Source organism: Schistocerca piceifrons, chromosome 4 (genome assembly GCF_021461385.2).
Source record: "Schistocerca piceifrons isolate TAMUIC-IGC-003096 chromosome 4, iqSchPice1.1, whole genome shotgun sequence".
Taxonomy (NCBI): Eukaryota; Metazoa; Arthropoda; class Insecta; order Orthoptera; family Acrididae; genus Schistocerca; species Schistocerca piceifrons.
The window spans coordinates 448,691,071-448,835,249 of NC_060141.1; positions in this window are offsets into that span (position 1 = coordinate 448,691,071).

A 144,179-nucleotide genomic window follows, 5' to 3' on the forward strand; every position below is an offset into this window, starting at 1 on the left:
ATGACGCTCCTTCCTCCGTCCTGGACCCTTCCGACGATGGTTGCAGGATGTGTGCTTTCAGACGTTTCACGCCATACACGCCAACGGCCATCTGCCCCAAGGTGCGCAAAACATGATTCATCTGGAAAGGTCACCTGTCGGCACTCTGTGGACGTCCAGTTGCAATGTTGGTGTCCAAATTCCTGCCGTCGATGGCGATGAACAACAGTCGGCACGGGTGCATAAACCAGACGCCTGCTGCGGACGCCCATAGACAGTAACGTTCGCCGAACGGTCGTTGAGGAGACGCTCTTAATAGCCTCTTGTTTCACCTGGGCGGTCAGTCGCACAACAGTTGCACGTCAGCCGTAGTTCACCGTCACCTATGGCCCGTAGTGCAACACCACTAACCCGCCGCTGTGGACGAGCGGTTCTAGGAGCTTCAGTCTGGAACCGCGCAACTGCTACGGTCGCAGGTTCGAATCCTGCCTCGGGCGTGGATGTGTGTGATGTCCTTAGGTTAGTTAGGTTTTAGTAGTCCTAAGTTCTAGGTGACTGATGACCTCAGATGTTAAGTCCCATAGTGCTCAGAGCCATTTGAAACATTTTGCAACACCACTGCTGCGTCGGCGCCCATTTTAGATGGCGCATTGTTGCCATTTACGGTATCCCTTAACCGCTGCGGCACGAACAGCTAACAAACTTAGCCATTTCGGAAATGCTTCTATACTTGATCTGAGAACCAACTGGACGTCAGATGATTCTCTCCGTTTCCGCATTACGACAACGACTGCAGTTTTGTCTGCGTACACCCACCACGCTTTATATACCCCCGTCCCCCTCTCCCTCCCCCCCTCCCTTCCCCCACTGCTAGTGCTGCCACGTACCTTCTGTGAGTGGTTACTGCACTTTGACGTGGAATGTAGCCGGTGTCACATTAACGTGACTGGATCGTGTACAAAAATACAAGCAGTCTGCATGGACAATAAAATTTGTCGTTATTGCCGCACTGACTGTAGGCATTCAGCTACCAAACAGTTTATTTGCAGTGATCCTGGCGCCCATAATTTCAATGAAATGCCAGTCTATAGTTGTATAAAAACAAACGGTCCGTTCTTGACCGGTTATTCACGAAATTCGTGACCTTGGGGCGCTGTGAAAGTTCCCCTTACACATCCACCAGGTGGCGTTTCTCTGGGCAGCGTCAAGCGGAGGGCCGTTTAAACTTCGGTAATAGCAGACGCTTATTCGCACGGAATTCGCACGGTTGGATCGTTCGAGCACAGCCCGCGTATGAAGCCGTCGACACTATGACCGTGCATTCGAACACCAGTTTTGAGCACACCGAGTTTCTGACGTCATAGCGTGTAACACGTTGGGGAATCTTTCCGAACAAGTACAGCAGTATCTAGCACGGCAAATATTCCGTAGGTGCGTTGGGACGTAGACCAGTGAGTTGGAAGACCTCCACCTACGTCACATGCGTGTTACGTATTTACAGCACAGTGTCTGTAGAGGCCGTATTGGTTTTCAGTTGAAACCCCTAACTGGTGGGTTTTATATTATAACTTACATCCTATGATTATATGCTGCTTCAAAAGCACCAGCAATTTTATATCTCGTAAACCCGTCGTTCACTGGTACGATTTCTTGTGATAAAATAACGGGAAACATCACACTGGTGGTTAACTTTTAATTTGCTTGTTATGAAAATCTGCCGTTTCAAGACAAAAGCACATATATGATCCATCAAAAACACATTATGCTCGATACGATTTGTTATAATTAAATGGAAGTTCATAACATTCTGTGATTAAAGTCTTTCTGAGCACTGTGACATATAAGACAATGTTCCATGTTGCGTAATGAGTACAGACGCGGTGTTATAAGCTCGTATGTCGAAGATTCGCGTCTCACTAAAGGCAATTTTTTTTACTCTGCTTCTTCTAATAGGTCTGAGACTTTCGTATTAAGTTAATACAAGTATATTCTATAATATTCGATGTCACGTAAAAGTAAGTGCTCTCTTTGTCAGGAGTGTGGTGTTCGATTTGATTTATCTGCAACAAAGCTTGCACTACTTAGAGTAAAATATTTCTCACTTCCTTGTTTAGACTTGTATTTCACATCTTCTAAAGATTCTGCTACTGAACAGAACCAGCAATCAAATAAGAGCGACGTGTGGGGTTTACTAAAAAGTGAGAATGATGAAATAAATGTTATCTTTTGTGGGAGTCTATTGTAAATTTGTATCTGAACATTTGTTAACTGACTTTCATAAGCAGATATCCCTACTGACTGAACGTGGATCTTTCCTTTTTGTCTTATAACATATTCATGAATACTGAAGTATTTTATTTACCAATATGTTTGCTTCAGACAGAACAACGTGAGTAGCATATGAACAAGGAAGGAAATGTGCGTGCATCTTCTGACATAGGAGTATTACGCCCGTCCAGTTGGTAAACAAACTGTGTGATTTACGAACCAGATACGACCGACCACTGCTGCTTGTGCCAGGCTGAGAGAAAACTTTGCGCCTCTTCATACCAATAAAACACAGTCTTACTCAGAAACGCAATTTTGTAATTAGTTTTGATCTCTTATGACTATGAGGCGGTATGCGAAAGAATCACCTGCAGATACGTTAAGAGGGCTGTTCAGATTATCTCCCAAATGAAGAACAACAGAGGGTTTATAACGCTACACTGCAGAACGCCAGATACCACTTCTGTTTTACTGGATGACTTTCCATTAGTCACTGCGAACTGTGACCTTTCTGAGAGGAAATCACAAATTCAGTCGCACAGCTGAGGTAGTACTCCATAGGCATGCTGTTCGATTACAAGCCATTTGTGAGCAACGGTTTATAAAGCTTTCTGAAAACCTAGCAACATGGAATCAATATGAGTTGCCCCGTCGACAACACTCATAAATTAGTCTGAATAAAGAGCTAGTTTTCTTTCACAATATTGATATTGTCTTAAACCATACTCATAATGTGTCAATAGCTACTTTTCGTCGAGGCGATTCCTAATATTCGAAAACAGTATACGTCCTTCTGCGCCGGCCGCAGTGGCCGAGCGGTTCTAGGCGCTGCAGTCTGGAGCAGCGTGACCGCTGCGGTCGCAGGTTCGAATCCTGCCTCGGGCATGGATGTGTGTGATGTCCTTAGGTTAGTTAGGTTTAAGTAGTTCTAAGTTCTAGAGGACTGATGACCTCAGACGTTAAGTCCCATAGTGCTCAGAGCTATTTACCTTATTTATCGGCCGGCCGGAGTGGCCGTGCGGTTCTGGGCGCTACAGTCTGGAGCCGAGCGCCGCTCCGGTCGCAGGTTCGAATCCTGCCTGGGGCATGGGTGTGTGTGATGTCCTTAGGTTAGTTAGGTTTAATTAGTTGTAAGTTCTAGGCAGCTGATGACCACAGAAGTTGAGTCGCATAGCGCTCAGAGCCAGTTGAACCTTATTTATCGTCCTTCTGCAAACAGACATCAGTAACACTTAGTAGATTACTCCTGTTTCCTTTCTTGAGCTTTATGTGAGCTGCACAAATTCCCAGTCTTTAGGTACGGATATTTCGTCGAGCGAGCCCTTGTATAATATTGCTAAGAATGGAACTATTACACCGCCATAGTCGGAAAGGAAACCTAATTGGCACGCAGTCTGACCTGGCGGTTTGACACCATTAAGTGACTTAAGTTGTTTTGCCACACCGAGAATATCGACTTGTAAGTCTCTTTCTCATTTTTTCAGCTGTCCTTGATTCGAATTCTGGAATATTTATTACTTCTTTGGTGAAGGAACCTCCGAACACCACGTTTAGTAATTCCGCTTAAGTGGCACTGTCATCGGAAACATTACCATTGATATCGTACAGTGAAGTTACTGATTGTGTAATGGGTGGTGTGCTTTATGTGCAACCAGAATCCCCCTGGATTTTCTTCCAAGTTTCGAGACAGAGTTTGGTTCCAGAAACTATTAAAATCATCTCGCACTGAGGCCCGTGATAAATTTCGAGCTCCTGTGAAACAACCTCAATCTTGGCGATTTTGCGTTCGTCAAAATCTGGCATTGTTTTTTTCTTTGTTGTTTCTGTAACAGTATTCGGCTTTATACGTGATGTTAAGGGTGCATGTACAGATATAGTGAGATGGTATCATAATATGTGCCCAATTCAGTATTTTAATTTTATCTTTTCTTCGTGTAGAAGTCTTCCCACAGACGCACCACGTAATTTACTATCTGATGCTTTGTGCACGTCATAACTGTGCCACGAACTGGACCACACCTCTCAGTATAGACTGTCCGTTTTGCATCCACTTCTCTGCTTTTCAGTAACTGACCATCCACCCACGGGGAAAATAAATATTAATGGTTTGCTTGTGGATGTACTAACCAACCTAAAACACAATAATCATAATTGCTGTAGTTATTAGTTTGCAGATGAAATAAATAGTGATGTAATGTTGTTTAGTACATTGTCCCCAGTCATCTACGGTAATATCTGCACTTGTACACCTAACACAGTGCTGGCTGTGACGTCAGTGCTGCTAACCACTTGACAATGACGAAGGAGAGCTCGATCGAAAGCTCGTGGGATTTTAACCATGTGGTGCGCTGAAAGCCTGGCACGATTTTATTAATTCATATAGGCGCGACAACATGCATTCATAAATCTCTGTTAACATTCTAACTGTGTTCCTATGCATAATTTTACAGTACAAATGGTAGGTGTCAGAGTTCCATGAAAACGGTACAGTCTCAGGTTCTTTATGTGTTAACTTGTGATTATTTGATATCTTTCATTTGTGTCTTGTGTTAACAGTGTGGCTGCACAGATCCATACATAGAACGCTACAGTGCTACAAGCACGTAGTCGGCCGGCGTGGCCGAGTGGTTCTAGGCGCTACAGTCTGGAATCGCGCGACCGCTACGGTCGCAGGTTCGAATCCTGCCTCGGGCATGGGTGTGTGTGATGTCCTTAGGTTAGTTAGGTTTAAGTAGTTCTAGGGCACTGATGAATGGTTCAAATGGCTCTGAGCACTATGGGACTTCACTTCTGAGGTCATCAGTCCCCTAGAACTTAGAACTACTTAAACCTAACTAACCTAAGGACATCACACACAGCCATGCCCGAGGCAGGATTCGAACCTGCGAACGTAGGGGTCACGCGGTTCCAGACTGAAGCGCCTAGAACCGCTCGATCACACCGGCCGGCTACGTCTCAAGTAAATCGTTGTGTTGAGTAAGCCTTTCCTGGCTATGTCATAATCTTCAGATTTTGCAATCATACCGCGTTACTAATTTAATTCATTGGTCTAAATATTGTATATGAGTTGAAATTTTTTAATTTAAGGAATAATCCAACTTTTATATTAGGTTTACAAATTTGCTTCCACCGTTTGGCAATAGATGGCAGTTGTAGCAAGCGGTGGAACGTCCTAAGTTTCACACGATTAGCTTATGGATTGCAAACATTACGCCATCAAACTATTAGTCGGTTTGTGATCGCTTTATAAAGGTATTCTCGATTGCATATTTCTAATTACGAGCCTAATTCTCGTCATTTGCGGGAAATTTTAATTTTCTGCTTTAACGTAAAAAAATTGCAACTAAGGCCCATAAAAAGCGGGGTAAGACTTATGACGAGGCCTCTATTAGTGAAAGAACATTCAGAGAATGGTTTCAACGTTTCAAGAACAATGATTTTGACGTCGAAGACCGTCAGGGCTGTGGAAGAGAGAAGGTTTTCTCAACTATTAAAACCGACGGAAACAGTCACAGCAGATCATTGTCAAAAGCAGTTGGGTTTGAGCAGAGCATGAAAGATGAATGGCCACAATACAGCGACAGACAAGAAAAAACGATGATTGCTCGATACCACTTCGCAAAACCTGTTAAAACATACTTCGAAACATATGGGAAGTCCTACACCACGTGCTGTATTCTCCAGACATGGCTTTTTCTGAATACCACGTTTTTTGGATCAATGTGTAACTTTCTTTAATAAAACATAAAAAGCTAAACTTAACGATTACGTTGAATGAATGTATGTACTGTGGAATGGATACAAAGATCTAATTGTCGTGCTGCGTGTTGTAAGTGCAAGTGGTGTGCTTACTCTGTCTTATTGTTAGCAAAACTTTGCGAATCGATTGGGTAATGCAACTCCCAATACCAATAAAGAAATACAGCCACTGCAAAACACATTCAGCCCCTTAAGCACTGAATCCTAAGGCCCTGTTCACATAACGAATAAATTAAATTGTCTTACGTCTAAAGCAGCAAAGGAGTAACGCTATATACTCTGGTCTCTCATAAAAAAATTGTAAATGCTAGCTACAGAGTCAGCAGTGTGCAATGCTAGCCATAATACTTGAAATTCACGGAAATTATTTAGGCTGATGAACGAGAACATTTAAAAAATTCAACTTCTTTAAAAATTATATGACCTGGACTGCGAGGCGCTACTGATTGTAGTGAATCACTAACACTCAGTTTTTTTTTAGCAAAAGTATATTGCGAGTTAAGTTTGGCTTTTAAAAAACATCCGACGGTTGAAGCTACATTATTCACAATTGATTCACAAACAATGATATTTAAACAGCTTATTATATAATTTCATTAACGAAACATAAATGCAAATCATCAAATTACACATAGCTCTGTCAACAAATATTAAAAGTGTTACAAAAATGAAATATGTAACTAGTCCTTTTCTCAAAACATTTTACGTACATTCTGGGGTTATTCAGTAGTTATAAATTATCACCCAACTCATCTATACTAACGCGCTGGCAAAACCAGAAATCTTAATTATTTCATATTTTACCTTATCGCCGTGAAGGCTTCTGCTTCCATGTTCAACAATATCTAAATTAGTCTGACTCTTGGTACACACCACACCACAGAAACTGCCTACTCCATCGTCTTTCCCTCACAGACAGCTACCTACGACTGTGCACCCAACACTCTCTTACTCAAACACTAGCAGTACAGTATCTTTGGCTCTGTGGTCGCGCACAGTTAGCGATCCACATTATCGAGCCTATCAGAGACATTCATTGTTTATAGTTTCCCAGTTTCATTTGAATTTATTAATATTCTTGTCTTATTCTGGTCTCGCATACAAGTGTGCCCCAGTATACTCCTTTCAAATGGTATGGGACCTGGCTGATCAGCTACTCCGATAATATGAACAAGTGCAAAATTAGATCGATTCATGGGTCTACTCAAAAGACGTCCTGTTCTTCCGCCGCGGGATTCGTACGCTGCCCAAAAGATGGTTAAACTGGTGGCCAGCGATGGTCAATGCTTTGAATCGTAAATTTTTTCTACGTTTTTTACAATAAAGTCTCCAACTTCGAGAAAAACGGCGGAAGCAGAGTTATAGAACTAATACGGAAGTGGAAAACAATATAAAGGCATGGCTACTGTACGAAAATTAATACTGTCGGTTGCAACAACTGTGCACATTGTACATGAAATAGTATGAGATCCAGTATACTGACAACTGCATTCAAAAGGTATAGAATTTGATGGCAAAGTACAATATATAAGAAGACACAACGATACAGGTGGCAGTGGGTGGAACTGAGAATAAAGGCAGTCACCTGTATGAGGTGTTAGTGTGTCGTACGTGCCTTTCCTGAAGATAAGAAATAGACACCATTAAAGAGAAAGCGTATTGTGTACATAAGCCATGATTGTGACGATTCCACAAAGAAAACAATTGTCGTGTGATGAAAAATCAAAAATCGGTGCGGAGTACAAAATGGAACACTCTAATCGTCAAAAAATGGAATCGTTCAAGTACAGCGATTTATAACTTAGTTACATTGGTGCGTACGATATGGGCAGACCGCAAAATGTGGGCAAAGTAGAAAATTATCCGAAGCATCGAAATAGTTACTTCTGCTCAAAGCAAGGGCCAAAAACCGTTATTATTCTCAGCATGTTGTTGATTTACAGTTGCCAGTAACTACCTGACAAATTTTGTCAGATGAAAACGTCTTGCATTCATGAAACGACTGCAGAAACCTGCTCTAACAGCTAAACATAAACAGGCTAGATTGGAGTTTGCCGGAAATATGTCATGGACTTGAGAATGGGGTAAAGTGATCTTCAGTGATGAGAAGAAGTTTAATTCGGATGCTCCAGAAGGGCTTCAGTAAGACTGGCATGATCTGAGAACGGCACAGCAGGTGGGACTGAGCAGAAATTTTGGTGGTGGAAACGTTACGGTGAACCATTGCAGGCTGTTAAAGAAGGTACGAGCATATGGACTAACTTCACAGCTATGTGAGTGTCTCGAAGACTTCTTAAGTAATAGAATCCAGTAAGCTGTCCTCGACGGCGAGAGTTCATGAGAGGCAAGTTTACAGCCAAGAGTGCCCCGGGGAAGTGTGATAGGATCACTGTTGTTCTCTGTATACATGAATGATTTGGCTGACAGGGTGAACAGCAATCTGCGGTTGTTTGCTGATGATGCTGTGATGTACGGCGTAGTATCGAAGTTGAGTGACCTTAGGAAGATACGAGGGTGAGTCAAATGGAAACCTTAAACTTGTAATAACAAATCGAAATTTCGTGCCGTTATCATGTAAGTTGGTAAGCGTGCTACAAACAGTGTGCAGAATGGCCTGTAGGTGGCAGCATAGTGCAGATGCACACATACCGTCGCAGTATCAGTATAAAGATGGCCGCCCCACTTGCGACTTGCACCTTGCGTTCTGTTATTCGGTTTTTGCGTAGTGAAGGTGCGAAACCTATTGAAATTCAACGACAAATCACGGTTCAGTACGGTGATGCATGTTTGTCACACCAGCAAGTCTACGAATGGAGTAGGAAGTTCGCAAATGGTGTGACTTCAGTGGAAGATGCTCCTCGTCCAGGTGAGGCACAACAGATTAGTCATGGGTCAGCACACCACATTGTGCATGATGTGCTCCAGTTTCACAAAGTGTCTGTAAGATGGGTGCACGGTTGCTGACTACTGAAATGAGACAACGACGTCTTGATGCTTGTGAAGAACTTCTTCGGCGCTTTGAACGAGAAGGTGATGGCTTCCTTGGAAGAATCGTTACTGGCGACGAAACCTGGGTCCATTTCTACCAACCGGAAACGAAGAGACCAAGCAAGAAATGGCGCCATTCCTCATCACCAAAGCCAAAGAAGTTCCCAACGGTACCATCAGCATGGAAGGTTATGCTGACTCTCTTTTGGGACAAAAAAGGCGTCATTTTGGAGCATTACATGCCTAGAGGGACCACTGTCACCAGTGCATCATACACAATCTCCTAAAAAATCATCTGCGGCCTGCATTCAAATCAAAGCGACGTGGATTGCTGTCAGCAGGTTTCCTTTTGCAACATGACTATGCAAGGGCCCAGACTGCCCATACAGCAGATACAACAATCAAATACCTGCATTTTGAGTGTCTTTCTCATCCACCATACCCACCAGACCTTGCTCCCAAGTGATTTCCATATGTTTGGCCCACTCAAAGACGCAGTGGGAGGAAAGAAAGTCCGTTGTGATGAAGAGGCACGCCCAGCGCTGCATGAGTGGTTGCGCGGACTACCAAAAGAATTTTTTATAAAGGAATTTATGAACTTTGTAAGCGCTGGAGGACTTGCATTGAGCGTGGGGGAGATTATGTTGAAAAGTGATACAGCTTTGTACCACTTCTGCACAATAAATAATATTTAAAAAAATATTTAAGGTTTTCATTTGACTCACCCTCGTACAAGACAGACAAAATTCCAATTGGTGTGGTGAATAGCAGCTAGCTCTAAATGTCGAAAACCGTAAGGTAATGCGAATGAGTAGGAAGATGAAACCTTTAATGTTCTGATACAGTATTACTAATGTCCTGCTTGGCACAGTCAAGTCATTTAAATACCTCGGCGTAACGTTGGAAAGCGATATGAGCTGGAACGAGCATGTGAGAACCTTGGTATGGAAGGCGAATGGTGGACATCGTTGTATTGGGAGAATTATAGGAAAGAGTGGCTCACACGTAAAGGACCGCAACTGGACGCTGGTGCGACCTATTCATGCGATGCGTACTAGGTCGGACCGTAGATTCGAACAGAGAAGCTTAGGGAACTCAAATGGGAATCCCTGGAAGGAAGGCGACGTTATTTTCGAGAAAACCTGTTGAGAAAATTTAGAGAACCGGCATTTGATTCTGACTGCCAAACGATTCTGGTGCCGCTATCATACATTGAGCGTAATGACCACTAAGATAAGATACGAGAAATTAAGGCTTATACGAAACCATTGTACTGTAATGTACGTTAACCGGGGGCCTATAAACGACGGAGAGGCTTCGTCCTCGACGCAGCCGCAGTGGTCCACAACCCCACGACGACTGCCGCAGTCCACTTCATCCGTCCGCCGTCCCACACCGAACGCAGTGTTATTGTGCGGTTCGGCCCCCGGCGGGCCCCCCGCCCCAGGGAACGTCTCACACCATGTTTGCGTGGTAGAGTAATAGTGGTGCACGCGTACGTGGAGAACTTGTTTGCGCAGGAATCGCCGACATAGTGTAGCTGAGGCGGAATAAGGGGAACCAGCCCGCATTCATCGTGGCAGATGGAAAACCGCCTAAAAACCATTCACAGACTGGCCGGCTCACCGGACCTCGACGAATGTCCGCCGGGCGGATTCGAGCTGAGGACAAAGTGCTCCTTCCCGCCCCGAAGGCCGTGCTTTAGATCGAACGGCTAACCGGGCGGGCATACGAAACCATACAGACAATCGTTTTTCTCTCGCTCTATTTGCGAGTAGTACAGAAAGGAAATGACTAGTAGTGGTACAGTGTTCCTTCCGTTACGCACCGTATGGTGGCTTGGGAGATATCTATGTAAATGTAGATGTAGGAACCCAGCCTTTATGCTGATTTCCACTATGTAGGTAATCCATTTTTGAAAACCTAGGAGAAAGCTGAGACGCCTTTGGCGACTTACCGTGTTGCTGACGTCCACTATCTGCTCCACTCGGCTGCTGCGCTTGCTGTTTAAGAGGCCCCGTTTGGCCAGAAACAGGCCTGCGGGAGCGCTGCGGAGTCTGCTGGGCCAGGCGGCGTCAGCACCGGAGGTCTACGGGCGTTGCAGGCTGAGCAGCCCTCCGGCCCGGCTTGCCGAGCCACGCCGCGCCGCGCAGCGCTGCGCAGCCAAAATTTAATTAAACCGGCCCGTCTTGCGCCAGCCCTTATTATCTGCGCGCGTTACACCAACGTGTTGCATCCTCATCTCGCGTACGCAGCACTTATGGCCGCCAGAAGCTGTCGCCGCAGCCTCCACGATCAGAAGATATAGCTAAGTGAAAATTCTTTCAGCGCTTTCCCTCCTCATTTTTACCACGCTACCGTACGTAGCCACTACACCAACTTCCAATATAGAACAACATACAGCGGCTGTTACTTTCTTACTAAACTGATTTCTGTAAGTTGAGACGCACTCAAGTACTGCTATAACTCGCGTAAATATCGAGCAGTTGATCCTCCCTTAGTTGCTGGTGAATATTCCGTGTTGTTTGATCGTTGTTCATGAAGCTTTGTTTCTTTTGTTTAGTCCAGAGCTGCGCCAGACATCTTCAGAGGGTTCCCGGGTCCGTTGAGCGTTACCGACTCACTGGTCGGATGTCAAAGGCTAATATAAATAACGTGAAAGGGAACCTCGGTAGACGTACACAGATGATGGACGGAAATACTCGTACATCTGCAGGGTGTTCCAGAAAATAGTTCTACAGGGTGTTCCAAAACAACACCGACAATGCTTAGTACGTTGCGTGAACAGACAAAGTGGTCGGTTTTTAAGAAGAACCAATTTTCGCAAACGCACAGCTGGAGAGCGTTGACGTCTGAGAACTAACGGTAGCGACGATTTGTTCCGATTCGTTTTGGTGTCTGATTTTCGTAGGTATGCAACCCTGTAGCCATTTGTGTTACTGCGGATGGACGAACTGAACAAGCGATGCGTTTGTTCACAGTTATGAAGTTGAGAATCCTAGTGAGACTTTGCCTTACATCTAGCCATTTTTAATGCGTCGATGAATTCTATGAACAAATCGACGATCTTTCAGTATGTAGCCCTTTAGGTTCCACCATTGCTAATTCTGGCCTTAAGTCCAAAGATTAACTTCATACAGAACTCCTCTCTATCTTGTGCAAAACTTTCTATAGTTGAATAGGTGCTGATATCTACATTACCGTATATCTGTAGCCAAGTTTCGGTCTTCCTTTACAATTTTTACCGCCCATATTACCATCTTTACGATTGAGTGACGCCTCGATATGTGACCTATCGAACGATCCTTTCTTATAGTTAATTGTGCATTGAATATCTCTTCTCTTCGATTAAATTCGCACCTATTCATTAATTATCCGATTTACCAGTGTAACCTTAAGTAAACATCTGCAACACCACATTTCAAATGCTACTATCCTCGTCATTACTTTCCCTTGCACATAACGCTGCGCTTAAGACAGGTGTCGTCAGAAAATTTAAATTTATATTCGGTACTAAGAAATGTATCTTTTACATGGTTGTTTTCTTATTTTTTCCAAAGTACATTCTATATCATCTTCGCTTCTGCTACTTGCACCTAGTTTGCAGCGAAGTAACATAATTTTAAAAATTAAGAGGACTTTTCAATGGAGACGCGCTAAAAGGGGAAGGAGTACAACCTTAAATAATATCGTGTCACATGGTCAGTTTTCTCCCTCTTTCATGAAAAGTTGTAATATTATCCTGAAATTAACACTGCCACGCAGTTTGAGCACTACACATATTGATGTAGACGTCATTAGAGATTTCGTAAATATTTTTGCCTACTGAAACTTTTATCCCTAATTACAGGACTGTACTGACAACTAAAGTGGTGTGCAAAAGTTAAGGAAGAAAATAATCGAATTATGTGTCACTGCCAAGTGACATTGCTTGATGAAACTTAGTTCATACAAAGAAAGAACTGTTGTATTATAGTACAGAAGGCAAGTGAATGACTACATAGTCATATTCGATTATGCTGGATGTTCCCTCATATGGCGAGGGGTGGGAGCACGTAATCCGTTCAGGAACGTTGTCGAATATGATCGTTTTGGTGCTCCAGGTGTTATGTTGTGGGCAGGCATAATGTTTCACGGGCGCATTGCTCTCCAAAATTTTTGAACATGGTGCACTCACCTATAAACGTAATTGTGATGCTTCACCTCGCCCTTTCATTAGGCTCTGATTTCATTTTTTAGGATGAGAGTGCGCGAACGCTTCGAACTACGCAGGTGGAGGAGCTCATGGAAGGAGCGGATATTCGGTGAATTGATTGGCCTGACTGTTTCCGTCAACTCATATCCCAACGAGCACGTGTGGCGTGCGCAGGGGAATAACACTGCATCCAGTCTACATGCACCAATGGCCTCGCAGTTGTCAACCGTGATGGTGGAGGAATGGAACTCACTGCGAGAGGAACCCCTTACCAACTTTGTAGCCAACACTGGAACACGTTACAGAGCATACATTGCCCTTTGTGGTGATGGCACGCCCTATTACGAACCATGTCCCGCTTTGTTTAATGTCCGGAGGACCATCATGAATCGGTGACTTCAGTGTAATCATTATATTCGAATTTCTGTTCGTCGCATTGGATGTTTGTTTCAGTTACCTTCTGTACTTCAGTGTTGCAGTTCTTACCATGTACGAGTAAGGTCCAAGTTTCATTGAGATATGTTACTTGGCAGTGACGCATCATGCGAAAGCTACTTTAGCCCTTAAATTTTGCTCAGTACTGCGCTACACTAAACGTCATCGACGGCTACACCTCGTTTGGCCATTTGAGAGCATTACTTGGGAGTGTTTACACTTAATAGGCGTTTTCAGCAACCTTCCCTTTGAACTTACGCACATTTCTCGAAGCTTCTTCTAAATTCTTCAGCGCCATTATTAGTGTGTGCTATATCACTATATTAGTCTTTCGAATGCTGTTAAAAAACGCATGACACCCCAAGCCCCAAAAATACTTCAATATCTCGGTTCATAATAAGATAAGAATATTAATAACGCGATAAAACTACATGGCCCTCGGCCTACCACTGGTGATTCACTCTGCATTCCACTGAAGTGAACACAGGGTGTTCGGAAATTTCCCTTACAAACTTCTAGGACTTGGAGAGAGGAGTGGGTGCGTAATACGAGGGTTATTCGGAAAGTAAAGAACGACCAGTATCGAAATGGAAAATAAGATGAAAAACTAATGAAGCTTTGCATAAATGCGTTGGGCGCTGTGTGTAGTACGCCCGTCGATCGCATCATGTCGCTCTTTTCAGTTCTGAGCTCACAGTGAGAACGTAAAGACGGCTAGAAATTAGCGTCTCCCGCCAAGTATGAGGGCCTGGCGCAAAATTTCGCCTACAGCTATGCAATCCACATAACATAACTGTCATGCTGTTCGTTCTGCACGACAATTCCTAGCCGCACTCTGCAGGGGCAATGAAGATGCTCCTGCAGCGTTTCCGATGGGAAGTGTTTGATCACCCACGATACAGCCCGTAATTGGCTGCCCCTGAGGTTCATCTCTGCTCAAATGAGCCGCTGGCTATGAAGACAATATTTTGACACAGACAACGAGCTGCAGTCCAGAGTAGACAATTGTCGAATAGCACTGGAGTCTGTCTTCTATAACGAGGGAATTGAAAGTTGGTACAACGCTACGACAGATGTCTAAGTCTAAGCAGCGACTGTATAGTGAAGTAGGTGGAAGTTACAGCTAACTGTTGCAAATAAAACAGTCTTGATTTTCACTGTGGTTTCCATTTCGCGACCTATCGTTGCTTACTTTCCGAATAGCCCTCGTATTTCTGAATAGGAACCCATGACCGGGAACGTACCGTTTCCGTTCTAAAAAGACGGCTTCAGCTCAGGTGTTTAACTCACCTACTTCTACTTAAGAACGCTGTACAATTAGTAGGTAACAGTTCGAAAGGAAACCTAACGAAACGCCCATATATCACTTAAGCACATTTGTATTGACACTTAAAGACTACGTGTTTACATTATTCCAAAAAAAAAAAGCATACTGTAGGTACAGAACAGTACCAATTGATTACAACAGCAGCTCTATGTGGCGACCACCAACGTTTTTACAGGTATTACACCTACGAAGCATGTACTCGTACATAATTTACATCTCACCTAACGTCTCTTCAGTTTCTAGTACAGCGGCCAGAACTCGTGCCAGCAGGTATTCCTCCGTCTCCACAGGAGTCTCATAAATTAAACTTTACATACGAGCCCACAAGAAGTAGTCCACAGGGCTTAAATCGGGCGATCGGGGCGGCTACGTGGTTGGACCACATCGGCCCATCCATCTTTCACCTTATCGTCTGTTGAGGTGTCTCTGAACTGCACGTGAGAAGTGAAGTGGCTCACCATCATACTGAAACCACATCTGCTGGCGGACATTCAATGGCACGCCCTTCAAGAACAGGTCCAATAAGTTTTATAAAAAGTTCAAGTATGCAGGACCAGTTAGCTTCAGTGGAAAGAGTTACGGCCCAGAGCCCGGTCACTTGACAGTCCAGGATACCAACCCACTCGTTAATACTAAACCGGTACTGAAATCCCTGAACATGTTTGGAACGATGCTTTTCGTCTGCTCAGATATGCTGTTCCGCGAATTCAGAACACAGTCGATAGAGTGAATTCACATTCATCTGTGAACAGAATTCGACGCGGAAACAGGAGTGTGTTGATGCAGCAGTGCGAGAACCCAGTGCAGTAGGCCACAAGTTGTGAAAAATCAGCTGCACGCATAGCGTGTAACCTTTGTAAATGGTGAGGGTGTAATTGTTGCTCACGCAGAACTTCCCAGGTGATACTGTGACTAACATCCATTGCGTGCGCAATTGTTGTAGGACTCGTTGACGGGTGCCGTACATATTCTCCAAATTCGGGCGTGTAGCATTGCCGTGGAGCTCTATGAAGCTACCTGCTTCTCGGAGCCGTTGCACAATTTGCGCAAAATGTTTGTGCGATGGGGTGCTACGTCTAGGAAAACATTCATGATGCAGCGGACTAGCAACTCTTCCGTTACCGTTATCTCGAGCTTCTCCATAAACAAGGAGCATGTCAGTGTATGTCCAGAGTAGACAATTGTCGAATAGCACTGGAGGCTGTCTTCTATAACAAGGGAATTAAAAAGTTGGTACAACGCTATGAAAGATGTCTAAGTGTGAGCGGCGACTGTGTAGAGAAGAAGCTGGAAGTTGTAGCTAAGCGTTGCAAATCAAACCGTTTTGATTTTCACTGTGGTTTCCATTTCGCGACCTATCGTTGCTTGCTTTCCGAATAGCTGTCGTTCACTTTATCGGGGACGAACAGGTCTCGCAGCAAGGCAGATGTTAGGTGACATCAGGTGACCGTTTTACGTAGTACAAGTGATAGTGTCTACCCTATTTTATACCAAAACAAGCAACTCTGAGACTTCCAGAATGAGATTTTCACTCTGCAGCGGAGTGTGCGCTGAAATGAAACTTCCTGGCAGATTAAAACTGTGTGCCGGACCGAGACTAGAACTCGAGACCTTTCCCTTTCGCAGGCAAGTGCTCTACCAACTGAGCTACCCAAGCACGACTCACGCCCTGTCCTCAGAGCTTCACTTCTGCCGGTACCGCGTCTCCTACCTTCCAGACTTTACAGAAGCTCTTGCCAACCTTGCAGAACTAGCACTCCTGAAAGAAAGGGTATTGCGGAGACATGGCTTAGCCTGAGCCTGCGGGATGTTTGCAGAATGAGATTTTTCACTCTGCAGCGGATTGTGCGCTGTTATGAAACTTCCTGGCAGATTAAAACTGTGTGCCGCACCGAGACTCGAACTCGGGACCTTTGGCTTTCGCGGGCAAGTGCTCTACTGTCTCCGCAATATCCTTTCTTTCAGGAGTGCTAGTTCTGCAAGGTTCGCAGGAGAGATTCTGCAAAGTTTGGAAGGTAGGAGACGAGGTACTGGCGGAAGTAAAGCTGTGAGGACGGGGCGTGAGTCGTGCTGGGTAGCTCAGTTGGTAGAGCACTTGCCGCGAAAGGCAAAGGTCCCGAGTTCGAGTCTCGGTCTGGCACACAGTTTTAATCTGCCAGGAAGTTTCAAGTCTGAGACTTTTCTCTTTCCCTCAGCAGACATGGACGCGTTACACATCTGAACTGATAGTATAGGTTCCTGTTCAAAATGTTATGTACTCAATCCCCTCCAAACGTTCTAGAAAAGGGCCGGCCGGTGTGGCCGAGCGGTTCTAGGCGCTTCATTCTGGAACCGCGCGACCGCTACGGTCGCAGGTTCGAATCTTGCCTCGGGCATGGATGTGTGTGATGTCCTTAGCTTAGTTAGGTTTAAGTAGTTCTAAGTTCTACGGGACTGATGACCTCAGATGTTAAGTCCCATAGTGCTCAGAGCCATTTGAATCATTTTTTTTTTGTAAGGGAATTTTCGAACACCCAGCAGAAACTCTTTCCTTTTTGTGATGATGTGAGGTGATCAGAGCCCCTCCCAAGTGAAGGCAGCGCATCCCTTGCAGGCTTGATGGACTATACCCGTAAGATCTGTTTACGAACGAGCGACATTAAGTGGTTCGCATAGGCATGACGCTATGAAAACAAAGCGCACACTTAACTCCTGAGAGATCCCTGGCGTCTGTTCCGCCGGCCATGAGAAGGAGCACACCATGTGGTCGCGGGCGCGCTCGAGCCCAGATGTAAACGAGGGAAACGTCCGCCACAACTCACGGATCTCATCAGCGGCCTCCTGCCCCCCCTGCCCTCGCAGCTGCGGAGCGGCGCAGTCGCCAGCAGCGCCGTTGGCGACCGTGCCAGGCGATGCGACGCCGCTCTAAAGTCTCACGGCTCGGCGGGACGCCGTCGCGCTCCGCGACCTGCGCGCGCAGCCTTCGAGATGGAGGCGCATAATCATTTGTTCTACGCAAACGCTTTCCTTTATAGCGCCGAGGAAGGCCTTGATTTTCATTAAGGTTTACTGCACCGCGGGGTTGCGCGCTTCCCCAGGGTTCTTAACTACCTCTGGGAAAAAGCCCGTTGGTGGCGTGGCGACGCCTCGGCTGTGCTGTGGTGTGGGCGGTTCGCTCGGCCTCCGCTGCACCGGGCGTTTGGGGCCGCGAGGCCGCAGAGGGCGGTGGTACTTGGCGTCCGTTTAACGTTTAACGGTCTCGCCAAGGGCGCCGGGGTGAAATGCGGGCAAGGAAAAAGGGAATAAAATCTTCAGGTCAAGCGCAAATATGATTTGCTTTACGACCTGGTCCCGGTAATGAACACGTTTTTACTACGTCGGTGCTTTAGGCGATAAGATATTCACATGGGAATCTTAAAAACCTAGGGATGTTTACTACTTTCCAGGTCGTTGGGGAAAGTTTTCCACGCACCAGTTCATTTTTCAGTTTTCGTTTGTGTTGTGCACTGACCAGCCAGAACATTATGACGACCGACCAGCTATCGATATACACTACTGGCCATTAAAATTGCTACACCACGAAGATGACGAGCTACAGACGCGAAATTTGCAAATGATTAGCTTTTCAGAGCAGTCACGCAAGGATGGCGCCGGTAGCAACAACTGCAACGTGCTGACATGAGGAAAGTTCCAACCGATTTCTTATACACAAACAGCAGTGCCCCGGCATTTCCTGGTGAAACTTTGCTGTGATGCCTCGTGTAAGGAGGAGAAATGCGTACCATTATGTTTCCGACTTTGATAAAGGTCGGAATGTAGCCTATCGCGATTGCGGTTTATCGTATCGCGACATTGCTGCTCGCGTTGGTCGAGATCCAATGACTGTTAGCAGAATATGGAATCGGTGGGTTCAGGAGGGTAATATGGAACGCCGTGCTGGATCCCAACGGCCTCGTATCACTAGCAGTCGAGATCATCTTAGCCGCATGGCTTTAAGGGATCGTGCAGGGACGTCTCATCAACAGATGGAGACATTTGCAAGACGACAACCATCTGCACGAATAGTTAGATGACGTTTGCAGCAGCGTGGACTATCACCTCGGAGACCTTGGCAGCGGTTACCCTTGACGCTGCATCACAGACAGGAGCGCCTGCGATGGTGTACTCAACAACGAAGCTGGGTGCACGAATGGCAAAACGTCATTTTTTCGGATGAATCCAGGTTCTGTTTACAGCATCATGATGATCGCATCCGTGTTTGGCGACATCGCGATGAACGCACATTGGAAGCGTGTATTCTTCATCGCCATACTGGCGTATCACCCGGAGTGATGGTATGTGGTGCCATTGGTTACACGTCTCGGTCACCTTTTGTTCGCATTGACTGCACTTTGAACAGTGGACGTTACATTTCAGATGTGTTAGGACCCGTGGCTCTACCCTTCATTCGATCCCTGCGAAATCCTACATTTCAGCAGGATAATGCACGACCGCATATTCAGGTCCTGTACGGGCCTTTCTGGATACAGAAAATGTTCGACTGCTGTCCTGGCCAGCACATTCTCCAGATCTCTCACCAATTGAAAACGTCTGGTCAATGGTGACCGAGGAACTGGCTCGTCACAATACGCCAGTCACTACTCCTGATGAACTGTAGTATCGTGTTGAAACTGCATGGGCAGCTGTACCTGTACACGCCATCCAAGCTCTGTTTGACTTAATGCCCAGGCGTCTCAAGGCCGTTATTACGGCCAGAGCTGGTTGCTCTGGGTACTGATTTCTCAGGATCTATGCACCCAAATTGCGTGTAAACGTAATGACATGTGAGTTCTAGTATAATATATTTGTCCAATGAATACTCGTTCATCATCTGCATTTCTTCTTGGTGTAGCAATTTTAATGGCCAGTAGTGTAAATCAGTCCAGGAGATAGGGGCGTCACCTGGCGAGAAATGACTGCTTGTCAGACATACACACGGTGCATATAGGATCTAAGGGCGTTCTGTCCATGTGTAGAACGGGAAAGGCGCGCGACTTATCCGACCGAGGGCAGATTGTGATGGCACTGAGTGTCGGCACGAGCATTTCGGAAACTGCACGACTCATCGATTGTTCTAGGAATGCTGCAGTCAGTGTCTTCACAGGTGGTGAAACAAAGGTGAAACGACGTCCAGTCGTCATAACAAATGTCGCACGTCATAGGCTAGACAGACTGGTACAACAGGACAGGCGGTGAACTGTGGCGGACCTAACATCAGACGTTAATGCTGGGCAGATCACAAGTGTGTCTGAACACACAGTGAACCGAGCACTCCTAATGATGGGCCTTCGCAGCCGACGACGCATGCATGAGCCAATATTGACACCATGACACTGGCAACTACGATTGAAATGTGTACGTAACCTTTGACCCTGGACGTTGGCGCAGTGGCACAGCGTTGCATGGTATGATGAATCCCGATACTTTCTTAATCATGCCCATTTGACGACGGGAATCTATTGTCTTCCAAACTGCTCCTTGACATGTGTACTGCAGGGAGGAGACAAGTCGGCGGCGGCTCCATTCAGGTCTGGGGAACATTAACGTGGCCGTCCAAGACACCATGACGGCCAAGGAATATCGTACACTAGTTGCAGACCACGTACACCCCTTCACCGGTGGTAGTGACATTTTTCAGCGAGATAATTCATCACGTCGCAAGGCAAGGAGTCTGATGGAGTGGTTCAAGAAACACCGTGGCTAATTCCAATTGATGTGCTGGCCCTCCAACTCTCCAAGTCTAAACCCGATAGAACACATCTGGGATGTGATTGGACAAGGCGTCGGAGGTCATCGCCCCCTCCAGAAATTTACAGGAATTATGTGACTTGTGTGTGCAGATATGGTACCAGCTCTCCCCCCTCCCTCTCCCCAGCCCCCCACCCCAGCGATCTACCAGACCCTCGTTGCTTTCATGCCACGAAGCGTCGTCGCCGTTATCCATGGGCAAGGCGCGTACCGAAGTACATACCGGCTATTACGTAGGTCGTCATAATGTTGTGGCTGAGCAGTCTATATTGGCCATTCTCCTACCTGTTCCCCCCTGCAGCTCTATCATTTATTGTGATTTTTTGCCTTCGAAACCCTATCGATAGAGTACAACAAGAAATAACAAAAACGACCGGTATCACTAACAATACAAAGGGAAGGCACCGGGAGCAGAGCGAGTGGTCCACGGTATATGAGAATCTCCGCAGTCGCTGGCGATAGCGGCGACTATAAATCCTCATTTATGAAAATGACATTTAGATTTTCCGGCTCCAGAGTGTAGGCCAGGATGAAGTTTTTCAGACGTTTGAAACCAACGACGATCGTTTACTCTTTACAGCTTGTATGCTCTATAGTTTCATGGAGTCGTTTGTAAAATATCGCTGCTTTTTATAAAACTTTTCCTCAACTTCAGTCTCTGTACCTTTCGTACATAATCACGAATTAGATGGCTGTGCTTGGATAAAAGGTCTGTTCTTTAGACACAGCCAGTAGCCTAATGACGGATGTCTTTAAGTAAAGAACGAGCTCGGATCAGTAACACAGTAGCTGTCTACAAGAGCTGCAAAATGCGTTGCGGTCGATGGTGGACTTTTTAAAAATATTCTGTGGGAAAAACTACAGAACTAAACAAAACGTGAGATCTCAATATTTCAGTTACTGTCACCTGCGTTTGTCTTTTCTCCGATTGCTTTCGTTAGTTTCCTCGAAAACTGTAAATAACAGATTTTCATATGGTGTTTTTGTTCAGAATCACTAACACTGTCACCCCTCGAGGAATGTACCTTTTTTTACCGCACGTAGTGGACGCGTGGTTTGAGGCGCCATGCCACGGATTGCGCGGTCCGTCTCGCCGGAGGTTCGAGGTCTCCTGGCCTGGGCGTGTGTGTTGTTCTTAGCATAAGTTAGTGTAAGTTAGATTAAGTAGTGTGTAAGTCTACCGACCGATGACCTCAGCAGTTTGGTCCCTTAGGAATTCACAGACATTTTTTGTACATTTCCTCCTGAATCACCCAGTATTCAGGATGCCCGAACAGCTTCCATACAAAACAAAACAAAAATCACTACGATCAGTGCACACTGGACACCGTATCAAACCTTTGGCATTGTAAGTCATTTGGACGCAGCGTAGGGTGGCGTGGGGTCACTTCTCCGCCCTGTTAACAACTGTCTGCTTTGCACACTTCGAAGCATCTACTGCTCATTCAAGCAACTCCTCAGCTGCCACGATGAGTCTGAGTGGACTCCGTCTCCGTCCACCGGCGTTACCGGGAATTGAAGCCAGAACGCCGGTCAATGTGGCCGTGCGGTTCTAGGCGCTGCAGTCTGGAACCGCGAGACCGCTACGGTCGCAGGTTCGAATCCTGCCTCGGGCATGGATATGTGTGATGTCCTTAGGTTAGTTAGGTTTAACTAGTTCTAAGTTCTAGGGGACTAATGACCTGAGAAGTTGAGTCCCATAGTGATCAGAGCCATTTGAACCATTTTTGAAGCCGGATCCTCCGCATAGCAATCACACGTGCTGACGACTCAGTAAGAATAGATTACATACACCTGGGGAAATACGAAAAAAAGTTTCTTCCTCATCCATTAGTACAAAGACTACAGAAAATAATTTCAGATAGTCATTACACAACCGTGCACAGGGAAGCCATGAGAATGTAAGCCAACGACAAAAAAGTTTATCACTTTCGATCTTACAATGTGTAGTGTGTCCACGTATGTCTCAGTAACAAGTGCAGCTAGCAGCTACACGGACTAAAAAACCTTTCGGGTGTAGCATACAGTAAAGCTAGGTAGCATGGATGCAATGGTGCAAGATGGGTATCTGAGATATGCGATGAACACACGCCCAAGTACAGCCAGAGACATGATCCGTCTGATGAGGTATATCGTTTTCAGTCCTACACATCCAGTTTCTGGCGTTCCTCCTAGCGCTTCAACGGCTGAACATCGCCAACAGGAGTGGGAAAGAGCCCTAGAGCTATTATACTGTTTCAGAAATGGAAGTTTAAGATTTAATATTCCTTCGACAAGCACCGATTGGTGGAAGTTGGGGTAGGTAATCGGCTTCCGAGTCAGAGTGGAGTGATTTCATTTGGAGTGTTACATTACAATGACGACATGAAGGCTGAGAATTTACTCGCAGCAGTTCCTACCGGAGAATGAAGTATATTTTTCTGAAGAGAGAGGGAGAAACGCGTGTGATGTCAGTCAACGCAGTCTTTCACGTTTCTAATGGTAACCGTCCTGTACCAGACAAAAAACAAACTGCCCAAATACATATATGAAATCATGAAATCCGCTAGGTCCTTCGCAGGATGGTCTTCTGTATAGCTCAAGTCAGTCATCGTATTACCGCAAACCATCGCATCCTCTTTATACGCAGTGTTCAGGGATATTTAGAAAACTGTTAAGGACTACACATGGAGGCGACCTTCAGCCTGTCTTTTGCTGTATCATCTACTGCTGATCGAAGCTGCTATTAGCTAGACGCACCGGGTACTTCAATTTTGTCTAGTAAGTTTGTACATAAAAGGTTTAAAATGTAAATACGTTATTTACTATACATTTTTAGTGATAGTTGTTATAATAAAAACGATTCAATGTCCAGTAACGATTTGTTTACACAGCCGTTTCAAAGTCATGATTTTTCAGGAGGGAACAGAGGTCAGTTTCTCTGTCAATAACGAGAGCTATAATTTAAGAAAATCAATAAAAACAAATCTCACGAGTAGGTAGCTTTACAGAAAACATCACCTCAGGAATAATGATGACGATAATTTGTGGGGCGCCCAACATCGTGGTCATCAGCGCCCCTACAACTTCCCAACCCGTCAATTCCCGAAATGATAATGAGGGCAACACTATCATCCAGTCCCCGGGTGGATAAAATCCACGACCCGGCCGGGAATTGAACCCGGGACCCCGTGATCCATAGGCAGCAACGCCAGCCACTAGACCACGAGCTGCGCACAGCTCAACAATAAGCACTCAATTAAAAACAAAACATGGATGTTTATAAAGTAGCATAACAAACCCACTGTCCAATATTTCCGACGAAATAATGCCAAAACAACCTTACACAATACTTAGGAAACTAACGAATATGCAACACAAAGTCATGAAAGTTCTATGTGTGTAAATATAATCTTTTAACAGGATGGGAAGTTATCGCAAGGCATCGTAGAAAAACGTAAGTTATAAACGATATTTCGATGACAGAACTATCACATACTTACAAGTATGCAATCAGAAGAGGTGTACTAATATTAGCGGCGTTAAAACTGGGGAGGTGTACAGTTATTAGCGGCGTTAAAACCGGTGGATGCTTACAAAAAATTTGAAAAGCAGCACCACGTTACAAGGCACAATAGTCCCCAATGGTTGAAAATATTCGAGTGGTTTTTCAGTGAACTTATGAGTGTGTAATAAAATGATTCAAAGTCATAAAAACAAATGGTTACATAAACCGATAAGTGGCGCATTACTACACGATATGTACGTTAAATTAGTGTCCTTACTGTTCAGATGCTGCCTTCGGTACAACGAAAATTCAGTACGAGCTCCAGAACAAGAAATGACGATCTCGCACGGTTAGAAAACTGAGCAAGTGGCACCCTTTAGGTTCGTGTCTTATTTCTATTCCTTTTTGTTTAATTTTTCAGTATTGCATAGTCAATAAGTAAAATTTATACTCTACTGAGCAACAGTTTGCTATCGTTTTAATGCCGCATGTCATCAGCTAATCTACCTACTCTTTATGATCGTACCATAATCGTTCATGGTTTTTTCAACTTTGTTATGGAGCTGTTCCTAACACTGCTGTTACTGGTAGGGAAACTTAGCTTGTTTTTTCCACTAACAATCGAAAATCTCAAACAGACCGAAATGTGCCACACAAATAAAATAAAGTTAAACTTGCAATTTGTAACATTTAAAAAAGACAGAAGATACAATATGGTGGATTAATATTATGATGTTCGCCTTTCTTTCCTTTATACGGTTTTTCGCAAGGTGCCCTACCCACCTTGCAGAACTGCCAGGTTCTATCAATACTCAAATTATGAGGGCATGTCGTTTCAGTTTCCCAGGATCACCAACTCTGGTTTGCCTTCCTCGGGTCTTCTAAAGTCGTCTCGTAGATCTCGTCCCGATTATCTTCTTCTCCATATGGGCACAGGATTCGTTGTGCAAACAACAAGTTGAGTTAAACTGAAACGACAATACAGGAGAAAATCCAGTACTGCGAAATGAAGTAATCGAAACATAGGATGTCATTTGATTTTTATTCATTAACGTTTAGCGGTAATCATGATACACAAATAGGAGCCTGTTTATGTTAATTCATAAAATCAAGTTCCACGGAAGCAAACTACGTTCAGAGCACCGCGAAAGGACACAGTCCAATGATTCACAGTATTACGGACAAGGTGTTCAAAACTACACACGACCATTCACCAAGATACTGTTTAACGTGACAAATGATTTTCGGTAACTTTCTACACTATATCGTCCACAGTGCTTGTTCCTTTTGTTCATACCTGATATAATCCTACTGAATAGTTACACACAAACTTTTCCCATGGCACTGTTAATTGCGATGAATAATTACCGGCACCTTCTTCCACTTGACCATCCCGACCGGTGTTGCCTCGCTCGTTCCCAGTGGAAGACACCAACAATTAGGCCCCTGCTTACTCACTGCGATTTTTTGATTGGTCCATCGTCTTCCACCAGTAACCGCTAAGTTAGAATGTTCCTCCCGTTTATGGTTAATGATTTTATGAAATTATTATTAACCTTCTATCAGTGCAACTTATGTTGTTGCTATGGCTGCAGAAGCATAGCAGTGTTCAAATAATAAATGTTAACTAACGACATTGTCCTCTTCGCGTCACGCTCAGTATCTGCATCACGGCCGTCTATAAGGTACTCCAACGTGACACAGCCGCTGCTAGAAGGCGCGTTCCCACGCTCTGAAAACATCTACCGCACAACAGCATTGCACGGAGCTCTCCCCTTACGTCTATCATCGATTATTTTGCTGCCTAGGTAGCAGAATTCCTTCGTCTGCTTCTGATGTTAAGTTTCTCCCTGTTCTCATTTCCCATCGAAACCGCATTCAAATGACTTAAAGCGGTGGAGATCTGATATGGTGCCTAGTTAGTGCTGTGCGATCATCTGGGTTTGATGGCTGAGTTTTGTGTTTTGTTTTGTACGTAGCTGTACGGACATTCTGAGTTTATATGGATATGTGTACGCCTACTAACAAGTGTTCAGCATTTCATTTAGTGAAGCAGTCTTAAAGTTTTCAACACAGGTGGGCTTCAATACGTCGCAACTGGCAAGTCTTATGGGTCATTATATCATGGGCCTCCTGTTCCGTGTGCTTCAGTTTTCCTGAAATTAGCTGTGGGTGTAGACCTATCCCAGAAATGAATCTGTGGAAGAATTTTAAATAACAGGTTTTCCATTTGGACACTTTCAGGTCTTGGATAACTCCTGGCTGTGAATAAAAAAAATGCAGTGTGACAGAATATAAAGCGTGTAATGAGCGAGAATAATACATTAAAGTGACTCAGAAGCATCTGCAGAGAAAAATGCACTGGCCTTTTGACCCTCTTTGGGGTCAGATATCTCAGAAACAAAAAAGTGCAAAGGAACAACTTAGCACATCTGTTGATAATGCCTGAAACATGGTTCTATATGCATAATCTTCCAGCTTAGCCAATTATTTCCGATAATACGCCATCTCAAATATGGTGTCGTATTTAAAATTACAATAAATGAGCCAGGTTCAGATCTAAATATTGCAAAAGGGTCATTTCAGAAATTCTTCTTGATGAACATATAACTTTAAGGCAAACAAGAATGACAACCGCTGGATAAATGCTGGTGTCCCAACTAATCATGAAAACCATGGAAATGTGATGATTCACTTAGTTCAAAACCATTAGTTGAGTCAGTTTCCATCCCCATCGCGGTTATGAGCATGTATAGTAAGCTAGGCATAATGTTATCAAACATTGCTTATCCTTTTACGCACAAAGGGCTGTGTTTGTTGGGTTCTTCATCGAGGTTCCAAAGTCTCAGCTGAGTTTCTCACTGTGGTTCCCAAGCCGTGCTTGTTGGCTTCTTCATCAAGGTTCCAAAGCCTTATTTGGATTTCTTGCCATATTTCCCAAGCCGAATTGTTGGTCCCCTAGCCGGTGCTACTTAAAAATTACTGTTTCATGATATTATTTTTTTTCAATACTGTTTATTATGACTTCTGGAAAATTATAGCGACGTCCTGGTCTAGTAGATGAAGGTGCTTCAATATTCATGATAATGTGCTGTTCAGGAATCCAGCATTTATCTTCTCTTTCAGGCCAATACGATCAGCGAACTGGACCAACAAAGGTGCATGAATTAGATCTGAGCATCGTGCTCTTCAATACCAGCTCCACACGTCAGCAATCAACCAACGATTGTTGTCGATGCAGGCAATCTTAATGACCAGGAATAAGACTTAAAATGACACAAAAGGCATTCTGATGTCAACTGATTGATAAACCAAGGCTACGAAAGAAGTTGCATCACCTGAAACCCGGCTAACGTGAATGCAGTTCAAAACCATTGCCAAAAATTGATGATACTTGCGAGTTTCAGCTGAGGTATGGCCAATTACAAATCGTTTTTCTCGTAGCTTTGTCTTCTATTTCTTGGCATCAGCTTACCAATCACCACTGTTACTTGACCTGGCACTTTGCATTTATCAAACTGTAGCATATAGTGATGGTAACATGTTGCGGACGATTTTTGTTAAAGTTCGACCTTACTTTTTATCCCTTTGTTGAGTCGACTCAATGATGCAACAACGTGTTTCTAGTAGAGAGAAGTGTGTTCTTTGCAGTCGTGATAGAGAGAAGAACTTCTGAAGTGACACTTTTTCCAGTATTTGTGCCTAAACTTATTCACTTTCTGTAGTTTTATATTTGGCACCACGTTTCTTATTGAGTATGATCCACAAGAAGCGCTTAGGCAGGAAGATATGATTGCCTCAGGTACTGTTAATATGTGTATTGTGTTCTTTTGCGTTTTTTCTTCCACAGATATCTTACTCCAAAGAAGGCCAAAAAATTTGAAAGTTTTTCTCTGCAAGGTTTTTGGGGTAATTTGATACATTATGCAGGCTCACAGAGCGTTTTACACACAGCTATATTGTGTTTTTCTGATCCAGGACCAAACGTTGTGTAGGACATGAAAGCAAGAGGTTCCTAGTTACTGTTCCCATGTATTAAGGAAGAGTCAAACATTAAGGTTTGCTCGCTATCACCATACCCTTTTCGTAGAACTTCTCAAACATAGGGTCACAGTTTCCAAAATATTGGGTATTATGAGTTCAAATTTTGCATTAATTCAGTTTTGTGGTATATATGTGTGGTATATCTGTGACTATAGTAAATCCGAACAAAAACGAAAATGGAAGAGTGGGGAACTTTTGAAAAATTTGATCACTTGGGATGAAACGATCGTTATCAAACTGACTTAATCGATGGCGCCACATCCTATGGTGAGGAAGAGACAACAAAATCATAGATGATTAGCCCCAGTCGCAGCGGTGGGAAGGCGTTGCGACCAATATGAAGAGGAGGAGAAGAAGCAAGAATGGTATAACGAAGATTTTGAGGAACCAGCTATGCGCACGTGTCTTGGGGCCAATCTTAACGCTATTTGAACAAAAGTATTCTGTGGAATTACAACTCTATTTACAGTGAGACCTCTCGTGTGGCTTTGTGAGGATCGGGATAGCTATGTAAACGCTTTCATTTTCTTTTCTTGTCCGACTGGTAGCAAGCAGAAGTAAAATAAAAATGTGATGTGAGCGAACAGTGTGGCAGAAACGCCACCAAAACTGTGGCAGAAACGCCACACAATGAAGCAATTTTATTTGAGCAAAAAGCTTGTCTCATATCGATTACCTCGGCCACTAACCTTACTAACCCCTGCAGCTCTACGCAAAAACCAGAATGGAATTCAAAAAGGAAATATAATCAGTAGTTTATCCATGCTGCGTCTAGACAGGAATCGTTTGCGTCCACTGGAGGAAGGGAGCTCACATCGGTGCAGTTGCTCTGAGGGAGTGAGGACACAATGAGTAGCTCCTAGTTATCGATTCATCAGGCCGTAGCTGTGTAACCAGCGAGTTAGCCCACGCCGACGCTGCAAGAACGGCCACCCCGCTGTGCTACGGCCCGGCGATTAGGGAGTCGAAACATCTCGGCAGCTGCTATGGTTCCTTCTTGCTGCAGTCGCTCGCCTGTGTACAGCCATCCACCCCGAACAATCGCTCATAAAGACCCTACACCGGTAATGATGGCGCCCTAGCATTCACGTTTTGTGCTGGGGCTCTTGAGATAACGTTCCACTTGTTCTGGCGGTCACGACGCACAACGGACAACAGTGGTGTTTGGTCTGCGTCGGTACAATCACTCGCTCAACGAGCAGATTTATTTTACATTACTTATGTGTCTTTCTAACGTTGGCTAAACTTATGGAATGGTCTCGGTGCTGCCAAATGCAACTGAAGATTTGTGTAGCAATTCTGAAGACAGAAAGTTTGAACTAGTTGCATGTCCTAATACATCGGATGAATTACTTTTTTCTCTAGTGTTCTGAGAGTTGAGAATGCACGAAAAGTGAGAATTAAAAAAAAAGTTTTAACAGCTACAGGATTCTGGTTATCAGAGACCTAAAGCGCTATTTTCGAGCGTGCTCAGTTGGTTTTATACTAATGTTTGTATATATTGTAATATTAGTAAATAATGAAACTTCCTGACATATTACAACTGTTTATCGGATTACGACTCGCGTCTGGCACATTTTCTTTCGTTTGCAAGTGATCTGCCGATTAAGCTATATAAGCAAGAATCAAAGGCTGTGTGCAAGCAATAATTGACATCGTACAGATACAGTGTACTCTTAGACCCCGCAAAGCTGTCTCTTATATGAGCTGAAGTATCGATGTTACGCCATTACCAGACGGGGAGCAGCTGCCAGACAAAATGGAGATGTAAAAGCAATTCTAGAAAGCCTCGTTGAAATAAATAAGTGTATAAAGCAATTGGGCGGGTTATAACGCGGTGGAATGATCGGTGCTCGTGAAATGGGTTGCCATCCTACGACATTTCTTTGCCACCTAATTGATATGACTGTGGGTTTAAGTGGCTGAAACGCAGCGTCGGTCGAGTAGCGGAGCATACAGATGGACTGTCACTAAAACTCGAGGTTTCAGCCGCCTCGTTCATTCAGGCGTACCCGTAGACATTGCTTCACTCACACAGGTATTTGTGTTGGTTCGACGGCAGGCGCGATCTGATGAAATGTAGAGTGCTGGTGCGGTAGCAAAACTATTTTGCGATTACATATTGTCTTTGCATCCTTATAGTATGTATTTTGAGTCTGACAATGACAAGTATACAGTGTGTTACGACTATAAGTACAGATCTTGTCATCATTGGTACCTGAATATGTACACACTTCAGAGAGTTTGTTGTCTTTTTCTTCCCGCAAACACGTCACAAACTTTAGTAGCTAACGTTTTCTGCTCGGCCATGACTGCACCGCTAAGTGGAGAACGCTTGTCAGTATAGACTAACCGTTTTGCGTCCACACATCAACACTTCAACACCTGACCTGCTGCCTAGGAGAAAACAAGTGCTAACGGCTTTTTCTTGGCACAAACACTTGGTCGTACTAACCAACCTAGAAACATACTACTTCTAATAGCTATGATTATTAGTCTTCAAATAATGTAAATACTGATGAAATGTTTATCGATACACTGTGCTCAGTTATCCATAAAGATATCTGCCCACATACTCCTAAAACACGGTATAAACAAAAAAATTAAATTTTAGAAACCTCCAGAATACAGTATGTAACGACTATTAAGTGTCAGACATCAATACACTGACAATTTTTCATCAGTTTATAACGTAATCCTGCAGTAGAACTCACATTTGAATTGCTACTTGTTCCTTTCGTCTTCATTTCATAGCATGATGAAAATTTCGGTGCGCGACAGTTTCATAAAGTGCTTCGCTCTTACCAAAGTAATATATATTTCTAGATAGATTTTTTATAGTATTCATCATCTGCAAAAATCTGCTTCAAATATCGAACATGCTTCAATCATCTCATGCAAATTTCTTCCCAAACAGTGGTCATCCTTCCCTGTTTTTGTGATGTCAAAATGGTTCAAATGGCTCTGAGCACTATGCGACTTAACTTCTGAGGTTATCAGTCGCCTAGAACTTAGAACTAATTGAACCTACCTAACCTAAGCACATCACACAAATCCATGCCCGAGGCAGGATTCGAACCTGCGACCGTAGCGGTCACGCGGTTCCAGACTGAAGCGCCTTTAACCTTTGTCAGTTTCAGTTGCCAGCCCTTCTTTATTTTGCGATGCACTTCACTTAATTGTCTTTCCGATTCTATTGAAGTGTTATTGTTGACATGTATAAATTATTGAGCACTAGTTTTACTTAAGAAATTCATTATTTTTGCCGGTTTAGACCGATCTTCACATTAAACAGCTTCCTGAAGATCGTTGCACATGTAGAAGTTACGCCTGCTGCTTCTTGTTTAATAGTCTGAAGATAACACTAAAGGTTAATCGAAACCATAAAATTCAGAAGTGACTGGATCAAAGGAAGAAAAAATATTATTTCAACAGCATCTCATTTTTGCAGTGGGATGTACGTTGCAACGTCATCTTTATCATGAGAAGTCTTTGTTAATTTCCCTTTCTTTTTACCTGGACGCTTCTTTGACAATGGATAACATTTCGTTGTCAGAGACAGGACAACTAAGTGTTCAGAAAATGATCATTTCCACAGTCTGAGGTACATGCTGACTACTCGGATCTGAAGATGATCATTGATCGGAACTGGCCACAAGCCGCGAACGTTCTGTATACTGCAGCGGTTCCCAACCTTCCTTAGACCATTGCCCCTGTGTGCAAAAAAATGGCTCTGAGCACTATGGGACTCAACTGCTGAGGTCATTAGTCCCCTAGAACGTAGAACTAGTTAAACCTAACTAACCTAAGGACATCACAAACATCCATGCCCGAGGCAGGATTCGAACCTGCGACCGTAGCGGTCTTGCGGTTCCAGACTGCAGCGCCTTTAACCTCACGGCCACTTCGGCCGGCCCCCTGTGTGCAGTCAGACATTAGTTAGTACCCCCACCTTCTCAACCCTCTCGCCCCACTCCCCAGCCATCTGTTGCCGCCCACCCTCTTCTACATTATCAACCAGCTAAACTACAGAATGAAAGACATTTCTTGGCACACTTTTACTTTTAAAATGATGAAAGGTGAATGAGATTTAGTTTGTGTGTGTGTGTGTGTGTGTGTGTGTGTGTGTGTGTTAGAACGAGTGGTGAAGTAATTGGCGGTGGATCGCAAGTGCTACCTACAACAACTTCTTAGAAAAGGAAGCTATCTATCCACAACGAGGGTACAAAATTCTAATAGAACGTGCTTCCTTTGCATTACTCTTCCCCACTGCGGCACTTGCTTGACCTGCACAGTGCAACCCCATTTAAAATAAAACAACTTCAGATGTGTGTACTATACTTACTGTTCGTAAATCACTTCATTGCTGCACTCTTGCCTTCTGAGCTGGCAGAAATTGAACGACTTCAGGCTGATAATGGTTTTCGTCTGAACACTCTAACAACTACAATAATAATATTAATACAGCTGTGTACAGCACTATAATAGACCTTATGTAGCTACTGCTGTGTCACGTTGTCAGTTAATTCATTTATCTGCTATCAAGCGAGTAATGAAGCAATTTCTGGACTACCTAAAACTTGGAGAAGACATTTTGTTGAGATATTTAGTATTTGTTACGTATCATCAGCGATTTACAGGACAAAGCACAACATATTTGTGTAGTGGGCGGACTATGTGAGGAATCCGTAACCTCCATCACATTAATGCTACTAATTGAAAAGAAATAATTATTGGTAACTTATATAATCAGTAACAGAGTCTTACAAAACTATGATAGTAGTGATGATCATCCGAAAATAATTTAGTTACGTGACTGAAACAGAATCGAATCGTTTAGTTTTTATCCCTCAGAAAATTTCATTTTACCCCTCAGGGGGTGGTTACCCCTGGATGGGAACCACTGGTACAATGCTTGCATAAAGAATTTCACCTCTTGCATATCTGGGAAAGTGTGTGGGCTTAGAGTCAACATGAGCAGGTAATAAAACTATAGGAAACTAAAACAAATATTTAGAGAGAAATAATACAAAAGCCAAAAAAAAGACGGTATGCACGAAATAGCACATCTTTGCACTTCCGTGAAATCAGAATTCCCTGTTGCTGTTGATGGTTCTTGATTCATCCCACACATGCTTGGAAGCTGCTTCGCATGCCGCCCACGAGGTGATCAAGTTTCTATGATCAAATTGCTACTACTGAAATCTGTTCCATTCTTAGACGACAGACCACCTGAAATCATGGAGTGCGTGAGGAGAGTTCTTGCGACTACGCATTGTAAGTTTCCTCTGGCCCAAAGGGTGCTCAACCAGGTTCATGTCAGCAGATACCGCAGACCATTCCCTCGACTGACTCTTGTCTCCTTCAGGGGTTGGGGGAGGTGGAGGGGGAGGGGGGAGGGGGGAGGGGGGTATGTGGGCATGGTGTGCACGTGCCTTATCGTCTCGCATCACCGACCCGTCCCTGTGTAGTGCAGGACACGGAACTGAATGACCGTGTTCAGACACTACGTACACCGTCCTTAGTATACCGTAGATAGCGCTGAGGCGTCTGACTTCTGTACGTGTTACAGGCTATAACCAGGAGTGACTCCCTGCCGAATTCGTGGCTCTGCATACCTGAGACGTTGATTGTTCATATTCATACTGCTCTACGACGAACATCAAACAAACTAAGCTCTCGTAGATGAAGAGAACACGGTGACATTGGTAAGTATCCAGCCCAACGTTTCCGTTTTAAACGTATCTCGCACGCCATGGTGCTGGAATGTTTATACTACTGTTCTGTTTGCCCAGCCGGATACAAAATTGATCATATGGAAGTGGTTTTGAACTGTTTGGCTTGTAAAATGGCAGCGCACAGCACTGTTGAATTCTCTTCGTCGTACCTACGAAACAAAATTTGTTGGTAGTGCTCATGAGTTGATTGACCGTGGGCGACTTCTACGAGGCAAATCTTTAATCTTCTATGTCTGACGATTGTTACTGAACGTTCGAGTGACGTTGCTGTGTTGTACGGCAATAACGTTGACAACTTCCGTTGCTGAGAACCCTTATTGCCATAAAGTGATAACTACCGCACAATCCAAGCTTGTAGCAAAGGGAAGAAGATTGGATATGGTGTCCAGTCGACTTTGAGGTCATTAGGGATGGAGCACTGTTTCTGATAGTGTCAGGGATGGAGAAATAAATCTGCCGTGCTCTTTCAAAGGAACCATCCCGGCATTTTCTTGGAGCGCTGTAGGGAAATTTCGGAAACCTAAATGTGGATAACCGAACGCGGGTTTGAACCGTTATTCCCCCTGAATGTGAGTCCAGTGTCCTAAACACTGCACCACCTCACTCGGTTCCGAAGCTTGTAAAGACCCCTCGAAGCAATCTAACAAACTGGACATGGTGCACAAGCTGTTTTGCTCTATTCACGGTTGAGGTTGCCAGGAGGCCAGCTTTAGCCAGCATGTCCGACTTTTTACGTAATGTCCGGCAAATTTCAAGTTCGGCTTTTGTTAGGCTTTTCTGCGATGAGACAGAGGACCCACAACAAAGGTATAGTCTATGCTAATGGCGTTGTGATTTGTAATTAAAGTGTATACTGTCAAGAGTTCCACGAAATGTTTTCCAAGAAAAATTACGTTCTCGATAAAATGCGTTGAAATAAAAAAAATATTCATACTTCAGCTTACTGTTATTTCTTTATAAGTGTAACTGAAATGACCAAAGTTATTGAATATCCTTTCCCAGAGGAAAGATATGTTTTTATGCTGTTTAATGAAAACTTGTATTTAGTTTCGACATGAGATTGTATTAGGAAGAAACTGAGCAATTAAGAGGACTGAGCACTTTGTTGCTGTCATAATTGCCAAACTGTAAGGGTGTTAACCGATTATAACCTTTTTTTAGTTTCATTGTCTTTAAGGTTGATCTCGCAAAAAAACTTACTGTACTTGATTATTAGTAATCAACGACTGAAAATACCAGACTGATTTTATCGCTATTTGAAGTAGTAAGCCCAGCTTTTAGGGCAAAATGTCCGGCTAAATGTAAGGCCGAGTCTGGCGTTTCTAATTTGGAACGTGGCAACCCCATTCACGATTAAAGACAGAGGCCGATCTACTCTGCTACACTCGATAACACGCTTTCGCTGTTACCTCCATTACTCATGTGGCTGTACAAAGCAATTTTCTATGCTTGTAAGAGTGTCGAGAAAGAGCGTTACGGTAAAACAAACCATAAGCTGTCCAAGTCGTCAGAGTGGTGCACAAAACGTTAGAAGTTCGTAATATACAGTACGTCGGAGTTACTTTAAAAAAAAAATTTGCTGAATCATAAATCAGGGCTACTCAGCCTAGAATATGATCTTTTAATGGTCGAAGCTATTCTTTCATAGGAAAAGCAACAGAGACTAAAAAAAAAAAACACCTCCAGCAGTTTATAACTTCTGGGAGAGTTTCTTTATATTAAAGTCTTTGCAGATCTTGATTTAGGGCTACTCGCATCTGAAGATGATCACTGAATGATCGAAACTTATCATTTATAATACATGAAACATACACATTTTTGTAGATAATCTAGACTTGTGGCATGCAACTGTGCGTTATTTTCTTCGTTTCCAAGAATAGCTAATTCCAGTTTTCACTGTCGAAAACTTTGTATATGTGCATATTTTACAGGAATATTGCATTCTCTTGTTAGTTCTCCTTTCATTATTATACCGCTGCAACTGCGTCCCTTTCAACAAATATGTTCCATGAGGAGGAGAAAACGGTCTTGGTCGTGATGTTGAAATTACTGATTACTTATCCAGCAATGACGCGTGATTCGCCTAATCCATCGCATCTTCAGAGTGGTCAATAAATGTTGACCCGTGACTTATGGATATCTAGGACCAACATCCACGAAAATATTGCCTTATATTCACTGTACCGCATTACGCTTCCCGGCAAGGATATCGGACGTTATGCTTTTAATACGTAGTTTGGGTATCTACTTGCCTCGTCCATTTTTCTTGCACATGACGAGTGCAGTTTATTTCTGCAGACGTCTTAGCATCCATGTCCATAATTTATTTACCACCATTTATCGGCCAGTCTGAAGATGCCTTGAATTAGGCGAAAGACTGGTCATTATAAATAAATAAACAGTAATTTCAGCATCACAACTAAGACTGTTTTTTTCTCCTCATTCTACATACAGCTTGCTATATCAGCACGCCATGGGGTGGAAAATCTTTTAAAACATGTTCCATGCTGATTCTGTCTGTACCATCGTACGCAATACGGTACAATTATAAAACGTGAAAGAGGTATTATCGATGTTCTCAAGTATACTCTGTTATTCCTTTCTTGGCAACAGTAACACGATGTTTTTTGTCAGAGTTTTTAAATTTTTTTTAGAAGAGATGAAATATCTCAGTTCTGATGCATTTTTCCTGTCAATGGTATGAAACATCTAGTTCTTTCCCATCAGTCTTCAAAATTCTTCCGCTGTGCTGTCGACGATATACATTAGTTTTGATGAACTCTCCCTCTCTGTGCCACTCTTTCTGCTCTTAACGAAGGCTGCCAATCTGTTCTTCCTACGTTAACACATACAGCGGTTCTGAATTACCTCACTTATGAAGGATGAAAAGCGTAAGCGTATTTGCATTTACTCGTTCACTCACTTCGTAGCTTGTTTCGGATCGTCTAAACTACCAACTGATGCGCTAAACGCCGCTCGTACAAAGTGGGATGAAAGCCTTCGGTATTTCAAAAACAGCACTTGATGCTTTGCAGGAGGTTCCGGTAAATTTAGACATCACAAAGTGGCCCCGAGCGTGAGTGGTGCTTTCGCACACACGAGGCCGACACCAAATGGCTCGGTGTACTAGGGCCAAGAGCAACGCCAGCTGCGCGTGCTTTGTGTGCGGGGAAGTCAAACCGGGTTGTAGCGTGTCAATAGGAAAGCCAAATGTGTCTTCACTAGGGGGAGGGGAGAGCTGTGCTAATGGGTGACACAGGGCGTGGGGAGGCGGCATGTGGGAACGTGTGTGTTCAGCTGGCGCCAGGAGGGTGCGTGCTCTGTTTCTGTAGTCCCTTTATAAAAACAGCTCCGGGGCAGATTGTTTGCCTTAGATCGCAACATCAACAAACGCCACCTCACTAGTACACATAATACCAGCTTCCAACGATATGTAACGGTGAGCGCCCGTTTAAATTTTTGGCTCGGTGGTTGTCTCAGTAGATTTCTAAATTGTCTGAGATGATGGCTTGTGGAAAGAGCTGTGTGTACGTCTGACATTTGGCGTTCGTTTGTTCAGATCATAGGCCACCTTATCTGTAAATACTTTACATTAACGACAAGACGACGCTACCACTCGATTGATAACGCGAGAAGAATTTATCAGTGGAATACGGCGAGAAAGACTGCAATCGCACTTACGTTTACGTTAGTAACTGAAAAGTTAATTTTTTTTCAGACGTGTGGTTCTATGTCATTTTTCTTGTTTCACGATGAGAAATTTGCTTTGAAATTTCGTAAAATGGGGCAAAGTTAGTAAAAACAGGCAATGAAATATCTGATGGCACGAGTGAAAAGGTGATTCGCTGTTCTGCATCGCATCTACTCTGAGTTGACTTCTGAGATACCTCCTAATATCGTGTCGGAGCTCCTTTACCCCTCCCCCGCTCCCCCCGTAGTGCAGCAACTCGGCAGGCTGTGGACTCAACAAGTTGTTGGAAGCCACTGCCAGAAATACTGAACCATGCTGCCTGTACAGATGTCTATGCTTGTGAGAGTGCTGCCAGTGCAGGATTTTGTGCGCGCATTCACCTCTCGATCAAGTCCTATAAATGTTCGATGAGATTCATTTCAGGCGATCTGGGTGGCGAACTCATTCGCTTGAAATGTTCAGAATGTTCTCCAAACCAATCGCGAACAATTTTGACCGGGCGACATGGCGCATTGTCATTCATAAAAATTCCATCGCGTTTTGGGAGCATGAGCTCCATGAATGGCCACAAATTGTCTTCAAGTAGCCGAACTTAACAATTTCCAGTCAATGATCGGTTCAATTGGACCGGAGGACCCAGTCCATTACATGTATACCCAGTCCACGTCATTATGTAAACACCGCCAGCTTGCACAGTATCTTGTTCACAACTTGGGTCCATGACTTGGTGAGGTCTGTGCCACACTCGAACTCTACCACCACCACTTACCAACTGTAATTCCGATATGACCTGGCCACGATTTTCCAGTCATCTAGGGTCGAGCCGATATCGTCACGAGCCCAGGAGGCGAGTTGCTGGCGATGTCTAAAAAAAAAAAAAAAAAAAAAAAAAAAAAAAAAAAAAAAAAAAAAAAAAAAAAGCTCAGAGCACTATGGGACTTAACTTCTGAGGTCATCAGTCCCCTAGAACTTAGAATTACTTAAACCTAACTAACCTAAGGACATCACACACATCCATGCCCGTGGCAGGATTCGAACCTGCGACCGTAGCGGTCGCGCGGTTCCAGGCTGTAGCGCCTAGAACCGTTCTGCCACCCTGGCCGGCCAGGCGATGTCGTCCTGTTAGCAATGACACATGCGCCGGTCGTCTGCAACCATAGTACATTAACGCTAAATTTTGCCGCACTGTCCTAACGGATATGTTGATTTCTCCGATCGTTCCACTCATTGTTGCTTGTCTGTTAGCACTGACAACTCTACGCGAACGCCGCTGGTGTCGGTCGTTACGTCAAGGCCCCTCGGCCACTGCGTTGCCCGTGGTGAGAGATCGTGCCTGAAATTTGGTATTCTCAGCACACTCTTGACTGTGTGGAGATCTGGGAATAGCGATTCCTTAACGATTTCCGAACCGGAATGTCCCACACATCTAGCTTCAACTACCACACCACCTCTAAGTATGTTAATTCCCGTCTTGCAGCCATAATCACGTCTGAAACTTTTCACGTGAATCCGCTGAGTACAAATGACAGTTTCGCCAATGTACTGCCTTTTTATACCTTGTGTACGCGATACTACCTTAATCTGTAGATGCGCAAATCGCTGTCCACTGACTTTTGTTACCTCGGTGTATATCTACATATATACTCCGCAAGCCTCCATACGGTGCATAAGGAAGGTACCTATCCATTTCCTTTCCTGTTCCTCTCGCAAACAGAACGAGGGAAAGACGACCGTCTACAGGACTGCGTAAGAGCTCTTCGCGTTTGTTAAGTGTTGGCGGCATTAAAGCCGTCCTTTAGACAGCAGCAAACGCCGTTTCTCTAAATTTTCTCAAAAGTGTTTCGCGAAAAGAACTTTTATTACCTCAGTCAACTTTTACTTTCGTAACAGCGACTTAAAGAATTAAAATAATTTTGGTAGGATGTCAGGATGTGCTGGAACAATACGAAGCAGAAGGTGAACACCATCATCACTAGATACGTTGTGACAATACAGTTCACAGCCTCCACTTCCGTGTAATAAGTGGTTATAATTACATGTGATCAGAGATGTATACTTTACGTTGCACTAAGGTAGTGAATGCGCCCTTTGTAGGTGGTGGATATGGCGCGAAGTGTGTCCGAAGGATGCAAGATAGCAAGGAGCATGCGATTCTGATTCTGGTGGCAAAGAGGGCAACATCCCTTGTATAGTATAGTGATCTATGAGTTCAATAACTGTGTTCATTGCGTGTGAAACTTTTATTTCTACCTGTCACGACATATAATCAAGTATTTAAAAATGTTTAACAGCTATTCATTTCCAAAAGACAGCCCATCGAGTGGAGACGGCAGAATAGTAGTAACTTTAAAATTCACAACAAAGAAGTATTTCAAGACATGGTCATCCTCTGGGAAAGTGATTTAGACAGTCTTCTGGAATAGGTCATGTATTGTTCTCTAGGATGTCTTGGAGCCTAAAGCAATTATCATGTCAAAACCGTAGAAGACGGCAGTGACTGCACTAAAGAACTAAATTCCCAGAGGCACACCAGAGAAGAAGACAAACTTCCGACTGTAACAAGTAAATGTCATGTACTTCAACGGTTTTGCGGCCATGGAACACCGCTTATAAATTTGACTGAACTTTCTTACCACTTCTACCGTACAGACCTGATTTAGTGCCTACAGATCTACCCCGCTTTAGGTCTAGGAAATGAATTACATGATCAGAATTATCTATACTGCTATCGTGTAATCAAAGCTGTAACACTCGTCGAGGGTCTTATGAGTCTGGCATGCATGTCCTTGTTAGTCGTTGATTAGGCGAAAGTGCACAACGAATGATTACGAGAACAAAATTATGTGAATTGAAACTGTGGTGTCACCGCCAGACACCACACTTGCTAGGTGGTAGTTTAAATCGGCCGCGGTCCATTTAGTACATGTCGGACCCGCGTGTCGCCACTGTGTGATCGCAGACCTAGCGCCACCACAAGGCAGGTCTCGTGATACGAACAAGCACTCGCCCCAGTTGTACGGACGACCTAGCTAGCGACTAGATGTACGAAGCCTTTCTCTCTCATTAGCCGAGAGACAGAATAGCCTTCAGCTAAGTTAATGGCTACGAACTAGCAAGGCGCCATTAGCCTTACAGTGATTGTAATTAAAGTCTCCTGTGTATAGTCAAGAGCGATGTACCACAATGATTGATTAAAGATAAGTATTAATCCAGCTACGTACTTTTCTTCATAGCATCAATTACGTAGCCTCTTCCAGTACTTCACGCCCGTCTGCGTTAGTCTAGCGTGCATTTTCAGCCATCTCGATCTACAAGGTGTTGGCCCAGCTGCCGACACATCAGAAACTATGTTGTATTTAACTGCGTTATTGTTCTTTATCAGTCGTAGCTACCACGAAAATAGATCGGGAGCCTTAGAATCACATATGACCCACTTAATAGTAAGTTTTGAAGTTCACATAAAATAACTGTTAAACCTTTTATAATGTTCGATTAACGGAGTAGAACGTCTCAGTCCCCGCCACATTGTGGCTACACTTTCCTCGCCACGATACAATTAAAGCCTCTCTCCACAGATATTCCATTCGCTCCCAGTCGCTGACTGTTCTCTCTTTTTAGAGGGATATGTAGATTTCCATTACAACATATTACGATATTATGATCATGATACTACGTTGCAGCTAACCCTCATCCGTTTACGGAACATCTACATGACGAATATGACGAAACGTGATTAGACTACATTACCAAACCACATAATGAGGCAGTAATGAACAGTATTACATTTGCGTTGACAATTACGAGACGAGAATTCGGAGAACTTGTGAAGAGTGACACATGTGTGGAATCTAGAGAGGTGTCGACCTCTTTTTAAACTTTTATTCTACGAATACGTAAGAAAGCTCTTTCTTCTAAATGACGGAGGTGCTGTAGTAATTAAAGATCTTTTTGAGACGAGCTTGTTTCAAAAATTTCTGTAGGTAGTCTGTGGATCCCCTAAATTTGCACGTGAATGTCGTGACGGTATCTTCCAAACAAAAAAGTCAACTTTTCACCATCTACCGTGTCTAGAGACGTCTACACTGATGGAAAGAACAGAATAAAAAGCTTAAGAAGGATACTTTTCGCGAAAATCTTTTTGTCAGTACCCTATAGAAGCTCCGGAATTAGAATTTAATCAAATTAACATGACATGAAATGTCATACAAAACATGACGTGAAATGTACTCAGAATTCATTGAAATAATACTAGAAATGAAATAATTAAACAAACATGAGAAATTGTTCTTCAGATGCATCACCTGAGTGACAACAGATGCACAAAAAGTATTAATTTTCCCTTAACATATTCAACACAACACCAAATTAATTTGCTATACAAAATTTTCTGTCCCAAGTATGGATGTCTCGTAGTTAAAGAAACAATGGGTAAGGTAGACTGTAGCTAGCTAATTGTTTTTAATACCCATTATTAATTTGAAAATGCCTCCTCAGTCAGTATTGTCACACAACTTTCTCAACCATTTACATATGGGATGGGGGTGGGGTCGAACTCTGTACCTCCAGTCTCAAATACTGAATCATCAAGTAACTTATATTATTAATTACGCTGTAACACAATAAATTCCTGGAGAAGACCTCATAAATTCTAGATATGGCTTTCCGTACCACCATCTAAACCATCAATTTTTAATAAGGCAAATCGAAAACCCAATTACATTCAGATGAACAGTTTCATCTCGAGTAAAATGAGAATTAAAAAATTGAAAAAAATTCCACATGGGTTAATATAGGTCCCAAACAACAAAAGGTATTTAATGAAAACAATAGTCAACACTGCAATCTCAAAATAGAGGAAAAAGCATACACTGCAGTAATAAGCACCACAGTACTGCAAGAAGTTCTATAAGAAAATTTTATTATAGCAGTCTGTAATGGTCTCAGACAAAACTTCCACTCATTAAGCAAATTACATCTGTGTACTTTCAAACGAATAATATATTTTCACTATGTATTTAAACGTATATGAAACCTCTGATTATAACCCACTTCCAAAATCTTTCACCGAATTTCAGGCTGTATTGTTTCAGCATACAAAATTATATTAATAAGTGATCATTAAATGTCGACACTCCTCTTTTAAACCACATATGAAAAATTAATTCTACTTATTGCATTCCACAAAAGGTTGTTACATTTATCATTTTAAGTAACGTTTAGTTAAAGTGGATGAATGTAACAATCTTCAACTGACCTTTCCACTCCCGAGATGAAATTATCGAAAAGTAGAGAGAATCTGTGGGGCCACCTCGATCTAGCTGTATGTGCCATGGATCCTCAAACGAGAAACATAGCGCATCTGAGGGAGTAAGCATTGCTTTACACCCCTCTCGATACCTATGAAAGTTATCTAAATAAATAAAAATATTAAAGTACTGTTTCTGATTGTAAGGCTGAGCTGCAATAATAAATGAACCGTCGTCATAAAACTTGTACTGTCTTAATATTAAAGCTAACTTGAACTGTAAAACTAATTAATTGTCGTAATGTCAAGGGAAATATTTCATACTGTTAAACTTATCAGTCTGACAACAAGAATTTTGAATTGCATAAACTGCCTGAATAATTAACTTGGACATGAAACCTAGACTAATTTGCATTACAAAATTTTATCACAAAAACTGTCTCTGAATAATAAAAGTTGACCCTGATTGGATAAATGAAAACAAAATAATAATATTTTGCCCTTGCCTCTATTCTGCGCAAATCTGGATAACGCGTTGCAGTACTGCTCTGTCTTGTGCGCCAGCATGCAAAGCTGCAAATTAATGTAACTACACAGAGATACTCGAGAGATGCAACGAGTTCTCTGTTAATTGCAAATCGAACTGTTCATCGAACATACTAGGTTGGATGATCCATGAAAAAGAATTGTAAGGGAAGTTTGGCAAGAAAATGAAATAGGCTCATAAACGACAACACTATGCTTTTTTTCTTTTTGTATACTGAGAAAAAGTGCTCAAGGCAGATTTTAAATTTAATGAACTTCTCAATATCCAAACAATACATGTTCCTATCTCTCAAGTCTAAAACATTCAGTACAATAACCAAGTTAGTTCGATGGCGCAGCAACAGTGAAAAAAAAAGTAACATTATTATTGTATTTACCTGACTTTCCATAAGAGTGATTCCTTCACAAATCAGTTTCATAATCAATTTGATTGAACAAATTGATAAAGTGGGATATTAAATTTGAATCCTAATATTGGCTCAGTTTCCTCACTCTGACCCTACTTAACATTATCAGCCTAACTCTAACACAGCTAAACTTCGACAGCCTCACTCTACCAAAGCTTAACATTGTTCCACTGCGCCCTCGCACACATCAGCAATGTCAGCGTAACTTCTGCAGTACAGCTTACAACATAGCTGCTCGCTCACAATCGAATCATTATTCATGACACCTATCTCCTTCTAATGTCTCATTATGTACCGGCATGTCTCTCAACGATCTGTGCTGTAAAAGGTGGTTTTCAGACTATTGACAGGTGGTCACATTCATGTCTGAGAAGTGTACATTGCGTATGCTTTATCTTACAGCCAAAGCCATAACAGGTTTCTTCATTTTTGTGACCGGGTTGTCCGTAGTTGCTTTACTATTCTTGAGGATATTCTTGTTCTGTCATTGCAACCACAAAATGGGTGATTTTTTTTTTCACCAGACGCGTTTCGCTTTATTGAGGTAAAGCATTATCAGTAGTTTGTAATTAAGTTATTTATATTTTGATTTGGTTTAAGATCGGAAAACAGCTCTTTAACATATTGTTAAGGAACTCCTTTTCGATCTTAAAGCATCATCAGTGTTAACGAACTGTTTTTCGACCTTAAAGCGAATCAAAAAGTAAATAGCTTAATTACAGACCACTGATGATTATTTACCTCAATAATGCGAAACGCGACTGGTGAAAAACGTGGATTTTGGTAGTTGCATCGACAGAACAAAAATACCCTCAAGAACCAAAGTAGGAGGATGATGTCTCTTATCTGTAATTTAGACTTTAACATTTATTCAAATACTTCACTGAACCACATAGATGAGGATATGCTTCACGAATAAGAACTCCATATGCTATAGCAAATAAAGCGCCTCTCCGTATGATATGTTCTATAGAACATCCCACTAATGTACCTGAAGAGTATCCACTGTATTGAGAAACCATCTGTCCTTCAGAACAGCACGCAGGGACTTACCTTTCTCAGCCTATAACCTTGATCCATGCAAAGAATGTGGTATTTTTGCTAGTGGTTTGCAATGGTAACGTGATTAGTTCAGTTAACTGTTCATGTGTCTGAGTATAGATGTGACGAAGCCCGGCGCAGTGGATGAGAATAAGATGGCAGTATGGCAACATGTGACTGCGTTACTTAAGATAATAATTGTAATAACTTAGGTCGAATGAAATAACTCAGAGAAAGTGCAGATGATTCACGAAGACCACATTGGTTCTCAGTGTAGCTAACAAAAAGTAAATTTCTGGGTAAGGGTAAGTAAATTACGTATCCTCAAGAAAAGAATTGTAGTAGGGCAGCCATAGCTGCAATAGCTATCCATACCTCATCGAAAAATTCTTGCAGTATAACAGGCATTTACATAAAGGTCTCAAAACTACGAAAATGTAGAACTGAATGAAAAGTCGAATAGACCGCTGTAGCTGTATTTATTTGAGACGTTTATAGACTTAAATAAATGCAGTTAAGGCGGAAAAATGCACTTTTCATTCAGTTTTAGATGTTAATAGTCTTAACAACTGTAAGTAAATACCTGATATACTGTATGAATTGGTCAGTCAATAATGTTGAACGGTTTGTAGCAAGCCAACGTATCATTTAATGCAGGAGAGGATGATAAGTATTAATATACAACACGATGGATTGAAAAGACACTACTTGATTCTACAGTCAGTTTGCAATTCACACAACGTGAGCAAACCATGAACCTTCATTTCACCACGCTGTAAGATGCATTGCAAATTCTGTAGGCGGAGTGATACCAAGATAACTCTGCAAATATTTAGAATGTATATCGGGAACAACATATACAGCGGCTATTAGTCACCCCGGAAAGTAATAGTACGGATCTCATCCATGACACTCACGACTGTAGAAACTGCAAAACAGTTTACATCTAAATCAGCCAAAGCAAGAACTAGTATAGATTAAGCTGCCTCCGAAACAGAAAATCAGTAACACAGCGGAGAAAATTCGTTTGTAAGTATATCCTCTCTTGATTCCATACGCACGAACGTTTCCTACTGGCTGACGGCCTAAATAGGCCTACAGAGATACGAAATGCATCAGTGGAGATACAAAGAGATAGCTCACAGAGCTTCGACTAATCTAAGCTGATCGTAGTGTAAATACACAAATCACTGCGACGAATATAATCGCTGTTTAAGAAAAGCAGGAATATTGTGGACAAAAAATGAAAGTCCAAATGAACATAAAATGTTTCTTGAAAATCTGTTCACACTTACAACAGTTCCGACCACGGAACTCATTGCCTAGTTTGGCCGAACAGTCCTGCCAATCCAATGCACAGTGCTTATTTAACATTTTCAGACTGCCGTGTCTTTGGGCCTATGGAAGACGCGACACGTGGCCAACATTTCCCAGGCTCATATGATGTTATCTGAGATGTAAGACAGGGGCTAGCCTCAGCTGGTTCTGGTTTCGGCAAGTAGGCTCACCTTCATCGTTGTCAAAAACACACAACTAATATTGGTGACTGTGTTGAAAAGTGACATCGTGTAGCTCTAATCGAGATCTGCTCGTGTAATTGTGCTTTCTGTGTCCATAGTAATTTCCGTGAAAACATACTCGAGGCAGTAGTGTCTGAATGACCTAATACGCGTGGGGAATGTGTTAAGATAGCTAAAGTACTTTTCACACAATAGCTTTTATGGGAGAGAAGAAGGCATAAATATATATCTGAGCTTAACGCATTACGCTACGATTTAGCTGAGGAAGTGTACCATAAGACTGAAGTGCTGGAAATGCAGCTGCATAATACGGTCGCAGTTAGCTCTGCAAGCACGTATAAAACCGCCGTTTCAAAACTGCGCTGAACTCATTTCAGTGGAATTCCATTGTGTGTTCTGCGTCAGACAGCTTCGCGCACTGTTTCCATTCTGCTTACGACGGAAACAATGTTTTTCACGTGTTGAGCGAAAACTACATATGTTTCTCAGAGTTCGGGGAACTGAAAGAGGAAGCAGTAAACTATTACATGAGGAGTGTTTCTGGCCTCGGTACTTTATGCAGAAATAAAATACTGCTGAGAAAAATACCACAGAAGCAAATCAATATGCTATGAAGACGTACAAACGGATACGTGACGGTACTTACATTCTTTGAACCAGATAATATTGTACGACCATTCTGTTTTCAACACAATACGTAACGTCTCAACCACACATACCCAAAGAAAAAAGTACCCCGCTAAAAAGAAATTTAAAATCCAAGTTTCTTACCTAGAGTATACTTTGTACCTTGACTCACAATAAGTCTGGAAGATAATAAATTTCATGAACACCCAAAATGCAAATACATCTCCTGTAGTAAATATCATCCCAAAAGTAAAGTAAAGGATTTGTTAATTAATACCGTCTCCTTTTTTCATTTCCTTGTCTGTACTTAGCAACTACATGCATTATTTTCAGTAATATATATTACATGTTCCGATCATGCTTTGTATGTTTCGTTCTCCCATTGCTAAATCAATTGAAGGTTCATAACTGTTTTCTTCGGATTTATCTCTTATACTAGTAAGATGTTTACGTTCTGATGTCCAGACTACAGTATGCTTTAATTTTCTTGTATCTCCTTCATAAGCAATATTCTAGTTGTCCGCGTTGTACACTGTGAATTGTTCTAGCTCCACACTTTAAATCCCTTAATACATACGCTTTTCACTTAGCAGAAAACATTTAGAACCAAGAAAATATCGTCTCGTTCATCTCATTTCACGCCACTGCAGAGTTTATAAGACTTATTACCATGAGGCCAGATAAGGTAACAGCAAATTTTGTTTCACCTAGCATTTAACATTGAAACTTCATACTCCTAGATCCTTACCTCAAATTATAGCTGATAAAGAAAGAATCCAATTTATTGTTTCAACGTCTTAAATGATCTCTATAACAAATCAGTTTCATAAATGTGAAACAGGACATGTTATAAGGGAACGAAAATCGCGTGACGACGGAAACGCGATGATAAAAAGACGCGTTGATAAAATCTGTTTAACTGAGCCGAGGCAATAGGTGAAATACGCTAACAAGAACAGTTCATTGATTTCACATGGATCACTACCCGCTTTATAAATTAATTAACTACCCATTTAATTATTTATCCCAGTCTCTTGTTAGATACGAAAAGGAATGAAGTCTGTTAATACTGCAAGGCCTGTCATGTCCCACAATACGTTTCTCAGTTTTTCTCTGGTACTCAAAGGAAGTCATGTGTATCAAGTTAGGATGAAAACTTTCCACAGTTATGCCTTTTATTTCACTCTTTCCTACCACAGCTCCCAGCCCTAGGGAGTAAGAGTGGACAGCTCTAACAATATCAGCCTAGAAAACGAATATATGTTTATTCGATACTAATATCAAATGGTTCAAATGGCTCTGAGCACTATGCGACTTAACTTCTGAGGTCATCAGTCGCCTAGAATTTAGAACTAATTAAACCTAACTAATCTAAAGACATCACACACATCCATGCCCGAGGCAGGATTCGAACCTGCGACCGTAGCGGTCACTCGGCTCCAGACTGTAGCGCCTAGAACCGCACGGCCTCTCCGGCCGGCGATACTAATATCGTTCGTTTACGAGTTCCTACACCTATCACTTTCTCACACATCTTTCCCATCTCTGAAGGATGATGTTAAAATGTAACAATTGGAAATTTGTTGAACGATTCTGCAATACCACAAAAAAATTGTTTCAGAAATCAGCGACTGGGTAACGTAATACTACGTTAAAATTCATGGCCAGTTTCGGTTTTGCAGCCATCATCAGATCCAATGAGTACAGCAGAAAAACGTAGCTCCGTTTGTGGTATTGTGGAATTTCTTAAATTCTAAAATCAGTAGATTCGTATCGCGAGTGATACAGTTCTGACAGAGCTCTGCGAAGAAGGAAATCTGCTTCCGAATATCTGTTATGTGTTTATCCGTTATTTCTTCGTAATGTTCAACTCGTCTTACTGTGTAGAGCAGTAGAAAATGGTTCAAATGGCTCTGAGCACTATGGTACTTAACATCTGAGGTCATCAGTCCCCTAGAACTTAGAACTACTTAAACCTAACTAACCTAAGGACATCACACACATCCATGGCCGAGGTAGGATTCGAACCAGCGACGGTAGCGGTCACGGGGTTCCAGCTTGAAGCGTCTAGAACCGCTCGGCCACACCGGCCGGCTGATAGAGCAGTAGCATTCTTTACGTTCATGCGAGTGTTGACGGGTATCGACACCTGCTAACAGAGGAAATTCGACAACTATTTCGTTGGGAAACAACATTCACAAAAGTAAATTTGTCAGGAATGTCATTAGTAAGTGGAACCATGTCGAACTCAGTAGTGCCTGAGGACCTCTCCTTATTACAACTTCTTTATTTCTATAATTGTTTGCTTTACCCGTGTCAGTTTCCGCTATCAACTATGGTACACCATGTACGCAGGGTGTTTTGTTTTAACTACCAAATATCTCGAAAACGGCGCTTCCTAAAAAAAAATTGTAGGTCAAAAGTTAATATTAGTAAAGGAGACATCTGACAATGCTACAACTGGCTACCTAACCAACAATGCTGCGTGGGCGGGGTCAACTTCGTATTTTGAAATAGAATATCTGCCCCCTCCCCCATGTTATTGCATGTTCGAATTCTACACCAAAAATAAATAAATAAATACAGTTTACTCATACCACTATCTTTCATTCTTGGTAGATGGCGCTGTTAATACCAAGTGTGCCTCTTTTTGCGTGTAAGAACCTACGCATCTGATTCTACATTACTTTTACGACGTAAATGTAAACCTCTTTGTTCTAACGGTTGATACTGATGTTCAACTGTTACTCTGCGTTGCTAGTGTGACTACATTATAAATACAGAGTGTATCATAATTAATGGCGTAAACGCATACAGTTGAAAGTACACGACAATAGATGCAAAAAAGTCTTAGTAAACATAGGGTCGAAAATGCATACCTTAAGAGCTACGAGCAATTTTTCATCTTCGATACTGTCCAACAAATCTCTTCCACTCCAAGTTCTTTGCTTTCCATATTTTGGGAAGTCGTAGTATAAACCAAAATGAGAAAAGAATGTCCAGCAAAAATATGCTCTAAAACGCATACCGAGCACGTGATCATTAGAAGATTGTGTTTCAAAGTAGCAAAGATGAACAAGTGCTTATAGCTCTTACGAAATGAATTCCAGATCACATGTTTACCGGACTTTTTTTTTTTCCTTGTTTTGGTCCATACTACCAGTTCCCAAAATATGGAAAGCAAAGACCTTGCAGTAGAAGACATATGTTTCATAGTATCGAAGATGGAAAAATTGGTCGTAGCTCTTAAGATATGATTTCCGCCCCTATATTAACTGAGACTTTTTTGCATATATTATCGTGTACTTTCAACTGTATGCTTTTACGCCATTAATCATGATTCACCCTGTATAATAGCCAGACATTCAAAGTTCTGGTAAATAAACTATTTGTATGGTAACATAACTTTCTGTTCACTAAGGGGTTGATTTGGCGAGTTCCCAAACCATTGGAATGCTTGATGTGGATAAAAAAATAAAAAAGTGCAATAAACATGGTTGCTAAGAGCTATAAGCATGTTTCCATCTTCGCAACTGTAAAACACATCCCTTCTATTGAAGAAGTGCACATAGACTTTGAAGTATGCACTTAAGAGCCCATTTTTACTACACTTCTTTGGCTCGAATAATCGTGCCATATTGCTGAAATTGGCCACACCCTGTACGTACACGTCTTAATTCTTATCTTTAATTACTTATAGGTTTTTTCGCAGAATCTTCGTTGTTTAAGTAAAGGTGACAAATTCTATTCGACATCTTGCACACAGGTCTCACTGATCGCCTGATACATCCTGCACTTGTTACTTATAATTTGAGAATAGACTGATCGCAAACACCACTTTAAATGCAAAAATGGTTCAAAGGACTCTGAGCACTATGGGACTTAACATCTGAGGTCATCAGTCCCCTAGAACTTAGAACTACTTAAACCTAACTAACCTAAGGACATTACACACATCCATGCCCGAGGCAGGATTCGAACCTGCGACCGTATCGGTCGCGCGGTTCCAGACTGAAGCACCTAGAACCGCTCGGCCACTACGGCCGGCCTTTAAATGTAAAATGATAGTTCATAACAATTCGACCTCTTCAAAAGATACTCTTTTACGGTTACTATATCTTTCAACTGAGCCGACTGATCTGTTTACCGATGACGTGCGTATAGTGTTAGCTATTATGGTAAATTTTAGTGTTTAAGTTCTTTTCTGTGAGACATTTAAAGTTCTTACGTTAATCATGACCAATAATGAGTGCGCAGAAGGAATACACGTCTGTGAAAGTTGTAGTGATCCTAATCATTTAAATTACATGGGAGTTCATTCTATGTGTCGTAAAAGATCTCCAATAAAATATTTTTGTACAACATGTGCAACATTACACGAAATAATTGCATATTTTATCCTTGTATCTTGTATGTTGCTCTATCGATGACTTATATAGTTTTCTTTCGTTTATTTTTCAGGTAAGTTCATGTGCCAGTAATAATTATATCAACATGGCGTTTTATCAATAGGTAAGTACCTGGGTTCGATAGCTGGGTGGTTCTAGTTGAGTTACAATTCATACTGTCTTTTCTAGAAGTCAGACTAATAGATACTAAGGAGATAGTTAACCAAATTGATTACACTGTTTAATAGTGTAACCAGGCTAATTTTGTAGAACAAGCTTAGCCACGTATGAACGCAGGTAGTAGTTGGGGTTGGACAATTTGATGAAAGCCTGCTTCCGCGTTAAGTAACTATATCAGTATGCCAGGATGGACGTTTTGACATAAAATGTACGTTTATTTCCTATCCGAAACTCGTTCATGGGGAGTGGCTATAGCTAACATCTGCAGAATACAGTGACACAACTACCACTGTGCGATACACACGCGTCCATGTTGGTGGCTTCATAACTCGATTGGCATGCTTCTTTCGATACGGGCTTGAGAAAGTTACACTTTTTTATACGAAATAATTTAAAGGATGACTGTTCTGGATCTATTACTTCATTGGACCCCTTTTCGTATTGTTGACACATTTTTCGTTCTCTGCATAGTCGCCTGTATGGTGCACTGCATTTTTTCGCTAGAGGCTTTTTTTTTTTAAAAAAAAAAGTGTCATGCTGGTGATGTAGAGGCTTGCTATTAAGTCATAGTCAGACATGGGACGCATGTACTGAAGTAACGCGATGGCAGAGGCAGATCGTTGTATGACAGATGGTTGTACACCTAGGCACATACATAGGTAGAAACGTATACAGATATAAAAAAAATGTATCATATAAAGTCGTCTTGTCTTGACCTTCTCTCGGTCGATAGAAGTAATAATTTTACTTCTTGTGATTCACGTAACTTTTTTGTCATATCAGTAATCATGAGAAGTTATATATATAAGATTTTAACCACTATATGCGTGACGAATGCCGACATCCAGGCGTGCGGGTATCAGTGTAGGTCAGGTTTATGTAACAGATATTCCTTCCGGAAATGTCCGACATGTTAAGCATGTAATCACATGTTCTTACACGAATACTTTCAAGAAAACTAGTTTAATGACGATCTGGAACAAGCGCGGGCTATAGAAAATCAGCTACTTCTGAAACAAATACTACGTAGCCCCATTTGTCGTTCATTGAAGGTAAGCTTACCATCTTTGACTGTTGTTTCTTCTTCTCTCTTGCCGTCTTTATGGGACTGTGTTTTTAGTAAGGAGCGTTAATACTTTGAGTCTGTAAACATGGACGCCGATTTAATCTTCGGGGTGGTCGTAAATAGCATCCTTGCGTCTCAGACCAGCCAGCGTTCTTGGCTCCCGTCTCGTTATTCTCGTCAGTTTTTCTCGGCGACCCTAAAGACACTTGTCGAAGATCGGACGGAATCTCTCCTAACGACCAAAAATAACGACGTTTGACGTCAGCCAGCGACAGAGCTATTAAAATCGCTCCACTGAACTAAAATAAGTTTTCTTACGGCGTAAGACGAGGCGCTCGCTATGTCGTACCCGTGGCGAGACCTTTAAAGCCAAGAAAATCACGGAAAAGATAGACACACATCAACCCAGAGATCAAAAACTTCACACTAATCGTGAAAATTGTATCCAATACGCCAGACAGTTTCCAAGACAAACTGACAATACTGACAAGACAATTACTGATGTTATGACATTGGATTTTTTTCTTTCAGTGCGCTATATAGGCCTATCACTCTTTCAGTTGCAACGTTCGTATGGATGAAACTCAGGAAGTAATTGGAACCTACAGTAATAATTACGAATAATTATGTTGAGTTTCTTTGCGTCCTTCGAAATTATTCAAATAGTCTCTGCATACTTCTAAAGGCCTCTTAGACTTTCAATTGTAGCGCTATAACAACGGGAAAATACCGAAATATATAACTTATAGAGCCTTTACAGCGTGTAATGTGGTTCATTGCCAACGAAAAGAAAACAACAAATTCTAAGCTCTATTCGTATATCAAAACTCCTTTCTCAAAATGTAAGGAAACGCTGGAGAAGTTTTGTGTCCGATATTCGCCCACATTCAATGCATGCTTTTAGTATTTAACCTCTTACGGTAATCGTCGTAGGCCGTTTCCGTAATTTAAAGAGAAAATATATGTTGAACGTAGATGAACTGATTGTAGTGGAAGCAAAAAAAAGGAGAGTAGGAAAAAAAAGGAAAAACTGAAAAGCTGTAGAATGAGTGTTTCGTGTTTCACTTTCCCTACTTAGCGACGCTCTCATTATTGCAACGCCAAAGGTAATAAAACATTGCTATAGATCATCGTTGATCACTAGTTGTCTGCCTGTTACAGATCCGTATATATGAAGCTGTGCAGTGGACTAATCATTTAGAAAGATCAGGTGACGTTTTGTCCAACTCTTGCAGAAGACGAAAATCTGCTGAATTCTGTTTCAATAAAAGAAATATCTACCCGAAGGTCTTAATCTTGATAGCCTGCAAGTGGAAGTCGCGAGTGAACTCTCCAAACCCATTCACGCAATTAACGGACAAGTGGCTAGGGTAGTATGGATGCCATTGGTAATATACTCGTATATCTTTCGATGTTACATCTACGAGCGTTTAGGATATGTTTGAAACTGTTCACAATATTGTTATTCATTCCGTAGTACTGTGTAGTATTATAGCCAGGTAAGGAACTGGCCTTCTTCCGGCACACACGTATTTACAAAAGTTACCTACTGTTTAATTATTTCAATCGTAAGTACACGGAAACGAAACTTGGTGACAATAAATACTGCCACATTTTGTGCAATTACTCAAGTTCTAAAGTGAACCCATGCTAGTAAGTTCATGATCAATAAAATTACTCATAGTTCAAAATTTGCAGGTATAGCTATTGCGTCACATTGCCAAATAGAGCATTTACGTGCAGAATGTGCCAACAATGTTATGCTGCTCATTTGCAAACGGGGAATACACGAGATGTCCGAACGACGGAGTCACACCATCTCCAAAATTGTCTCTCGAGTTTCACCGATCACAGCTCGACGATAACCAAGATAATACCCTTAAACCCATCAACTCGTATTAAGAGGTAAGTGTGCCACTGTCGGTGAAACAAATGAGAATAACAGTGAGCATCGTGGGACATATCTAATTGGAAAAAAAATTTAAAAGCGAGTTGCTGAAAAACAAATTGGCAGTTACTCAGTTGTCACTTCAATATTGCAGAGTAACAACGGCTGAATTAATAGTTGTTTGTGTGTTGCTATCACTGGTCTTAGAAATTCAACGTAAACGTACAATATGGTGAAGCGTTCGTGTTACGTAGCCCGTCAGCCCCAAAAATTTCTAGATTGGACTGATAAAAAATAAACGTTATAATGGTTCCTTTAATGCACAGAAAGTTCATAAAACCGCACTGAAATTTCAGAAAAGTCCTTCTTTTGGATTTTGTTCAACTTGGGCCTCACATTGACTAGAATACTGTTTATGACGTCAAAGCGTTCACCCTTCATCTGAGTTTCTACACTATGTTGCTTTGTGGTAGGTTCGGTATTAAAATATGAAATATGACGTTTCAGTCTTCGATCGCTATACTTTTATTTTCAATTACCGGTTTCGGGCTAGCTGCCCATCTTCAGATCATATATTGTAGAGAGTAACTTGTCGGTACAGAACACTCGGTTCGCCGTCATAAGTCACTTATGACAGCGAACCGAGTGTTCTGTACGGACAAGTTACTCTGTAACTACAATATATGATCTGAAGATGGGCAGCTAGCCCGAAACCGGTAATTGAAAATAAAATATAGCGATCGAAGACTGAAACGTCATATTTTATTAATGAACGATAGCGGAATTCCCATTCAGACAATTATGTCTAGTTTTGATAAAGGTTCGGTATTGATAACACTAAATCTTGTTATCCCTGATGATTATTTCCAGAAAACAATTGTGCGCATTTTGAATTTTAATTAAATCGCAGTGTTTTTTGTTCTGGAGTCAAGGTGTGCGGGAAAACTTTGCACACACTTTTATCTTCCTTATTCCGGAGAATGTCTTAACACATTGCCGTTTCTGACTCAACGTCGTCGATACGCAATAGACGCAAGCCCACTACTTAAAACTGACTGGTCGAATGCACAGCTGTTGTTTACGGTTGTCAGTTCAAGATGTCAACGTCGTTACTGTGCTGACGGCGCTCATATGCCAGGAATAAAATTCACCTAGGAACTTAATGGACGGTGTTAACTGCACAGCGTGAACCAGAGCTCCAACGAGGAACTTTGAGAGGTTGTCCAGGCATAGCTTCCGAATATTTTTGTACAAGGAACCCTTGGTCTCTGCAGGCTCTATACAGAATTATTGCGTTTTGCTTGCTTTCTTGCCTCAGTTAACTCGTGCCTGTACTGCTCTGAAAATGGTTATGAGTCGTGCAGATGTTGACGGTATGCGCCGTGTGTCTTGTTTCCATTCGATCACACTATCTGATGTTGAAAACAGTAATGGCTAGTTTAACTCGTTGTCCGTAAGTCTGCATTCAGTACTGCTCAGCCGGCCGGAGTGGCCGTGCGGTTCTAGGCGCTACAGTCTGGAGCCGAGCGACCGCTACGGTCGCAGGTGCGAATACTGCCTCGGGCATGGATGTGTGTGATGTCCTTAGGTTAGTAAGGTTTAATTAGTTCTAAGTTCTAGGCGACTGATGGCCTCAGAAGTTAAGTCGCATAGTGCTCACAGCCATTCAGTACTGCCCAGGCTTGTGTGGGGTTTTGTTTCCCGGCTGTGCTAGTTGTGCGTCAACAGCGATACACAGCAGTGCTACGGGTAGGCTTACTGACGAAGAGTTGGCCGATACGCACCTCGTATTGGGATCACTGAGTGCAATGGAAAACCAGTACGGCTGTTATATCGTGAGCTGTTCCCTCACTGACGGCAGCCGCATCACATTACTTTTGCATCTGCTGGTTGGTGTATTACTCTGTCTTGTACATTTCGGGTATTGCAGATGGCAGCTTCTTCACTGTTGTGAAAGTATTGTCACAGAAACATGGGTGACAACGTTAACAAACCGGATAAATCATAATTATGTTATAAATCTAAACGAGCCGCCGGATACCGTGGGCGGCGTGAGCTAAAACACTCAGAAGCTATCCCTGAAACTTTGTCGGTGGAGTTCTGGTTCATCCTATATATCAAGTATTCCCAAAGAAGGGGGGAGACATTTCAGCTGTAGTTTCTACAGCTACACGTCAAAACAAAGCATCTGTCGGACTAAGCTCATTTTGCCCTTTTCTCGCACGATTTGCTGCGAGCCATGGATGATGGGTAACAAGCAGGGTTTCCATATTCCCAGATTTTCGGAGAGCGTTTGACTCGGTGCCCCACTGCAGACTGTTAATGAAGGTGCGAAAGTACGGAATAGGTTCACAGATACGTGAGTGGTTCGAAGACACCTAAACTATTAGGATCCAGTACGTTGCACTCGACGGCGAATTTTCATCACAGACAAGGGTATCGTCAGGAATGCCTCAGCAAAGCGTGATAGACCGCTGCTTTTCTCTATATACATAAGTGATCTGGTGGACAGGATGGACAAGGTGAACAGCAGTTTACGGCTGTTTGTTGATGACGCTGTGGTGCACGGGAAGGTGTCGCCGTTGAGTGGTTGTAGGAGGATACAAGATGTGTCAGTAGGAGAAATAATTCCGCAATGTTCGAATACAGCATCAGTGGCGTATTGCTTGACACAGTAAAATTCAATTACATTTCTGAGCGTAAAGTTGTAAAGCGATATTATGTGGAAAGAGCATGTGAGGAATGCGATAGGGAAGGCGACAGTTCGACTTTGATTTATTGGGAGAATTTTAGAGAATTGTGGTCTATCTGTAAAGGAGACTGTGGCTAAAGCACTAATGCAAGCCATTTCTGTGTACTTGAATGTTTGGAGTATCCACCAGTTCGGAGTAAAGAAAGACATCGAAGCAAATCAGAGGTGGGTTGCCAAATCTGTTATACGTTCGAACAACACCCAAGTATTTCGGAAATTCTTTGGGAACTCCTGGAGGGACTGCACAGCTAGTGCACATATTGGTGGGGAAATGCCAAACAGAACCGAGCGACCACTACGGTCGCAGGTTCGAATCCTGCCTCGGGCATGGATGTGTATGATGTCCTTAGGTTGTTGTTGTTGTTGTTGTTGTTGTTGTTGTGGTCTTCAGTCCTGAGACTGGTTTGATGCAGCTCTCCATGCTACTCTATCCTGTGCAAGCTTCTTCATCTCCCAGTACCTACTGCAACCTACAACCTTCTGAATCTGCTTAGTGTATTCATCTCTTGGTCTCCCTCTACGATTTTTACCCTCCATGCTGCCCTCAAATGCTAAATTTGTGATCCCTTGATGCCTCAAAACATGTCCTACCAACCGGTCCCTTCTTCTAGTCAAGTTGTGCCACAAACTTCTCTTCTCCCCAATCCTATTCAATACCTCCTCATTAGTTACGTGATCTACACACCCTATCTTCAGCATCCTTCTGTAGCACCACATTTCGAAAGCTTCTATTCTCTTCTTGTCCAAACTAGTTATCGTCCATGTTTCACTTCCATACAAGGCTACACTCCATACAAATACTTTCAGAAACGACTTCCTGACACTTAAATCTATACTCGATGTTAACAAATTTCTCTTCTTCAGAAACGATTTCCCTGCCATTGGCAGTCTACATTTTATATCCTCTCTACTTCGACCATCATCAGTTATTTTACTCCCTAAATAGCAAAACTCCTTTACTACTTTAAGTGTCTCATTTCCTAATCTAATTCCCTCAGCATCACCCGATTTAATTTGACTACATTCCATTATCCTCGTTTTGCTTTTGTTGATGTTCATCTTATAACCTCCTTTCAAGAGACTGTCCATTCCGTTCAACTGCTCTTCCAAGTCCTTTGCTGTCTTTGACAGAATTACAATGTCATCGGCGAACCTCAAAGTTTTTACTTCTTCTCCATGAATTTTAATACCTACTCCGAATTTTTCTTTTGTTTCCTTTACTGCTTGCTCAATATACAGATTGAATAACATCGGGGAGAGGCTACAACCCTGTCTCACTCCTTTTCCAACCACTGCTTCCCTTTCATGTCCCTCGACTCTTATAACTGCCATCTGATTTCTGTACAAATTGTAAATAGCCTTTCGCTCCCTGTATTTTATACCTGCCACCTTCAGAATTTGAAAGAGAGTATTCCAGTTAACATTGTCAAAAGCTTTCTCTAAGTCTACAAATGCTAGAAACGTAGGTTTGCCTTTTCTTAATCTTTCTTCTAAGATAAGTCGTAAGGTTAGTATTGCCTCACGTGTTCCAACATTTCTACGGAATCCAAACTGATCTTCCCCGAGGTCCGCTTCTACCAGTTTTTCCATTCGTCTGTAAAGAATTCGCGTTAGTATTTTGCAGCTGTGACTTATTAAACTGATAGTTCGGTAATTTTCACATCTGTCAACACCTGCTTTCTTTGGTATTGGAATTATTATATTCTTCTTGAAGTCTGAGGGTATTTCGCCTGTCTCATACATCTTGCTCACCAGATGGTAGAGTTTTGTCATGACTGGCTCTCCCAAGGCCATCAGTAGTTCTAATGGAATGTTGTCTACTCCCGGGGCCTTGTTTCGACTTAGGTCTTTCAGTGCTCTGTCAAACTCTTCACGCAGTATCGTATCTCCCATTTCGTCTTCATCTACATCCTCTTCCATTTCCATAATATTGTCCTCAAGTACATCGCCCTTGTATAAACCCTCTATATACTCCTTCCACCTTTCTGCCTTCCCTTCTTTGCTTAGAACTGGGTTGCCATCTGAGCTCTTGATGTTCATACAAGTGTTTCTCTTCTCTCCAAAGGTCTCTTTAATTTTCCTGTAGGCAGTATCTATCTTACCCCTAGTGAGACAAGCCTCTACATCCTTACATTTGTCCTCTAGCCATCCCTGCTTAGCCATTTTGCACTTTCTGTCGATCTCATTGTTGAGACGTTTGTATTCCTTTTTGCCTGCTTCATTTACTGCATTTTTATATTTTCTCCTTTCATCAATTAAATTCAATATTTCTTCTGTTACCCAAGGATTTCTATTAGCCCTCGCCTTTTGACCTACTTGATCGTCTGCTGCCTTCACTACTTCATCTCTCAGAGCTACCCATTCTTCTTCTACTGTATTTCTTTCCCCCATTCCTGTCAATTGTTCCCTTAAGCTCTCCCTGAAACTCTCTACAACCTCTGGTTCTTTCAGTTTATCCAGTTCCCATCTCCTTAGATTCCCACCTTTTTGCAGTTTCTTCAGTTTCAATCTGCAGTTCATAACCAATAGATTGTGGTCAGAATCCACATCTGCCCCTGGAAATGTCTTACAATTTAAAACCTGGTTCCTAAATCTCTGTCTTACCATTATATAATCTATCTGATACCTTTTAGTATCTCCAGGATTCTTCCAGGTATACAACCTTCTTTTATGATTCTTGAACTAAGTGTTAGCTATGATTAAGTTATGCTCTGTGCAAAATTCTACAAGGCGGCTTCCTCTTTCATTTCTTCCCCCCAATCCATATTCACCTACTATGTTTCCTTCTCTCCCTTTTCCTACTGACGAATTCCAGTCACCCATGACTATTAAATTTTCGTCTCCCTTCACTACCTGAATAATGTCTTTTATCTCGTCATACATTTCACCTATTTCTTCATCACCTGCAGAGCTAGTTGGCATATAAACTTGTACTACTGTAGTAGGCATGGGCTTTGTGTCTATCTTGGCCACAATAATGCTGTTTGTAGTAGCTAACCCGCACTCCTATTTTTTTATTCATTATTAAACCTACTCCTGCATTACCCCTATTTGATTTTGTGTTTATAACCCTGTAATCACCTGACCAAAAGTCTTGTTCCTCCTGCCACCGAACTTCACTAATTCCCACTATATCTAACTTTAACCTATCCATTTCCCTTTTTAAATTTTCTAACCTACCTGCCCGATTAAGGGATCTGACATTCCACGCTCCGATCCGTAGAACGCCAGTTTTCTTTCTCCTGATAACGACGTCCTCTTGAGTAGTCCCCGCCCGGAGATCCGAAAGGGGGACTATTTTACCTCCGGAATATTTTACCCAAGAGGACGCCATCATCATTTAATCATACAGTAAAGCTGCATGTCCTCGGGAAAAATTACAGCTGTAGTTTCCCCTTGCTTTCAGCCGTTCGCAGTACCAGCACAGCAAGGCCGTTTTGGTTAATGTTACAAGGCCAGATCAGTCAATAATCCAGACTGTTGCCCCTGCAACTACTCAAAAGGTTGCTGCCCCTCTTCAGGAACCACATGTTTGTCTGGCCTCTCAACAGATACCCCTCCGTTGTGGTTGCACCTGCGGTACGGCCATCTGTATCGCTGAGGCACGCAAGCCTCCCCACCAACGGCAAGGTCCATGGTTCATGGGGGTGGGTCCTTAGGTTAGTTAGGTTTAATTAGTTCTAAGTTCTAGGCGACTGATGACCTCAGAAGTTAAGTCGCATAGTGCTCAGAGCCATTTCAACCATTTAGCCAAATACCAAACAACAACCATCATACTCTGCATATTTCAATCTTTTACGGAGGTGAAATTTTATTTTTGGCTGACGGCGTTATTTTAACGAACATCTGCTACAACATACGAGGGTTCGTACCTAAAAAGAAAAATGGCAACTATTTATTCATAACCGATACAAAAGAGTTACATGTTTGTACCTTTTACTGTCCTTCAAAGTAATCACGAGCGTTGTGTAGAACCCGTTGCCAGCGTTGTGGAAGGCGTAGTATACCGTTAGCAGAGCCTGTTCTGTTGATGGTGCGAGTGGAGCGGTCTACTGCCTGTCGAATCTAGGGAACAGTTCTGAACCGAAATCCACGAAGTGATTCCTTCATCTCTGGAATCAAATCAGAGTTACAAGAACTTAAGTCCGGGGAGTATGGTGGATGGTACAGTATTTCCCAGTCCCATCGACTGATTAGAGCACCCGCAGCTTGCTCTGTAGGCGCCTGCGCATTGTCGTGCAAAATGATGGGTGGGTTGCACAGAAAGTGTTGCCTCTTTGAAAGTGTTGTTAATAAAAATTCTCTATTTAAACTAGACTGAACTGCACGTGACTGCTTTAGTCGTTAATAAAACTTGGATCTGACTGCGTATTTAACTGAACTGAACTTTATCTGACTGTATGAAAATATTGTTGGAAAATTAATACTCAAAATACACATCTGACTGCATGAAAGTTTAGTGCTAAAAATAAATGAAAGTCACCAACCTGCATATGACTGCGTCTGTGAACTTAGCTCGTGCGCTCCTTCCCGTTTAGCCGATAATAAAACATATATTCAACTCAGCCATAGTGCAATGGCATAAAATTGTCATTCTAGATAACTTTACTCATTTTGGCCCTGTTTGTTACTTAATAAAAATTCTGTCCTGATCTGAATAATTTGCCAACTGTGCAATGGCATATAGATTATTTTACTCTGATAAATAAAATTATTAGCTTTACTCATGGGAACTTAACGTTAATGTACCTTTTGGTTCAATGCAAGCACAGGATCCGGAGAACGACATAAGGTGTGAGATGAAACTCTAATTTTATCTAACAAATATTTATTGTTCAAACTTTCAAGGCACATGTGAAAAACTAAAAAAAAAACTTCTATAACATGGATTTACGAGAAAATTTCACAAAACGCTTATTGCATCAACAATGGGATTTCTATCTAGCTTTTAGACATTATTTAACCAAAGAAAACCTATTTTATTAATTATTCTTTCTAGTATCGCCAGGTACATGCCGAGTTTCGCTCAATATATAGCTTATTATGTGCGTAGCGCCAATTCTTACTTTGATGCTGTCACGACACGGCTGCCTCCTGCAGGCATCTAGCTCCGACTCGAAACACGGCTGCTGTCTCTGCGCATCTCCTCACCACTACTCAAACTTTTACCGCGTACACCTAGCTCTGTTAGCTGTCAAAGATCTTACTACTCGAAGATGTACTACTCGTCCAACCTTGCGGTTGGGAACTATCCACATTTTTCACTGGCTCTATCCTGATCGAATCTCAGCACATACCTTTCATCTTCTTTCGAAAAGCTGGTCGCAGGTGATGCTCCAAAAATGAACAGTAATACTGTGCACTGACAGTCTGCCATGGAGGAACGTAATGCGTTAGGATAACACCATCACAATCGTACACGAGAATCACCATAACTTTTGACCGTTCCATCCGCACCATCAACAGAACATGCTCTGCTAAAGGTGTATTTTACGCCTTCCACATCGCTCGCAACGGGTTCTACACAACGCTGGTGACGACTTTGAAGGACAGTAAGAGGTGCAAACATGTTACTCTTTTGTATCGTTTGTGAATAAATAGTTGCCACTATTTAAGTTCCAACCCTCATATAATCCATTTGTCAATACTTCCTTCTGAAGAAGACGTTTTTATAAACGCTGATACGATGCTAGAGGGATGTTAAGAATCCTTCCAAATTGCAGCTGACTGGCTGTTTACTATTTCTACAAAAACATTTCATTCCAGCGTTGCTGCTCCAGCCACGTAGCAAAATTTTGAAATTCTGTAAATACCAAAGCACTTGTACTTCGATACGGAGTACCGAGTACCGAACGTTACGGATAAAGATAAACGAGTATTCATTGACAAATATATTTTACTAGAACTGACATGTGATTACATTTTCATGCAATTTGGGTGCATCGATCCTGAGAAATCAGTATCCAGAACAACCAACTCTGGCCGTAATAACAGCCTTTATAGGCATGGGCATTGAGTCAAACAGAGCGTGGACGGCGTGAACAGATACAGCTGCCCATGCAGCTTCAACACGATACCACAGTTCATCAAGAGTAGTGATTGGCGTATTGTGATGAGCCAGTTTTTCGGCCACCATTGACCAGACGGTTTCAATTGTTGAGAGATCTGGAGAATGTGCTGGCCATGGCAGCAGTCGAAGATTTTCTGTATCTAGAAAGACCCGTAAAGGACCTACAACATGCGGTCGTGCATTATCCTGCTGAAATGTAGGGTTTCGCAGGGATCGAATGAGGGGGTAGAGCAACGGGTCGTAACACATCTGAAATGTGACGTCCATTGTTCAAAGTGCCGCCAATGAGAACAAGAGGTGACCGAAACGTATAACCAATGGCACCCCATACCATCACGCCGGGTGATACGCCAGAATGGCGATCACGAATACACGCTTCCAATGTGCGTTCACCGCGATGTCGCCATACACAGATGCGACCACTATGATGCTGTAAACAGAACCTGGATTCATCCAACAAAATGACGTTTTGCCATTCGTGCACTCAGGTTCGTCGTTGAGTACACCATCGCAGGCGCTCCTGTCTGTGATGCAGCGTCAAGGGTAGCCGCAGCCATGGTTTCCGAGCTGATAGTCCATGCTGCTGCAAACGTTGTCGAACTGTTCGTGCAGATGGTTGTCGTCTCGCAAACGTCCCCTTCTGTTGACGCAGGGATCGGGACGAGGCTGCACGATCGGTTACAGCCATGCGGATAAGATGGCTGTCATCTCGACTGATAGTGATACGAAGCCGTTGGGATCCAGCACGGCGTTCCGTATTACCCTCCTGAACCCACTGATTCCATTTTCTGCTAACAGTCATAGGCTCTCGACCAACGCGAGCAGCAGTGTCGTGATACGATAAACCGCAATCGCAAAAGGCTACAATCCGACCTTTATCAAAGTCGGAAACGTGATGGTACGCATTTCTCCTCCTTACACGAGGCATCACAACAACGTTTCACCAGGCAACGCCGGTCAACTGCTGTATGTGTATGAGAAATCGGTTGGAAACTTTCCTCATGTCAGCACGTTGAAGGTGTCGCCACAGGCGTTAACCTTGTGTGAATGCTCTGAAAAGCTAATCATTTGCATATCACAGCATCTTCTTCCTGTCGGTTAAATTTCGCGTCTGTAGCACGTCATCTTCGTGGTGTAGCAACTTTAATGGCCAGTAGTGTAGATGTCTGTGAACAGCAAGCTGTTGACGATCAGATTCATGTCGAAGTGTGCCCAGTGTGTTAGCGTTTCTGTCTGGGCAGATGCTACCGCTCGCCCAGCACAGTGGACCGCGTCAGCGGAAGACGAGACGTTGCGTCCGCCGCAGCTGGGGCGCCCGCTGCACGCAGCTGTCGGCGCGGTTGCGGCCGCGGCCGGAAGTGCGCAAATAGACGCGGCGGGCCGGGCCGGGCCGGGGCGTCGCCCACACCCCCGCACCGGCTCTGCTGATCCGTGCCGATCAGGTGTCCGCCCGCGGTCTTGTGAGTGCGCTTCCCTCCATGTCTGTCGGCAGCTCATCAGAGCCGTGGCGCCTTTAAACAACATTACCGTGTGACTCTTCGAGCTGTCCAGGCGGATATGTTATAAATAGTCTTCACGGGTTTGCCGCCGGTTCACGTTGCGCACATTTCACAATATTTCCTCGGAGCATCCACGGGGCGTCGACTTGCGTATACCGTCAGTCGTACCAAGCCACAAGTAAGGTTGAACCAACTGAAGATGTCGGACAGTTGCTCCGAGGAAATACTGTGGAATTCGCACAACGTGATCCGGCGGCAAAGCCCGTGAAGATTATTTACTGCATTATCTTATTTTTCCGCCGACACCTGACAAGTTACTTGAAACATGGTTCTTTGGGAAAGCAGGAAAAGGTGTGGACGGGGCCTAATCTGTTATCGTTGGCTGCACAGTAAGCACATACACTTTATTTAATGAAATAATTTTTTTAAAACAATCATTTTTAAAAAGAATTGACTGCAACAGATGCTACACTGACAGCAGAAGGCCTTATTAAGGGAAAATTCGGCTGCAAAATGATTCAAATGGCTCTGAGCACTATGGGACTTAACAGCTGTGGTCATCAGTCCCCTAGAACTTAGAACTACTTAAACCTAACTAACCTAAGGACATCACACACATCCATGCCCGAGGCAGGATTCGAACCTGCGACCGTAGCAGTCGCGCGGTTCCGGACTGCGCGCCTAGAACCGCGAGACCACCGCGGCCGGCAATTCGGCTGCAGGGCACAAGCAATACTTCAGAACAATTAACGGCTGAAGCACTGAATCACCAATGGGGTAGACAATTACACGTTAAAAATACCAAAATAATTTTTAAACAATCATGCAAAAAACAAATTGCCTGTAACAGAAGCTATACTGACCGCTGAAGGCCTTATTAAGAAAAATTAAAATTATTTGTCGGCTGAAAGCCACAAGCAATAGGAATACTTAAAAGAAAATTTTATTTTTAAACAATTGACACAATCAGACCAAATAAAAAAAGGAGTGATCCACAGACAGTACTCCTCCGATCGACCTGAGAAAAGTCCCTACAGCGGTTTAAGTGGTGAGACAGGCAGCCAACAGTTATGCTCATCTAATAGGATGGCAACTCAAACTAGCGACGGTTTAAACGCCGATCAATCCTTTTACCAAATCCACCTAACGTGTGATAATCAGTACAACGTTGGAATAATTCAAGCAAGGTCGAAGTGACAGACAGCACTGCATCTTCAGAATACGGTGTTTAAAACATCAAAAGGCAGAAGGAACCACTACAACCAAGGCAGACGAAAGAAACTACAACCCACACCGCAATCAAGGAGGCTGTCGGACTACACATCATGCCGGACAGCATCGGCAAGACGAGGAAAAGTACACTGCCGCAAAAATACGCAAACCTCCAGGGCAGGTAGCTGGAGCGTTAGCGGCTACTAGGCAGTCAATCCCGCTGGTTGCACTTCACCAAATAATACCACAAAAATTCAGAAACTAATAACAGGCAGTAGAAGACGGCTAATAGATTCCGCCAACTCGACAACCTCCTCTTGCTGCTGTTCATCTTACGGAAACCCTCGAGCAGCAACACACAAACCAACAGTGTGATCACAAAATAGTGGACGTTTCACTACTGGATTAATGTTCACTCAACTCAACGTGCTGCGTCCGGTGGACAACGAGGTTGTGGCCCTCGCAGGTATAGCCCCACTGCCCGGCGGTGCCTGCATGCCGCCAGCGGTCCCGGCATGTCCTCGCACTGCCGGGCCTCTCTGCTCCTCCATTCCAACCAAACTCCCGACGTACCCGACCCGTAAAACACTTCACGTCCTACCAAAGATAGCACGGGTACTAGATATCGATGAACGCTTCTGCTACCACTCGCGGACAGACAGCGCTAGCAAACGTAGTGGCACCAGTAAACAGAAGAAGAAAATGAGACTTCACTATCCCTATTATTCAATGCGAACCTACCAACGGCACCAAAGCGAGACGCACACAGCTCATGAGACTATACTAAACTACAGGGTGATTCAAAAAGAATACCACAACTTTAAAAATGTGTATTTAATGAAAGAAACATAATATAACCTTCTGTTATACATCATTACAAAGAGTATTTAAAAAGGTTTTTTTTTTACTCAAAAACAAGTTCAGAGATGTTCAATATGGCCCCCTCCAGACACACGAGCAATATCAACCCGATACTCCAACTCGTTCCACACTCTCTGTAGCATATCAGGCGTAACAGTATGGATAGCTGCTGTTATTTCTCGTTTCAAATCATCAATGGTGGCTGGGAGAGGTGGCCGAAACACCATATCCTTAACATACCCCCATAAGAAAAAATCGCAGGGGGTAAGATCAGGGCTTCTTGGAGGCCAGTGATGACGTGCTCTGTCACGGGCTGCCTGGCGATCCTCGGGTAGTTGACGTTCAGGTAGTTACGGACAGATAAGTGCCAATGTGGTGGCGCTCCATCCTGCTGAAATATGAATTGTTGTGCTTCTTCTTCGAGCTGAGGGAACAGCCAATTCTCTAACATCTCCAGATACTGTAGTCCAGTTACAGTAGCACCTTCGAAGAAAAAGGGACCAAAAACTTTATTGGCTGAAATGGCGAACAAATGTCCAACTAAATGAAACTTTATAGCTCCCTTAATTCGCCGACAGATAGTGCTTAGCTCTGCCTTTTGTCGTTGCAGAGTTTTAAATTCCTAAAGTTGTGGTATTCTTTTTGAACCACCCTGTATAATGTACTATAATAGTGAAGGTTGACGACATATGGAAGTTTGAGTCTGACTGTGAGACGTGCTCGGATAGCCTAATGGTAAGGCGACCGATGGCGATAAACAGGAAATCTGGGTTCGAGTCCCGGTCCGGTACAATGTTTCATTGTCATTATTACATTATACAGCTGATGGTTGGTCGTATTCGAAACTGCGAATATATTTCATGTACTAAGTGAGGGTGGCCAGTACGCTCACCAAACTCTGAAACGTATTGGTTTAGGGCGAATGAAGGTGTGTTTAAGAGCACAGTTTACTTCCGTGGTGAGCAAAACCCGAGACTAAATCTGTGGTTGTCGAAATGGGAACAGTGGGATTAAGTCTTGCTTGCGACATTTTTTATGTCTGAAATATCACTTTCAATTGATTTCATTCGATTATCTGCCAGTTAAGAATTTTTTGGAACATTGTGGTCACGAAAACAGCGATCGGTATTAAAATTATTTCAATAAAAGTCCAGATCGCACTTAACTGTATATTTGGTTTGGTGACCAGTTTTAGTCTTTTATAAGACCGTCATAGGACGATTTGTTTTACTCCTTGGTGACAGCAGGAGCCGGTGGTGAGGGGGATGCCGGTCTGGAGGCGTGCGGAACGCTGTTTGGCGACTGCAGTGTTCCACCAGTGGTCACCTAACGAAATACACAATTAATATGGGATTTTAATGAAATAATTGCAATATCAGCTAGTTCCATGGATCTATAGTGAGGAGATCCTAAAAATGTAGAGCTATCATTTAACATAAACACGAACACGCTGATACTTCTTAGACAGATCGTAAGTAAAATGGTCCCATGGAAGTGTGATGACACATCCTCAATTTGCTTCATTCCGGAACGGCGCGACTGCTACGGTCGCAGGTTCGAATCCTGCCTCGGGCATGGATGTGCGTGATGTCCTTAGGTTAGTTAGGATTAAGTAGTTCTGTGTTCTACGGGACTGATAATCTCAGATGTTAAGTCCCATAGTGCTCAGGGCCATTTGAACCATTTCTTCCATTTAAGAGTTAATAACGATTTAATCACAGGTAAGTAAATGTAAATACACTGAGGCGCAGAATATAAATTTTAGCACAAACATCACGCAGTTTGCAACTCTCGTTTACACTGATCACATTAAAACGCTGGTGGTTTCCGGCTCGGAGTGTACTCCTCATACTATTTTGTTGGTTATATGAGTTGAAGCAGCGCCTGCTCCTGAACTGAATGACCTGCACAGCACAGTATATTATCGTTTATTCAGAAACGCAGTTCCCCCACACTCGTTCCTCCTTTCCCCCATTGCCCTCCCACTAAATAGATTCTCTACCAAAATGCTATATACACTTCCGGTCTTACAGAGGTAACGTAACTTCTGCGTACAACCCATTCATTCTCTCAATCTTACAACACAATACGAAATTCAAATAGTGTGTCACATATTCAGAGTGCAGTTAAATCAAGATAAATTACGCAGACCAACGAAAAATTTTTTTGAAAAACTTTGTTTACTTTGATAGCTCATCTTTATAGATTTTTATGAGCTGAACCCAAATCTAGCCTTAATTTTTTTGTATCACACCTACTTTTCGAGCAATAGGTTTTTTACTATGTAGTATAAAAATCCTAAGCTATACGGTAAACGGGGAAATTAATGAAACGCTTTATTACAACATAAGCGTGGTTTCTATTTACAGTAAACTACTTAAAACAATGATATGTGTTAATAGAGGTTTCATTTGTCAGTTGCAATTAGTTTGTGTTTTCTATCGCTTTTTTCTTTGAAGCTTCTTGTGTAGCTTTTTTCTACGATGAGCCGCTTGCTGAACTTCTCGGTGAAGTGACCAACAGCAGAACCCTATCACGTTGGTGACTCAGCGGCCTTGGTATCGTTTTTCCATCACTTTAATGTCCTGGCGAAAACGCTCTCCTTGTTCCTCACAAACATCTCCCATATTGTCCGGGAAGTAATCAAGGTCACTGTTCAAAAAGTGAACTTTCAGGCTCATTAAACATCCTAAAATTTTAAACTTCTTTAACATTGTAGCTACAATAGAAACATATTCTGGTTTTTTATGTCTTAAGAACTTTGTAACGACCTGCTTGAATGATACCCATGCTTCTTTCTCATTTAAGGTCATTGTGGATTCAAAGTTAACATCAAACATCAATTTTCTAATTTCATGTTCGACAATGACGCCTTCTTTTACTTTACCTTCTGAAAAGTGTGAAAACTTTTGGCAGAGATACGTAAAACATGCTTCATCTTTACAAACTGTTTCTTTACGCCAAACTTTATACGCAGGGGTGGAAGGAGTACGTTTCGATCTACAATGTTTTTTGCGTAGAATGTTCTTCTCGCCAGGTTTTAAAGACTCCCTCACAGGCTAGTTCTTTCTGCAACAGTGTTGATCCCTAGCCCTACTATCCCATTCACACAAGAAACATGGAAATTTGGTAAAGCCACCTTGCTGACCAAGGAGCATGCATGTTACTTTCAGATCGCCATATATCATCCTACCACGAGCAGAATAGCCTATTTTATTTAGGACGATTTCTAGGTTTTCATAGCTTTCTTTCATATGTACAGAATGTCCAACAGGTATAGATGCATCCATGTTAACATTGTGTAATAAAACAGCCTTTGATCTAGTTTTGGATGAACCAATAAACAGCCTCCAGTCTTCCATTTTGTATTCAATACCAAACTCATTCATCAGACTGGGAATGTCTGAGCAGTACACTAAACCACCTTCGTGTTGAAAAAACTTTCTGTTCATGTATATGCTGGTTCCAACTGCCAATAAGATCTTTTCTTTTGATCTTGAGTCAAGCAATTCAGCTTTATCTTTCGTTAAGCCCAGATTCCTAACCAAATCGTTAATCTCGGGCTGAGTAAACAATTTCGACTCTAGACTTTCTGTATTACAGTGGAATTCATCATCATCTGGTTCATGTAAATCAGATTGTACATCAGAAAATACTTCTGTTGGAATAGCATTTAAATCATCTGGTAGTTCAGAAACCGGCATATTTACACCATGCCCTAATTGTCAGATGGTGGACAGAAGGTTAGGGTAGCTTATTACCATCTTGTTTTTCGAATTATGACCAGTAATATCAACACTGCTAAAGAAGTAATCATCGGAATGATTTCTTGGCTCCCTCCGTATCATAGGAACAGCAGATATGAAGGCTGTTTTCTCCTTTTTGGACCATTTTCTCAGATCTTCAACATACACATAACATACCTTATGCGGTACCCAAGATTTATGTTGTTCACCAAGTTTAGATCCAAAGTATGATAGATTATCCTTTTTCACAAAGTCTGTAATGTTACTTTAGTGTTTTTAATCACAAATTCACCACAAATATAACAAAAACTGTCAGCAGAATTTTTACAAGCACGATTAGACATTGTACTGAACACATGTACAGGAGATGGGAAAGTGAGGTTAGGTTGACAGTAAACAAAACACCATATGTTAACACAAAAATGGACTCGACCTTTTTCTGCCAGCAAATGTTTTTTCAGTGCTACCAACGTCATCTACATTCATTACAACTACTTTTTACATTATTTTAACTACATAAAAGCTGCTAAATTTTTTTAAAAATCCTTTAATTTAATAAATTTAAATGTAAAATGTGAAGAAATGGTGGATGATACAATTTTTTAGGTATCATATTTGGATTTCTCACCATAAAAAACATAAGAATAAGTTATTTTCAGTAAAAACGTTTTTCCATCGTTGGCCTGTGTAACCTAAGTTATGTTGTGCTCAGATGACTTTCAAATTTTTTCTTCCTTTTTGAATTTCTCTAAGGAATAGACTGAGCTTTTTGAGATACAGCCCGTCATACAGAGTGCGATTCCTTGCATCCAGGCGACTTGACTGTCATAGAGGGCTTCTCAGTTGGGAATAAGTGCGATGAGATTACCGGTTCCAGTGTTTACTTTGCCACCAATGGAAGCTTCCCAAAAGCCGTAGTCTGTAACAAGAGGTGGGGCTATATTAATTTGTTTTTACAGCAATATTTCTCATTGTTCTACCTTAAAATTAAAAATGCGTTAGTCTGTGCGTTTAACTTACGAAGGAGATGCTGAACTGCAGTAAGGCGGAGTCCTTTTTCAACCAGTTATTTTTGTTGCTGTTTTAGCACTGTGTATTTTATAATACGGGTATTTACTAACAGATTTGCAAGCACAAATGATTGTGTAGACCAGTGGTAGTCAACTGGTCCCTACCGCTACTAGTGGGCATTCCAGCTTTCACTATGGGTAGTTGAGGTCAAAGATATTTTCATCATGCTTTAAGCTGCCGGTACTCTCCTTTATAAGTTTCATACCGTGAAACTACTTGCCTACTTTGCAAATCACCATTGCTTCGGAGCTGGTGGGTAGTCATAAAATTTTGTTTATAATAGAGAAACAAAAGTGGGAGGTAGGTACAAAAGGTTGACCACCACTGATCTAGACTCTTGCTTGTGTAATGGCTCCTGGTAACAAGCGACTGCGACAACTATTTCAATTACAGATTCATTATCTGGAACTCAAAACTAGTTAATAAAGATTAATTTGTGTTCTGTTTTTTCTGTCTATATGAAATAATAAATTATTATATAACGTTATTCAAATACTTTGCTCGTTGTATTTGTATGACAGAATTTTCTAAAGTTAACAGGTTATAATTTTTTCTCTTCCTTATGTTTTATTACAAATCAGTTGTTTCTCGACTGTAATAACATTTTTACACTTTCACTAGCTTGAGTTCTAATTAAGTAGTTGTTAAGCTCGTGCTTATAAGTAAACGCTAACGTAAAAGATTATCATTAATTGCACCGCCTTTTCTAACCACCGCTGGATTTCTTCACTGAGTAGAAATATCTCTGGAGTTAGCAATCAGATGAGCGGAACAGATTTTGTGTTCTCAGTATACACTGTCATCGCTGTCACGTGATCTCGCGACTCTGTAGGTTTGTCCGCAAAACGTCTTGTAGGTTTACAATGTCATTACAGTGTCAGTACACACAGACTTTCTTCGTAGGTGCCATGGATTTGGTCCAGGCGTTTCGTAGATATCATAACGAACTGTATTTGATACTTGGTATAAATTACGATCTTAATGTGAATGTGAAGGGGCATTCAGTTCCTTTGAGGCAAGTGTTACAGCTCAGGTGTACCTTTTTTTTTATTTCTGTGACTGCCAACGCTATTTATCAGTATTTTATCACATTTCCAAGTAAATTTTAACTAAGATCCCACTGCAAAACGAGTTGAAGGCAGCCCACTGCCTTTGAAACTGTTCCAGAGGACACCGAATTTGCCGAACATTATCAACTATATCATCTGCTTCTCCATTATTTTTTCGATTCTTGTGTATTTTTCTCTCTTTTGCAGGCTACAACATAAGCTTGCTCGTTTGTAACACTTTGAAGTACCGGTACTTATTAAACTTGTTTTGTGTACAAGCGCCCACAATATTCCAGTAGAAGTAACATGTGAAAAACCAAATATCTGGATATACTAAAAAGCCAGATATACAAAGCCACATACACCCAAAATATTGAAAATATATATGACATATTTCTCTTCCTGCGCACGCACGCGCGTACACACACACACACACACACACACACACACACACACACACACACACACATTAACACTCAGACTACACTACTGAGCAGTCTGTCAGCGCAAACAAAATGCAAGGGTCCGCTATCACATTCTAATCCAATGGTCTCTAGCGTTTCGATCTTCAGAAGCAAAAGAAATAAATACAAGGTATCTTGTCAGCTAGTAGTCACCAGTTCTATTAACACTTGCTGATACGCTTCTTCTTTTCTTGTGTCTGTGTCCTGCATCTGCGCAGGGTTAGTATGGTTATGTAACGAATTTGGAACGGTTAGTTTAAGGGATGCCGGATGACCCATTCGGTACCTGCTACCCCCCCCCCCCCCCACCTCCAATACAAAATGTGCGTACTCCAACTGTCTGCGCGAAGTATTACACATGTGAAAGGAATCTAAATGTTTGCGAAACGTGTAAAGAGGTGGCACTTGGGTACCAGCTAGGTACTTACCCAGTCAGATGTGGGGAACGCCTGTACACCAGATCCTGGCTGTCTGGCACACAGACCATCGTCTCTAATCAGCCAAGCCGGCCGGTGTGGCCGTGCGGTTCTAGGCGCTTCAGTCTGGAACCGCGTGACCGCTACGGTCGCAGGTTCGAATCCTGCCTCGGGCATGGATATGTGCGATGTCTTTAGGTTAGTTAGGTTTAAGTAGTTCTAAGGTCTAGGGGACTGATGACCACAGATGTTAAGTCCCATAGTGCTCAGAGCCATTTGAACCATCTAATCCGCCGGGCTTACTCGATCCGTGGCTGCCGCATCTCCCTACCCGGAAGCGGTTGCTTAAGCCGCACCGCTATCCGGGAGAGTTTGTCAACACCTCCTGATTATTTCTACGTAACAGCTCTGCGAGACATCTATTTCATGTTTTGGTATTGATGGTGGTTCTTTACCGAAACTCGTAAAACGATACAGTTTTATTAACGAATTGTGATTCGCAGTGGATTCCCATATGAATAACGTTTTTATGATGTAAATTCATAAGCTTCTGCGGCAAGAGCCTGTTAACATGAAAGTTTTCTGTATGATGTAGACCCATAAGAAGACCACTGCAACCCCATGGGCGAAATACACAATATGACACGGTACCACACCCAGAAAACTTTGAAGTCAATGTTGTTATGGGTAAAAATTCTGTACGGATCACAAGTATTGCCCTACACTATGGTGAGACCTGGGTTACAGAACGCATAATGAAGATATATTAATCACATGGAGTTGGTATTTCTGAGGCATGAGTATCACTATTTATTTATGGTAATGGTATAGGTGAAAGTAATGAATTAAAATTTCTGACAGCACCAGGATTTGAACCCAGATCCTCTGTTTAGTAGGCAGGTACTTACTTTTTTTTGTTTGGTTGATCCCATTTTGTTCTACGTTGTTCGTTGAATTTGTTCGGGTTGGACGTCCGGTGACGCCCGTTTGGGTTCTTCGTTGATCCGTTCACCACTCAGTTTGTTATTACAGAGAGTAGCTAAGCCTCTCACTGTACACGCTGAGTTACCATGCCGGCATACTAGACAATGGTACAAATTTTAATTCATCACTTTGGCCTACATCATTATCATAGGTGAAAGCGGGACTCAATATGTCTCAGGAATAACAACTACATTTGATTAATGTATCACCAACACCTGAGATATAGTCACAATTCACCCCATTTCGATCATTGCTAAAATGCTCCATTATCGGAGAGCCTCAACAATACTGCTGCGAGCTTACAAAAAAGAATAGCAATAGGCTGAGCGAGGGTTGGAATTTGTGTCGGTGATTGAGACGTACTAGGGTAGTTACGTACTAGGGTAGTTCGTGCAGGTGTGTTAGAAGCACTGCCAATATGGTGTAACAGATAGCGCATCTGTATAGTAAGCAAAAGAACGAGGTTCGAATGCTGGCGCTTGTACAAATTTTAATTCATTGCTTTGGCCTACATCATTATCATACAAACTGAAGATGTTCAAGCGACAAAGCCGGCGAAGTCGCTTCATTCTCCGAAAACTTGTGTGTTACGACGTGCGTACTGCCAAGCGTCTGCGTAGCTAATGTTCCGCCCCTTCCACGTATCGCTGTCAGCGGAAGCGAGTTAATTAATGTGCTCATTAGATTAAGGAGGATAATTAAACAAAAATGGGCAACAGTGATGACAGGGGATGGTGTCGGCGGCGGCGGCACGGTCCTAAGTGAGTTACCTCTAACCTGCTCATTAAGGCGCCATTTACCTTATTGTGAAAGCTAATACGCGGCCAGAACGTGCCCCACACATGCGGCGGGGGCATCCACGTTACGGCGAAGCCCTTCTCTGTTTTCATATTCGGTGGGAATGCCGCAGCTATATTCGGACTCACGCACTGACTTTTTTTTTCTCTCTCTCTCTCTCCCACCTCTCTCTCTCTCTCTCTCTCTCTCTCTCTCTCTCTCTCTCTCTCTCTCCCTTTCTCTCTCTCTCTCTCTCTCTCACACACACACACACACACACTCGGAATGGGCAGACAGCGAGTCCCAGTATCACTTGCAGCCATCAATCTGCTTTAACAGACACGCGTTATTAATGATCTCCATTTATCGGCGGCTGTTCTGCTCTTATGCTAGAGCAATGCACGATGCTGCAGATAAAAAAAAAGAAAGTACAAAGAGCGAGAGATAAATAATAGCATCGAGAGACTGGGAAACCATGTGGAACGGTACATTATTCTGCCTTTGTACATTTTCCAGTGCAGTGCAATGCGGTAAGGTCAAGCTTTTATATCGCTATCTAGTTCTGCTCAGCGAGCTCGCAATGAGCGACCGACAGGTAGTATTTAAACCACTTGACACAACAACGTGGAGTGTAAAAAACCACTTGACACGGTACTCCTCAGTAGTGTCATGTGGATTAGAGTTCCTGCAGTATAAGCAACTTTGACTCCGCAAGGAATGGTTGTGCACCGCGACTGTAGAACACCGTGATCAGTCGCACTCCCACTGCTTTTCTATTATTCTTGCATGTGCAAATTTCAGCTATAAATTGCCATTTTCGGTGTTCACCCACACATTTTGCAGAAAGCTTCATGTTAATTTCTTCAACGTTTCATGCTCGGAAATTGATCCACGTATTCTTCTCGGAAGTGAAGTTTCCGCTTCGACAACATTTTTACTTTGAAGTTCCATGTACTGATGAAGACTGTGGATTCGGTTCTAATTCAGAATTACACTCCACGTAGCTGACATTTAATCTCATACAAAACCACAGAACAAGAGATTAAAACATGAGGGCCGGCCGGTGTGGCCGTGCGGTTCTAGGCGCTTCAGTGTGGAACCGCGTGGTCGCTACGGTCGCAGGTTCGAATCCTGCCTCGGGCATGGATGTGTGTGATGTCCTTAGGTTAGTTAGGTTTAAGTAGTTCTAAGTTCTAGGGGACTGATGACCACAGATGTTAAGTCCCATAGTGCTCAGAGCCATTTGAACCATTTTTGAAAACATGAGGCAGGCATCAGAAATATAAGAACACGAAACTAGTTTTCAGCTACGTAGAGTGCAATTCTGAATCTGTACCCGATCACTACACGGAATTTTAAGATAAAAATGATGACGATGCGGAAATTTCACTTCCGAGAAGAATTCTTGGATCACATTTCGTAATGAAACGTGAAACAAATGACGCTTTTTGCTAAGTGTGTAGTTTAATATTGAACATTTATAGCTGAAATGTGGGTATGCAAGAATAATAAAAATCCAATGAGATTGAGACTGACTATTTTCCTGTTCTTCTCCACTGTGCTGTAACAAATGGTTTAAATTCTCCAGAGTAGTGTTTCAACTGCTTTATATTCTGCCAGCGACTCGCCTTGAAGATGAGTGCTATTAGGTTTCAGCCACAATATCGACTGAATAAATAGCAGATACTCGCCAGAAAGATCATGGAAAAAGTTTTATGTATGTTCGAAAATTTGTACGTGCCTTTCGTTTAAAATGTTAAAATAAAAAGGAAATCAGTCGTAAAGGTAAAAAAGAATTAACTACCTTCAGTTCTGTCACTTTCTGCTTCTCTTTGCAAACAACACGAATCTCATTGAAAGTACTAGGCGACTACAATATTATTGCACCACAGAGAGAGGGTGCTTCAGTCGGATTACCGTGAGTTTTTTATCGTAATGTTTCACGAGGACACGCTGTGCCACGTCATAGTATATGCACAACTGTTTTGAAATCATTCACAATGCGATACGTTTTCCTTAATCGCCACACTATTCTTGACTGTAAAGTAACCCCCTTGTTTCCGATAATGGCCACGGGAAGCCAAACACAATAATGTTGTGGTCAGGCAATACAGCACTGTTATTTTTCCAAATTTTAGAAAGCATTCTATAATTGGAACACAGCCCTCGGAATAAAATGCTAATAACAAAAAAAAAAAGATGGTCTAGATCTCTTTCGTCACAACCTTACTTCTACGGATCTCGCTCCGTCTATCGCCACCAGCACCATAATGGCGGGGAAGAGCCTGAAGATAGTCTGGAAAATGGCAGAAACCGGTTGCTAACAAACAAAAAAATCTAAAAATGCAATTGAGACTGTTTTTATTTGATTTTTAACCGTTCTTTCATATTATTTTGATAGAGATATCCTTATTTCGAATTTTTATCGATTTCACCTTGATCATTTAAACTTTTGTTAAATCGAACTCTCCCATTACTCTTTTTCGAGGTCCTTTGATATCCGAGTCAACGAGACTTGACGGAAAATACTGTGTTGGTACAGATGATGCATTAGTGATGTGCAAGAGTTTTTCATGTTTCCGCCGCCGTTATTGAAGAATAAATAGCCTATTTTGTTTTCATGAAAGGATAGCCATTCGTGCTTGTCTGGACTTCGAAGATACGCACTTGAAATGGCAGAGCTTCTGCGGCTCTCTGAAATCGAATCTCCTTTGCGTATGAGATAACTTTGACTCTTACCTAGACTGTAGCGGAAGACAGAGACTGGTACACATCCACAAAACAGTTGAGGGCGTAGGTTGCATGTGTTACTCTGAGATGAAGAGATTAACACAGGAAAGGAATTCGTGGCGGTCCGGATCACACCAGTTACAAGACTGATGACTATTAAAAAAAAGGTATATTTTGTTGTACCAACCAAAAACACTCCTCTTCCAATGTGGCCTACCTAAGCAAAGAGGCCGTTCGGTATGATGTCGTCATACCTATTTTTCGTTCATGAATTAAAACTGATTTTATTTGAAACAAATTCGTATTTTAGAACCAGAGGAGTTGCTGGTGTAACAAACATTTATTAACTACCAGTTTCGGCCAACCGATCATCATCAGGAATCATTGAAGTATTTACATCAACTGATATGAAAAAGTTCTTTGGACGTCAAAAATAAAATTGTTTCAGAATACTTTCTTATGCACGAGGTTTTGGAAACCACCTGCAGAAAAAATTCTGATTTCACTCGATTTATCTTTTCTTCCTCTCTTTTTTTCAATTCACGCACATATCGGCAGGTAGTGGAATGTCTCTATCATAATGAATTTTTACTCTGCAGCAGAGTGTGTGCTGATTGAAAATTTCCTAGCAGCTTAAAACGCGGGCGCCGGATCGGGCCTCGATCTTCCGCCTTTCGCAACAAGTGCGTCACCGACTGAATGGAACTGTGGGAAGTGCCGTGAGCCGCGCTTGAATACCTCAGTCACTAAAACTCTTGCTCGTGAAATGAAAAGGTTCCAGGTTCGAGTCCCGGCTCATTTTCTTTTTTTTTTCTCCTTTTTTGATTCATCAGTCTTCTGGCTGGTTTGATGCGGCTATACATATTCCTTTCCTCTCCGATTCTGTGCAGACATTCCTTACCTTAACAGTACGCCTAATTTTTAACATTCGTCTGTAGCACCACATCTCAAATGTTTCGATTCTCTTCTGTTTTTGTTTTCCCACAGTTCATTTTTCACTCCTATACAATGCTGTGCTCCCAACGTACATGCTCAGATATTTCTTCCTCAGATTAAGGCCTACGTTTGATATTAGTAGACTTCGCTTTGCCAGGAATACCCTCTTTTCCAGTGCTAGTCTGCCTTTGATGTCCTCCCTGCTCCTTACATCTTTGGTTATTTCGCTGCCAAGGCAGCTTCATCTAGTTCGTAATCATGAATCCTGATTTTAGGTTTCTCGCTGTTGTCATTTCTGCTACTTCTTATTACTTTCGTCTTTCTTCAATTTACTCTCATTCCGCATTCTGTTCTCATTAGACTGTTCATTCCATTTAGCAGATCAGATAATTCTTCTTCACTTCCACTCAGGATAGCAATGTCATCAGCGAATCGTATCACTGATTTACTTTCACCTTGAATTTTAATCCCACACCTAAATCATTATTTCCGTCATTGCTTCTTCGATGTACAAATGGAACAGTAGGGGCGTAAGACCACATCCCTGTCTCACATCGTTTTTTAACTGAGCACTTCGCTTTGATCGTCCACTCTTATTCCCTCTTGGATCTTGTACAAATTGTATATTATCCGTCTCTCCCTGTAACTTAGCCCTATTTTTGTAAGGATTTCGAACGTCTTGCACCATTTCACATCGTCGAACGCTTTTTTCGTGTCGACAACTCATATGAAGGTGCCTTGATTTTTCTTAGTCTTGCTTCCATGATCAACCGCAGCGTCAGAATTGCCACTCTGGTACATTTACCTTTTCTAAAGCCGAACTGATCGTCATATAACACATCTTCAATTTTTTCCATTCTTCTGTGTATTATTCTTGTCGGCAATTTGAAAGCATGAGCTGTTAAGCGGATTGTGCGATAATTCTCCCACTTGTCAGTTCTTGCAGTCTCCGGAATTGTATAGATGATATTTTTCCGAAAGTCAGACGGTATGTCACCAGGCTCATACATTCTACACAACAAAGTGAATAGTCGTTTTGTTGCCAGTTCCCCCAATGACTTCAGAAATTCTGATGGAATATCTGTTCGTTCTGCCTCATTTGATTTTAAGTTATCCAATCCTGAATTCTGATTGTATTACTGGATTTCCTATTTCTTCTAAATCGACACTTGTTTTTTCTTCTATGAAGCTAGATAAATCTTCCTCCTCATGCAAGCCTTCAGTGCACTTTTTCCACCTATGTGCTCTCTCCTCTGCATTTAACAGTGGACTTCACGCTGCACTTCTAATGTCATCGCCCTTGCTTTTAATTTCGCGGAAGGTTGTTTCGACTTTACTTTTTGGTGAAACAGTCCTTCCGACAATCTTTCTTTTTCGATTTCTTCACATTTTTCGTGCAGTCGTTTCGTCTTAGCTACTCTGCACTTCCTGTTTATTCCCTTCCTCAGTGAATTGTATTTCTGTTTTCCTTGTTCATTACACAGTGTTTACCTCCCAAGAAATTTCAGGCCGTCTATAGTTGCATACATCAACCACTGTACCCTTGCCAGTTTTCATTGTGAACTTCGCCTATTTCAATTAACATGAAATGGCCTACTTCCGCTACCTCAAGAATACTCGTACACTTAACTGCCAAATTAAACGGCCACTTGTTGTCTCCCTTTCCAAAACACCCTGCAACATCACCCCTAGGTCGACAACGCTTCAAATACCACGTTGTGCTTTTGTACAGAAAACTTTCGAAATACTCCAGCGAGTCTGTAGGTTACAACTGGCCTCGGAACTGTGCCAAATTGTTTTATTTCTGCTGGCGCCGGCTACTTCGCAGATTTCCTCTCTGTAGGTACATTTTTGAAATTCTCAGTAAACGTGGGCGGGTGCCATCGAGGGTTCTGCCGAATTGCAGAGTCTTAGAGAGACCCTTTTCTCCTTTCATCCACGCGTGTGTCAACATCGCACCGCTCTGAGATCACGCCACAGAAGTACGTGAAACAGTTACTCTGAAAAAGCGGAAGGACCCTTTAGCGTTTCAGATCATGTTCAAATTACGTCCAATTGTCTCGAACGGTCCCTAGTGGTTCCACCGTGTAAAATAGAGCAAAAACTGCAGTCGCACTGCACTCCAAAATGATGAAATCATATTTAGCGGGTTTAAGTCACATGATGTCCGCCGAGAAGGGTTGAATCTCCCAGGCGGTGTCAACAGCGCAAGAACGTCATCCTGTTTCTCATCACACTGCGAACTGTCATTTTCGACCGCGAAATGTATGGGAATCTACGACCCAAGGCAAAGAGTGGTTTCTTTGACGTCCTTTATGCCACCCTCTGAGGCCTTTTTGTTTCGATTCTGAGCAGTTATTTATCTGAAATTTCCTCGGGCACCCATAAGAAAAGCGCCGGATCTGAACGCTGGGCGCTGACCTCTAGCATAGATGCGTCAAAAGAAGGGGATAATGAGGGTAAGCAGGTGTGTGACGACCTTCCTATCTTCCGACACGTCCATGGTGGCGTTGGGCAGAATTGTGGTTGTTAATCTGGTGTCAGTGTGACATCATTAACCCACTTCACACATCTCATGAACTTCTGAGCTGTGACCCCTTTTTACGATGTGTCGACACTTTGCTGTTTGAAGCATCTTGGAGCCCAAGGATGACGTAGCGGGACACCACGTTTTCGCACTGTTACAGAGGAATGTGGTAGGCAGCTTTAAACCAGATTTCTAACTTATAGGTCGCAATGCGAGACAGTTAAATGGTTTCGAAAAAGTTATCATTTAATTCCGTCAGGCAACGTAGATTTTCGTTGAACAGCAACATTTGTGTTTTATTAACAATCTCTCCCAACAAACACAAAAAATGGACTGTGAGTAATACTGAGTGGACAACGTGCGGTAGCCACAGAGAAAGCGAGAAGGGAAACGGTCCGGTTGATATCCCTTGCTCGACTCCTTTGTACTGCCGTCATTTATCTGCAGACTCAATGTTTGTTCAGGCTCGCTCCTTCACATGGCTGGAAACCCTGACAAAACACATCTCTGCACACTGATGACGCAGACTAGCAGCTATCCAGAGGCTCTCTCTCTCTCTCTCTCTCTCTCTCGCACACACACTCACTCAACACAGCCGGGCAATGGTCTTCCTGTGAAACGACGGACACGGTCAGGGGACCAGAGGAAGCACGAAACTGTAAGAACTAACGGGGCTGCATAATCCACACCAAGTTGCGGTCCGCTGCCGCGTCAATATTGATGGAGCCCCAACGGAGCAGGCAGCCGCTGAGCCGGTAGAATACGCGTCCTCGTTTCGTTATTTTATCCGCGGAACCGTTCGTCACGTCAGGCCGCCTCCTAGTGCTACACTTCCCCCCCCCCCCCTCTCCCCCCTGCCTCATCGCTCCCCACCACGACCGCCAACTGTCACTACTCTCTGCGACTCCCCGTCCTCCGCTCCACCTGCCAATTTTTTCGGCACCATTTTTGTGAGCCCGGAATGCCTGTCACACGGCCTCAGATATAATATTCAGCGCCGCGGTGAATTTCACATGAGCGCCACGTTCAGTGTTGTACTGTGTCGGAGCATCGCATCGCGCGGACCAGTACGTTTTAAATTGAGTGCTCGCGGCATTATTATTATCACTCGCGTACGAGGGGGGAGCCGCGCCGCCAACCAAAGACCGCCGTCATTAGCCCACGCACCACATCAAAATTTAATAAATGCCCTGCTGTATCGGCAGCCGTATTTTTTATCGATAAACATCTACTAAATCGGGTTTTTGCTCCACTTTGAAATAAGCGCAAGTAAAGGTGGAGAATTCATATCTTTTTGATGAGGATTCGGCTCATCTTGTAAAGTAATTAGAATACTGGTTATGAAGTAGATATTCATAGCGACGACTTTGCTGCAAATCGAAAAACAGTACGAATAGATGCCGATATATTATTTAGTAATGTTTCAAGCTATGTGAAGCGCTTGTTCTTTCTTTTTTTTTTTTTTTTTTTTTTTTTACCGCTGGCCCCAGTTGGAACACTTATTATAGGACTCGACTCTATCAGGGTGCAGAATTACCAACGGATTACATTGCACAAAGAATTTCACCTTGAGACATGTTTCTTATTGCTCAATGTTAATATAAATACATCACCTCATGCTCCTCAGTGCATTATATGGTGTTTTCAAGGAGATTTATCCAACTTTACTAGACTAAACCTTCTAAATGAATGATGACAGAAATAGGATGAATTTTAATTTATTTGTGTATGCTTTTTTCAGCTGGTTAGATTAGGGCTTTCATGCCGTCTTACATCTAACCACACATTCTTTGTGATCGAAAGTTACAATTTACATAGTACATGAGCAATACCCAACCAGGCATCCAACCACATGCACATTCTCATATAGGCCTTATATAATTTAAGAAATAGACTGAATAACGCTGTGTTAAACAAGGTCCCCGTTGTGCTCTTGTAAAATGTTTGTAATATCTGACATAAATTTGTGGCAGTAGTACCGAAACAATCGTTTTGAGGAAATTGATTGGTAGAGGATGAGAAAGGAATAATAGGCAAAATTAGCAGATCAGAGAGAGAGAAGAAAATATAAATAGTCAGTAACGAGGAAAACATGGTTTTTTAGAATGCTAGAGCGTTACCCGTTCACTGTTGCACAGAACGGAAACAGCTGGGATATGATCCAACGGCAGCCACACTGTTTAAGAAAGATAAAGCATCTTTCTTCGAACGAAGAATGGTTTGAAATAAGAGGCAGGTTACAGGGGTAGCTTCTTCACAGGCGTATGGTTAAAATGAAAAAGGAGATATGGTAAGATTTAGTATTACTCAAAGGTGTAGCAAAGACACAGGCGTATGGTTAAAATGAAAAAGGAGATATGGTAAGATTTAGTATTACTCAAAGGTGTAGCAAAGATGCTGACCAAACGCATGATATTATAATGTTGCTATTTTTAAAAGAACCATCAGATTTTGCAACGGTATATACTTTATATGCTTGCACATAAAACTGTGTAGAAGTACAGTTACATTTAGGATCAAAGTTTTCATTAATCTGCCATAAATATTCAATGGGCCCTTCGCCAGAAGTACGACAAAAATTTGGCGACAGTCAATGCCGTACTACACGTTTACGACCATGTCTTGGAGTTACTGAATTAACTGCTGTTTCTGGGCTTTGTCTCAGTTCACACGAAGTGGTAGGAAAGGGATGCACATAGACGAACTCCTTCACAGTCCTCCACAAATAAAAGTCACATACCGCGCGATCAAGCAACCCAGGAGACCAATGTTATTAGATCAGTACGCCCCTACGACCCATCGTTATTGCAGCTGTAACTGAATTGCATCGATCCAAATGGAGAGTGGTAAGGTATAGGATTGGTAAGCAGGGCACATAGGCTGCTGGAGTGGAATGCTGATCCCGTCTGTGGATACAAAAATTTATTTCCACCACGTTAAATAAAACAGAGCATTGGCCACAACACAATGATTAATTAGCATTTACAAATTGTGGTGATCTACACCGGTCATTCAATTGTATAAAAGCAATGAGAATAATTCAAAAAATTGTAAAAGAAAATCAGCCTTGTGGCCCCCAACTTTAAATTAACAAAAAATTGCTTAACACAAATATAACTTTAACAAAACTGCAGATCTGAACACAATAGTTGTAAAAGCTAATAGGTTTCAAAAATACTCAAGTAGCACGTTCTCATAAACACGTGAATTAATTATTACGGAAAACATTTGGCAATTTGATGTTATAATAGCCTAAAAGACCTACGCAGGAATCAGCATACTCTCGACGTTGGGCGTTCACATCGGCCGCGCATGTTAATTCCGTGTTCGACAACTCAAGTTACAACAATAGGCAGGAGGGCCTGTACACACCAATAACGACTTCTAGAACACACACATCCAGTATTAACACACAGTTCACCATAATACTAAAACCAACAGCCAAGCAATGGGTAGTGCCAAATTCAGGAAGAATTGTTAAACGTTATAGTGTGACAACCGCAGTTACAACTAAAGCAATAGTTCCTTGAACGATCTCCAATGACGTGAAATTTCACTTGACAGATTTATAAACCACAACTAACTCAAGGTGATAATGACCAGACAATCCGCACACACCCTTAAATACCAAAGCACCGTTTGACGGCGCCAAATTGCTACTATTATAGTTGTCAACAAGAAAAAAGTTTGCAATTCCAATTTAAATTAGCAGCTGAAGTTTTATACACAGAATAAACTTTGATGCAATAAATTGTCCACTTAACATCTTAACAATAATAATTAAAAATGAAATCGCTGATTATCGGCCACACTTGTAGTTCAAGATAAATGCAACGGAACCAGGGCACAGCGCAGTTACATGGCCTCCCAATACCAAGTATCCCGGAACCACGCCCAAGTGATTTTTAGGAATGACTGGCGAAAATCAAAATGGCTACACGGAACAGTCACATCCAAAAGTTCCACCACAAAATGGCTCAACGTTTAGAGTTAGTGCAGGAGTTCGCTGTTAACATTCACGCCAAGGTAAACTCCCGCGCTCTCCTCAGGATTCGATACAGACACGATTCTTAAACATAGCCGATGTTGACCGGTGACTGCTTCCGCACTCCAATTCAGCTCGCCGCCAGTCCCAGGCGCTGGATTATCAACACGGTGCGTCCTCGCAGTACACCAAGCGCCGACTGACTACTCGCGATGCCCCGTGCGCTGTCTTCCCTCTGTCACTGCAGCCGACTGAGTCTCCGTCGCTGCCCCCACCCGCGAGGCCCACGAGAAAGACAGGCCGCGGCGCTTACGTCACGAAGGTAGTCCTGAACTCGCTCGCTCGCTCAGCTCAGCAGACAGAATGCGTTTCTAAACCTGTTAACTCGCAGCTTGGCGTGTAAGTACTAACGAGAATTGCATCTTCCGTTGGAATCTGCTATTGTGAAGTCTTACTGATTAATAGTACTAAAGCAAAATTTAATTTAACATCAATACTCAATATAAATGGTATAACGGCTTGTTTATAGCATTTAGTCTATTCTGCTTAAAAGTACTCATTACATGCTGGAAGTGGTGCCTTATGCATCTGATAATCATTTTAGCATGATTTTATTTTATTGTACGCCAGTACAGCTGTAACAAACTATAAATAGCCCCATGGACTTCCCATCATTATAGGACTGAACACAGTAAGATTCTATAATAGCGGATTCCAGTAGAAGATTCAGTTTTCGGTTGTAAGGACACGCCTAGTTACGAGTTAACAGGTGTAGAAACGTAGTTTGTCTGCTGATTTGAGCGAGCAAGCGAGTGCAGGACTACCTTCGTGACGTACGCGCCGCGGCCTGTCTTACTCGTAGGCCACGCCCCACCCGAGACTCTCCTCTCAGCCGTGGCCATCCTATATAGGGGGCGCTAGCCAACCAGGACGCCGCAAAGCGCGTAACTTCGACAAAGAAACTACCCAGCCGAGAGTATCGCAGGAACTCACGGCTTAGAGAGAGAGAAACTTCTTTTGTATGTGGATGAAATTTATTCAGAGCTACGAACACGGCCAACCATCGGATGTATAAATGGAATGACGATCGGGACGCGAACCCGGATTTCCCGCTTTACGCGAGCGGTCTGCAAAACCCCTTTTGCTATCCGTGCACGACGCACAGCAATATCTAGTCTTCCATATTTCGTTGTTCATGCGTCACGATCTGCACTCGTACACATTACGTACTTCCCGTGTAGCAGGAGGACATTTTAATTGAGTGTTCTATCTATTGCTTGAGCCCTGTCCCGCAGTTACTCAGGGCAAGCCGTCATTAATAGGATTTGGCATGTTAATGTTTAAGGGGTGGCCAGATGCCCTTCCTGCCGCCACTCCGTACCCCCTGGGATGGAATTAGTGTACCCCAACTGTCTGCGTCGAGTGTAATCCATGGAATAGCGCGAATGTGTTCAGATTTCTGCGAGCCGTGTAACTGAGGCGGAACATGGGGACCAACCCGGTATTCACCTAGCGGGATGTGGAAAACCGCCTAAAAACAACATCCAGGCTGGCCGGCACATCGGCCCTCGTCGTTAATCCGCCGGGCGGATCCGATTCGGGGCCGGCGCGCCTATCCGAGTCCAGGAAGCAGACCGTTAGCACTATCGGTTACCCTCGCGGGTAGTGTCGTTGCTTGGTATCGGTGGATAAATACGATATTGCAGTTCCTATGTTGTCAAGAAGTACGATGCTGTATTCCTTTGGACATGCCTGCACATGCATAGGAACAGGCACTGAGACGACTGCAGCCGCTATGGAATACATGAAATGTATTCACAGTTTCGAGTATGGGCAACCATCAGCTGTATGAGGGAATAACGACAGCGAGAATTTGCACAGGAGCGGGACTCGAAATCAGATTTCCCATCTATCTCGAGCGGGTCGCTTTACCACTAGGCTATCCAAGCCCGCTTCATGGCGACTCATACGTCCATATTTCGTCAACTTGAAGATAAAATATCTTCCCCCTGTACGGGAATTACATGATAAGAACGATTGCAGATTGTGACGCATGAACGACGACATACAGATGTTTGGGTCTGGCCCGGACTCGTGTAGGGATAGCCGAAGCCGTGAAGGAGACCGCTCGCGTGTAGCGGGATATCCGGTTTCGAGTCCCTATCCGTCAGATATTTTCCTTGTCGTCCATCCATTATACAGCTGATGGTTGTCCATATTCATATACGAATATTTCATGACGGCAGTCGTCTCTGTAGTGACTGTTCCTTCGGACAAACATGCATATCCGAAGGATAAGCATCGTACTTCTTAACAACACAGACAATGTAATCTCTTCTCAATGTTTTATCGCCATCTAGTTTCGACACTCGGTAATGAACGAGGAAGTGAGCGAGCTAACTGTAGCAGAGAAACTCCTACCGCACATGAACGGGCAACTTGCTTTTGGCGCTCAGGTAAACTTTTAGTTCCGATAGAAAGGTTAAAATGTACCCCAACTTTTTTATTTCATTCGTGACAGGATACAGCCTTGTGAAACCTGATGAAACTTTTTGAAAGATCCTGTACTATTTACGTGGTTAATAGCTGCTTCACTTATTAATTACTGTCGAATACGTACTCTTACAACGAAGAAATCCCGGATTTCAAAATTAAATATCTCGAAAACTAAGGGCGATACATGAGTGCAACAAAAGATACCGCTGTGTAATTTTATACAGAAGTTTCGAGATCGAAGTGCGTCTTACAGGTGGCGCTGTACACTGTGCAGCTCGTAGAGTAAGAGCGCTCATTATGGAACTCGTCCTCCGCAAGCTCTCTTTGCATATACATCACAGTCTTTTCGGAAAGTCCACCACTCGCAGTACGGAGGTGGCGCAAACGGAAATTGAAATTTGCCATCACTTCCTGAAGCGTCTCAACAGAAATGCTTTCAGATGGCACACAGATCGCCGATTGAAGCTCGCCCAGCGTGGAGGGATGGTTCCGCCAGACAACGTCTTTCAACTCGCCATATAAAAAGTAGTGAGAGGAAGTAATATTGAGCGATTCTGGAGGCCAACCCATCCCTACGCCAGTAAATTTGCAATAATCCGACACGATGACTCTCTTCTACATCTACATTTATACTCCGCAAGCCACCCAACGGTTTGTGGCGGAGGGCACTTTACGTGTCACTGTCATTACCTCCCTTTCCTGTTCCAGTCGCGTGTGGTTAGCGGGAAGAACGACTGCCAGAAAGTCTCCGTGCGCTCTCGAATCTCTCTAAGCTTACACTCGTGATCTCCTCGGGAGGTATAAGTAGGGGGAAGCAATATATTCGATACCTCATCCAGAAACACACCCTCTCGAAACCTGGACAGCAAGCTACACCGCGATGCAGAGCGCCTCTCTTGCAGAGTCTGCCGCTACGAAACGCGCCGCTCTTCTTTCGATCTTCTTTATCTCCTCTGTCAACCCGACCCGGTACGGATCCCACAGTGATGAGCAGTACTCAAGTATAGGTCGAACGAATGTTTTGTAAGCCACCTCCTTTATTGATGGACTAAATTTTCTAAGGACTCTCCCAATGAATCTCAACCTGGCACCCGCCTTATCAACAATTAATTTTATATGATCGTTCCACTTCAAATCGTTCCGTACGCATACTCCCAGATATTATTCCCGAAGTGTTCATCAAGAATACGAAACACCTGTTCGGTGGGATGTGGTCTGGTTCCGTCCTTCATGAACCACTCGGTGCTTGATCGATCTTCTGTCGCTAGCTGTGTAGCGACAAACGTTTCGAAAATTGCAGCCTAACGTTCTCTAGTGAACGGTAATCGCACGAAAAAGGGGCCAATAATGCCTCTGCTGCGTACCGCAGACCAAGCAGTAACTTTGGGAGAATACAATGGTGTCACTTCACATAAATTGGAATTTTTTTGAACTCTTAAGTCGCCAGTTTTGTTAATCACGACTCCATACATGTGGACGAGTGCTACATCTACGTACCAGGCAACATCTAATCATTCATTATAAAATATTGTGGAAATATGGTAAGCAAAATTAATCTTCTTTTGGACAGTTAGTACAGGTAAGGCCAAGTGGCTTTGGATTTTGAATGGAAACGTATGTAGGCTCTGTCTAATAGTTTCTGCATGCTGGAATCCTTCAAACAAGTCTTCGCTGCAATTCTTGGGACGGATGTCCTGGGATTTTGCTGAATAAATCCAAAAATGGTGGCGACATTTTCAGGAGCGATTACAGTTTGCGTGGGGCCAACATACCCCGTTAGATCAGGCTTGCTGTTCGTTGGCATTTGGTGAGGGGCTTGTGAATAGTTTTCGCATCGAGTCCTTTTGGAATATTAAATTGTGTTTGAAAACTGCGCCTTGTTGCTAAAGGACTGTGTTCCATCCTGTGGTGTTCCAGTACCAGAAAAGAAGGTGGTTCACTGGAATACATTTCGATCTCTTCTTTCGGTGCGCTAATCTCATTTCACGTTTTAGCGGTGGAACTGATCGTTCTGAGCTGCTGCGCACTTTTTATACGAACTACATACCGCGTTTACAACGCCATCTATTACCAGCTGTCTCAACTATTTCGAAACTTCTGTATAAAATTCTTACATCTCTGACAAACTTAACCATTCGTTGCACTCGTATCTCGATGTTAGTTTCCGAGATAGATAATTTCCAAACATAGGGGATTCCTTCGCTGTACACCCTTTATCATAACAGTCCAATAGCTCGTACAGCACACAGTACAGCACATGTTAAACTCCGTTTACAGATTGCACCAGTGCACTCAAACAATCGCTTTTCAAACAATAGAGTGACATTGTCATAGCCTATACATTATTATAAAGTAATTCAAACGTGTAACTACTTTGGATTAATAGGACTGATAGATGAAACAGGGAACTTTCGAAAAAGTGTGATAAATTTCGTTACCGTTTCGTTTTGTACGCGCGAGAGCAACACAGACATTCTTATCAAACTTCAGTGGCATCAGGACATATTAAAAACTCCCTCGCCACGTTTTTAAGTCTGTACGTCAGGGCTATTCTCAGTAACTATGTAAGGATTTTTATACTATTTTCACCAAGATGCGCGGGAACTTCCTTATTAAAAAAAATCACAAAACAGAAAGTACTGGAGATACCAGTTTAATTCTCTTGTCCTTATGTGTGGGTATATTTAAAGTTTTATTTCATTAGGTTTTGAAACTGATGTCTTGAGGATGACCTCCGTTATGCTCAGTGCATTTTGAGAGACGAACTCGTAAGTTTCGGTCCACATGTTCGGCATTTCTCTGTCTGTGTTGACAATACCACAACGAATACTGTTTTGCAGCTCACACAGGGTCAGTGGGCCGTTGGTATACAACAAGGACTTATGACAGCCCCATAAGAAAAAGTCGTGGGGGATCTAAATCTGTCGAGCGTACTAGCACCCAAGATCGCTGAAGATCGCCTCTCAAAGAGATGTGACGGTCGGGGACGTGTTCACGAAAGGGAGTGGTTGACGTGGGCCGTCTTGTTGGAATTAGACATTCCCTACATCCGTTTCTTCAGGTACAGGAAGAAAAAAAATCCTCAATCATCTGGACATAACACTCAGAAACGACCGTAAGTGCCATATCCTTCTCTCCAAAAAAAACATGTGCCAATAATGTCAGTTTTGGTTAATGCACAACAAGGATTCCACGTTCTATGTGCAGGGGCTGCTCATGAAGTTCTCGGTGGTCCGTGTCATTACAATAACGCAAGTTTTTATACACGCATCCAACCAAACGAAAATGTGCCTCGTTGCTGAAGAACACAACGGCGTCATGAAGGTGGTTTATTTTTTCGTGAACCAGAACTGCGTGGATTAAGTGTGCGCACCATGGCTAGTTTGTATGGGTAAAATTTGACGTCTTCATGAAGAATTCGTGTTATTGTGCTGTCAGAAATTGCAAGAGCGGCTGTAAGCTTGCGTCCAGATCGACTTCGGGAATTCAAAGTCGCTAGCGTTATTTCCTCAACTTTTTCTAGCGTCCTGGTGGCTCTTGAAGGTCCTGCTTTCTTTCTCTGCAAACTACGAATATCCATAAACGTGTCCTCTTACGTCGCAGGCTTTCAGAACCATTTATAATGGATCAAATCAGATTTTACGTAGGACAAACAGGACGACATTTCAACACCAGGTACTCAGAGCACATTAAAGCTTACACACAAAACATACGCACTACATCAGCCATAGCAATACACATACATAATACGGAACACCTAATACAGGAAAGTCATTTGGAAATACAGAGCAAAATGTCAAAGTTCCCCACCGACTAAATAAATGACATAAAACGGATTTGCTAGAAGAACTGGAGATATATTCACTTTACAAAAAATATGAAGATAAAATATTAAACGAAAAACATGAAAGTGAATCAGTGAATTTCTTCAGATGTTTCGACAGTATACTTCAATAAAAATAGTAAAACATAGAAATAAGCACAATTGTAAAATCGATATAATTAAATTATAATCCAAATTGTTAAGATAAATAACCTGTGTACAAAAGCATATCATACTCTGTGGAAGACCTATAATGTTATCTCTGTTGATTATTTATAAGAACATCTTTGTAACTGTTTTGTTTGTGAAAGATATTTTCAATATATAAAGTGTGCAGCAAGTTGTGTGTGATGTTTAGTGTGTGTGAGACTCAATAAAATGGATCATAAGAGAACTGTAAATACAGTCATCTAAACTTCGCCATTGACTTCACAAGATGCCCAACTAAAAATCTCGTGTTTCTTACATATTGCAGTAAAGTCAACGAAATGGCTGGTTCAAATGGCTCTGAGCACTATGGGACTTAACAGCTGTGGTCATCAGTCCCCTAGAACTTAGAACTACTTAAACCTAACTAACCTAAGGACATCACACACATCCATGCCCGAGGCAGGATTCGAACCTGCGACCGTAGCAGTCGCGTGGTTCCGGACTGCGCGCCTAGAACCGCGAGACCACCGCGGCCGGCTCAACGAAATGAAGCAGACACTCATACATCGACAAAGTCACCTAGAAATGTCATAATACACACAAAAAACTGGTAGTAGAAGAATTATTTATAAAAAAACCTACCGTTAAGAGGGTTGAGGCAACAAAATACGTCCTCTCGGTCCTGAAACGCGGCATGCCACTTAATTGCTTTGGCGACGGAAGGACTGGGCAAACAGGGACACACATAAGCTTAAAATTCTAAATTCTCTGACAAAGTAAAATTAATACTGGAAATGAATAATGCCAGCTGAAAATGAAGAGAATATGTTCAAACTCCGACGCCTCAGGCTAATCGGGTCGCTTCACAAATTAGGTTGATGGAGGAACTCAGACACCATCTCACTCTTTAACATATTAAAAAAACCTTGAAATGCGTACGAGTGCAATAACACTGCCCACTGTGACTGCTCGCAAGAATATCTTTCTTTTAAAATACAAATTTGTCCCTGAATGCAATCGACCGTAAAGAAATTCAATGCCACAAGCATGATCAAAACTGCGAGCAAAATACGCGCCTCAGACAAATTATCAGCAAGTTTAGAAGGCAAAATAAATACGCAGAAAAATTAATAGCAACGGTGTCCAAAATTTGCCGAACGCACTAAGTCTTACTTCTGTTTACTCAACAATACTGACAGGCAATTTGAAAGCATACCTGATATCGATTTAAGATACTACAAAGTTCCATAAACACAGACGCTCTCACATTTTGAATACAGGACACAGCCTGAATTAATCTATTACTCTAGAGCTAACAATTAAATAACGAGCGAGCGGGCATCCAAGCAACCCTAGAATAAATACCTTCGATAAAATAAAGTTATTTAACAATTGAGCTAAATCCCAACACAGTTTGCACGGACACCCGATTCGTCGTATTAACATTTAGCCCAAGTTACTGTGCCAAGTAATAATGACACCTCTCGTCAACACACACAGAAAGGGAAAGGAATTAATTAACTCAATGTTTTAGCGGTCAACCTATTTAGACAGCCCATTCAGACGTAGCACAAGCATGAAGTTCATCACAGAATTCTTTTATGAACCACAAAATTTAAAGGGACAAGTTCTTAAAAACATAACAATACACTTTAAGGTAGTGTGAGTTGCACCGCATACAAATTTTACAATTTAAAACAGGCTTGTCGGTCCCGGAAAATCCAAATTTACACAAACAAGTTATACGAGAAGCAGAAAACACAACACCGTCGTTTAAATTCCCTAAAGACTCTGGAAGCACAGCAAACTGCCTAGCCCCCCAGACCACGACATGTGACACAATGGAGGTAACCCCAGGGAAGTTCCAAAACGCGCTCAGCCGTGATAAATATCCGGCAAGCTGGTAGAGGACACAGGTTGACGTCGCTGTGAGAGCCGCCTTCCCTCAGTGGCAGGACTCCCTCTCTGCTAGCAGCTGTCACAAGAACGCTGTTGCGGCGATAAACGTCAGGCGGCTTACTCCTCGCAGCCGGACCCACTCTGATCCATCCTAGTCCGAGTGACCATCACGCCTCGCGTGCAGCAGGGAGGATTCCGGTGACGAGCCGCGGACGCAGATCGTGAGGTCACTAGAGCCAGCCGCGAGTGAATTTGCGGCCCCACTCCCGGCTCCTCAGCAAACCTCGCTCCCCGGCCAAAGATGAATACACCTGAGAGCGCGAAGCAACCTATCGATCCACGGCACGGCACACATTTTGTCAAATTACCGTGACAAGAAAATCAAAATGAAGTTAATTCGGAGGTTAGTTACACTTCTTCATGAAATGATATTATCCTCCGCAACAGTAACGAGGCTTGCCGAGTACCGACATAGATTAATAAATTTTAAACACATCCATATAAAAGTGGTAAAATCTATGAATGTTTCTACTAAGCAGTATGACTTCAGATGTTCAGGAACGGTTCATTGTGACGGAAAAAAGCAGCACGAGTGATGTAATGACTGGATAAGCAGGGCTAGTATCAGTCAAATACACTGAAGCGCCAAAGAAACTGGTATAGGCATGCGTATACAAATACAGAGATACGTGAACAGGCAGAATAAGGCGCTGCGATCGGGAACATCTATATACAGCAGTTGTTAGATCGGTTACTGCTGCTACAATGGCAGGTCATCAAGATTTTAGTGAGTTTGAACGTGTTGTTATAGTCGGCGCGATGGGACACAGCACCTCCGACGTAACGATGAAGTGGGGATTTTCCCGTACGACTATTTCACGAGTGTACCGTGACTATCAGGAATCCGGTAAAACATGAGATCTCCGACATCGCTGCGGCCGGAAAAAGATTCTGCAAGAACGGGGCCAACGACGACTGAAGAGAATAGTTCAAAGTGACAGAAGTGCAACCCTTTCGCAAATTGCTGCAGATTTCAGTGCTGCGCCATCAACAAGTGTCAGCGTGCGAACCATTCAACGAAACATCTACGATGTCAACACCGACATTGGACTGTTGGTGCCTGGAAACATGTTGCCTGGTCATGCTTCAAATTTTAACGAGCGGATGGACGTGTACGGGTATGGAGACAACCTCACGAATCCCTGAATCCTGCATTTCAACAGGGGACTGTTCAAGATGGTAGACGCTCTGTTATGGCGTGGGGCGTGTGCAGTTGGAGTGATGTGTGACCCTGATAAGTCTAGGTACGACTCTGACAGGTGACACGTACGTAAATATCCTGTCTGATCACCTGCATCCATTCATGTCCATTGTGTCTTCCGACGGACTCGGGCAGTTCCAGCAGAACAATGAGACACCCCACACGTCCAGAATTGCTACAGAATGGCTCCAGAACTCTCTTCTTGGCCACCAAATCCTCCAGACATGAACTTTATTGAGCGTATCTGGGATGCCTTGCAACGTGCTCTTCAGAAGAAATCTCCACCCTCTCGTACTCTTACGGATTTATGGACAGTCCTGCAGAATTCGTGGTGTCAATTCCTCCAGCACTAATTCAGACATTAGTCGAATCCATACCACGTCGTGTTGTGGCACTTCTGCGTGCTGGTGGAGGCCCTACACGATATTAGGTAGGTATACCAGTTGTTTTGGCTCTTCAGTGTACATTACAGACTGCGTCTCCGTTGCAGGTGTACATAGATGAGGTTAGGACAAGGTAAAATGAGACTCAAGACATCAAATCTGTTAAAAGGTTTATTGGAGGAAAATTACTCGGAACTAATCCGATATGGGGAATAGTGTAAGTGACTGACGGTAGCCCAACTAAACGGCAGAGGAAGTGCTTTATAAGTCGGAGCTAGCTTTTAGTAGTTTCGTCACAATGCTTGATATGAATTTAGACGGAGCATCTGAGTCCACAAGCCATATGAAAAAAATTTATAGCTTTGATCCGGTGCAGATTGAGAGTAAGCCTAATAAAGATGGGAAAAAGAACATGAATCCACATTAGAAGGTACCAATTGTCATTTTAACAGTCCGTTCTTCTGTTCTGGACGTCTCACAGAGCAGTGACACCAGGGAACAAACAACCCCTCCTACGAAGCCTTAAATTACTCTCAGCATTGCAACTTGAGAAACTAGCCATTTCAGTACCTGTTCCGAAGAGAAATTTCATGTTTTTCAATGTCAATAAAATTCACCAACAGGCGTATACTTGAAGTTATTTTATTTTATTCTAAAAGCCACCAGGTTTGGCATTTCATTTTGCCATCTTCAGGCACCATACGCGTCTATCCAAATAAACAAACTTGTATAGCGCCATAAATCACTGGATATCGTGAAATCCAATCGTTATACAATTGCTTCATACGAAGGAACAACGGTTGAAAATTACTGATCATGATGGACCACCGGCTGCTGTGGCCGAGCGGTTCTAGACACTTCAGTCCGGAACCGCGCTGCTGCTGCGGTCACAGCTTAGAATCCTGCCTCGGGCATGTGTGTGGTGTCCTTAGGATAGTTAGGTTTAAGTAGTACTAAGTCTAGGGGACTGATGACCTCAGATGTTAAGTGCCATAATGCTTAGAGCCATTTGAACCATGATGGACCAACAGAGATTGAAATTTCATATGATTTCAGTATCACTTCAAAATCTATTTGTTTGTAATTACCTAGTGTTGACAGGGAGCATATCAGAAGGCACGCTTGGTAGCCGAATGATGGACAACAGTGTATCATACCGCTGCTAGACTCCGTTACTCAGAAAGTGTGTGTCTGTACGTCAGTGCTCATGCTTTCTCGTGCATTTCCGGTGAGCGCGGTTAGCGTATGAATGGAAGACTGGAGTCCTAGAGTGCATAATAGTAAAATTTCGTAGTGAAATGTATTTGGTAAGAGCTCCGTATTTCCTATTTAAGCGATTTTTTCAGCCGCAACACTCTTATGTTAATCCCCTTCAAATATGATCGTATTAAAACTAACGCGAGACTGAGAATTGTTGTCTTGAGGAACTGGTATTAAGTAGATATTAGCCTTTTGCGAAAATTTGGTTTTGCACTGATGCTTTTAGTATAGGGAAGTGTGAATTATCGCGGATAGTTGTGGGGAGACATATTTTATTGGAATTGATTGAGATTCCGTTGAGAGACGTGTACGTAACGGTACTGAACTGTAACAGCACAACTTTGTGACCACGGACAATTTATTTACTTTATACCGGTTAATTCGAATTAAATTCACGTGTCTAATAGTGGGCTAATTTATTGCGAAACACAGATTTTCGATTTCCTAATCGTGCATTTGTGGTTTGGTTTCAAGGAATTAACACAAAATAGTGAAATTTAGCATACCAATTTTCCTGATTATATATTTCCGAGTAATATGTCGCACAGTCTTATTATGGGATGTTAGAGATAATCGTGTTTGAAAAAAAGGTGTATTTCAGTATCACTAGTTCTGTTCAAGCGATCATCGGTGGGTATCATAAAATTGTTCACATCGGCGTGTACGGCAACGTTCTTACTCTGGCATCGAAAATAAAACAAAAAATAAAAAAAAGGCCCGCGTTACATAAAATATCGTTAGTAGCAGGGCACTCGGAACGTTGTCTGATGCAAATACGACTAACACTGTGTGAGCGTCTCTGCCAGCTGATTGTGTGGTGCCGCAATTTAATAATCTGTAGCAGCCGTTCCAAGGCAACGAAGCAGCACCTGACAAAGTATATGGACGCTGGGAGAGACATCGATGCATCATCTGCATGGTTCCTGGTCGCCGAAGATTGACACCATCGCCAACAGAAGCAACTCGACCTCTTATTTTAAAGAGAAAGAGGTACACCTACAAGATACCAGCCCCAGCAATCGATCACGCATGAAAACTTCGGTTGTAATTCTAATAGTACGCAGCTATGGGCTTCTGAATGTAAATTTGGCAAGCACCCGTTGTTTGTCGCCCAAGGAACCTCACATCTCTTTCATGAGTACGTGCTTGGCTACCTCGAGGCTCCATCTGTTGCAGCGATTCTTGCTTTCCCGAGTTGAAAGTCTATCCTTCTACTATTCTTTTTTCTCTCTGCCTTTCCGTTGGATTGTCTTGTTGATACAGATTATGCTCAGATCTAGTTTGCGATTTTGGATACTCGTTTTCTACCATTCCGTTAGTCTATAACTTTTCATTCTTACCTAAATTGTCCCCTAATTGTGTTTGATTTGCTACTCGTCTCCCAAATTTTACAGAAGTACTGATCATGCAAATAACGTCGCTGAGCCCGGCGTATATTCCAACTCTTGTGCCTTCCTTTCTTTCAAAGGTACTACTCCCAAAATCCAGCACTTTAGCCATTCCGTTGTGGGATAGTGGGGAGGGTAGGGAGGGGAGAGAGTGCAGGGATCGCACAGTCGGTGCCTGAGCTGGAACGTTCGCTCGGAAGTTGAGCACGACGTTTCCTTCCCTGGCTATGCCATGGGAAGAGGGTCAAACCAGGCGTCTGGGAGCTAAACATCCAGAATGCGGTCTTTTTATTTTTTGTTGAAAACATTGAAGGCAAATTTGGGAAAGTTGAATGTCTGGGGAAAATGCTAGAAGTTTCATTATTAATTAAAGCTTCCTCTGCTGCCCAATCTACAGCCCTTCAAGCTTGGGATCGTCTAGGTGGTGTACTTGTGACCACTCCCTCACAAAAAATTTTGAATATGGTTAAGGAATCTTCTACAGGTATCTTACGCTCCAAACAGATGAGGCGTTCTGGACTAATCTCCGGCAGCAAGGCATACATAAGCCCCAAGGATAACTGCACAGTTGCTGGCGCTTTTACATTAGCCTTTGAAGGGAATGTGCTCCTGAAGAAGGTTAAGGTCATGGTGTACAGATGTGATGTGAAACAATATGTACCTTCGTCTATGAAGTGCTACCGGTGTTTATGTATTGGGCATACATCATTCTGCTGTATGTCAGACTCAGAATGTGACAGCTGTGGACCATCACTCCATGAAGGTAGTCCTTGTGAACATCGAACTTTGTGTAACGTTGAACAGAAAATCACTCTCCCCATTCTCCAGTATGTTCAATTTTGAAGAAAGAAGTTCCAGGAATATGTATCTATTACTATCTGTCATACTGTGAGACATGTAAAAAATATGAATACCTATATTCTGTGGATACGTTGATCAGTTACGATAACAACATGACCATCGTCCTCTTAGCCTTCCCCATAACTCCTCTCTGGTGGTTCCAACTGTTGTGTCTAGGCAAGACAGCCTAGACACCATGAGAGGAAGCCGAAAGGCACGCGCTTAAACTCACGCAGGCTGGCGTGAGGTCTGAAACAGGATACGTAATGAATGCTATAAAGAAAAGTACGTAGCTTCTGGAATACTTAACTTTAATCCACATTTGTAGAACATCGCTCTTTATGATACATTAATAGAATCTCAATATCAATTGAATACGGCGCCTTGCTAGGTCATAGCAAATGTAGCTGAAGGCTATGCTAACTATCGTCTCGGCAAATGAGAGCGTAGTTGTCAGTGAACCATTCCTTGCAAAGTCGGCTGTACAACTGGGGCGAGTGCTAGTACGTCTCTCTAGACCTGCCGTGTGGTGGCGCTCGGTCTGCTATTACTGACAGTGGCGACACGCGGGTCCGGCGTATACTAATGGACCTCGGCCGATTTAAAGGCTACCACCTAGCAAGTGTGGTGTCTGGCGGTGACACCACACCAACAGTATCTTCATTAGAAACAATTTTCCTGCTCCAGGTCAAAAAAGCATTCTCATTGTTCAGCGTCTGCCAGTGACAGGGCTCCTTCGTGGAATCCCTTTCCCTGGCAACCCCTAAGCGGAACCCCAAAGCCAAAGAATGGCTGAAGAAGCTAAGGTCTGTATAGCCTAGGGCTGTCTGCGCTTTATCTCCCTCCACACTCAGTGAGTATAGCCCCTTGAAAGAGCATTGCTAACCTAACAAAGGAAGAAAAGAAGAAGAGCAAGAATCTGGACGAGGTTCCTCAGAAGCACCTGAAAGCGCCAGATTTCTCCCCCCCCCCCCCCCCCCCTCCCAACACACACATTCGGATTTTCAGTCAATTGCTTGTGGATGTCATTCCATACCCAACAGTGACAGGAGCGATTCTGCGGTGTAAATGGCTCTCCTGGTCCCTTCATATTTCATCTGCGTCATGTGATCATTTAGTTGAATTGTAACAGGTTCTATTATTGTCTTCTGGAACTACAATAACTTATTTCCTTTTCTTCCACAGTTTGCAGAGTAGAAGAAACGCACTTCACAGGTGACCGTTCTCCAATGCTCCATGGTTATTGAGTTTCTGTCAGAACCACATTGTGCCCAAGAGGGCAGCTGGAGGGGTCAGTAAGGTGGTTCATACAGAAGTTGTTGGTGAATTGATTCTCCTTTATGCCTTGTTGTAGATGCAAACGAACACAGTGATTACCATTTGCAGCGTTTCCCTTCCTGAGGAAGACCACTTACTTGTCTTGAATTGACTGCATTAATCTAAAAACTTCCCCTCCTTTTTTCCTGCTTGGGGACTTCAACATACAGCATGCCCTGTTTGGGAGAACCACTTTGTATGGCAGGGACCTTCTAATAGACTCTCACAGATGACGTGTGCCTCCTCATTCATGGTTCTCCTATTCACTTTAGCTATCGATTTAAGGATGTCTTCCCTTAACCTTGTAGCTTTGGTGCACTGGTTACAACAAGACGACCTTTGTGACAGTGACCACTTTCCAGTAATCCTGTTGTTTCCTTGCCAGACAGAACAACTAGTTAGGTTTAAGTAGTTCTAAGTTCTAGGGGACTGATGACCTCAGCAGTTAAGTCCCATAGTGCTCAGAGCCTTTTTCTTAACTACCATGCTGAGCGCTTCAAAGAGTCAACTAGTCTTTGTATGTCACCAGTATTAGTCACCGCCTCCCTGTCAGTTTCTATTGCGGAAGTTTCCAAGGTGTCTAAGAAGCGATATTGCACAGCACAGGAACTGCTATTCCCATTTCCACAAGTCCTCCAGCCCGCTCACCATCGGCCAGTGCAGTAACGGACACATACTTTGCATCAATGAGCCTACAACGATTCAGACGACATCCTTGACAGACAAGTCTTATCACTTTCAAAAGATTTCGTGCTAAAGCTCCTTATTTAATCGAATACTGAAAGTCTCCTGTGTGGAAATTTATGTTTCTACATCTCTGGTGTGGGCAAGCTTTGTAGTCTTCTGGGCTACCAACAGTTTGTCTGGATCTTGTCCTACAGGGCGATCTTTGTACCAATTTATCAGTTCCTGCAGAACCAACTTCACGACAGAGTCAGTAACCACTTCCTATCCGGCTACCTTTCCACACAGAAGCGACAGGTTGAAGACATCCCCTATGTTTCGCTCCCCACCAAGCTGAATCCCATAATGAACTCTTCATTGACCGGTAGCTACTACAGGCTCTTGCCCTGGCCCACGACACTGCCCCAGGCCCTGATCCAACTGTCAGTCGTATGATCCAGCTTCTGAACGTTCCCCCAAGGTAACATCTCCTAAGAGTCCAATCGTATTTGGCTCCAAGGTGCCTTCCCTCATAATGGCAAGATAGTTGTTCCAATCCTTAAGCCAGGCAAGAACCTAACGTCTCTCGAAAGTTATCAGCAGAGTAGCCTGACCAACATACTCTGCAAGCTGATTGAATGGATAGTTGCCCATGGTTTATGCTGGGATCTTCAATCTCATGGCTTCTTGTCCTCCTATCAGTATGTTTCCTGCGAGGGACGATCCGCAACCGACTGGCTGCCTAGGTTGGAAACAACGATTCCACAGGCCTTTTCTAGATGTCAGTAACTTGTTGGTGTCTGTTTTGACCTTCATAATATTTAATATCTCTTGGCGTCATCATGTTTCACTCACCCTCTATGTCTGGTGCTTCCGTAGCCCTCTACCCACTTTCTTTCACCAGTTTTTATCCCATCAGTTGTTCCCGATTAGTGTCACCACTTCATTCAGTTCTGCATAGGTCCAAGAGTATGGTGTCCCTCTGTATCGACTGTCACTCCTTTCGTCAACGCCGTTAATGGTTTAATGATGTCAGTCAGGGCGATCTTGGCATTTAAGATAGCTCCCACTCGCTAGCCTTTATTGGACGCCAGCTCCAGGGTGCCATTTGGCAGGTCTTTGGATTGGTTCTTCCCTATGGTTTAAAGTTTTCTCCTACAAAAACGCTATTCATGCATTTCTGCCATCATAATACAGTCCATTCTGACCAAGAACTGGATGCAAAAGCGTAAAGGTCTCTGCTTCCTTGCTCCCACAGCTAAGTGTGCAGATTGTGCTACTTTTACCCGTATTTACTGGGCTACCAGTCTCGTCCTGAATGGACTATGATTGCCAGTTACAGTTCAGTAGCTCCTTCAGCTTAGCCCAGTCCATCATAAAGGCGTGCATATGGTCACTGGTGCCTTTCGGTCCATTCCCAGAGACATTCTCCTTGTAATAAGGGATGGTGTACTCTCTTCAGATTCCACAGTACCAGCTCTTGGTCTCCTAAATATCACGAGGGGTGTCGTCCGCCTGCTACCTGTCGTTGGGCTCCTATACCAGTTGGAATGCGCCTCGATTCCCTCTACCGAAATCTCCCCTCCCTGGATTATGCTCCAAATATTTACTTGTGCGCTCTCCCTTAGAAGGTGCCGAGGCCACAGATTAGGACAAGTCACTTCTAAGGTCCTAATGTCTTGGAAACTCCCATGATCTTTAAGGGTCTGTCCAGTTCTTCAAAATTTTTTAGGGTGCTTCCAGCTTTTACACCGTCGACTCTAAATCTGTAGATCAGAAGAATATGCATTTTCATTTCCTGCCATATGGAATTCCATTTGATGCTGGGAACATGTAGCGCATTTACAGCAGAGCTGACAGCCCGTAGCAAAGCCCTCCATTTTATTAAACAGGCCTTCCTTGGCCGTGTTTTAACATGTACTGACTCAACGAATAATCTCCAGGATATTTACTGATGCTATTCCTGCCACCCTTTGGTCTGCACTATTCATGACCATGGTGCTGACCTTTGTCGTGCTGCCTACTCAGTTCCCTTTCCCTTTGTCCCAGTTTATGTGGGTATCCTGGGGAATGAACTGGTCGACCGTTTGGCAAGAGGAGCACTTAATCGCTCCCTGTTCACTTTGCTGACCCGACGTATGGATTCGCAGGTCCACTAGAGCTCTCTTCTCAGTCAGAAGTGGAATGACATCTGGTAGATACAGCCCACGCAATAAACTGCGCACAAACAGGGAGACGCTGCAGCATTGTGCCTTCCTTCCTCTTCTCCCAGAAGGAATCCACAGTACTATATCGTCTGTACATCGGTAATACTAGGTTAACCCATAGCTGTCTTCTGTGTAATAAGTCACCCCCCCCCCCCACATTGTGGACGTGGAACCTTACAGACAATAGCTCATACATTGGTCAAATGCCCCCTCCTTTGGCCCTCAGTGCTAAGAATGGACCTCTGGACTCATTGCTTCTAATACTGGCTGATGATTCACGGATGGTTGCTCAGTTTCCTCGGTGAAACTGGTTTCTGTTTTCAGTTATAAGGTTTTTATCTACTTCCAGAGGAATGCCAAGATGGTTGTGGTTAGGATGTCTCCCACTGTATGCTAGGTCTGGAGGGTCCCCGACTGTACCTCCTCGACCAGGCTATTCCACCATCCCTAAAAGAGAGATTATATTTTCTTCGCTTCCTTTTTGCCGTGCTCAATTTTCCGTTCTGGGGGATCGCACTTTGCTGAATAGTGGTCGATCTTGACTGTAGTGGATCGGGAGTGGGACAGCTGTGGGTGGGACATTCTCTGTCGCATACAGACCCCGTGGGCGCCCACTGGCTGATTTCCCTATCTCCATCATCGTGCTTTTATTATTGGCAGTACAAAATATGTCCATTATGTTTTTAGTCTTGTCGCTTTTACTGCTATGAATCTCCCAACTACATAGGGAAACGTTGTTGGTGGACGCTTCTACTTTCAGAAGCACCACTTTTGGAACGAGGGACTGATGACCTCATTGTCTTGTCCCTTACCAAATCCCCCATCCCCCGAAAATCAACAAACCAAACAACTGGTTGTTTGTCACAAACTGCCTCCCACTGCAGCGACCTAATGCCCAAACTCTATGTACTGCGCTGTCGAGTGATAACCAGAACCCTCATTGAAGGCGAGGGAAGATGAGGGGAGGTGGACACATTGGCAGTCTTTTATGAAATCTAGTTCGAGAGGAGATACTATTTTACGCGGAAAATAAGTAATTGATATGAGTATAGTACATAACATATTATTGTATTGAAATGACAGCGTTATATATACGCCTCGAAAGCAAAATGTGTAAACCAAGCAACTGAGGAATTAATTATTTACGATTTCCAATTTAATCGTGCCAATCAGAAAAGCGCATCTTCTGGTATGTACTTCACTTTAACAATAGAAACTTTAAAATCTGAAGAAAATAATGCACCAACAGTGGTACTAATAATGAAAAAACGGTCCGCTACTTCTTTAATGACACACTTACTCGTTTCATTCCGTTTCACTGCTTTTGTGAATTGGAACACAAAAATGTCCAAAACAAGGAATTCTTTGGCATAAGATACAGGTTAGAAAACTTGACATAATGAACGAAGCATGTTATCAGTGTTACAGCAATATTTGACAGTCCTCTTACTCACTTCACTGTACAGTACCTCGCGTTCGTATATTAAGTGGCTACAGTGGTACGGAGCGAATGATAAATAACCAGTGAGAGCGAAATTTAAAAACTGTGCATTCGGAAGGTCATAAGGGCGTACTATCAGAATTATGACGCAAATCTTCGGGCCGGACTCAGTGCTGTGGCTGGTATCTTGGAAGTGTGCTTCCTCCCCCTTAAAATACGAGGTGGAGTTGGTGATATTTCCTTGCGAAAGTTATTTACGTAAATCACAATTTATAATTGTACGCCGTAAATACTACCATCCTTTTTCCTCTGTGAATTCTGACAAAGGACGACTTCAGCACTTCTATAGAGGGCGAGGAAATTCAGTCTCGATCGCTTGTTGTCCGTAAACAGCGCACTATGTTCGGCGCCGTATATCTGTGCAGATGGGAATCGGAGAGGCGCTATTCCGAGGAAGCTCGCAAAGCCCACCTTGCCTGCCGCCCTTTCAGAGGCTCGCCGTGCGTGTAGCGGCGGAGAGGGTGGTGGGGTGTGGTGCGGGTAGGGGGAGATTGTCATTACATCCGGCGCCCCCGGCTCGGACCGCCAGTAAAGCCGCCTTATTCAGCAGGGAAGCTGTTTTCATAAATGGAGCCGGCGCACTTGACGTGTTTCCCTATCGCGCGCGCGGCGTCGCGGCGATTGTAGCTGAGGGGCGTGCGAGCGCGCGCGCAGCGGCTGATCGCGGAAAGCTTAGGCCGCGGGAATGGGGGAGGAAGGCGCTTAGGCCGGCGGCGAGAGCGGCTCGGGCTGCGCTACGAGAGAGCGTGTATCCTTCCATTCCAGGGGACTCTGGGCGCAGAGCAGCACACGTCTCGCGGAATTGTCGTTTATGAAACAGTCAAATTCCTCCTCTTTCTCGCAAAGTGTGGAAGATTTGTCTTTCAGATAACATCATATACAGAGGATTACAGTGTGATGATGGAGTATTTGAATCATAAAGAGGCAGTGGCTTTTATTTCCCTCCTCAAACCATCTACAAATTTGGATAGTAAGTTCTCGGTTAAATTGCCGCCTCAGATACGGATAAAACGCAAGCCTTCGATGAGTGTCTACATCATCATCATCTTCTACATCTACGTACATACTCCGCAAGCTACCGTACAGTGCTAATAGGAGGGTACCCTATACTACTATTCGCCATTTCCTTTCTCGATCCACTCGCAAATAGAGCCTCTTGCCGGCCGTTGTGGCCGAGTGGTTCTAGGCGCTTCAGCCTGGAACCGCGCTGCTGCTACGGTCGCAGGTTCGAATCCTGCCTCGTGAATGGATGTGATTAGGTTAGTTAGGTTCTTGGTAAAATCCTTTGGGTTGCTATTTCATTTGACATATCATTTATAACTGTAAGTTTAATGTAATTAATATGACAAAGCGTTAAACCCCCGATATTCATTTATAAACACCCTGTAGGATGGCAGCTCGTGGAACCACAGAAATTGACTAAAAGTCGTTGAAGTAGTCGAAAGAGGGAGGGTGGGAAAAATGTAGGATGGTATGACTTCGAGCGTAGTGATTAGTACTGGGAAGGAGGGTATATGAAGAACTCGGCAATAAACAGTGGTAACGGTCACTAGAGGAGAAAAAGAGCTATTGCATTCAACACATGGTAGTGACGAATTTTATTCATATTAGATGATAGTTTTGCGATAATCCGAGAAATGACAGCTTTATCGCTAAGTATCCGAGTACCCAGATATTACCACTGGAGTGATAACATGAGGACATACATTATCTCCCAGCCGCTCGGAGTGGCCGCGCTATGTCACGGATTGCGCGAACCCTCCCGCCGAAGGTTCGAGTCCTCCTCCGGGAATGGGAGTGTGTGTGGTCTAGGCGCTACAGTCTGGAACCGCGCGACCGCTACGGTCGCAGGTTCGAGTCCTCCTCCGGGCATGGGTGTGTGTGTGTGATCTAGGCGCTACAGTCTGGAACCGCGCGACCGCTACGGTCGCAGGTTAGAATCCTGCCTCGGGCATGTATGTGTGTGATATCCTTAGGTTAGTAGGTTTAAGTAGTTCTAAGATCTAGGGGACTTATGACCTCAGCAGTTGAGTCCCATAATGCTCAGAGCCATTTGAACCATTTTTTTGTGTATGGTCTTAGCATAAGTTAGTTTAAGTAGTGTGTGTAAGTTTAGGGACCGATGACCTCAGCAGGTTGGTCCCTTAGGAATTCACACATATTTGAACATTCCCTCCCAGTAAGGGGTATAAGAAGATTATATTGAAAAATAGAGTTTTGTGGCCAAAAGAATGGGGAATAGCTTGTACTGGAATCCTGAATGAAACCAACTTGCTCTCAGAAAGAAAGTGTTGCCTTGCTTATTGAATGCGTCTCGTTCATACACACATTTATGTACATACACGTCCACTTCTGTAAATTGTATGGATTTCAGATTCTCATGAATGGCAACTTTGTTGAGAAGTGTGCATGTAAATATTAGTAACTGCTAGAAACGATTGTAGGAACTCGTGTTGTATACGTACCAGGAAAATGCGTTTTGGGAGCGATCTTGATGAATCTGAGGATGTTATGGATAATTACGACTCAAATAAAGATTCTGAATGCGTTCCCGAATGCAAAAGCCCTTCAAACGTAGTTGCTAATCAAGTAAGCGAGAAAAAAATGTTAATCTCTGACCGTTACCAGAATACACGTGAATTTACATGACAGTTTGATGGCAGAGATCTTGCTTGCCATCCTTAACATCGTTTATGCACAATAGTAAGGTGCTTGCTGAAATTAATTATATATTCCGCTGGATCATAGGTTAAATTTTGAGGTCTTTTTACACAGGTGTTGCAAAAATTAATACTAATCTCAGTATCAAAAACTGAAACAACTTGGGTCGTTTAAATTCGTGTTTCGATGAGGTTTTGGACTAACGTTTCGTTAAGTCTCCCACCCAGTAAACAGTGGTAAGTCAGCACTAACGGATGTTAACGCACTCAGTTTACAATTAAACAATGTTAAGTACCCATTGACGAATTTTTAATAATAAAATTTTGGGTAGAATTCTCCACTTTAAAAATGATAGTTATTGTAAACCATGACTTTTCTCGATGAAAAATCTCCGTGTGCTTAAAATACCTTACTTATGAGATTTTATTGAAATTTTACTGTTCTGTTTCTCAAAACAGCCAACTTGTCTTCATATTTCGGGGTCGATTTCATCGTTAGGGAATGGGAGTTGATTAAGATTCCAACAGGAGATGACGGATAAGACACAAAGATGCATGGAAGGCGGAATATCTATGTAGTGGTACAGCAGGGTACCTGGTTCAAATGGCTCTGAGCACTATGGGACTTAACATCTTAGGCCATCAGTCCCCTAGAACTTAGAACTACTTAAACCTAACTAACCTAAGGACATCATACACATCCATGCCCGAGGCAGGTTTCGTACCTACGACCGTAGCAGTCCCGCGGTTCCGGACTGAAGCGCCTAGAACCGCACGGCCACCGCGGCCGGCAGGGTACCTGGAAAGGTAATTTCTGGATGAGATATTGGGTACTGGGAGTGGAATTTTCGATTAATGCATTGGATCCTGAGGTTCTTTAGGAACAGGTGTTGCAAGTCAATGAGCTGATACAGGACGCGTGTTGGGGAAGGTAGGCGGATGGTTTAGGCGAGGCGGAGTGCTTACCTTTCCAGAATTTTGAGGGATTGTAGTAGAATTTAGGGAAGGCAGACATCCAGATAATGTTGGCGTACGCTAGGATGAGATGGATGAGGGTTTTGTAGATAAGGATAAAAATAGGAAGATGTAGACCCCATGTGCAGCGTGCTAATAGTTTAAGTCTGTTTCGGGATATTGTTGTATGGTAAGGTGGTGTGCATTCCATGATAATTTTTTGACTACCATCCAGATTTAAGTTTTCTGTGGCTTCCCGACGTCTATTAGGGCAAATGGCTGGATGGTTTCTATTTTATTTCGCATTTATCCTCAAGCTTCGTCTCTAACGACCACGAAATTGACGGATCATTGAAACTTAATTACCCTCCCTAGCTCTGATTTTTTATTAGTTACATGCTTTTGTTATATTGTGACATATATTTCTCATATCTGCAGACCATTTTGTTAAACAAATAAGTATTTAATTAGAGTGAAGCATTTCGTCAAACAAATACGTATTTCATTAAAGTGAAAATGTCAATAATAGGAATATTATCGTTTAGAGACGTCGCAGCTCTACTGTTGGGTGCGCGTGGTACTGTTACCTAACAAGGGAACCTCCCCATCGCACCCCCATCAGATTTAGTTAGAAGTTGGCATAGTGGATAGGCCTTGAAAAACGGAACACAGATCAATCGAGAAAACAGGAAGAAGTTGTGTGAAACTATGAAAAAAATAAGCAAAATATACAAACTGAGTAGACAATGCGCAAGATAGGCAACATCAAGGACAGTGTGAGCTAAGGACCGCCGTGGTCCCTTGGTTAGCGTGAGCGATTGCGGAACGAGAGGTCCTTGGTTCAAGTCCTCCCTCGAGTGAAAAGTTTACTTTTTTTATCTTCGCAAAGTTATGATCTGTCCGTTCGTTCATTGACGTCTCTATTCACTGTAATAAGTTTAGTGTCCGTGTTTTGCGACCGCACCGCAAAACCGTGCGATTAGTAGACGAAAGGTCGTGCCTCTCCAATGGGAACTGAAAACATTTGATCGCAAGGTCATAGGTCAACCGATTCTTCCACAGGAAAACACGTCTGATATATTCTATACGACACTGGTGACGGCATGTGCGTCACATGACAGGAATATGTTGTTGACCCACCTAACTTGTACACTTGGCGAATGGGTAAAAAGATTCTTCTACCTTGCCCGATTTAGGTTTTCTTGTGGATGTGATAATTACTCCCAAAAAAGAGATGAAAACATAACGGACAGACAGATAATAATTGTCTGAAAATAAAAAATTAAACTTTTCACTCGAGGGAAAATTTGAACCAAGGACCTCTCGTTCCGCTGCCGCTCACGCTAACCACGGGACCACGGCGCTCCTTACGTCATACTGTACTTGATGTTGCCTATCTTGCGCATGGACTACCCAGTTTGTATATTTTGCTTATTTTTTTCATAGTTCCACACAACTTCTTCCTGTTTTCTCGATTGATCTGTGTTCCCTTTTTCAAGGCCTATCCACTGTGCCAACTTATAACGAAATCTGAGGGGGGTGCGATGGGGAGGTTCCCTTGTAAGAAGAAGTGAACCCAACGTCAGCCACGAAGGTCCACACAGGTTTCCGTTTGATTTCATATAATGGAAATGAAATTTGTTGAAACGGTTGCGATTCGAATTTTATAACAAACTTAATAAATTGACAATGTTTCCACAGTCGACTATAATTATTGTATCCGTCGACTATAGGCCAAATTCGGCTGTTATTTAGTTTTCAGATGTTAACTGACCTGCAAGAGGACGCGTGAAGTTCATTCGTCTGCTTTATTTTTCTTTGTTTAGTAGTACTGTTATATTACTGCCACATATTGTAGCCTTCGGTTGCGAATAAGAAGCAGATGTTTGAACGTCGTGCTTCAGTCGTGGTCCTGAACTACTGTGACTGCCACAACTAACGTTGCAGGGGAGCACTCTGGAGAAGATAGGTAGTGCACTCGTAACACAACCAGCGGCGAACCCGTCACGTGAGATTCAAAACCTCTTCATCACTGAATTCTCGGTGACAGCGGTCGCATTAAGCTCATCGAGCAGCAAATTTACGCAGATATTGTTTGTATGGCATACATAATCTCAATGTGGATTTGTTCTCTCCACTCATTATTCATAAAGCTATAAGTCGGATGTTAATGTGGCTGTTTAATCATGCCTAATGTGCATTTACTAGCAGTCATAATGAAAAGGGTTTGCTATTTTGTGTCTCCGCATCTCTGCCCTTTTCTACCTGCATATTATTGAGTTTGTAATACCGTACATATGCTAATGCATAACGTGATTGATGTTGTTTCCCCGCCACGCCCCTTCCCCTTCCCCCGCCCCCCCCCCCTCTCCAAATCAGTCGTACAGGGAAATGTACTATGGAAAGTCATGTTCTAATTAACACTTTAGATAGCAAGATCTTCAGTACTTTTACTAATATATGATGTCTATTACATCATAATTAGACTCTGCTATTTCCATATTTGCCGTGCTACTAGCAAAGACCATCAGTTATCACATTAATGTGAAGTATAAAGTTTATTTCAGTCAAATCCTCGTGTAAATTCTGTAACGGTTAACTGGTCCTCCAGTATGGGCTGAATAGAAATGTTGACTCCTAATACGCTCTAACATAGCCATCGTCAAGAAGTACGTACAGGATACCGCATCGAACAGTTTTCCCACAAACACGTCACAAACTTTACGACCTTATGTTTTCTGCATAGCCATACCTGGTCTGCGAAGGGAACCGCGATGGTGAGTATAGACTAACCGTTTTGTGTCTACGAGTGCACACGTGAACACCGGATCTACTGCCCAGGGAAAATAAGCATTAATGGCTTGCTCCTTTCACATGTACTTGGAGGTACTACCCAACTTACTAATATACAACTTGTAACAGCTATAATTATTAGTCTGAAAATGACACAAATGCTGAAGTAATGTTCTTCAGTACACCGTCTTCAGTCACCAATAGAAATATCTGCACAATAACTGTAATTAGAAGGGGGGGGGGGGATATTACGTGTGGGAGACCAATAATGATAACTTTATATGGATATGAAAGGATGCCTAAGATTACTCCTACGTGTTTGATGAAGATGTAGCAAAGCGTGTGAAATGAAAACTTCAGTAGGGGAATAAAATTACAAAGAGAATATAAGCAGAACGCCACAGCAGAAGAAAGCTCTCTAAAATTTATAATAAATTATAGAGCGCAGCAATCAGTCGTCGTTTTTTTTTCTTTTTTGCCGGTTGTTTTGGCAGAAACTGTATTCAAAGAACTGTGACTGACGCCCGAACAATAGGGAACTGCCATGAATCGAGACTAGATAATAGTGCATTGATAATGGCTAGGCACTAGCCGAAATCTGGATTCGCCAAATAAAACCTGCAAAAAAGGACGACTGTTTGCTCAGCTCTATAATTTATAAACAATATCACAGTCGCTGAGTGAACCCACTTTCCCAATGGAAGGTAACCTGAAAAAGTGATCTATTTGTGTTATTGATGGAAACAAAGCTATACTTATCGATCACAGAATCACATGCTCCCATAAATGTCACTTACGTAAATCGAAACGTTATAGGGCCAATACCCACAGCCTGACAAAAAGAAAGGTACCCCGAAGACAATGTTGGATGTCAGTGTAACTTCGTGCATGTATTTAGGCAACCTCAGCGGATTGGCGTTGCCATTGTCTGTGTACGATAGAACTGCTACCAGGGTCCATTAGTGCAATTGGTATTTAACGTTGTTACCAGGCCTGATAGGCTATACGAGTGGTGTGAACAGCGTGAGATGCAGACTGTTCACTCCGAAGGACGCAGAGATGAGATGTCACGTATTCGTATGAGACAGCGTTATCAGCACCTGAACTGGGTGTGAAAGGGGCCTCATTCTGGGCCCCCAAGCTGGTCGAGCAGTGACATATTTGGATTTGTGCGGCATTCGGTTGTTACAGTGTCTCGACGTTGGACTCCACTGGGCGATGAGGGCAGTATTACTTGTCGTCAAGATTGTGGTCGACCGCGTCTGATCATCAAAAGAGAGGAACGCAGTATTGCGCAGTAGGCTCATCGTAATCCCTTCCTACCCGTGCCTGCCATCCGAGATCATGTAATGGACTCCATGCAATGTACTGTGTCATCCAGCACCATTGATCGGAGAATATCAACAGCCGAATTTGCACTGTTCCACGTGCAGACTGCCGTTAACATCGCAACACAAATGGCTGCGTTTGAATGAGTAACATGGCCGGCGAGTATGAACTGCTGCTGAAAGGCATCGCACTATGTTCAGCGATGAACAGCGGTTCTGCACTATCCAGATTGACAGTCATCGGCAACTAGAGTGGCGACCTGGGAAGAAGACCCAATCTTCCATTGTTATGAAGAGGCTCAATGGCGTTAGTACCGACGTCATGGTGTGGGGAGATACAGGATGTGTCTTCAGGAGTGAGGGAAATCTGAGGGCACAAGTACACGTCACGGATATCATCTTTCCTCATATGTTACCTCTCATATGACAGGTTAATGGTGCCATTTTTCAATAGGACAGTGCTCGTCCACAGATGGCAACGTGCCTCTATGAAGAGTATGCGTGATGCTGAGGTATTCATGTGTCCAGTAGGCACTCCAGCTATGTACCCAATAGAACGTTTCTGCGACCAACTTGGACGTCAACTCTACCCAGTGCCAGAGTCTTAGAAATCAAGGATCAGTGACAGAAACTGTGGGCCAGCATGCATTAGGAGAGTACAGAATGACATTTGTCACCCTTCCAAACCGGATCAGTCCATTCTTCCAGATTAAAGGGGAGGTATAGTCACACTGATGAGTGGGCTCGATTCGTTTCATTCTATCCGTTCTAGGTACTTCCTTTCTTGTCAGCAGTGTGTAAGATATTATGGAAGACGTTAGATGTAGAAGACAGCTGGAAATGAGGGGAGAAAAGAATAGAATGAGAGGAAATACTAAATCAAACCAGTGGCAAAACTTACAACTTAATACAGTACCACTGAGCCTCCAACCGCATCCAGTTAAATATCAAGTTTCAGACCACGTTCTTCTCGGTCATTGTCAGGTAGTAAATGTTTGCAAGGAATTCAATGGCAATATTTTATTTTACGATCCTACAGTAGTCAGAATGATTGACTGATCTAGCCTTGTAACGTCAGCCAACCTGGCCTTGATTTGCTGTTACTGTGGGTAGCCGAAAACAAGCGAAAACTGCAGCCGCAGGGTTTCGACGCCGAAAAGCGCCGACGGTATTTTTCGACAGCAGCAGGACCACTATTACCGCAGAAGCCGTAAACATACAGCAGATGTGCATATTGTTCATTAGTGTAGATGTGTGGAATTGCAGCCAGAGCATGTACAAAAACAGTTAACGGACGCCTCGTACTACTTCTCTCGCAACACCGTATCGACAACTGCGCGTCAACAGCGCGGTTTAATGGCAAAAAGACATTCGGGGCGAACAGAGTGTAAGGTACGAAGTAGAAAGGGGCTAGAATAAAGGGTCAAAGAGTATTTTTCCCTGAGGGGGATGCGGTGCGGGAACCTCACGCTGTTCTGGACACAGAAACCCACGTACGAAAACAGATGTCATCTAGGAAACAAAATTAGATGTTGTTCACTCTAGACGATTGCTTCCTGTGGTCGTCTTCTCCAGTTGACGGCCAACGAGACGGGAAACGTGGGTGACACAGGTTCGGCCTCACCTGTTGCTTTCCCTGACTTCTCCGTTCCTCCTCGCAATCAGGAAACTCCAACATTTAAAGAAAATAAAAACAACGTGATGCGAATAATGGCATTGTTCTGACACTCCCTCTTCTTCCATACCCATCGCTACACCATTCGACCTTCTCGTGACGAACATGAAGGGTGTGCAACCCACCCAACGACTTTTCTCGAATTTTTTATACAAAGAGAAAGACACGCATATGAGGTTTGCAGTTGCGAAGTGATACGAATAAATTTTTGTGATGAAAGAAATGTAATTATTTTATCTTTCTTATTTATCACATGGCCGGCCGATGTGGCCGAGCGGTTCTAGGTGCTACAGTCTGGAACCGCGCGACCGCTACGGTCGCAGGATCGAATCCTGCCTCGGGCATGGATGTGTGTGATGTCCTTAGGTTAGTTAGGTTTAAGTAGTTCTAAGTTCTAGGGGACTGATCACGCGTCAAGCTGAGGTCGAATGGAGCACTTACTTGCCTTGGCCAGTATTCATTACAATCAAATTGCTGATTTTTGACACCTACCTTAGTTTTCTTTTACACTGATACAGAGAAAGTTATTACCAGTGTTTCGAGACCAATTATGCACAGCCTTCTCGTACTTGTTGATTACATTGCATTAGATTACTGGAAAGGTCTAATTTAAACTGCACTCTGGCATGACTCACCTTGAAACCCTTCATTTCTTCCGATTACTGTAGTTTGGAGTGTTGACCGTGAATGACACTTACAAGGGAATCTCCCCATCGCACCCCCCTCAGATTTAGTTATACGTTGGCACAGTGGATAGGCCTTGAAAAACTGAACACATATCAATCGAGAAAACAGGAAGAAATTGTGAGGAACTATGAAAAAAATTAGTAAAATATAGAAACTGAGTAGTCCATGAGAAGATAGGCAACATCAAGGGCAATGGAACTACAGGAGCGCCGTGGTCCCGTGGTTAGCGAGAGCAAATACGGAACGAGAGGTCCTCGGTTCAAGTCTTCCCTCGAGTGAAAAGTTTAATTTTTTATTTTCAGTTTATGTGGCAAACTATTATGTTTTCATCACTTTTTTGGGAGTAATTATCACATCCACAAGAAAACCTAAATCGGGCAAGGTAGAAGAAGCTTTTTACCCATTCGCCAATTGTACAAGTTAGGTGGGTCGACAACATATTCCTGTCATGTGACGCACATGCCGTCACCAGTGTCGTATAGAATATATCAGATCTGTTTTCCTGTGGAGGAATCGGTTGATCTATGACCTTGCGATCAAATGTTTTCGGTTCCCATTGGAGAGGCACGTCCTTTCGTTTACTAATGGCACGGTTTTGCGGTGCGGTCGCAAAACACAGACACTAAACTTAATACAGTGAACAGAGACGTCAATGAACGAACGGACAGATCATAACTTTGCGAAAATAAAGAAAGTAAAATTTTCAGTCGACGGAAGACTTGAACCAAGAACCTCTCGTTCCGCAGTTACTCACGCAAACCACGGGACCACGGCGATCCTGAGCCCACATTGTCCTTGATGTTGCCTATCATGCACATGGACTACTCAGTTTGTATATTCTACTAATTTTTTTCATAGTTCCACACAACTTCTTCCTGTTTTCTCGATTGATCTGTATTCAGTTTTTCAAGGTCTATCCACTGTGCCAACTTATAACTAAATCTGAGGGTGGTGCGATGGGGAGGTTCCCTTGTTAGTAGCTCGTCGTTCGATGAACCCAGGTTCCAGGCTTTAGCGGCTAGACCCACTCGGCCACCCCAGCCAGCCTATGCTGCCAACTGCTGCTCAGATTTGCTGCTGCATATACAGTACGAAGCACCAAGGCCATAAACCGAGCAGCATGAGCTTCCCTCTGTAGTGCCACGTGGTTGTCTGGAGCCCAGTCTTCTTGCATACATATATGGTTCCTCTAATACACTTTTTGTTTTATAAAAATTGTTTACAACTTTCGCAAAGCTTTAGTCATTTGTAGAGGGTGCAAACCGTACAAGTTGCCAAAAAATCCTATTAGTAAAACACAAGTAACTATTGATTTAAAACGTCCAGTAACATATTTGTCCATTTCCTTTGGCTGTCTCAGAAAAAAAAGAAAGAAGCAGTTTATCGCGGGACAATGTTTTTGGACCAGTAGACACTGGGCAGTGTGCGCGGTTTCCGCAGCTCCCGGCCTCGGTACGCAGCCAGATACAACTACGGATTCTACCTTGATTACTCAGCTATCAAGTGTAGTGTCCTACCTCAGCCACAGTTAACTTACGGGTCCTGGACGGACAATACGATTCTGGGCCCACTGTGGTGGATGAGGAGAGGAGAGGGGTCTCTACTTCCACCCCTCGGCCCCTCCTGAGTAACAGCTGATAACGGCGCGGACGCGGCCTGCAGATGACAGGCCACAAGATTTACGGCGACGCTGACGGCGGCGCTATTGCAGGAGACAATCTACAGACCTGTCGCTTAGCGACCGCCAACGTATAAGAGGTCCGAGTAGATGTAATTTCGATGTATTGCTCACGCGCTGCCTGCGATATGTAAGGTATAAGAGAATCTCAGACCAGAGATCAGTGTTGACTGCAGTAGGAAGTGTGTAGCTATAGCAGTAAGTTGTTGCTAGCGAGCAGTCTGGTCTAGTGTATCGTGTTGGCTGGGCCGTTCGTGGTGCAGCGATGCCAGAGCCTGAGCATTATTGTATAAGGTAAAAAGCAGCCTCGCGCATATGTAGTAATGTTATCTCAAGTCCCATGTAAATGTTTTAAAAATCTCCTAATAATAATGTTTCTCATAAAAAGTAACTTTTAACAACCATTCATTTCAATTTAAAGAATTTACTAATTTCTCCAATCCATGAGCATCACGATTATTGCAAAAGAAAAATCAGTTGTTTCCTTTCATAAATGACAAATCTATCGGCCAGCATTGCACAGGGCTGTGCCAGAAAAATTTATTGTAAGAGCAGATATATATGCGTTATCCGGCGACTTCATTGAGGTAAGAATTTTTCTTTTTTTATTCAGAATGATCTTCCAGGGCCATGACGCAGCACTGCTGACGTCCAAAATTTACCAGGTTAAATTCACAGTCAATTATTGAAAAGTTATAAGTGAGCGACAATTTAATTGAGAGGTTAGTTACATTGTATTATTACCAGGTTACTGAATTTATTTTCTTGTTGGGACGTTACACTGAATGTGAACGACATAATTATATTTTTTTACTGTTGAGAGCTTTAGGAATTTTTCTGTTTTGAGGTTACACTAAATGTGAAGAAATTTTTGTGGGGAGGTTACAAACGTTAACACCATTCGGACACGTACGAATTCGCCGCTGCTGCAAGACATGCTCAGTGCAGCAGACATTGATATTGTCTTTCTCCAAGAGGTCTTCGTCGACGAATTCCCGGGTACGTAAGGTTATACGGATCATGTGTCCCACGCCTTGCCGATTAACAGCGGTGTCGCACTTCTCCGCAGGGAGGTCCTCGAGGCGGACGCAGTGCAATACCTCCCCGATGCTAGAGGAATGGCCGTAACGGTGCTAGGCGTCCAGTTTATCAATGTGTACTTCCCATCCAGGACGAATCGCCGTATGGACCGATCGCTCTTATTCGCGGAAGGAGTGGCATACCTTTTTGAAACAAGCACGACGACTTGGTGGTAGGGGGCGATTTCAATAGCATCCAAACGCCTAAGATAGGATTTACGTCTACCGCTCTCTTGCAGCAACAATGAGTGACGCGGAGGTGTGGCGAGTAGCTTTTTCTGATCACGAGGCTTATATATGTTCCTTCAGCCTTCGTCGCCAACTGGCGTGTCGCAGACGATGTACTTGGAAGTGAAACCTCGCTCATCTCGCTTCTCCGGATAGTCGGAGCGCCATCGAGGACATGTGGAGTTCGTGCGTCCGCCACCTCTCAATGTATCCTAAATCGATCAGTTGGTGGTTACACTGCGCCATGCCGGCCCTGCGGAGAACCTTGATTACCTATGGTCATGAGAGTGCTGCTTGGAGGCAGCGCACCCTCGGTTTTCATTTCACCATCCTTCGCGATTGTGCCTCCTTGCCACCCACACCGTAACGACAGATGACAGTGCAGCGTGCAAAGGCACAGTTCGTAGCCCATATACGCCGATGCTTCTAAGGGACGACTGTCCGAGCGCGAACACATGACAGATTAGCAACGGAATGACCCACCATGTACCACGTCATTTGAGAACGTAAACAGCTAAGACTGGCACTAATATAGGATCACACCACTGAGGACGACCGTCGCGACACCACACAATGCAGTATTGGTGCAACCTTCTTCGACCATTACGCACGACTTCATTCAGCTAAGTGTTCCGACGCAAAGATGATGACAGGAGGCTCACGACTGGTTTAGGGCACTGTTCCACAGGAGTTACAAACTGAATTACTGAAAGAAATTACGGACAACGGGTCAAACAAGTCTCCTGGCCCCGACCTGCTCCCTGTGGAGTTTTATAGAAATTTTCAATATTTACTGGCTCCAAAGTTGACAGAAATCTGTCGGGAGCCTATGTCCCCGCGGTGCCACTTCCCGCAGCCTTCGCAGAAGGAATGATTATTCCGGTTCACAAACCGACATGTGGCGCTCGAATACATGATTGCCGCCAGCTGTCAGTCGTCAACTGCAACATGAAGATATTCGCCAGACTATTAGCAAACCGTACACTACCGACCCTGCGTCGCGTCATTTCACCAGATCAGGCTTCTGTAGGGGTTGTCAATAACATACACACAGCACTGTGTCGATACCGGGACGTAATAGCCCTAGCGAGGGCATGCCGCATCCAGGGAGATTTTAGCCAAGTCTTCGATCGATTGGATCACGTGTAACTGACGTTCGTTCTCCAACACATGAGGCAACCTCAATAATTCATAGAGGTCGCGACGCGTCTCCTCCAAGGGGCGACCTCCAAGGCGCTCGTTAACGGGCGTCTCACACAGGCCCTCCCGATTTCCAGGATGCCCCTGTAGATCTTATTCTATGCTGTGGCTCTGGAACCGCTCCTCTGCGGCTTCCTTCAAAGCCTCACCGGACATCTTACATGGCGTCGCATTTCACTGTACAGCATTATGCAGACGACCTGGTTCTCGTACTCCGCAACCACGACGATCTAACCAGCGCTTTAGAATGGATTGCTAAATACGGAATGGCTTAGGGCAACTGTCTTAACGCCACCAAAGATGTCGCCATAAACGTAGGAGACGGGTTGACTCTAGCATGCGTCGACCCCCTACAGCTTAGCGGTCCTATCAAATGTCTCACATTACAGTTTCACGACGACGTACGGCGCACTGCAGCCCTTAACTACCACCGCTTATTGCAACAAATTCGGATCCAGATCTTCAACCTTCGTCTGCGGACCATAGACATTCTTCAAAGGACACACCTCTTCAATGTTTACCTAGCGTCGCGCGTTCCATACATACCGCGTATACTTTCGATACCGCTACTGACGGTTCGACGTATATTAGCGTCATTCGGAGCCTAAGTCAGTACAGGTATGCCCTCCAAAGTCAGTTATGAATCGCTGATCCTTCCCCCAGACAGGAGAGATCTTGACCTAATCATTGTACACGACAGAGCGGTGGCCCTGTTTGTAACCTCGCGCGTCAAGTCGTGGCGGCACCACCCAGAAAGTGTGACGGCTTCGCTGCTCTCCCTAACGCCACCACTGATGACGCAAGACATACCCCCACCTTTTTACTACTTCGGTCACTTTTACATTGGACACAGTTATATCCATACCGCAGTACCACCGACGAAACAGGTGACGACGCGGAAGATACCGGGTGATCAAAAAGTCAGTATAAAATTGAAAACTGAATAAATCACGGAACAATGTAGACAGAGAGGTACAAATTGACACACATGCTTGGAGTGACATGGGATTTTATTAGAACAAAAATAATACAAACGTTCAAAAAATGTCCGACAGATGGCGCTTCATATGATCAGAATAGCAATAATTAGCATAACAAAGTAAGACAAAGCAAAGATGATGTTCTTTACAGGAAATTCTCAATATGTCCACCATAATTCCTCAACAATAGCTGTAGTCGAGGAATAATGTTTTGAATAGCACTGTAAAGCATGTCTGGAGTTATGGTGAGGCATTGGCGTCGGATGTTGTCTTTCAGCATCCCTAGAGATGTCGGTCGATGACGATACACTTGCGACTTCAGGTAACCCCAAAGCCAATAATCGCACGGACTGAGGTCTGCGGACCTGGGAGGCCAAGCATGACGTAAGTGGCGGCTGAGCGCACGATCATCACCAAACGACGCGCGCAAGAGATCTTTCACGCGTCTAGCAATACTTTTTTTTTTTTGTTCTAATAAAACCCCATGTCATTCCAAGCATGTGTGTCAATTTTTACCTCTCTATCTACATTATTCCGTGGTTTATTAAGTTTTCAAATTTATATTGACTTTTTGATCACCCGGTATATCGCGTCCTAGAACAGAGGCGTCCACTAATCGTTGTGGATGCCAAGAATCCCCATGTTAGTTGGAAGGTGGTGTGGCGGACGATACACCCGGTTACACTTGATACAGAGGTGCGATCAACATGATACATCCAAGACAACGGTAAACAGATCAACCAACTGCGTCTTCACAGGATAAAGATGGCGGACTCACTTGTAAGTGCGGACTGCGGAGTATCAGACACGGACGAGCACCATCCCAGATGTAGCGCGGCAGAAGACGTATGGCGCTTGGTGCAACAAATTTTGTCGTACTTTCTACAGCTGGCCCCGGAACATATCGCACCTCGGCTTCTACATTTTCCGGATGAACTGTATTTCCCGCAATCATGTGTGCCCGTGGGCAAGCAGTGCAATGTTTATTTCACGATGAACCTAAAGATGTATTGGACGTTGGACGGCTGGAACTACCTACAAGAACGTCGCTGTAAGAATATATTTTTGTAATCACTTAGGGAGTGCCCTACGTTACCCTCCACGCAGCTGGATCATCAACAGGCAGTAGAAGTTAACCATTCATTGAGCTGAGTGGAGTACGGCCGTTTGCCGCGTGGGATTAGCCGAGCGGTCTAGGGCGCTGCAGTCATGGACTGTGCGGCTCGTCCCAGCGGAGGTTCGAGTCCTCCCTCGGGCATGGGTGTGTGTGTTTGTCCCTAGGATAATTTAGGTTAAGTAGTGTGTAAGCTTAGGGACTGATGACCTTAGCAGTTAAGTCCCATAAGATTTAACACACATTTGAACATTTTTGAGTACGACCGATTATCGCTAGAATAACGTACAACTTGCTTGAAGACATACCTGGATGATGAAGCTTAACGAGAGTAGCGGTGCTTCCTTCTGCATCGTGTACGAAGCACATTTTCCGTTTCCTCGTGTATATATAACCTCGGTGTCTGAAAGCTCCGAGGTTATTTGTTTTATTTATGTTTTATGCAACGTTTTATTTTTTGTATAGCTTTTTACGAGGTCACATTTTTAATAGAACCCTGCAAATAGATAATGATGGCAATTTGCGTCTTATTGTTTGGATCAGAAAGTGTGAGGCCAATGCGTGGTATTACCACTGTTTTCGGGAAGTCAATGGATTTAGCAGTAACGACGTACTCACCTACGAGATGAAACACTAAGATTAGAACATTAATTAATGCCAGATTATCGGTAAGATTTCAAGTTAACGTAGTAAAAGGGTTTTTTGTAAAAGCAATAGATGAGGCAGGAAACCGGACGAATTTAAAAGTTCAAAAATTCTACGGGGTACAATTTAACGCTGTTAATTTTTTCAAGTTGGACAGAGTGAGAACCATTGCGCCGGCTTTGAATAGAACAGCGAAAGAGTCTGTTCATTGACTTCTGTGGCACTGAGTAGGTTCGTAATAAAACTACTGTAAATAAAATAATAGAGCTTAGCAATTTTCATGCAGATTAATGGTACTAAGGTAAGAGAAGTGTAACGTTGCACACACTGTATGGTGGTTCAAATGGTTCTGAGCACTATGGGACTCAACTGCTGAGGTCATTAGTCCCCTAGAACTTAGAACTAGTTAAACCTAACTAACCTAATGACATCACAAACATCCATGCCCGAGGCAGGATTCGAACCTGCGACCGTAGCAGTCTCGCGGTTCCAGGCTGCAGCGCCTTTAACCGCACGGCCACTTCGGCCGGCGCACACACTGTAAAGTAACGAAGAATTAAGTTATGAAAATTAAGATGTAGAATAATGGTACTGAAATTTGGAGAGATGTAACATAACATTGCACAAGTAGTGAAGTAATGACGAATTATAAGTTAAATAAATTATATAAATTTATTAAGTTCTGAAGGCAGACGGTACTTATCTGTGATATAATTCAGTTTATTTGCGCAGTGGGTGCTTTCTTTCAGAATGTAAACAACTCCAACCGCTGTTGTGCATAATAGTAAAATTACATTGGCAACAGATGGCACCTTCTCCACTTTTCACACCGGCGTGAATGACTGAGATGGTGCGTAAGGAATCCAGACAACTGCAACATCTCTCGTGCATTTTAGTTAAACAGATTGTCGATAGATGGCACCGTTTACACTGGCTTTATAAGAAAGGTCTTTAGAATATATAATTTTAACGTATACAATAGCTTTAAACTAATTGTGTACTTGTCGTCATTAATGGTGAACGAAATCTTGAAAATGATGTCTCAGTCATTAATTTCGATTAAAAAATATGGGAAATATGGCGTACTGATACAAGAACCCCATTGAAAAGCACTATATGTGATATTCTAGTTACGTGATATATTTTTCGTATTTTACTTCCATTGCCTTTATGAATACAAAATGTATTTTCTAGGAACCATCATGGCATAATAATTGTTCATATCTGCATACCACCAAAGGAATTAAACTTCACGGCGGAAACGGCCGACCTTGGCAACGGCTCATGACATTTCAGCGGCGCGTGGCATTTCGGAGAATTCTTGCATCAAGTTACGGGAATTACATTGAGAAGAGTTTCTCAAGCACTTCAAGTTTTATAGCCTATCGTGAAAGCAAACACGTCGCCTACACAATACACGTCGGCACGAAATGCTCGAAACAAATTCAAGCGGACATAGAGAGAGAAAGACCTGATGGCGCTATCTTAAGGGCCCGGCTAGACACAGGGAAACTACGAGAACCCCATTTCCAGCCCTCTCTCTCTGACAAACCGAGAGTGAGCGTCTGTACAAAATTGGGTCAGTCGGAGGCACCGTTTCGAGACGGGCGGGACAACTTCTAAAACGCGCGTGCTTCATCCGAGCCATTTGAGCAGGCCGGCGGAGCGGAGGAATATGCGAGCAAGATGGACCCTGGCCATCGTTTACGACTGGGCGGCAGTTTGGCCGGCCGCCAAGCTAACGACACATGCGATTGCCTGCTATAAAGCGACTTGTTTACAGCCAGGCCACGGAGATTACGACCCGCCGCAGGGAGGCACCCCTCCGACTCCGGACCCGACTTTATTTGGCGGAGACGAGCTTTTGCCGGCCGTCGAGCGCGAGCGGGACGGCGTTATGCGCATCCGAATGCACGACCAGTAAACAGATTTCAAGAATGAATATTTTATGCGCTGTTGGTTTTTCAGTCAGAGCGGCAGCGACGGAGTTGGGCCACAGAAGAAACATCCCGGTTTTCTACTACGGTACTTGTCAAAAACTGGTATGGTGAGACAGCGATTGCCTGCTATTAATTAGCAGTTAGCAGATACTTTCAGAATTGCTCTTTATGAAGACCAAAAACCCGTTGTTAGCGATTGCGAACCAGTAGGGTATCCTTATAGCGATCATGCGACATTGGCTGTCTCTCGTTGCGAGAGGATTTGACCTACTGCATAAAAAAATGGCCAAGTGAGAGGAGAGCTTGAGCCCTGAATGTAACGTACAAACTTAATTACACAGGGTTTATCAAAACAATCATCACCTTTGGCACGTCTCATAACACTAACGTGCCGTGAAACACGAAAATGTTACCATCTGAGAGGATTTCGCAGTTCGACAGCGAGTCTGTTCGAAAATGGTTCAAATGGCTCTGAGCACTATGGGACGTAACATCTGAGGTCATCAGTCCCCTAGAACTGAGAACTACTTAAACCTAACCAACCTAAGGACATCACACACATCCATGCCCGAGGCAGGATTCGAACCTGCGACCGTAGCAGTCGCGCGGTTCCGGACTGCAGCGCCTAGAACCACGTGGCCACCGCGGTCGGCACAGCGAGTCTGTCTAATGGACAAGTGCATCGACTTATAATTTTGAATTCGGTGAAATTAACAGAAAAACCAAACGGGCTTTAATCTTGGGAGTCAACGAAAGTGGTACATTCATAACTGAATTAAAAAAATTAATGGTCGCCAGCACAATTACGCACATTAATTTGGAAATACATCTTTGAGAAAATGGATTATTGGTTATCAAAGTTAATTTTCTTGAGATTTCCCTTTGAACAGCAAACAGGACACAAACTGACACAGTGCACTCTGTACTGTGTGTAGTAGGAGTTACCAATATCACACACACCAGTAAATTATGGGGAGAAAATTTGCACCAAGCTCATACTAATGACAGCCACACTCAAGAGCATTACTTAATCAAATACGGAAATGTACCGCATGAAGTGCAGAACTACATTGGGACATGAGGGGCTCCTATCTTGACTGTCATGAAAAAAGAAAAAACAGAAAAAGGTGAATAACATCATAAACACAATGTTTAAGCACCTCTACAGATAGCAGTTTTCCTTAGTAAAAGTAATAAGGGAGAATATGGTGGGAGCCCATAAACTAGTGTAGTTTCACTAGTCAAAGCTTTTTGATCATTACAATAGTAAAGACTAACTCTAAAAGCTAATCGTTCACTTAAATTACTTTGCAAGACAATAAGATACAAGACTGGGCTTCATTAATTCCAAAAGGGAACATGTCATGATGAGTACACAAACTACGCCTTCTTTGAAAATGTGCATCATTTTGCTTCTAACAGTACTATCGTAAATCTGTTCATAAAAAATTTATATGTACTTGAACTTTAATTACCCGTGAAACAGGTGTTCTTTGCAATAATATTTACACAATATTGCACTGTCACTTGGAGCGAAAAAATGGCTATGAGCACTATGGGACTTAACTTCTGAGGTCATCAGTACCCTGGAACTTAGAACTACTTAAACCAAACTAACCTAAAGACATCACACATATTCATGCCCGAGGCATAATAATTTAAAATTTCAACATATTCTTTTGCTTTTCTCATTTATCCATTACAGAACTCTAATTTTTTTGCCACACATCAAGGAGTTCTAACAACACAGAATATGCTCTTCATAAAGTGGAGAGAGACACATAAAAATAAACCTACTCCTAATCGATATAAGTGTTACAGTCTGTATCTCTGAAACTTATAAAATATACAATGAATTTAGTTTTTTGCTGGACGGAAAACCTAAGAAGTTTTTTTACATAATTTTTCATAGATGTTCAAGATTTCCCCTTTGAGATGCACGGCGTAAGTCAATGTGGTATTTAGATGGTTCCGACACTGCAGCGAGCGTGAGTTACAGCTTCCACAGCTGCTGCGATGTCTGAGTTCATTCATTGTTGTTGGTAACGGAGGTACATACATAGAGTTCTTTATAAGCCCCCGCAAGAAATAATCATATACAGCCAGGTCCGGTGAACTTGGAAGTCAGTAATGTAAAGCTGAATCATATGATCAAGTGCGACAGATCCATCGTTCAGTAATCGTTTGATTTAAAAAAAACCCTCACTTCCAAACGCCATACTGTTGACAAATCAAGTCATTCGAATCAGTTTGCAACTGTGGGAAAAGAAAGGTGTCAAGCATAACGACATACGTGCTTCCTGTAATAGTATTCTCGGTAACGAACCGGCCGGCGTGGCCGAGCGGTTCTAGGCGCTTCAGTCTGGAACCGCGCGACCGCTACGGTCGCAGGTTCTAATCCTGCCTCGGGCATGGATGTGTGTGATGTCGTTAGGTTAGTTAGTTTTAAGTAGTTCTAAGTCTAGGGGACTGATGACCTCAGATGTTAAGTCGCATAGTGCTCAGAGCCATTTGAACCATTTGCCATCTTCTCGGCAATGAAAAATGGGCCATACACCTTTTTCCTCAAAACTTCACAAAACATTTAAAATTTTGGAGAATCCCTCTCATGTTGTACTACTTAATGTGCTTAATGTGGTTGTTCCGTACCCCATATTCTCACATAACGATGGCTCACCTTTCCATTTAAATGGAATGTAGCTTCGTCACTAACTCTAAGCATGGAAGAAAACTATCATCCTCGATTTTGTCAAGAACGAAATTACAGAACTCTACACGTTGTTGTTCATCACCTTCACAAACAGCTTGCAGTAACTGAATTTTGTACGGTTTCACGTGTAAACGTCGACGCAACACACGTCAGACGGACATTGGTGGCATGCTGAGCTGTCGAGCCGCACAATTAAAAAATTCAAATGCAAATGGCTCCAAGTACTATGGGACTTAACATCTGAGGTCATCAGTCCCCTAGACTTAGAACTACTTAAAACTAACTAGCCTTAGGACATCACACACATCCATGCCCGAGGTAGGATTCGAACCTGCGACCACAGCAGCAGCGCGGTTCCGGACTGAAGCGCCTAGAACTGCTCGGTCACAGTGGCCGGCAGATGCACAGCGAACAGCTTTATGCAGAGTCCTTGTGACACTACGGCGAACGCGTTCGACGTCTGTGTCAGACACTCGGGGACGCACCGGCGGTTTGCCTTTACATAACAACCTGTTTTTCCGAATTGTTCATGTCATCGTCTAATGTTCTATGCTGTAGGAGGATCCACATTATCACACTGAACAGTCACTGCTGACCCGCACTGTCCAAAACGCAGAACACAAAACGCTTTCTGTTGTCTCGACATCATTTTTACTAGAATGGAAGTAGCGTACACTGCTGCTACCTAGCGGGAACCATGTAAAACTTGAGGGTTTGCTTTGTCCAACAGTTCATGCACGTATCTCAAAAACATAATAGTTATCATTTTTTAAAAATCGGATGATTCTTTTTGATACACACTGTATATTTAGATAGTCCATCCATATTGGGGATCGAGAATCAGGTAGATTTTTGCCTTTTATCGATAGCGACACTGGAAATATATCGGTCCCGGGAATTCCAAGAACGTATCATAATCTGTGCAACAGGTGCTAAGAGCAGAGATTGCATCGGACGTACAAGAAGAGGCATGTGAGGAACTTCAGATTATGTACACTATGTGATCAAAAGTATCCGGACACCTGGCTGAAAATGACATAAAACTTCGTGGCTCGCTCCATCGGTAATGCTGGAATTCAATAGTGTTGGCCCACCCTTAGCCTTGATGGCAGCTTCTACTCTCGCAGGCATACGTTCAATAAGTTTCTTGGGGAATGGCAGACCATTCTTCACAAAGTGCTGGCCTGAGAAGAGGTATCGATGTCGGTCGGTGAGGCCTGGCACGAAGTCGGCGATCCAAAACATCCCAATGGTGTTCTATATTTTCGTCATGACTCTGTGCAGCCCAGTCCATTGCAGGTTTGTTATCGTCGGGTAACCACTTCGCCACAGGCCGTGCAGTATGAACAGGTGCTCGATCGTGTTGAAAGATGCAATCGCCATCCCCGAATTGCTCTTAACAGTAGGAAGCACGAAAGTGCAGAAAAACATCAATTTAGGCCTGTGCTGTGCTAGTGGCACGCAAAACAACAAGGGGTGCAAGTCCCCTCCATGAAAAACACGACCATACCATGTTGTTGTGGTCTTCAGTCCAGAGACGGGTTTGATGCAGCTCTCCATGCTACTCTATCCTTCATCTACCAGCACCTACTGCAAACTACATCCTTCTGAATCTGTTTGTGTATTAATGCCTTGGTCTCCCTCTACGAGTTTTACCCTCCGCGTTGCCCTCCAATACTAAATTGGTGATCCTTTGATGCCTCAGAATATGTCCTACCAACCGATCCCTTCTTCTAGTCAAGTTGTGCCACAAATTTCTCTCCTCCCTAATTCTGTTCAGTACCTCCTCATTAGTTATGTGATCTACCCACTAGTCTTCAGCATCCTTCTGTAGCACCACACTTCGAAAGCTTCTATTCTATTTTTGTCTAAACTATTTATTGTCCACTTTTTACTTCCATACATGGCTACACTCCATACAAATACCTTCAGAAAAGACTTCCGACACCTAAATCTACACTCGATGTTAGTAAATTTCTCTTCTTCAGAAGCACCTTCCTTGCCATTGCCAGTCTATATTTTATATCCTCTCTACTTCGACCATCATCAGTTATTTTGCTCCCCAAATAGAAAAACTCATTTACTACTTTAAGCGTCTCATTTCCTAATCTAATACCCTCAGCATCACCCGATTTAATTCGACTACATTCCATTATATTCGTTTTGCTTTTGTTGATGTTCATCTTACATCCTCCTTTCAAGACCATGCCATAACCTCGGAATTTTACTGTTGGCACTACACATGCTGGCAGATGACGTTTACCGGGCATTCGCCATACCCACACCCTGTCATCAGATCGCCACATTATGTATCGTGATTGGTCACTCCACGCATCGTTTTCCGCTGTTCAGTCGTCCAATGTTTTGCGCTCCTTACACCAAGCGAGGCGTCGTTTGTCATTTACCGGCATGATGTGTGGCTTATGAGCAGTTGCTCGACCATGATATCCAAATTTTCTCACCTCCTGCCTAACTGTCATAATACTTGCAGTGGATCCTGATGCCGTTTGGAATTTCTGTGTGATTCTCTGTATAGATGTGTGCCTATTACACATTACGACCCTTTTAAACCGTCGGCGGTCTGTGTGTCAACAGACGATGTCGGCCTATACGTCTTTGTGCTGCACGTGTTCCTTCACGTTTTCACTTCACTATCACAGCGGAAACAGTGGACCTAGGGATGTTTAGGAGTGTGAAAATCTCGATCACATACGTATGACACAAGTGACACACAATCACCTGGCCACGTTCGAAGTCCGTGAGTTGCGCGAAGTGCCTCATTCTGCTCTCTTACGATGTCTAATGACTAATGAGGTCGCTGATATGGAGTGCCTGGCAGTAGGTGGCAGCACAATTCACCTAATATGAAAAACGTATGTTGTGGGGATATCCGGATACTTTTTATAACATAGTGTATGTAGAGACAGAAGATTTAAGAAAGCCGGCCGCGATGGCCGTGCGGTTCTAGGATCTTCAGTCCGGAACCGCGTGACTGCTACGGTCGCAGGTTCGAATCCTGCCTCGGGCATGGATGTGTGAGATGTCCTTAGGTTAGTTAGGTTTAAGTAGTTCTAAGTTCTAGGGCACTGATGACCTCAGATGTTGAGTCCCATAGTGCTCAGTGTTATTTGAACCATTTGGAACCATTTGATTTAAGAAAATATCCTTATTTACTTACCAAACATAAAAAAGAGGCTAGCAAGGGACTTCGTATTATAAAAGTAATTACATATGTAGAGAGAAGATATAATCAATTATTTTTTATTTTCTTACTAACACACAATTAATGGCAGAGATGGACTTAAACATAAGTCGTAATGACAAAAAGATTCGGCCGTTACTAATTTCGGATGTCTTTTCCATTACTTGTACTGCTAAACCCTGTTTCTTGCCAAATTTCATGATTATAGGTTTACGAGAATTACCTTACAGACTTCGATGAGTGAGTTTGCGAGTGTCAACATATGTGATTTTAATAGCAATATCTATCAACTGCATTACTAAGGAGATCAAATATTTTACTCGGCCAAGGAACTGTAGATCTTAGTAAGTGTCAGAAATTTCAACGTCTTACGCTTGTCCGTTTCTGAGCGAAAGGCTTTTTAACAGTCGGATAGATAGACAGACGGGCGGACAAAAATATTATTCGTTCTTACGAACTGAGGTAAGGAAAAGTCATCTGATTGATTTGATGCAGCCCACTGTGAATTCTTCTGTGCTAACATCTTCATCCCAGAGCTCACTTACACCGAACGTCTTCATTTATTGGCCACTCTAGCAGTACGAAAATTATTCCTTGATTTCTTAACACATGTTCAACCATAATCTCTCCTCTTCTTATCAATGATATCTTCGAGTTTTTCTACATGCCTATTCTAAGAAGAACCTCCTCATTCTTTATCTTATCAGTGAACCTAATTTTCAACATCTTGCTATAATACCACACATCTCTTCTTTTCCGGTTTTCCCATTGCCAATGACTCATACCCATACAGTGCAGTGCTCCAAACGAACATCCTCAGAATTTTTTTCCTCAAATTAAGGCCTACGTTTTATATTAGTGGATTTCTTTTGTCCAGCAATGCACTCTTTGTCTCTCCTCTTTTCTTTTTACAATGCTTTCTCTTTCATGTGATATTTTCTTAGCAATGTAGCACAATCCTCGATCTACAAAGCTGCACTCAATTTTTACATTAAGTTTGTCGCTATTATCATTCCTGCTGTTTTTATTACTTTCGGCATTATTCGATTTACTCTCAGCACAAAATGTGGGCTCACTAGACAACTCGTTCAGTTCAACAGGTCCTGCAATTATTCCTCTTCGTCAGTAATGATGTCGACGTCATCAGCGAATCTTATCATCGATATCATTTCACTTGAAATTTAATCTCGGTCTTAAGCCTTTCGTTTATTTCCGCCACTTTTGCTACTGCAAAGCTGTATACCTATCTTATACCGTTTCCAACTCCAGTACTTTGTCTTTGGTCTTACATTCTTATTTTTCGCTATTGGATCTTTGACATGTTATATATTACCCGTCTTAAAAGCGAAGCTTACACTGTTTTTGCTGACAATTTGTAACCTATTGGACCAATTCATTTCTTTGAATGTTTCTTACAGCTCAACAGATCCTTTGTACATGTCATGATTTTCTAAAGTGCTGTTTTTGTTATCAACTTTAGTGTAAGAACTGCTTCTTACATGCCTTTACCTTTCCTAAAGTCAGTTTGATCCTCTTTACACTGATCCTGAGATTAATTTTTCCATTCTTCCGTGTATTATTCTTGTCAGTAACTTGGATGCAAGAGCTATTAAACCGATCGTACGGTAGTGCTCATACTTATCTATCCTCGTTACTTCCAGTATTGTGTGGATGACATTTTTCGGAAACACTCATGATTTGTCTCGTGACTGATCGATTCTATAAATCAACCAGAAAAATCTTTGCTTTACTTTACGGTAAGCGCACCTATTTCTAAGATAACAGCTGCTTTACTTTTGTATCTCTTTCGTCAAAAACCTAGCATCTTTTATATCTTTGTTGACTGCTTTTGTAGACGTTCATATTTCACTCAGTACCAAACAAGCTTTAACACTTTTCTAAACTTTGACGGTACAGACAGTGTTGAGCCCCACAAACCTAAATATTTCGACCAACCGAGTGTGTACGTACAAAGATGATATTATACAAAGAGAAAAAAGTGCCACAGAATGTGTTAGTCAGGGACACTACAGTACCTATATGAATGTTACAAAATAATAATTTATGACATGCTCTTTTTTTATTTCGTTGGGGCGCCACCACTCAAGCAAACGTCGCCATAATCACACGTACACCATAAGCTAAACATAATTCTAAACGTGAACGACTCTCTGACGATAAACTTGCTGTTGGAAACCGGTAACGGCACTACTTGTTCTTAACAACTGGCAGTGACTGTATGCTTTTTTTATTTTGTTGTAGGAACTTACAACTATTTTACTGCAGCCTTCACAGAATATACAAGTGATTTCAGTTGTATAAACATATCATATGAATTTTTTGAACGTCACCTTCCTAACCTTTCACACTAAGATGTTTCTGACCAGATCTTGATTGGCCATTGTAGAAAATAAACGGCTGATCGTTGAGCTACTGTCCTTGAACCACTCATCTCATCAAATAAATAAATATCACAGCGCTCTCTCTCTCTCTCTCTCTCTCTCTCTCTCACACACACACACACACACACACTCTCTCTCTCTCTCTCTCTCTCTCTCTCTTTCCTGTTTCCAAATCACTACATATTCCCCTCTTCCCTTCTCACATCACAGCTTTTTCTCTCGCTCCTTACCGTCACCGTCTTGCTCGTCATCCAATAGAAAGAACGTCACAGCACCGCGTCAGCTTTCAGATATCGATACTAATATAAGATGTCCTAGTAACACGTGATCTTTACGATTTCTTATCAATTAAAGACACAAATGGTTTTCAACCATATTAATTTATTTCGGGTTCCGGCCTTCGATCGAAAACGAGTTCACAGATTAAATGAAAGATAAAAACACATTGGACACCTCACTGGGTGGAGGACGGTTCAGTGTTTTATATTCTATCACTATACTATACACTCAAACTGAGCACCATGCGTTGCTCGAGAAACATCGAAATGGCAGCCGATTTGGTTCCACACACGAATCAACGGGTCCCTGTTCATTGAATCGACAGCATCAACAATTCGATTTCAGAGCTACCATAGATGGAACAAAGACTCTTTTACGTAGCGGCAGAGAAAAAAATCGCAAGATGTTAGAAACGGCAGCAAACACATAGTTCCGATGAGTCTTTTTCATGTTCGACGACGACGGCAGTATTTTGTGACCTCTAAATTCTCACATCATGGCGGTTTACTTTGGCCTATAGGAGAAACATCGATATGTCCGAAAAGATGAGTCATTCGGAATAGTGTCTCTTGCCATATCCTGGAGAACTGAATTGCAAAATTCGTACCTTCCGTTACGGTCGCCGGGATGCAGTTGCTGTAGTAACTGTAGCTTGTAACGCTTCATATGCAGGCTTTGTTCCAGAACACACAGTATCATTGTTTGAGGAAAATGAAGTTCCTGGCGGGCCCGTCTTATGGACTTCCGGAGGCTCCGTGTGAACGCATCTCAGACACGCCCTAGTTTTTCCAACAGATGTGCGTGGCCGTCCAGTGCTCTTCCCTTTGCACATGCAAGCAACTTCCAAGAATTTTGTATGGCGATCAAATAATGTACTTGGGCATAGGCAGCTTCTTGGTAAATCGACTTTTGAGTGGGCGTCGCATTTGATCAATTGATTGACGTCACGCAAATTCCAACACACGAAATGGTTCCTCTTGTGGTGTGATCGCCGTGTTGCAACAAATGAACAACGCAGCTGTGTTTTAACTTCTTCTACCCAATGACATGCGCAGTGTATTTCTCTCTTTTATACAGGGTGTTTATAAATGAATATCGGGGTTTTAACGCTTTATAATGTTTATTACATTAAACTTACAGTTATAAATGATATGTCAAATGAAAGAGCAACTCGAACAGTTTAACCAATAACCTTATAAATGTCCAATGTGAGCACTGGCATAGCGAAGTACGTGATCGGTTGAACTTAATTGCACCCAAGCGCTGGATATTCCTCAAGGGGCCCAATGACAGAGTTTGCTTTGCATGGCCTCCACGTTCACCCGACCTAACGCCATGCAATTTTTTTCCTTTGGGGCTTCATCAAGGATCGTGTGTACGTGCCTCCGCTACCAGCAGACCTCCCCGAATTAAGAAACCGGATTGCAGCAACTGCTTCTACAATCACTGAAGACACACTTATCAACGTTTGGGAATAACTCGGCTATAGACTTGATGTGTGCCGTGACTTACCCTGTATCCAGAATGAAATTTTCACTCTGCAGCGGAGTGTGCGCTGATATGTAACTTCCTGACAAATTAAAGCTGTGTGCCGGACCGAGACTCGAACTCGGAACCTTTGCCTTTCGTGGGCAAGTGCTCTACTATCTGCGCTACCCAAGTACGAGTCACGCCCCGTCCTCACATCTTTACTTCTGCCAGTACCTCGCCTCCTACTTTCCAAACTTTATAGAAGCTCTCCTGCGAACCTTGCAGAACTAGCACTCCTGAAAGAAAGGATATTGCGGAGCCATGTGTTCTTCTCAACGAGGTATTCACCATTTGTCTGATGCCACATGGTCGTCCAGGAACAAGGTGGAGGCGGCCACGTACCAATGTACTTCTCAGACCTGCAGTCCCACGGGTTCTGCAGGGAAATGAATTGAACCCTGTAAGATGTCCGCTCCGTTTAAAATTTAGGTAAGTAGTGTAAGTGAACCCCAACATGTCATGATTTGAACTCGCTAAACCTTATAATGGACAAAGTAGTTACCCAGATAATTAATTAATGACTGTAACCAGACTAATAGAAGTTAAGTCAGCAGAACACACCTACGTTAATGCTTCAAAGCAAAATCACAAGCATAGCTCCAGGAAACGGAATACAAGTGGACATGAAGAACCATCTGTGTTATTCTACCAATAATGAATGTGTTTTAGCAACTGGATTTATAGTATCTCGCAGTTCACTGGGGATGTAAACCACGCTTTGTAATTATACGGGGATTGTTAGGAAAGTAAGGAACGATCGGTCGCGAAATGGAAACCATAGTGAAAATCAAAACTGTTTTCTTTGCACATTTAGCTACACCTTCCAGGTACTTCTCTACAAAGTCGCCGCTCCGACTTAGACATTTGACGGAGCGTTATACCAAATTTTCAACACCATCGTCAAAGAAGGTAGCCGCCTGTACTTTCCAATAGTTCTCTATGCTGATCGATAGCCCGTAGCCTGCACCCAAGCGTTGTCTTCGTATACTGCGTTTCATGTTAACAGAGATGATATTCAGGACGAGCCAATTACGGCTGTGTTGTTGGTGACTGAACACTTCCCATCGAAAAGGCTGCAGGAGGGTCTTCACTGCCCCTGCAAAGTACGACTGAGAATTGCCATGAAGAAGGAAGTGCGTGGCAGGTGGGCTGCATTCATTAAAGCGAAGCCTCTCAGAAGGCCCTCCTACTTGGCGGGAGACATTGTTGTCAAAGGCGCCTTAACTTGCTCTTAGTGGACTCACAACTGAAAAGAGCGTCTTGATGTGATCGACAGACATACTAGAGACACTGCCCAAAACGTCTGTGAAAAGCCTCGTCGGAGTTTCTCAGTGGTTTCCATTTCGCGACCGATCGTTCCTCAATTTCTGAATAGCCCTCGTAACAGTCAAAAAACCCTGAACATGTGCTCTTCTGTAGAATCATGTGTAGCGTCTCTCTGGGTTACAGTTGCATCAGGACTTACCTTACCTGGTGTGACATGCATGGAACAGAGCGGGAATACGTGTTTGGAGCAGGAGATGCAATCCATGATATGAAATTTAGTCGATAACTACCAAATACAACTGCTATCAGAGAGGAAGGCTGCATTTCGCCACTCGCGAATATGTAGTCCCTGCAGAATAAAATGACCAGGGATGTTGAAATAAGAGAGAATATTTAAGTTCCAAGTCTCGATAATTAATTCAAAAATCAAGCCCATCAGAGTAACAGATAGCCCCTTAGGAGTACAAAGACACGTGGTAAGTTAGTCAGAAATACGCGACACACGACGCTTTATAAGCTAAACCGAAAGGAAGAGTGTTTGCAAGACGTACATGTACCGTACAGTTACTATCGCAGTAGAGCCGCCATCCAAGCAAAAGCGGAATGGACAAAGTTACTGAACATTGACCGTAACATCAAAAGCATATGGTCCTGGGCGATTCAACAATAGATTCCACACCACCCTTTGTTTCTCAGCTTGACGCTCACGAGGAGAGAAATTGTTACCCTCAACAGACGAAACATATCAAATGAATATCAAGAAGACGACACATTTGTTAAAATTAACTCCTTCTACAGGCTGTTTGTTGTGTCTAGGCAGGACACAATGAGAGGAAGCCGAAAGGCACGCGCTTAAACTCACGCAGGCTGGCGTGAGGTCTGAAACAGGATACGTACTGAATGCTATAAAGTAAAGTACGTAGCTTCTGAAATACTTAACTTTAATCCATAATTGTAGAACATCGCTCTTGATGATACATGCTTCATAATATTAATTAGCAATTGAATACGGCGCCTTGCTAGGTCGTAGCAAATGTGGCTGAGGGCTAGGCTAACTATCGTCTCGGCAATTGAGAGCGTAATTGTCAGTGATCCCCTTCTGGCAAAGTCGTCTGTACAACTGGGGCGAGTGCTAGTACGTCTCTCTAGACCTGCCGTGTGGTGGCGCTCGGTCTGCGATCACTGACAGTGGCGAGACGCGGGTCCGACGTATACTACCGGACCGTGGCCGATTTAAAAGCTACCACCTAGCAAGTGTGGTGTCTGGCGGTGACACCACACTGTTAGTCCTGCCTCATTGACAAAGACGTCGAACAAATATACATATAGTGTGATTGAAAGCCTCACCCGAGAACAAGTACAACGCACAACTCTTAAAAAATTAAGGCCTATTTTTCCCTTCGAGTAGCTCTTACTTCCATGAATAGGTCCGTTGTCAAATGTGTTTGCAATTCCTGGTTTTGTATAGTATTTGCTATTGCTACTTCGTAGTAATCATAAGGAACAAGAGGGAATGAATATTTGCTGACTGGGAAGAAAAAGCTCTCTAATTGTAGACGGAAGAACAGCGAATAACAAAGACGATAAAATTACGCTTAAAAATCTATCAATCACAAGCGAAAAAGCACTGGAGCTAGTTACCTTTCTGCAGTGCATGTAGTATTCGGTGTCCGTCGGTCGATTCATTTCCCATATGACCAATGCTACAAGTGCAAAATCAGACATAATTAAAGCGATTGCTTTGATTATCTATCCCGCTTAACGGGTGTTCCTAATGTTTTATTCATGAGTTGACTAACCATGATTGATGGAGGTGCTGATATTAACGGCATACATGAATGACGAGATTCTGAATGGAGGGAACTTGATTGATCGAGACCGCGTACTCTTTGCAGGTTTCTGCCAAACGGACATCGGAGCTGTTTACTGAGCCGGAATCTGCTGTGATAAACTAGAATGATGGGTGTTTGGTGAACCTGTTTTACCGGTGTGAGATGATGACTCAGAAATGTACTTCCGCTATTTGTCATTAGGTAATGTATTTGGCGCATACATTAAATTTTAAGGCCACAGAACATGACGTATGGGCATCAGTAAAACATGGACGTTCTTTGCCAGCCATTCCATAGTCTTGGCATGGTGGTTTTGAATCTTTTTCACAGGTTAATCAACTCTGGTATTCTTATTGAAGATATGACTAGTAACCGATCCTACAACTAAAGACCATGTACGGTTTTAATATCTTGTCGGAATTCCAATGTGGTGCATTTTATAATATTTGTTCGTAGTTCTTAGAATTATTTCATGGTAGTCGATGTTGAAAATCAGGTAGACTGTCAAGATAAAAAATGAGGTGGTTCGCAGGCGAATCGACGAGGAAACGTACACTTGAAAACGTTGACAGAAAGAAGTGACGGTTGACAGCACTTGTGTTAAGACATCAGGAAATAATTTCCATAGTACTTGACGAGGGAGCTGTAGATTATAGTAACTGTAAAGGAATTGAGGGACTGGATTACATCCAATAAATAACAGAGGACAATGGATGCAAGTGCCTTTCTTGGATGGACACTGTCCATTGCACAGCCTGCACAACGGACGAATTCGTGGCGGGGTGCACCAAACCAGTCAGAAGAGTGACGACGAAAAATTGACTTTTTTATTTTTAAATATTGGCAGTTGATAACAAAGTTGTGGCAGGAAATACCATCCAGTTACTGTCTATAAAACTACTTAAACCTTTGTTTTCGTTCAGGATTCGTCTGACAATGTAGGAAAGCAAACAACAATGGCTTCTGAAATGATTCTTCTCGCCAGTTATGAAGTGCATTCCGTTATTCTATTTTTGTGCAAAAGTATCTCCAGGCGGTCATGTTAATCAGACATTATACGGTACTTAGTTTGAAGGCATAGTGCAACGAATGAAGTATAGGTTATACAATGATATAGAAACATAAAAATGAACCTAAAATTTGCATGATGAAGAGACGACGAGAAAGACCAGTCTTCAGACTCATGAAGTCCTGCAATAACTGGACAAAAAACTTCAGCACGATTTGTGCGCTGGTTGATGAATTTCTTCATTTTAGACGGTATACACAAGTGTTGCGAAGAACTTGCATGTGACAAATTGTAAGATCGACGTCGAAAATAGTTGTGGGCCAACAGAAAAAAACAATTCTATACACCATCTACGTTGGTAAGTTATCAACTACCGACTCTAGTCTCGACCTCACACTCAGCGAATATTTCTCTTTTCGTGCGTTGCAAAAAATTGCTTGTTGGACTATGATTCAAAGATAACGAGGAATTCAAAACCACCATTGTCATTTGGTTCAGTTCTCAATCGTATAATTCGTACGCAGAGGGACTGAAAGTGGTATTGTGATATTACGCGGTTTGAAGGCAACGGCGATTACGCGATAAATTGACATAACTCTGTAGCTATCTAAGAGGGGCAGTAAAAGTTTTATCTAACGCACATAATTTTAATTAACCTTACACCCATTACTTTTCACACACATCTTGTATAAATTTTGACAACCGATTACAACTGTTTCTCGTAACAGAGTATCAACAGCGTGGCCGACAAGATGAGCACCCACTATATCAAGACTACACCGTGTTCTCGCTCCGAAATACCTTGGACTGATGACTGACAGAACTTTTACTTTCAAATACCACTGTAAGAGCAGCTCGTGGTCGTGCGGTAGCGTTCTCGCTTCCCGCACTCGGGTTCCCGGGTTCGATTCCCCGCGGGGTCAGGGATTTTCTCTGCCTCGTGATGACTCGGTGATGTCCTTAGGTTAGTTAGGTTTAAGTAGTTCTAAGTTCTAGGGGACTGATGACCATAGATGTTAAGTCCCATAGTGCTCCGAGCCAAAAAAACCACTGTAAGAAAAACAAAATGGAAATATGCGCACCAAATAATCTGAATTGCAAAGTGACTGGGTCAAAAATTGGCTCAGAGTAACCATCAATCTGTGCATCTGCAGGGGATCGTTTTGTTTTCTGCTGGGAAATATGCCTCTGCTCTGTTAGAGAAGATCGTTTACTGGCTAGGCTGTCACACCGCTCAGTTTTTTATTGGACTAAAGAGCATTCTGCAAGGATCCATAATCTTAGTATCAGGAAAACATAAGTCGTATGTACACGGACATCTCTAGTTATAATACCAGAACGTAGAAGCACCGGAACAAGGAATTTCCCGATGGAGAAGAGGTTGCCTTTTAATTAACTTTTCCTTGCTTTCCTGAATTTCTCTGAACAGGTTTGCACTTTCTTCTTGCATAGATCAACTGGAGTACTTCCTCTGTTACCTACTGCTTCTTCGCACTTACCTTCTTTTTTCATTCCAGTTTCTGTGATTACCCTTTTTAAAGATGTCCGTTTCTCTTCATCTGTACTGCCTACTGAGCTATTTCTTATTCCAGTATCTGTAATCTTAGAGATTTTCAAGCGCATCTCATCAATCCTTAGCACTTCCGTATCCCACTTGTTTGCACATTGATTCCTAGTACCAGTCCCATATTCTCCAGTAACCCTTTTCTCTACTCCTTCCCCTACAACCGCATTCCAGTCCCAGCGGCTATTAAGTTTTCATCTCCCTTTACATACTGAATTACCCGTTCACTACCTTCATTTACTTTCCCTGTCTCTTCGCCTTCAGCTTGCGACGTCGGCTTGTATACCTGAACTATAATTGTCGGTGTCGGTAAGCTGTCGATTCTGATGAGAACAACCCTATCACTGAACTGTTCGCAATAACACACCTTCTGCCCTACCTTCCTATTCGTAACGAATCTTACTCCCGTTATGCCACTTTATGCTGCTGCTGTTGATATTGCGCTATACTCATCTGATCAGAAGTCCTTCTCTTCTTTCCATTTCACTTCCCTGACTCCCACTATGGATGGATTTCCCTTTCCAGATTTTCTAGTTGCCCTACCACGTGTACCAGTGTATGTCACTGCTGCATATTTGTTATCACTATCACCCTTTTACAGTGGTTAGTTCCCTTCTTATCTTTCGACTTGTAGAACATTTTCTTCACATCATTCGCCTTATATCAGTTTGCATTTGCCTCTAGCGTGTTTATGCCAAGTTCCATCTCCATTTCGTCCTTTTGAAAAATAATAATACAAGTAGCGATTAACACTGGCAATTATATTGGCTAGTGATAATGATGCGAACTAGTATAATGAAATTTTGTCATTTATGATCAGTTTCAATATATTTCATGAAGCGTTTATTTAATAATTCTGTCACACAGCAGGACAAATGTTTCGCGACCAGTTTCGAACAATCTTGTCCATTCTCAACCCTGACATAGTAAGTCTGCACTGAAAGTGTCTCTTCTTAATAACAAAAATCAACATGGCAGTCAATGATTTATGAAGTAATCGCAGATGACCACCACAATCAACAAGTGTCTACTTAGCAAGTCAGAAACAAGATTCTCCTTTGTAAAGCGAGTATTGTCGTTATGATGTTTGTTATGAGTATCAGGCACTTTCAGTGTAGCCTCAGCAGGTCAAACCTGCGAATGAAGTAGTTGGTTCGAAATTAGTAGCCAAACATATCTCCTGCAACTGTAGCAGATATTTTAATAAACGCTTCGTGAAATATTAAAAAAAAGATGTTGCTGATCATGTACAAACAAAATATTGAAATTGGAGAGAAGTTTCAAAGTAGCCCACACTCCTTTGCAGAGTGAAAATTCATTTTTAAAATTAATAATCCATTAAAACGGCTCTTACCTCGTTTTCTGAACGGGGTCACTTAGCACGCAGCGAGTGCTGGGTGTGTGGGATTAAGGGACCACTTCAACCCGTGACAACGGCGCTACCGCGCGGAAAAGTTTGCTCTGAAGGCCGACGTTTACGGCTTGTCCATTGAAATGACGAGCCGTAAAAGGATGGACGCCACGCCGCCCCTGGGACCTTGCCGCCATGACTCGCTCCCTGTCTTCCGGCCCGACTGCGCCAGCCCACATTATGGCTGTAGTCTATCGATTGCAGATTGAATCGGCCTCCTTCTTTATGGATCGTTTTACAGTAAAAGAAGATTGGCGCTGTAACTTACAGAAAGTAGGACGTATTGCTGTGGAGAAGGGTGGACCTTGGAGGGGCGGGGTTGGAGGGGGGGGGAGGGGGGGAAAAACACACGGGTCCCACGGGATAACATAAAACTAAACTCGATTTTTTTCCCGTCTCAGTATTCCAGTAGAACAGTTTCTTGGAAACAGCTTCTTTCTCACACGTTGTGGATGTAATATGAGTTTTGCCAGACACTCTTTTATTTCGGAAGCTACTGCGTCACTAGTGTACCACAACCGTAGTGACCATCTTGTTGCGCTGCGGATTGGTTTTGATCCGTACCGTCAGTCAGTGCGATTTAGTTCCCATTTTGGAGCCTTGCCATCGCTGAGCGTGGATAGCAGTAACAGCGCGTCAGAGGTGATACACCTTTATTCACTGTCGTCCGCGGCGACACTTTATAACGATGGGGTTTTCCTATCAATCCCTTCGTTATATCTGCTCCTCACCTCACTGTTCGACTGTGGAACCGTAGAAAAATAGTTGTACGTAAATCTATGATCCCTGTGCTAGGCACTTAATTATGAATGGCAGGGCAGTGAAGCAGATGTAGATGTGACGTGCAGATCCTTACATTTGGGACTAGCGCTACAAAAATCCTGAAATAATAAGATCGTATTTTGATTAAATAAAAAGTACTTTTTTCTCATCTGGCATCCGTGTACGTTTTAAGGAGCATTTCATTTTTACTGATCAGCTTTCTTCCGCTATCCATTCCATTATTTCCTCCAACGAGAATAAATGCTTCGTCTTAGTATTACAGAGAAAATGTCCTTTGGTGGCACCAGGAATCGAACTAGGTTTTTCCTTGTTGTAATCATACTGTCCATAAAAATTATTCCATTCCGTCTTGGTATGATGGTACAGCAAACATTCTATTGTTACTATGAAAAAAAAACAGTCATAGGATGCAGATTGTTTTTCATTAACTTAAGAAAGACCCGTTTCGTCCGGATATGGCATCATCAGGTTTTGTTAAGAGATCAGAAATTGTCTGCCAAAAAGCATTCGTCAAGAATGCACGCGGTGTCATGCCTTCTTGACGGATGCTTTTTGGCAGACAGTTTCTGATCTTTTAACACAACCTGATGACGCACTATCCGGGTGAAATGCTCCGTTCTGAAGTTAATAAAGAACATTCTACAGCTTACGGCTACTTTTTAATAGTAATACTGACCACTCGGGTCACCTACTGTTACCAATATTACGAGATTTCCAAGTTTACCGGTACAGATATATTTTAACATGTCTCTACCGCACTAAATTTAGATTTCCCACAAATTTTCTCTCCAACCGTATTGCCGCATTAGTAACAGATAACCGAAGTTAAGAGTTGTCGGGCCTGGCTAGAACTTGGATAGGTCACCGTCCGTGTTTCCCGAGTGCTGTTGGCAAGCGTGAGACCAATTGAGAAGCTACTTGGTTGAAAAGTAGCGGCACTGGCTACGAAAACTTACAACGGCCGAGAGAGCGGTCTGCTGACCACGTGCCCCTCCGTATCCATATCCGATGACGCCTAAGGTCCGAGGGTGACACGGCGGCCGGTCGGTACCGTTGGGTCTTTGAGACCCGTTCAGGAGTTGTTTATTTCTGTAATTTTTCGCCCTTAGCACAGTGCAATACACCGGAAGCCAGCATTCAGAAACTTTTTCTTCAGTACAAGGCAGCACTGTATGTTTACATAGCTAGGATTCTTTTGCAAAGGAAACCTACTCTGCGTTACGTAATTTATTTTTTTACTTCAGTTTGTCTTCCAAATTTCGCTAATGACGTACAATACTGCTTCGTACTTCTCGGAGTTCTTCCTCTGTATCTAATGAAATTTTCTAGATCGCGAAGGTTAATTGGCTATTTTAACGTTCCTGCTAGTGCTAACTACTTCCACAGTGTTCTTGTACCATACATTGATTGTAATGTATTTATTTATGTATAGGCTCCCAGGATCCATGCAAAAAACAGCTATTTGGTCACGGAACGGCTCAGCACGTAGCCTACAATTATGGTCAGAAAATTTATCAACAAAACTATTAAATAATTAATGAAACGCAGAAAATTTTGAGATTGTACAACAAATTGATACTTTATAAGATTTGTAATTTGAAGGTGCAACCACACAACTATTATTTGGAAAAGTTTATTTAAATCAAACCATTAACGATTTCGGATCTATAACAAAACTACCTTCATATGATTCTCACACATCGTTTTGCTTTCTTGCTGGGGCCTCGTTTTGTAATCATTATTGCTTTTGTTGTACTTAGACAAACAAAAGCTTTTCGTTCAAAATTCGGATAACTTATGAGTGATGGTATCCTTCCTTTTTTGCCTTTACAGAAACATACATGAAATGCCCCTAAGGTTAACAAAATTGGAATGTGGCAAAAGCTTATATCGTGTATATTTATATACAGTAGTTTTCACATTTACGTAGTTTTCACATTTTGCCACGTGCACCATGAGAGTGATACTTCCTCGGCGACCTGTTTGACCACGCACCATTTTATGGCAGCACGCACGCTCAACATGTACAAAACAAAAAAAGAATAAATAAATATTCACCTTTAGTGAGCACGGGCATCGCCTGCAGGGAGACCAGCGACCGTAGAAAATAAGATTGTGAAGCAGCCGCAAGTCACGCACAGCTTTCCTCTATTTTTCATGTTTCGGTAGTCAGACGCGAGCATCTTCAGAAATTTAGCAGGCAAAGGCCACGCGTTTAATTTTTCTGGGTGTGCACAGCGCCGAAGTCAGAAACGTTTAACCCGTGGCCGTTCATTACTAAATTTCTCAAGAGGCTCGCGGACTCTCGTCTGACGAGCGACATTTGTAAAAATAAAGAAGAATTCTACGCTACTTGTGGCTGCTCCACATTCTTAAAT